The sequence below is a fragment of the Salvelinus alpinus genome, chromosome 38, assembly GCF_045679555.1.
Source record: "Salvelinus alpinus chromosome 38, SLU_Salpinus.1, whole genome shotgun sequence".
NCBI lineage: Eukaryota > Metazoa > Chordata > Actinopteri > Salmoniformes > Salmonidae > Salvelinus > Salvelinus alpinus.
This window is the reverse complement of record NC_092123.1, coordinates 3,107,896-3,239,213: the sequence shown is the minus strand read 5'-3', so window position 1 is coordinate 3,239,213 and position 131,318 is coordinate 3,107,896. Positions and strand designations below refer to the sequence as shown.

The following is a 131,318-nucleotide window of genomic DNA, read 5'->3' as shown; positions in this document are numbered from 1 at the left end:
GTGTCCAAACATCAATACGGGGTAGAGAGGGCTACAGGATGGGGGCGTGGTCTTGGATCTAGGAAGTTACATCCCTCGTTCGACATCCAATTTCCTGTGTGGCCTCTTGTCCACCTGGTAACACGCCCCAACCGTGTCCGGCTTTTTTTATTTCAGTTTCGGGAAAAATGCACAACCTTTTCTTGTTTTTACGCTGGTAATATGATTAACATACCCATCGGTTAATAGAAGTTTTCTGTCAGATATTTTTTTATCGAACCAAGGATGAAAAAACGGAATCCATCTAGTCTTCGGAGATACTCGTGTGGATTTTATTTACATTGATGTTTTTAAAACGTTATTGTACGATGACCTTTTTTATCGATGTGATTTGGGATAGCTTTTTGTGTTGCACCCTGTCTCTGAATTGTTTAATATTGTAAGGAAAAAATATCATTACTGGAAATTAATTCCATGTGTTCTGCGTCGATCAAATTATTTTGAGTTTTCTAAAGTCCCAACTCATGTTAATCTGCCACATACCTTTACCAAGAATGGAAACAGTGAAATGTTGTAATAAAAAAATGTGTTTCTATGAAGTGAATTGCGACATGCTTTCTTTATCCGTGCATTTTTTAACATTGAGTGATGCATACTTGGTGGGCCACCCACGTTCTGTATTTGTCAACTAAGGCCAATTCTCTGGTCTGCCGATGGTAACCCACATTTCGTACTCTACATAACCCATGGGCCATGACCCTTGAACCTGCAAGGCGATGCGGCTGTATGCACTGGGAAAATCCACTCAAAAACGACAATATCTTTGGGTATTTTACTCATTAGTCCACTGTCGATACAGTCCCACATTGTTTTGCATGTCAGCAGTCAAGTTTTCAAAACGCAACATCCTATATCTTGAAAACTTGACTGCTGACATGCAAAACATTTTGGGACTGTATCAACAGTGGACTAGTTCATATTTCTTTTAAAGAGAGATTCTGAGTAGATGTTCCCTTTTTAAAGGCATATCCAGGACATTTCAATTAACAATGCAGTACTCTATTTCCAGAAAGATCCATGGACACGTTGATGATTAAGGCCTTTTATCCCATGTTTATTGGGGAATACGATGTCTCAGACTCAGCATTGATTATCACACACATTCAGTATCAGCTCAGGCATTGTAGGCACTTGAGTGAAAAAGGAGTGGTTGTGTTCATATCTACTGTTATTCATGAAATACACATTGATTCATAGAGTATTTGTTTGTAAGCCATGTGAACAAATGTACGGATGTACACATTTCAATGGCACAGTGTAGATATAAACTTTTGACAGAAGACTTTATCTCAAATGTTCAAAGAAATGAAGTAAGCGCATAATAAACATGAGTAAGATTCACATCTCAATTACAATTACATTTTGTATGAGTTAGCAGTTCTTTGTCCTCAGTGTGGTCAAGAGGGTGTTGCCTCTAAGTTGGGGATTTATTCAGCCCAACTCCCTTCAGCTTGAATTAGTGTTCACCTGCAAAGCCTAATGCTATTATCATGACATCAGACACTCCACTTCCTGGAAATGGACAGACAGATGACAAACATACTCACCTCCATCCATACACAAGCCAGGACTGTTTCACTTCACTTCCTTATCAATATAAAAAAAAGACAAGTTGCGGATTGGGCCTTTAATGATGACGCTGCTCATACTGTATGTTGCGACAGCAATCGATTACGATGACTGAAAATAATGAAGTCTTGAGATGAATACTGCAGTCTACTCTGTTGACATTTCTGTCCATCGGCCATGTGCTAGTGAAAAGACAAAAGAACACTGAGTACTGTATAAGGATTTCAGTCCAGTTCTCATTCCAGCCTGCAGTGTCCACAAAAGATGTACAAGACCTAACAGTAGGTTAATCACACGTCAGTGTAAGTGGATTGATGTTAAATCAGTTACTCTTAATAGGGCATTAATCTGCTGCCCGGGCTGGACAAGGCTGAGGACTCCTGAGAGAGTAGGCCAGGGCCACAGCCTCATTCTCACGCTGCTCACATGCATGGGCACCGTGACCTCCCTAGATTAACCCAATAACTAACTAACTCACTCTCTGTCTCTGTCTCTCTCTGTCTCTCTCTCTGTGTCTCTCTCTCTCTCTCTTGTTCGTAGTCAGCAACTGACCAACCCTATTGAAGGACGTTATTTATCAAGATGAATGTACTGTATAATAATCTCTAAATAATATTAGCAATCCAATAGTGTGGTGACTCATATTTTATGTCTTAGTATGTGCATATGTGTTATGCCTATGTGCATTTGGGCGTGCATAATGAGGTGGGGGCGGGAAGAGAACAGGACTGTACATCGGGTCAGATGTGTCATCGGGGTGTCTGAGGACGGGGATGGGGCCGGGATGACCTACCCCGTAACCCATGGTAACAGCTGCATGGAACTGCTGCTGAGTCACTTCCTGGTTTATTACTCTGATGCTTGTCGTGGATGATTGCAGTGTCCTACCAAGCACTTTCCCTGGGTTTGCAGTCTAAATAGAAAAACCTTTATTGTTATTTTTACCCATTTTAAAGCCACAATCTGGACTTTGCGTTTCATTCCAATGGCAGTCAATGGGTAGGGTAGTCCTATATCATTCATTGAAATGATCATTGAACAGCAGGCAATATCCCATATTGTTCATTTAAGGAATTGTGTGAGAAAGAAATACATAGACAAACATTTAGGGTGCCCATCTAGAACGAGCTCATTCCATCTCTTAAATTTAGCCCTCTTCACTGTGGATTTTGAAATCTGTGACCGCCTCCATGGGTCCAGTTCCACAGTCATCTATTGTTTGAAACTGGGCACAGATAGAGCGATGGCCATATTCATTGATGGATTGATAGATTGATTAATGGTCCCTGTACAATCTTTCCTTCCCTGGCTGCAGACATACCCTGCAGAGGCCAACGGGAGGCCGGTTAGCTCTTCACAGGCGGTTGCACAGGGTCAGTGCTCTTTAACGTCTGGAGCGCTGGGCACTAAATAGATAAATGAAGATGGGTGTGAGAGCGGGTGTCGATGCTCGGTAGCACAAGCGAACAGCACCAGCTGCTCCCAAGAGCAGTGTTGTTGTGCCTTAGGTAGGCATAGCTACTTATTGCGGACTGTAGGTGGTATGTAGGCTACAGAAGATGACTGTAGATGGTATGTAGGCTACAGAAGATGACTGTAGGTGGTATGTAGGCTACGGAAGATGATTGTAGATGGTGTGCAATAAAATGTGTTCAACTATGCCATATCATTGTGAAATATTTGGCTGATTTGTGTTTACTAGCTTGAGACCAATTGATATGCTCCATTGAGATAATGAAAAATAACAAACAATCTGTTTTCAATCTTACAATGATTGTTCATGGATGCTTGATTTCTTTCTCTCCAAAGACAACACAAGACGTGTGTGGCAGGTACTCCAGAAAATCACGGATTATAAAGGGAAAACCAGCCACGTCGCGGAGGCCGATGCCTTGATCCCGGATGTGTTAAACACCTGCTTCCTATTCGAGGAAAACAACATTGAGCCGCCGAAGAGGGCCTTCGATGCTCACGAGGACTGTGTGCTCTTGTTCTCTATGGCCGACGTAAGTCATTTAAGCGTGTTAACCCTCGCAAGGCTGACGGCCGAGACGGCATCCCAAGCTATGTTCTCAGAGCATGTGCAGACCAGCTGGCTGGAGTGTTTATGGACATATTCAATCTCTCCATATCCCAGTTTGTTGTCCCCACTGTATTGTTCCTGTACCCAAGAAAGCAAAGGCAACTAAACTAAATGACTGTTGCCCCGTAGCACTCACTTCTGTCATCATGAAGTGCTTTGAAAGGCTAGTTAAGGATCATATCACCTCCACCTTACCCGACACCCTAGACCCACTACAATTTGCATATCGCCCCAACAGATCCACGGATTAACCAATCGCCATTGCACTGAAAACTGCCCTATCCTACCTGGACAAGAGGAATACCTATGTAAGAATGTGGTTCATCAACTACAGCTAAGCCTTCAACACCATAGTGCCCTCCAAGCTCATCACTTATCTCAGGTCTCTGGGTCTGAACCCCTCCCTGTGCAACTGGGTCCTGGACTTCCTGACAGGAAGGTAGGCAACAACACTCCCACAGGGGTGAGTGCTCAGCCCCGCCCTGTACACCCTGTTCACCCAACTCAGTCATCAAGTTTTCTCACGACACAACAGTGGTAGGCCTGATTACCAACAACGATCAGACAGCCTACAGGGAAAAGGTGGGATCCCAGTGGAGAGGGTAAAAAGCTTCAAGTTCCTCTGCGTGCACATCACTGACAACCACACAGACAGGAGGCTGAATAAATTTTGCTTGGCCCATAAGACCCTCACAAACGTCTACTGATGCACCATTGAGAGCATCCTGTCGGGCTGTATCACCGTCTGGTACGGCAATTGCACCATCCGCAACCGTAGGACTCTCCAGGGGGTGGTGCGGTCATCCCAACGCATCACCGGGGGCATACTGCCTACCTTCTAGAAAATCTACAGCACCCTGTGTCACAGCAAGGCCAAAAAGATAATCAAAGACCTCAGCCACCCGAGCCACGGCCGGTTCATCCCGCTATCATTTAAGAGGCAGAGACAGTACAGGTGCATAAAAATTGGGACCGAGCGACTGAGTAACAGCTTCTATCTCCGGGCCACCGGACTTTTAAAAGAGATCCCTAGCCGGCCTTCGCCCAGCACATTGCCCTGAACCTTAGCCACTGTTCTAGCCAGCTGCCACCCGGTGCTCTAACCTGCACCTGAGAGAGTGCTGCCCTATGTACATAGAGTCATTGAACACTGGTCACTTTAATATTGTTTACATATTGTTACTTTTACTAGGCAACTCAGGAACATTCAATGTCATCTTGGTAACAACTACAGTGTATATTTGGTCTTGTGTTGGAAAGCAAACTGAACCAGGTTTCCCTCTAGGATTTTGCCTGTGCTTAGCTCTATTACGTTTATTTTTATCATTAAAAAAAACCTCCCTAGTCCTTGCCGATGACAAGCATACCCATAACATGATGCAGCCACCACCATGCTTGAAAATATGAAGAGTGGTACTCAGTTTTCTGTTGGATTTTCCTCAAACATAGCGCTTTGTATTCAGGACATAAATGTAATTTCTTTGCCACATTTTTTGCAGTTTTACTTTAGTGCCTTGTTGCAAACAGGATGCATGTTTGGGAATATTTGTATTCTATACAAGTTTCCTTCTCTTCACCCTGTCAATTAGGTTAGTTTTGTGGAGTAACTACAATGTTGTTGATCCATTCTCAATTTTCTCCTATCACAGCCATTAAACTCTGTAAATGTTTTCAAGTTACCTTTGGCTTTGTGGTGAATTCCCTGGGCAGTTTCCTTCCTCTCCGGAAACTGAGTTAAGAAGGATGCCTCTATCTTTGTAGTGACTGGGTGTATTGATACACCATCCAAAGTGTAATTAATAACTTGTTCAAAGGGATATTCAATGCCTGCTTTCTTTTTTTTACCCATCTACCAATAGGTGTCCTTTTTTGCTAGGTTGAATCTGGTCTTTGTGGTTGAATTTGTGTTTGAAATTCACTGCTCGACTGAGGGACATTACAGATAATTGTATGTGTGGGGTACAGAGAGGATGTGGCCATTTAAAAAATCACGTTTAACACAATTATTGCACACACAGTGAGTCCATGCAACTTATTATGTGACTTGTTAAGCACATTTTTACTCCTGAATGTATTTAGGCTTGCCATAACAAAAGGGGTGAATAATTACTGACTCAAGACATTTCATATTTTCATTTTTAATGAATTTGTAAAAATGTAGAAATACATAATTCCATTCTGACATTATGGGGTATTGTGAGTAGGCCAGTGGCAAACAATTTAATTTATTTTAAATTCAGGCTGTAACACAACAACATGTGGGAATAAGTCAAGGGAAGTGAATACTTGCTGAAGGCACTGTATGTGTATACTGTATTCTAGTCATGGCTCGTCCTATATAACTTTTGAATTTTTCGGGGTTACGTGTGTATTGTTTTTTTAATGTATTATTATTATTATTATTGCTAAGTATTACTGCACTGTTGGAGCTAGAAACACAAGCATTTCGCTGCACCTGCGCAAATCTGTGTACGCGACCAATTAACTTTCATTTGATTTGTCTGAGGCCAGTATCTTCTTATCGCCCCACCCAGACAGTCTGTCTGATCAAACAGTAGTATGCCCTAACCCCTACACTTAACCACTCTGAGGTAGATTGTATCAGTAATGACTCTGATGTGTAAGTACACTGCATTCGTCCAACGACCTGACAGTAGCGCATCCATCTGCCAAGGTACGGTGTGAACTGTTCTGCACTCCACAAGACCTATACCTACTTGTCTAGAGCGACTGTTACCTGTATTACAACACAGTTCCATGTTTAACATGTCTCTTTCATATAGGTCGTGATTGAGCTGTGAGATACTAGCCTTGATAAGAGCTACAGTACGTATGATGTCATCACGGGGTCGAAAAGGTCACGTTTGTTTGCGATCACGGGAAGTGACTTCATACACCCTTTGAAGACATATGAACTGCAGGGATCTGTCAGGAATCCCTGTCTTGCCAGGTGATAGGTATTCTCATAATGTGTTAACGCGAAAAAAGGGAGGCAGGATTGTACTATCCCGAATAATGCAGTTGGGAAATTGTGGCTTTACTTTTGTCCACATTTATTACCCTTGTTGCGTTGCTACGTGAAACAATCTCTTATCAATCTCTCATCTGTCACCTTGTCATTGGTTGTCTGTGTCTTCCTCATCAAATTTCATGTCATTTTTAAAACCATGTCCTGGCCTTAAGCAGGAGCCATGACCGACATCTTCATCTCTGCAATCAGTTGTATCTTGACTTGGCTCTGGTCTCATAGATAAGAGAAATGTTCTGTTTTCTCTGCTCTGCGCCAAGAAACAAAGGTGTGTCAATGCTTGTCTCTGCAGAATAAGTTGGGGAGAAATGGGTCTACCCTCATATCTATGTGCTGTGTGTGCAGGAGAAAAGGGTGTAGCACTACATAGTTGGCTAAAGTAAAGAGATTGCTGCCAAACTATGGACAGCACTCCTGTAGTCTACACCCTACTCTATTAGACTAGCCTCAGTAGGCTGGAGATCCAATGATGGCTAGTGGTGTTGACTGTTCTCCATTCCATGTCTGTACTATAATGCATTAGCCGAAGTAGAGGGGAAATCGATGGGCACTGCTTGGACAGCACAGCTAAGCACAGCATCAGTCCACCCATTGCAGATCGACTCATAGTGGTTTGATGAAATGGCTAGCTGGTGCTGCTGACAGTAGTTATCGACTCAAAGATGTTGACTTTGATGTTGATGTTGACTCAAAGATGTTGACCCCCCCCCCCCCCCCCCCCGTGTCTGTCTGTCCTTCTATATCAGTATGTCTGTGCCTCTGCATGTAAACGTGTGTATTTGATCCAGTCTGATGTTCCGCATTCAAGTGTGCGTGAGTCACCTTTAGCAGCATCTACCTGCCTGCGTTGTTCCTCCACTTCTCATTAAGAGGAGGGAGGTGTAATCTCTCTTTATAACTGCAGTGAGTGACAGCGATGGCATTTCCACTGAGCAGGAAACTGCTCGACACGCTAAAAACAAGTGTGTGCCTGTGTGTGCCCCCATGCATGTGTGTGTCTGTTAATGCGTCAAACCACAGAGATATCTGAGCCATTTCTCAACTTCTTCTTCCTCTGAGACAATGCAGCTCTCTTCACTTTCAGATTTGTCTCTGTCTCTGTGAGACTGTGTGTCTGGTGTTGGGTTTGCAGTGAGACTGTGGAGTCACAGTATTAATGATGATGTCACAGTAGGGCCTGAGAAGGATAGAGAGAGAGAGAGCTCTGGTTAATCACCAGCCCTCGTGTCATGTCTACCTTTGGGTTATGCATTAATCAAAGCAACATTATATACAGTGGCTTCAGAAAGTATTCAAACCCCTTGACTTTTTCTAAATGCTGTTGTGTTACAGCCTGCATTTCAAATGGTTTCAATTTAGATGTTGTGTCACTGGCTTATACACAATACCCTAAATGGTCAAAGTGGAATTTTGTTTTTAGAAATGTTTATAGATGAATAAAAAATTAAAAGCTGAAATGTCTTGAGTCAATAAGTATTCAACCCCTTTGTTATAGCTAGCCTAAATAAGTTCAGGAGTAAAAAAAAGTCTAACAAGTCACATAATACTTTGCATGGACTCACTCTGTGTGCAATAGTGTTGAACATGATTTTTTAATGACTACCTCATCTCTGTACCCCACACATACAATTATCTGTTAGGACCCTCAGTCGAGCAGTGAATTTTAAACACAGATACAACCACAAAGACCAGGGAGGTTTTCCAATGCCTCGCAAACAATTGCACCTATTGGTAGATGGGGGGGAAAAAAAGAAAGCTGACATTGAATATCCCTTTGAACATGGTGAAGTTATTAATTACACTTTGGATGGTGTATCAATACACCCAGTCACTACAAAGATACAGGTGTCCTTCCTAACTCAGTTGCCAGAGAGGAAGGAAACCGCTCAGGGATTTCACCATGAGGCCAGTGGTGACTTTAAAACAGTTACAGAGTTTAGTGGCTGTCATAGGAGAAAACTGAGGATGGATCAACAACATTGTAGTTACTCCACAATACTAACCTAAATGACGGAGTGAAAAGAAGGAAGCCTGTACAGAATAAAAATATTCCTAAACATGCATCCTGTATGAGGCAGTAAAGTAAAACTGCAAAAAATGTGGCAAAGAAATGAACGTTATGTCCTGAATGCAAAGTGTTATGTTTGGAGCAAATCGAACACAACACAGCACTGAGTACCACTCTTCATATTTTCAAGCATGGTGGTGGCTGCATCTTGTTATGGGTATGCTTGTCATCGGCAAGGACTAGGGAGTTATTTAGGATAAAAATAAACTTAATAGAGCTAAGCACAGGCAAAATCCTAGAGTCAAACCTGGTTCAGTCTGCTTTCTACCAGACACTGGGAGATCAATTAATATTTCAGTAGGACAATAACCTAAAACACAAGGCCAAATATACACTGGAGTTGCTTACCAAGACGATATTGAATCTTCCTGTGGCATAGTTCAGTTTTGACTTAAATTGGCTTGAAAATCTTTGGCAAGACTTGACAATTGCTGTCTAGCAAGGATCAACAACCAACTTGACAGAGCTTTAAGAATCACAATCCAGGTGTGCAAAGCTCTTAGAGACTTACCCAGAAAGACTCACAGCTGTAATCACTGCCAAAGGTGTTTCTAACATGTATTGACTCGGGGGTGTAAATACTTATGTAAATAAGATATTACTGTATTTAATTTTCAATATATTTGCTAAATTTTCTAAAAACATCTTTTAATTTTGTCGTTATGGGGTATTGTGTGTAGATGGCTGAGAAAAAAATATATTGAATCTATTCTGATTTCAGGCTGTATCACAATGTGGATTAAGTCAAGGGGTATGAATGCTTTCTGAAGTGAAGTTGATATATGCCTTAGTTAACGTATAACAGTGGATAAGGTCTCCTGTGATTGCTTAACGCACAAACTATTACCAGAATATCTCTTGGCCATCGGATCGACACAGTGCGGAGATCCTCAACAACTAATCATTGGGATAATAATAAAATGAGCAGAATTATCATGCTGGTTTGGGAATATGTGAAGGAATAGCTGAGTGGAACTGGAACGTTCAATGTGAATATTTCCAATGGATAAAACTGGACCTTGTTTCCATTGTATGAGTGCATGTGTGTCTGTTTGTGCACATGAATGTGTGGTGTGTGTTTTGTCTGTGACTGCAAATATTGTGCCAACTCATTGTAGCATTGCTCACCTCAAATGCTACCATGTCCTTGTGTGAGCATGAGCCCATAGCGCTAACTGGTGATTCAATCTTACAGGATACTCAGTCACTGTTTGTGTGATTTATAACACAAACTATCTGCCACAAAATGCTAATGTGTTCCCTTATAACACTCTTCCTGAATTAGGAATAAGCATTAGCATCAATCCGCCTGAATCTGCTGTTTGGGCCCATGTGCTATTTCTTATCCCTTAAAGCTACAGTCTGGGATTTGTTGTAAAGCAGAATAGCAAACCACTTGTTTTGGTTGAACAGATTCCCAGATCCCAGACTGTAGCTTTAACTAAAGCAGTGGAACCCAGGAGTGAATGTGATGTTACATGTTTGGCCCAAAGATTGCTCAATGATATGTGTTCATGTTGATCTCTATCTAGGTCGAATATGTTTCAGCCTGGTTCCGTCTGCTGCCTCTGGAGATGGTCAATAGTGTAGTGATGACGAATAGGGACACATAAAACATTCTTTTTTGGGGGGGCTCCTTTTCGATGAATCATCTCTTGTCAGAGCCCTTGAGCCAAAAGGTTGATAGCTTTCTCATTCGCGTGTCAAGTTGAAAGACATGTATTGTACAGTATATTATTGGTCTCCTGAAATGTATACATACAACGGACTACAACGCCAGAGGCCATCCATGAGTCATGTGGCTGGAATCCACAGGAGGGAGAAACAGCGCCACTGACCACCCCACCACCGTTGTTATAGTTTTGTTGCTGAGCTGAGGAGCGTCGCACATCATAGTATTTTTTTGTTGTTGCAGTACATACATATTGTGCTCTTCTATCAAGTGTACAATAATGTCAGAGGGGGAAAAACTGTGTTGTTTGCAGTACAAGAACTAGGAGTACTTTGCTGTTGTAATATCGTAAACGGACGTTGCTGTTTCACCATTAAGGATTCCAGCTGTAAGTCACGCACACATGAGAAAGAAAACATTTTACTTTCTATATTTGAGATGGGAACCCTTAGGAAAACTGTATACAATGACATCACGGTGTCCAAATTAATCCAGGGTTTTCTGCCAGAAGGAGGGGTCAACCACAGAATACTCCGGATGCATTTGGCTGTGTGTGTTTGTGTGCATGCGTGCGGTGGGCCTGGGTGTGTTGGTGGGGGGTTCAAAGGTTAATGATGAGATGACTGTCCGTCTGATTAATACGCATGACTCCTCCCTAACACCTTATAGGGAATGTGTTTGTTCTGAGCTTCCATTTTGAGCGCGAAGGCAGGTACGGCTGCGATAGCGTCTTCTGGTACGTTGATTATGCAAACAGGTCAGGGTCAGTACGAACGCAGAATCAACAACAGCAGACACACATTTCTCCAGCACAAGGTAACCAATCCAGGAAGTTGGTCCATAATCATGGGAGCGGGAACTAGCTGTAGTGGAGTGCATGCAGAGTCAAGGTGAACAGCACGGCTATGCTGTGAATATGGTTATTAGTGTATATGCAGTGAGGAAGCAGTTTTTTTGCTTTCTGTCTAAACCAGGTAGAATTGTGAGAAGGATTGCAGCATTGCAGCAAGTATATAATGTCTCACACACACACACACACACACACACACACACACACACACACACACACACACACACACACACACACACACACACACACACACACACACACACACACACACACACACACACACACACACACACACACACACACACACACACACACACACACACACACACAGACAGAGGCTGTGTTGCATGAAAGATTTTAAAAGGGACATTATCAGATATTTTTCTCATTAACTGTCAGGTTATACACCACCCTGGTAAGGTTTATTGAAGTTTCACATACGTCTTGAGACTGGGGAGCCATTGGAAGACAAATAATGATGTTATTTATCTCCTAGTTCCTGTTTCTCATCTCTAGCTACATAAAGGGGATGTTTATGATTATATTCACACATTTATAGAGCCCCGCCCACTCTTCAAACACATGCACACACGCACTTAAGCACGGACACAAACGCACCCACACGCCATGGGTATGCCATGGCAAGGGACCAAGAGGGCACATTGTCCTCATTACCTCAAATTAAGTCACCAACGGTAGGCTGTACGCCAACCTCGGTGCCCAAATAAGGATGGGCCTCCAGACCCAGCTAGCACAGTGGATCTGGGTCGATTCCCGGCTGAGAGTCGGAGCACCTGGCTGAGAGTCAGACTCGGCCGATGTCATGTGGCCCGAGTTTGGGCCACCTTCGGCAGTATTACTTATGGCTAGGATGCGGGGATTGAGTTCAGGCCGATTCCGGTGTTTGTTATCTGGCCCAAATGTATTACTTGGGGCTCGGGACAATTGGGGCTACTCTCTGGCAGATGATTACACAGGCTGCTTTATATAATTAACATTTCATTATTTATTTTTCCATATTTTCTCATTGTTTCTGTAATCAAAAAATACAATTAACATTTAAATGAAAGAGTCCTGTGTAGCATTTTAATATTTTGATACTTTGTGGAAGGAAATTGATAAGCATTAAAAACTTTGTGGATGGAGCTTCCCAAGTGGCGCAGCGGTCTAAGACACTGCCTCGTAGTGCAAACTGCGTCGCTACAGATGCTGGTTCGAGACCAGTTTCGGCTGTGCCCAGGAAACTCATGAGGCGATGCATAATTGGCCCAGCGTCGTCTGAGTTAGAGGGTTTGGGATGTCCTTGTCCCATCTCGCTGTAGCGACTCCCATGGCGGGAGTCCCATGGTGTTTCCTCCGACACAAAATTGTTTTATTTTAGAAGGGTATAATTTGTATGTATACAATGTATAATAGTAATATTTAAGATTACTAAATCGGGTAATTTGTATACATTTATTAAAGTTGGATTCGGCCGCTTCTGGGGGGATTCTGGTAAATTGCCGGCAAAGTCGGCTGAATTCCGGTAGACGGAAACGGCCCGATGTACTTGGGCCGATTCTGGGCAGTCATTCATTTTGATTCCGGGCCGAGTCCGACACCCGATTCCGGGCCAATTCAATCAGTTCCGGCCCCCCGGAACACAAATGAAGATGTTGGATTTGTCTTAGACTATGTTAATCTACAGTAGGGTCCTGCTAAGTAAATATTTCTCCTGCTTTGATAAACATAAACAGAATTGATAATTGGTATATTTTGTCTGCTAGGACAGCCTCTTATTACCCTTAAGGACATGTACGTGCGCGTGTGTACACAGAACGTAAACACAACGTTTTATGTACTAATTTGCAGGCATCTTAGGAATTTCAGCCACATGTTGTTTTTTCTTAGGTGAGTGAATTTTCTTATTGATCCACACAGACTTAGTGGGAATTGGCCATAGAGCTGGATCTGACTTAACCACAGAGGACATTCAAGGACATGTTCTCCTTAGAAATGTGTCTGTTGCTGAAATTAAGTTGGAGTTTGCAATTGTTTGAAACACACTGTATGTTAACTTTAATCCATAATGAATGGTGTTTGCTGACTTCATCATGCTTTTTATCAGGAGGACCAGTGAGAATTGTCTACTCCTGTCTGTCAGAAGGCCGGCCAGTTAATTGTGTACTTTTAAGTTTTCAAAAGAACCTAAGAAATATGTTTATCAGCATTTGAAAACTGCATATATACAAAAGTAAAAACCCACATGGTGTGATTGAAATAATGCTCTCTCTCTCTCTCTCTCTCTCTCTCTCTCTCTCTCTCTCTCTGTCTCTGTCTCTGTCTCTGTCTCTGTCTCTCTCTCTGTCTCTCTCTCTGTCTCTCTCTCTGTCTCTCTCTCTGTCTCTGTCTGTCTCTCTCTCTCTCTCTCTCTCTCGCTCTATCTATCTATCTATATATACACAATCCTTCTGCTGCATGGGCACGGCACCAATCACAGCCAGGTCTGGCTAAGCTTCCTCTGTTCTCACCAGAGGACTGAATGTTCTCTCTTCCTCCATCACAGATGAATGAGGCCTTTTGTCAGCTCCGTCTAAACAACAAAAAGAAGAAGTCAAGGATTTCACTTCCTCTCAGGGTATTTCAGTTGAACAGTTTAAAAATAACAGAAGCTATTCGAATACAGTTTGGCAATTGCATTATATGTTGTATGTTGTGTTGTCCACTGAAAATGAACACATTTAATGCTGCATGTTTTAATAATACCCGAGAAGCAAAAGACACTCAAGTTCAAATATTCATTGTGGGGTCACATCGGGGTGATGGGGTGGAGTGACCCTCAAAGACGCCAGTGTTTAATGAGGCAAAACAGGAAGTTGCACCGCAGTGGAGCTCCAAAATGGACTGTTTGTGTCTCTTTTGTTCTTCCCTTATCACTGCCCATCTCCTCTCAGATCCGTAGAGTGACTGCCTGGGCCTCAGTGCTGTCTCCATGGCAACCGACCAGCTAGTCCCCTCAGGATGTGTTGATGATGTACATCTCAATCTGATAGCTGTGATAGGGCTGGGGGCAGTAATGTATATAACCTGACCTAGTGGAGAAATCATTTCAGGTGTGAAACCGCCTGAATTCACTTCAATATGAAATGATTGTTAGACCGGTGTAATAGGGTTATTTGATAGGACAATTCAAGAATTTGCCATCTCTGATATACACCGAGTGTACAAAACATTAAGAACACCTGCTCTTTCCATGACGTAGACTGACCAGGTGAATCCAGGGGAAAGCTATGATCTCTTATAGATGTCACTTGTTAAATCCACTTCAATCAGTGTAGATGAAGGGGAGGAGAGTTAAAGAAGGATGTTTAAGCCTTGAGACAATTGAGACATGGATTGTGTATGTGTGCCATTCAGGGGTTGATAGGGGAAGACAAAACATGTATGTGCCTTTGAACAGGGTATGGTAGTAGGTGCCAGGCGCACCGGTTTGAGGGTGTCAAGAGCTGCAACGCTGCTGGGTTTTTCATGCTCAACAGTTTCCTGTGTGTGTCAAGAATGGTCCACCACCCAAAGGACATCCAGCCAACTTGACACAACTGTGGAAAGCATTGGAGTCAACATGGGCTTCAATCCTGAGTGACGCAGCAGTCTAAGGCACTGCATCTCAGTGCTAGAGGCATCACTAAAGACCCTGGTTCGATTCCAGGCTGTATCACAACCGGTTGTGATTGGGAGTCCCATAGGGCGGCGCACAATTGGCCCAGCATCGTCCAGGTTAGGGTTTGGCCGGGGTAGGTCATCATTGTAAATAAGAATTTGTTCATAACTGACTTGCCTAGTTAAATCCAAAAATGTAAATTCAAATAATCCCTGTGCTTTTGACACTTTGTAGAGTCCATTCGCCGAAGAATTGAAGCTTGTTCTGAGGGCAAAAGTGTGTCTACTCAGTGTATACACCGTACACTATCGCAATATGTTAATTCACCTTGTTAGCAACATTACCAGTAGGCCTATCTATGAGTCGTTGACTATGAAATTGAGAAGGCAATCTACTTTAGGCTGGAACTCATTGTTCCACAATAGCCATGTAGACCAATCTGATATCAATGTAGATAAGACTGGTTGACTGTGCCTGACTCTGTGCACCAGAGGAGGCTGGTGGGAGCAGTATGGAATGGTATCAAACATACGGAAACTACATGTTTGACTCCGTTCCATTTATTCCATTCCAGCCATCACAAGGAGCCCATCCTCCTATAGCTCATCCCACCAGCCTCCTCTGCCATACACATATTCAGAACAGTTGTGAAACCAATGGTACACTTGATGTCAGGGTGTGGGTGATATTGAACTCTTTAGATTTGCAACTATTGGTGCTGCACTGATAAGGCATTGCTTAACTTAATGAAGTTTGAACACAGGAGGTTGGTGGCACCTTAATTGGGGAGGACGGGCTCTTGGTAAGGATTGGGGCGGAATAGGTGTAATGGCATCCAATACATCCATCACATGATTTCCGTGTGTTTGATGCCACTCCATTTACTCCGTTCCAGCCATTACTATAAGCCGTCCTCCCCTCAGCAGCCTCCACTGAGTTTGAATAATGCGTAAGGTGAATCATTTAGGATCTTTCCCATGTGGAAAACCTGCTGGCATGCAGGTGTTCACGCTACATTTTCTACAAAACAAGACATCGTCTGTATCCTGCCTGCTCTTCAGGATGACATGGAAACAAAACGAGTAATGTGATTGAATACTTTGTTTCTCTGAGAGGTTTTGTTGATTTGAGGTTGGTCCTCCTCTAGACTTCCTGAGCTCAGGTCTGTGTGACTGTGAGCTTGAGAAGCCCCCTGTGGTTCCTCTCTGAGTGAATTTAAAACAATACACACTGTGATGTGTCTGAAGTTCTGTCGTCTCTGCACAAGGAAGTCGGCTTCAAGGAGCTGATTGCACTTCCTGTTTTGGATGAGATTCTTCGGCCACCTAGCAGCCTACTGTTCTCCTTTCGGACCAGTTTCCTCCTTGTTTGGCATTTGGTATTTTATTAGGATCCCAATAGCTGTTACAAAATCAGCAGCTACTCTTCCTGGGTTCCACACAAAACATGCCATAATACAGAACATTAACAGACAAGAACAGCTCAAGGACAGAACTACATAATTAAAAAAAAAGGCACACGTAGCCTACATATCAATGCATACACACAAACTATCTAGATCAAATAGGGGAGAGGCGTTGTGCCACGAGGTGTTGCTTTATCTGTTTTTTGAAACCAGGTTTGCTGTTTATTTGAGCAATCTGAGATGGAACGAAGTTCCATGCAATAATGGCTCTATATAATGCTGTACGCTTTCTTGAATTTGTTCTGGATTTGGAGACTGTGAAAAGCCCCCTGGTGGCATGTCTGGTGGGGTAAGTGTGTGTGTCAGAGCTGTGTGTAAGTTAACTATGCAAACAATTTGGGATTTTCAACACATATTGTTTCATACAAAAAGAAGAAGTGATGCAGTCATTCTCCCCTCAACTCTTAGCCTGGCATGGCTGGCATGTATAGTATTTATATCAGCCCTCTGATTACAATGAAGAGCAAGACGTGCCGCTCTGTTCTGGGCCAGCTGCAGCCTAACTAGGCCTTTCCTTGCAGCACTGGACCACACGACTGGACAATGATCAAGATTAGACAAAACTAGAGCCTGCGGGACTTGCTTTTTGGAAAGTATGTGTCAAAAAAGCAGAGCATCTCTTTATTACAGACAGACCTCTCCCCATCTTTACAACCATTGAATCCATATAGTAAATATCACAAGGAAAACCACTACAGAGGTGTGGCTTGGTTGGCTCATGCTGGGAGGAAGACACTGTTGAACGGCTGTGTAGTCAACTGAGCATTGGCCAACACTCTTCAGAACTTCAGATACTTAAGTGTCTTGTGACAGAGTGGGTCAAACATTACAACATTATAATCAAGTAGCTGGTTGTTGGTGCCGAGATTACAAATACTCAATTGCCCCACATGATTAAAAAAAATTGATTTGCAGGGACAAGAGTGGGTCAAAACAAATGGTACACTCTAGGGTTGATAATGACAGTACTCTGTGTACCACTGCAAACGAGCTTCCAGCATGCATCTGTTAATGTATTAATTAAGCATGTGTTAATTAGTTTAAAAGAAAGTCAACAAGGGTTGCTCGGGGAAAAGGAATCCAGATACATTGAGCTTTGGCGGGTGAAACAGACATGTGTCTCCCCCCTTCATCAGAGAGGTCTTTGGATGGACGTGTGCCTTCATTCTCCCGACCCCCGGGGCCGGCCTCTCGCCAAACTCTACGCCCAACTCACCCTTTTTGCTTGCCGGCCTGGCGCTTGACCCGGTCTGGCACCTGGTCCCACGGGCCGGGCTCCAAACTCCCCCACGAACCCTTGTTCCCAACTCCTCCCCCCATGCCCCCCATCAACCCCATCCCAATGTGGGCACGGTGCCAGACTGTCCCTGGCACCGTGTAGGCTACCCACTACAATAGGCTACCCACTCAAGCATAGATAGAGAAAGGAGAATGCAGAGCGGACACAGTCGAGTTATGAAGGGACCGTGCACCGTGAAAATGTTTCCTTGATTGGGTCTTTTGTATAATTACTTTTTCAATCCATTCACATTAAATCAATTTGGCTTGGGGGAGAGGGAGTAGTCTACCGGGGGGGGGGGGGCAGAGAGAACAGGGAAGCATCCGGATAAGGTTCAGTGGAGTAGAATAATAGGAATACGGGGGGAACCGGGAATAAGGTGGAAGAGACAGAATAAGGTGGAAGAGAGAGAATGAGGTGGAAGAGACAGAATAAGGTGGAAGAGAGATAGCAAAGTGGAAGAGAGAGAATAAGGTGGAAGAGAGAGAATAAGGTGGAAGAGACAGAATAAGGTGGAAGAGACAGAATAAGGTGGAAGAGACAGAATGAGGTGGAAGAGAGAGAATAAGGTGGAAGAGACAGAATAAGGAGGAAGAGAGAGAATAAGGTGGAAGAGAGAGAATAAGGTGGAAGAGAGAGAATAAGGTGGAAGAGAGAGAATGAGGTGGAAGAGAGAGAACGAGGTGGAAGAGAGGTAACAAAGTGGAAGAGAGGGAATGTCAGCCATGGAGCATCCTATAGGGAGGTGTTGCAACAGATATTTCACCCAGGAACCTCACAGCACAAAGGAGAAAGATGACAGATGAGATAGAGGATGAGGTCTGACGGCCTGTCTGTCCCCCTGAAGGTAGCGGATGCTGTACCTGTCTGTGCAGGCAGTGGAGTGGAGTGTTGGGAGGCCTCAGCCGTAGGCTACACAGACAGTGTCAGAACTATTTCATCTTTCAAGTCCCCCCCATGACTTCAGGAGATATATTTTCAATCATATGTGGGGTTCAGAATAAGCTGTTCTGATATTCTAGAGGGCGTATCAGTTGACGACTGGAGTCGACTTGAGGAGTCTGCTGCGTACCAACTCATTGAGCCAAACATAATTGAAGCGTTTCAGGTCAACTTTGAGTGAATCCCAGAAGCCTTTGTGGATTTTCCCCTTCGGTGCTATAATTAAACTGAGTGTATTTCTCTGTAGACTGGCTGGGGAGACGCTCCTTGTTATGAACAATCATTTGCATCTAGTTCATACGGGAAATGAGACAGACAGACAGACAGACAGACAGACAGACAGACAGACAGACAGACAGACAGACAGACAGACAGACAGACAGACAGACAGACAGACAGACAGACAGACAGACAGACAGACAGACAGACAGACAGACAGACAGACAGACAGACAGACAGACAGACAGACAGACAGACAGACAGACAGACAGACAGACAGACAGAGAATAGTTTGAATAAAGAAAGAACGGCCTCCTTCCCTCCAAACAACATTCTTCCAAACCCCCATGTTCTCTCTCAGAGAGGTCAGACTCGGGGTTACTTCCCAGAAATGGTCCCACCCTCCACAGCTCTCCATAACAAAGCTCTGGAATACTGATTAGGATAATAGTGAATTGTAATGTTTTTAAGGACAGGATCATACAAACATTTGGGTTGTATTACCACACTACGTGTACTACGTGGAAAAGAGGAAGTGTGGACCAATGTTAAATCAAAACAAACATTCTACACCGACAGCGATCTCAAGCATCTGGTGAGGATTTGTGATTTTACAACATTTAGTTGCTACCGCACTAGTCTTCATCCGACTCAGTCCAGTTAAACTGGCTTGATTATGAAGGTTTCATCATGTGTTTCATGTGGATTTCATAATGTGTTTCTATGTTTGTGCACGCCTATGGGCGTTTATTAGTCTGTTTGAATCCCCAGTAGCCATTTGCAGGTACTTTAGCAAGAGCTATACTCGGCCTTGTCTCAGGATGGTAAGTTGGTGGTCGAAGATATCCCTCTAGTGGTGTGGGGGCTGTGCTTTGGCAAAGTGGGTGGGGTTATATCCTGCCTGTTTGGGCCTGTCCGGGGGTATCGTCGGACGGGGACACAGTGTCTCCCGACCCCTCCTGTCTCAGCCTCCAGTATTTATGCTGCAAAAGTTTGTGTCGGGGGGCTAGGGTCAGTCTGTTACATCTGGAGTATTTCTCCTGTCTTATCCGGTGTCTTGTGTGAATTTAAGTATGCTGTCTCTAATTCTCTCTCTTTTTCACTCTCTCTCTCTCTCTTTCTCTCGGAGGACCTGAGCCCTAGGACCATGCCTCAGGACTACCTGGCCTGATGACTCCTTGCTGTTCCCAGTCCACCTGGTCGTACTGCTGCTCCAGTTTACACTGTTCTGCCTGCGGCTATGGAACCCTGACCTGTTCACCGGACGTGCTACCTTGTCCCAGACCTGCTGTTTTCAATTCTCTAGAGTTGACAACTGACATTTAATCCTGAGGTGCTGACCTGTTGCACCCCCTACAACCACTGTGATTATTATTATTTGACCCTGCTGGTCATCTATGAACATTTGAACATCTTGGCCATGTTCTGTTATAATCTTTAGCAACAGCTAATATGTGCACGTTTAGTCTGGTCTGTCTGTCTGTCTGTCTGTCTGTCTGTCTGTCTGTCTGTCTGTCTGTCTGTCTGTCTGTCTGTCTGTCTGTCTGTCTGTCTGTCTGTCTGTCTGTCTGTCTGTCTGTCTGTCTGTCTGTCTGTCTGTCTGTCTGTCTGTCTGTCTGTCTGTCTGTCTGTCTGTCTGTCTGTCTGTCTGTCTGTCTGTCTGTCTGTCTGTCTGTCTGTCTGTCTGTCTGTCTGTCTGTCTGTCTGTCTGTCTGTCTGTCTGTCTGTCTGTCTGTCTGTCTGTCTGTCTGTCTGTCTGTCTGTCTGTCTGTCTGTCTGTCTGTCTGTCTGTCTGTCTGTCGTGTGCTGTCTGTGTGTGTGTGTGTCTGTCTGTCTGTCTGTCTGTCTGTCTGTCTGTCTGTCTGTCTGTCTGTCTGTCTGTCTGTCTGTCTGTCTGTCTGTCTGTCTGTCTGTCTGTCTGTCTGTCTGTCTGTCTGTCTGTCTGTCTGTCTGTCTGTCTGTCTGTCTGTCTGTCTGTCTGTCTGTCTGTCTGTCTGTCTGTCTGTCTGTCTGTCTGTCTGTCTGTCTGTCTGTCTGTCTGTCTGTCTGTCTGTCTGTCTGTCTGTCTGTCTGTTAGTTAGTTAGTTAGTTAGTTAGAGCCACAAGCATTCTGAGCCCGTGGGCTTGACCTCCCGTTCACACTTTTCACCTAATGTGTGTAATGGTTAACTTCTTGGCAGGCCGGGTCATACCAAAATTCCCTTAGGTGCTTTTACAGATCCTTGTGTGGTGTTCCAGTAATGTAAGGTTGTATATCCAGGCTGTATCACATCCGGCCGTGATTGGGAGTCCCATAGGGCGGTGCACAATTGGCCCAGCGTCGTCCAGGTTTGGCCGAGGTAGGCCGTCATTGTAAATACACATTTGTTCTTAACTGACTTGCCTTGTTAAATAAAGGTTAAATAAATAAAAAATATAAAAAATATAACATACTGATTTTACGAGGTAAAACTAGCTTTCAGGGCAAGACCTCATCCAAGATGTCCATAAATTTTTTTTATGTGTATCACAAATCTCCTTGAAGTTGAGTGCTTTTTGGTAACGGGGTTGAAAAGGCCTCAGTTATTGTATGTTGACATTCTGGTTGACATGAGATTCCAATAGCATTACAAAGAGGGTACTTTAAACAGCAGAGAGGTGCTAGATCAACACTAACCAATAGAATAGAATAAAACTGAATAGAATAAAATAGAATGAGAGCTGTGGACATGCATTGGCACTTTTATCGTCCCAGGGCCCAAGTGTGGACGTCAACATGTTCATGAGGACTCCTATCTCCATTCCTTCTAACAGTCCCATGGCAGATATATAGATGAGATTAGCCAAGTCACAGCGAGAGCCAAAACAATACAGTCTCTATCAGTCTCTATCAGATAGGCACTGTGAGATACTGAAACAATGGTCTAATGTTATGGGCTAGCTGGCTGGTAGCCAGTCGCCTCTGACATTCCTGCATTGTGCAGTCAGATAGATGGAGATAGAACCACTGACCATCCATTCAGACCCATTAACCCAATCAATTTGCACAGGGATGGGAAAAGCCCTGTTAAATGTGTCCAGTCAGTGTCACATTCTGGTGGTGATGGTAGTGTTGGGGTGGATGGGTCCAGCTAGAAGGCTGCTAGAGCCCAGCGGGGTCATTGAGTCAGTTGAGTATTCGGTTCAGTAATATAGGGCAACTGGTGTTGCTATAGCTACAATAACAATGTCATTTCAGTCTGAATATAAGTGAAACAATTCCATGTTTAAACTGAAGCTAAGAGCCTTGTTTTCTACCATGTCTGGGAGTTTGGACATTGGTGTTTAGAAGTTTACTATCTTTAGTTTTAATACGCTCCTCAAGAGTTGTTTTTAAATATAAACGTCCCAGTGTGTTATTATCATCAAATATCGAGACAATGCCAAGTGGTGCCAAGTAATGCCAAGTGGTTCTTATGAACATTTCAGATCTAATCAAGGGAATTCAGGCTTGTGTCTTAATTACTTTGCGCTCTTCCACTCATCTGATCTGGTGTTCAAGCACTTCAGTTTTGACATGGCGTTCATTTATAAAGTGTGAAGCGTTTCATCCTGTACCATGACAGATAGGCCTACAGCTCTCATGGTGCAGGATGGCACGCTTCACACACCATAAATGTCACTCAAGCTTCCATACGTCCCGAGGGTTTAGAATTGGGTGGAAACAGATGGGTTACATAACAGACAGGCCGGATCCAAGAGCCTGAGGCATGGTATGTTAACTCTCCCTTAAGTAAAAAAAAATATAAAAAAATGAACCTTTATTTAACCGGGTAGGCAAGTTGAGAACAAGTTCTTATTTACAATTGCGACCTGGCCAAGATAAAGCAAAAGCAGTTCGACACATACAACAACACAGAGTTACACATGGAGTAAAACAAACATACAGTCAATAATACAGTAGAAAAATAAGTCTATATACAATGTGAGCAAATGAGGTGAGATAAGGGAGGTAAAGGCAAAAAAAGGCCATGGTGGCGAAGTAAATACAATATAGCAAGTAAAACACTGGAATGGTAGATTTGCAGTGGAAGAATGTGCAAAGTAGAAATAGAAATAATGGGGTGCAAAGGAACAATATAAATAAATAAATAAATAAATAAATACAGTAGGGGAAGAGGTAGTTGTTTGGGCTAAATTATAGATGGGCTATGTACAGGTGCAGTAATATGTGAGCTGCTCTGACAGCTGGTGCTTAAAGCTAGTGAGGGAGATAAGTGTTTCCAGTTTCAGAGATTTTTGTAGTTCGTTCCAGTCATTGGCAGCAGAGAACTGGAAGGAGAGGCGGCCAAAGGAGGAATTGGTTTTGGGGGTGACCAGTGAGATATACCTGCTGGAGCGCATGCCACAGGTGGGTGCTGCTATGGTGACCAGCGAGCTGAGATAAGGGGGGACTTTACCTAGCAGGGTCTTGTAGATGACCTGGAGCCAGTGGGTTTGGCGACGAGTATGAAGCGAGGGCCAGCCAACGAGAGCGTACAGGTCGCAGTGGTGGGTAGTATATGGGGCTTTGGTGACAAAACGGATGGCACTGTGATAGACTGCATCCAATTTATTCAGCTATTCTGTGAACATTACCTGTAGGAAAACAAGGTGTGGAGAAGGAACCCTGTAGGAAAACAAGGTGTGGAGAAGGAACCCTGTAGGAAAACTAGGCGTGGAGAATGAACCCTGTAGGAAAACAAGGTGTGGAGGAGGAACCCTGTAGGAAAACAAGGTGTGGAGGAGAAACCCTGTAGGAAAACAAGCCATGGAGAAGGAACCCTGTAGGAAAACAAGGTGTGGAGAAGGAACCCTGTAGGAAAACAACGTGTGGAGAAGGAACCCTGTAGGAAAACAAGGTGTGGAGAAGGAACCCTGTAGGTAAACAAGGTGTGGAGAAGGAACCCTGTAGGAAAACAACATGTGGAGAAGGAACCCTGTAGGAAAACAACATGTGGAGAAGGAACCCTGTAGGAAAACAAGGTGTGGAGAAGGAACCCTGTAGGAAAACAAGGTGTGGAGAAGGAACCCTGTAGGTAAACAAGGTGTGGAGAAGGAACCCTGTAGGAAAACAACATGTGGAGAAGGAACCCTGTAGGAAAACAAGGTGTGGAGAAGGAACCCTGTAGGTAAACAACGTGTGGAGAAGGAACCCTGTAGGAAAACAACATGTGGAGAAGGAACCCTGTAGGAAAACAAGGTGTGGAGAAGGAACCCTGTAGGAAAACAAGGTGTGGAGAAGGAACCCTGTAGGAAAACAAGGTGTGGAGAAGGAACCCTGTAGGAAAACAAGGTGTGGAGAATGAACCCTGTAGGAAAACAAGGTGTGGAGAAGGAACCCTGTAGGAAAACAAGGTGTGGAGAAGGAACCCTGTAGGAAAACAAGGTGTGGAGGAGGAACCCTGTAGGAAAACAACGTGTGGAGAAGGAACCCTGTAGGAAAACAACATGTGGAGAAGGAACCCTGTAGGAAAACAAGGTGTGGAGAAGGAACCCTGTAGGAAAACAAGGTGTGGAGAAGGAACCCTGTAGGAAAACAAGGTGTGGAGAAGGAACCCTGTAGGAAAACAAGGTGTGGAGAATGAACCCTGTAGGAAAACAAGGTGTGGAGAAGGAACCCTGTAGGAAAACAAGGTGTGGAGAAGGAACCCTGTAGGAAAACAAGGTGTGGAGGAGGAACCCTGTAGGAAAACAACGTGTGGAGAAGGAACCCTGTAGGAAAACAACATGTGGAGAAGGAACCCTGTAGGAAAACAAGGTGTGGAGAAGGAACCCTGTAGGAAAACAAGGTGTGGAGAAGGAACCCTGTAGGAAAACAAGGTGTGGAGGAGGAACCCTGTAGGAAAACAACGTGTGGAGAAGGAACCCTGTAGGAAAACAACATGTGGAGAAGGAACCCTGTAGGAAAACAAGGTGTGGAGAAGGAACCCTGTAGGAAAACAAGGTGTGGAGAAGGAACCCTGTAGGAAAACAAGGTGTGGAGGAGGAACCCTGTAGGAAAACAACGTGTGGAGAAGGAACCCTGTAGGAAAACAACATGTGGAGAAGGAACCCTTTAGGAAAACAAGGTGTGGAGAAGGAACCCTGTAGGAAAACAAGGTGTGGAGAAGGAACCCTGTAGGAAAACAAGGTGTGGAGGAGGAACCCTGTAGGAAAACAACGTGTGGAGAAGGAACCCTGTAGGAAAACAACATGTGGAGAAGGAACCCTGTAGGAAAACAAGGTGTGGAGAAGGAACCCTGTAGGAAAACAAGGTGTGGAGAAGGAACCCTGTAGGAAAACTAGGTTGTAAAGAGATAAAAGAAGGGAAAGGTCAGAGGAAGTGATGTAATCTCCTTAGGCTTAACGGGGACAACCCTGTTTTCATGGGAACTGCTGTGAGAGTAGAACTGTTTTGGTTTGCCCTGGTAAGGTTCCAATCTTGTATGTCTCTGCCATCTTATTTCCTACCTCACAGGCCAAATGTGACACAAACATCCTCCCCTTCCACCCCCACCTCCTTGACGCGGTGATACTTCTAGCACGGCCATGAAGAAAACAGTGCCATTGCAAATAGGAATCAAAATGCAGTTAAGATTAGACTACACCTCAAAGTGTCATTCAATGGATGTGCAAGTTTTCACTCTACAGTGATTAAGGTGTACAGATGGCCTGTCATCAATATCAGTTCTAAGTTAGTAGAGGCCCTGAAGTTTCCCTGACCATGTGACCGGACCAGGAAACCCAAACAGAAGTAACAAAGGATAGGTGGAGACTAACCAGGGGCATGAGACTAACACTGACTCAGAAACTCACTGTGACTTTATTCCCCCTATTGGAGGTGTGGTTAAGCTTCTTTCTCTGCTCAGTGTTTTATCTACTCAGTGTTTTCTCTGCTCAGTGTTTACTCTGGCCTGTGGCGAGGAGAGGAGAGCGGTCTCCTTGCCTAATGATCTACATCACAGTGGTTAGGTTATAAATAGCGGAGCGGTCATGGATGATGTCAGTGCAGTGGTGGAAAACATTGTGCTCTCTCTCTGCTGAGAGACTCAATGGGGATGGGGTATACGCCATTGGGCGTTGCCACGGCAACCTCAGTGGGCAAATTAATTTCCCAGGTCATCAGGGCAATTGAATTCAAATAAGTTGCTACGAGGGAGCATGTAATTTTGATGACATGAGCATACGGTACGCAAATCAACTATATTGCTCAGTCAGTATGCTGGTAGAATGTTCCGGATTCACAGGGCTCAGGAGTTTCCATTCTATATCATTACAGAAAATGTACAATAATAAGCTTTCCTTTTACTTTCTCATGCTCGTACATGTACGCAACCTCTATTACTGAGCAGTTTGTGAGAGAGTGTTGTTTCTATTCAAGTTCCACATGCAGTGCATACTGTATAACTCTTTACGCATTCACATTGTTATGCAAATCACTGTTGAGGAATTTCAAAGAGGAACTTCCCTCTGGCTTCCCTTCTCTGTTTTACCTGTCTCTGGCCTAATCTGGAATAGTGTCCACTTTGTAGCAGGCTTTACTTACAATAGAGTCACAATAGTTTGTAAGTGTTTTTTTATTGAGCGTTGGCATCTTATCATGCAAATAGACAGTTAAATAGCTGTATATTATCATAGTGAATTCCTCAGGAGGGGAAATTCATATCAACCATATCAACGTATGTCTTCTTTTATGAAAAACAATGGATAACCAATCCCATTATCAATTACAAATATTTTATTTGAAAATATATTTTACAAAGGAAGTGATAGAAATTAGATTTAGTTGTTTGGCGAATAGTGAACAGATTTCATTGGGGTTGAATTAGTAGCCTATATCTTTATATGTATCAACCCGGTGTTGTCATGGAAATTGATATTGAGCCAACATACAACAGATGGCATGTGAAATCAGTGGCATCCTTTCAACACACTAGCTTGCAGGAGTGCATTACTTGTACATTTTTCTAGGCCTAACTTAGTGGAAATAATTGGACAGTAGTTGTGTCAAGGTCATTTTGCTGGACACGCTGGGTCAGTGTTTCCCACACCATTGTACTGTACAGTTGGGCCGCTCCCATTCCACTACCTAGCTCTCTTCCCCCTGCCTAAAAGTATTTTACTTCAATTGTTTTCAATTGAAAAGATCTGTGAATAAGAGGCCCTGGATGTTGGTGTGGGGGGCCTAGGAATGGGGAATGACTGTTTTTGTACAGTACCCAAAACTTCCAATAGTACAGCCCCCTCAATGCACACACACATACCCCACACACACACTTTTGCCTGGCTCTGGACACAGCCCAGATATAATTACTAACATTCCACCCCAAACCCAGGCCTGCGTCTCAGGTTAAAGCTTCAGCAGGAATTCCACTATTCCACTGACGTCATCATAGTCCCCTATATGGAAGTGGGAGACTTGTACAATTAAAGTTAGGTCAGCACAATACCTATGTGTGATCTGAGACACTATAAATGTGCATTACTGATGTACATAGTTCCTTTTCAATCGTCCAATAAGATAACCACAAAGTACAGTACAGTGGGAATTATCAAGTAACTATTATGTGTCATGCTGTCAGTCCAGTCTCTCTTTTTACTGTATAATTGCTTTACAGTTTTAGGAGTCTTCAAAGCTAAATCTAATGCTTTCCATTCTTTTTTTTTTTTTTTTTTTTTTTTTTTTTTTAAATTTTATCCCCTTTTCTCCCCAATTTTCGTGGTATCCAATCGCTAGTAATTACTATCTTGTCTCATCGCTACAACTCCCGTACGGGCTCGGGAGAGACGAAGGTCGAAAGTCATGCGTCCTCCGAAGCACAACCCAACCAAGCCGCACTGCTTCTTAACACAGCGCGCCTCCAACCCGGAAGCCAGCCGCACCAATGTGTCGGAGGAAACACCGTGCACCCGCCCCCCTCAGTTAGCGCGCACTGCGCCCGGCCCGCCACAGGAGTCGCTGGAGCGCGATGAGACAAGGATATCCCTACCGGCCAAACCCTCCCCAACCCGGACGACGCTAAGCCAATTGTGCGTCGCCCCACGGACCTCCCGGTCGCGGCCGGCTGCGACAGAGCCTGGGCGCGAACCCAGACTCTGGTGGCGCAGCATAGCACTGCGATGCAGTGCTCTAGACCACTGCGCCACCCGGGAGGCGCTGCTTTCCATTCTTACTCCCTTCAAGGAAAGGACACAGTGAAAATATATCAATATATATTTTCTCTGTCTCTCCTTGTACAGTATTAGCATACCCATGGCGGGAAAGTCCGGCATGCCATTTTCTGATTGGGGGCACCAACGCCGAGGAAAACAGCCAACCAACGAGAGGACCGCCTGCAGGGACAGCTGCCGTGTCATTCAAATGAACTGAGGACATTTCTGCTCATCATGACTCTCTTTCTCTCTCTCTCTGTGTGTGTGTGTGTGTGTGTGTGTGTGTGTGTGTGTGTGTGTGTGTGTGTGTGTGTGTGTGTGTGTGTGTGTGTGTGTGTGTGTGTGTGTGTGTGTGTGTGTGTGTGTGTGTGTGTGCGTGTGCGTGCGTGCGTGTAAAAGAGAGAGAGATGGAGAAAGAGTCAGGGGGAAGCATAGCGAATTTGACCGATTGAAAATTGATGCAGTTTGTTTTTCCAACATTCCAGCATGAACACGGTGAAAAAATTCACTTTTCAACACTCTTTCAGTGTTCTTTCATCACTCTTTGTAGTGCCATCTGAGGCCACTGGCTCGTTCCCTTGTTTTCGGGGGTAGGCGTTCAAATGGGCCTTTTCCTCTGGGAGGCCTGAGTGAAACACATTCATCACATGGGCTCCAATCTCTCTCTCTCTCTTCTCACTTCTCACTTTTGGTCTCTCTTTTCTCTTGCTCTTTTCCTCTCTCACCCCAGGTAGCACATTTGGTTCCTTGAAAGATGTGGGAATTAAGCCAAGTTTCCTGACCATTAAAATGTTTTCTAAACGTTCTTAGAACGGAAGTGAAAATGTCACCTGTTATGGGAGCGTACATTTTTAGGTTGCATGGAGGTTCTGAGAACATTTTTCTATGGTTCACTGAACGTTTTCCTGGGAAATTATAGGTTATTTGACCTTTAATAACACTGCTAGCATAATTTGGGTTAATTGTTTTGAACTCCAAGCACAGATAGAAATTCAATTGATTAGGCATTAATCATGTGAACACATTTTTTATTTTATTGTAGCATGGTGTCTGTGAGACTCAAACCTATGATCTTCTGTTCTCTATCCATGGAAGCAGTCCGCTGCGCCACCAGGATGGAGCTACCATGCCATGTTCTTTTTTTTACTCATACAATCCTGTTCATTTTTGCCCATTTAAACAGACTCTATTTCAAAGGAAACAAGCACTCAGTAATATCAACACACCTGAACACAAGATAGAGGATAGAGCGAGTGTAATGAATACTCAGGGAGAAAAAGGTGTAGATTCACGCGCAGAGCGCGGCAGATGTTTATTAGGCCTTCACAGAAGGCAGGAATTGTGGTCACAGGCAGGCTATGGTCAAACACAGGTTGGAAGTCAAAAACAAACAATACCTCACAACCATACAAACAGAAAGAATTGAACTAAATAGGAAGCTGGTGAGATCAGGTGAGATACGAACACAGGTGAAAACAATGAACAAAAATGAAAGACAGGGCTACGTTCAAGAACACGAAGAAACAGGGCTACGTTCAAGAACACAAAGAAAAAGTACACAAGGTTGACTAAGAAAAGAAAAGCAGAACCTTAGAGAGAGTTTTGTTGATGCTAAGAATGGAATGTATGTTTTTAAATAACATTCTTAGAACGTTTTTTGAATGTTACTCGTATTTTCTTAACGTTCGAAGAACATACCTATAAACAGAACCACGAGGAAACCTGCAGAAAACGTTATATACTTAAGTACTGGAATTCCCACAGAAAAACGTTGTTTCTTAATGTTCTCCGATTGTTCTGAGAACATGAGTTTAAATAGAATCACGAGGAAACCTGTAGAAAACGTTATGCTGAAGGACTGAAATTCACACAGAAGAATGTTGTTTCTTAGAACCATGGGGAAACCTGTAGGAAACGTTATGGGAAGGTTGTGTCCAAAATAACTAGGACAACCAAGCTCTCACCAAGCTAAGAAACATATGGTTCTCAGAACGTTAAATGCTAGCTGGAGCTTTGCTCTTTCCAACTCCAACTCCAACACTCCAACATTCAACTCCAACATTCAACTTCTGCACATCTGTTTAATTGCTAAATTGTAATTATTTTGCCACTATGGCCTATTTATTGCCTTACCTCCCTTATCTTACCTCATTTGCACACACTGTATATAGACTCTATTGTGTTATTGACTGTATGTTTGTTTATCCCATGTGTAACTCTGTGTTGTTGTTTGTGTTGCACTGCTTTGCTTTATCTTGTCCAGGTCGCAGTTGTAAATGAGAACTTGTTCTCAACTAGCCTACCTGGTTAAATAAAAAATGAACTCTCTCTCTTTCCCCCTCTCTCTACTCTCTCTGCCCCTGTCTAGTTCTTTGGAGAGTTAGCACACACACAGCCATATTAGGATGTGAAAGAACATGACCTTTTATCTGCACAGGAATTTCTCAGTTCAGCTCCTTATCTCCCAGTACTCAGAGTGTAGATGATAACAGATCCTTCTGGCTGGGTACAAGAGCCAGCGCTGTGTTTCAGTGAGAGGGGAGGAGAAGAAAGGAGAGGGGGATAGAGAGGGATAGAGAGGGATAGAGAGGGAGAGAGAGAGAGAGAGAGAGAGAGAGAGAGAGAGAGAGAGAGAGAGAGAGAGAGAGAGAGAGAGAGAGAGAGAGAGAGAGAGAGAGAGAGAGAGAGAGAGAGAGAGAGAGAGAGAGAGAGAGAATAGAAAGCGAGTGAGGGAGATGGATAGATATTATTCCATTAGGAACGAAACCAAGGAAAAGAGATCCCGGGAGGGGTCTGAGCCTGCATTTCATGCCAAAACCTTGTCCCCTTCCTTCTTCCCTCCCTCCCCTTCACAGATCTGATAGGACACGTTAGGTCAAAGCAACATGGACGAAATTAGGTAGATCTAAACAGTGAGGAAACTCTCTTGTCATTGTCCAAACAATCAACATTCTTACATTCTTCCAACTATAATGCACTTTTTACCATATCAGCAGTGTTGTAACCCACAGCCCCAGAGATAAAACCTCTGTTGACATCATTACAAGTAGGCTGAGAGTCCCAAATGGCACCCTATTCCCTATATAGTGCACTACTTTTGAGGACACCGCCATGGTAGCCCACTGTCCCTAAAATGGACAGGTTGTACAGATGCGTTTGTCGACTTTCAGAATAATAAGGACGGCCCACATTTTTTAGGTCTGACTTCATTGTTTAAACCTCCAGTGATTGGTTTAAAGTTTAGACACGCGAGCCCCACTCTATACTAGCTTAGAGAAAAATCTTGGTGCGAAGCGTGCCCACAGCAGCTGTTATTTTGTAGTGCAGTTGTAAGCAGCAGAGCATGCTTCCTTTGGATTAGAGGGAGAGCATTATGCTGAAACCATGAGGCAGCATTTCACTTCAAAACGCTGTCCCCTTCTTTTTCACCTTCACATACCTGAAAGGATTGGATGGGTTTAATGATGATGGTGATGGTCTCTGGTACAATATTACTGAAATGGTGTACTGTGACCATCACAAATGTTCTCTTGTATTTCATGAACATGTTATATTGACGAAGGTGCAACCAAACCTAGTCACTTTTATGCAGTAGCCTATCTTTATTCACAAACTCCTCTCCGTGCACACACCTGAAAAGTAAACACAAAAGGGAGAAGGAGGAGGAAGAAGAGGAGGATTGGAGGGAGAACTGAAAACACTAGCCCTCGTGGCCGACCCTTGTCCACTTCTGCATTCACCGCTGCAGAGGAAGTAGGAGCAATGACCTCCTGTCGCAATGATGAACGCCACGGGTCCTCTACTACCCAGAACCCCTTGTGCCTCCTGTCGCGGTGATGAACGCCATGGGTCCTCTACTACCCAGAACCCCTTGTGCCACAGCAGGCGGTAGAGCTACAGGAAGTGTGAGCTAGGGGGTCATACTGGGCGAATATTTCAGGTGGACTGACCACAGGGTACACAGAGATGTCCTTCATGTTTCCTGTTTGTTGCTTGTCAGCAGATGGACTATAGTTTGAGTTAGGTTAAAGGGTGGTGTTTTGCTGTGTTAGAGTGGATTGCAGGATTGCAATATTCTGAGGCCTGGACCCAGTAGTCATGTGATGAACACTATTTAATAAACCCTTAGTGCAGCTTCAAAGTTAAAACCATCCCTCAGACAAGTCAGCAAGGTAATAGAGGAGGAAATGGCAGACGCAGACAGTGGAGTGTCTCTCGTATGTCCTGTGCAGACGGGCTGATTCTCTCACATGGTCATGTGAAGAAAGGCTTGCTGGTGTATTGCACTGCCAGAATTTGGGTTCGCACAGGAAATGGTGTCAGACTAGCTCAGCGGAGTAGTGTGTGTGTGTGTGTGTGTGTGTGTGTGTGTGTGTGTGTGTGTGTGTGTGTGTGTGTGTGTGTGTGTGTGTGTGTGTGTGTGTGTGTGTGTGTGTGTGTGTGTGTGTGTGCGCTATTGTACTTTGTACAATATCGCTTTTATTTTTACTCTCTTAAAACTTTGGTGCACAACTCTTGTCCTCGAGACACAGCCACAGTCTGTTAAAACAGACCTGGGAAAACAGGTGTGTGCGCTCTCTGGCTAAGCAGGGCCATTAATTGGTCAATTAAGAGCCAGAGGGAAACCAAACCCAGCGGGACTTTGGCACTCGCGCACTTAAGTTGTGCCCCCTGCCTTAAACCATCCTACTCCCTCCTATCCCTTAGGTTAGTCTGCCAGTAAAGACACAACTTCAAAGCTGTCGCTATTAACCTAGTTGACGGCTCCGAGTTAACTGAGGTCAAGAATCTTTCTTAGGGTATGCAGTGACCTAACCCGAAGCCATGTTATGACATAAAACACACTGTAATTCTTGTGCTCTTTTAGATGCCAGATCCTGATAGCGCAGGGTATGTTATTCTTAAGTCCTAGGCTGGGCCGACGCCCCTTGGTCAGGCTTGGGTTGATAGGCTACTAATGCTATGCTAACTAATGCTAAGTTCGTCTTCGTTTGATAAAAACCTGCTGTGGAATTTTGGCTCTCTGGAGCTTCCTTCCTTCCTACCCGCCATTATGCTAAATATGGCCTGGGCTTGCCACATATGCTGAAATATGAAGCTGTGTGTGTGTGTGTGTGTGTGTGTGTGTGTGTGTGTGTGTGTGTGTGTGTGTGTGTGTGTGTGTGTGTGTGTGTGTGTGTGTGTGTGTGTGTGTGTGCGTGTGCGTGTGCGTGTGCGTGTGCGTGTGTGTGTGTGTGTGTGTGCGTGCGTGCGTGCGTGTGTGTGTGTAAAGACTGTGTGTGCATGTGTGTTCAGAAAATGGACATCCCTTCCATTTGTCAAATGAAGCTTGGTAAAATGTGAACTTCAGACTTGACCAGGTAGCAGATTAGCTATAGCTAATCTAGATCTCTGATCTCTCTGTTCACACCCCTCATTAGCACAACAATCCATTGTCTGTCTCTTTGCTAATATCAAGGGAGTCGCGTAGAAGTGACAAGTTTCATTTAGAGAAGCCTCTCTCACTCACTTCCCTGTGAACGTTTCACATGCAACCTCACCTCATCGCCAAACAGGAACTGAGATGATCAAGTGAGAAGTGAACATCTCATGTTTAAGGAGGTCTATAGTGCAGGTCTATAGTAGCCTACATATAAACAAGTTAGACTAGGCAGATCATATGAGCAGGGCCTGATTAATGCAGGGGCCAAAGCCCCGGGTCCAAGCCCGTGGGGCAGAGAAAAATGGAAATGTATGTATGTACAGTTGAAGTCGGAAGTTTACATACACCTTAGCCAAATACATTTAAACTCAGTTTTTCACAATTCCTGACATTAATCATAGTAAAAATTCCCTGTCTTAGGTCAGTTAGGATCACTACTTTATTTTAAGAATGTGAAATGTCAGAATAATAGTAGAGAAAATTATTTATTTTATATTTTATTTCTTTCATCACATTCCCAGTGGGTCAGAGGTTTACATGCACTCAATTAGTATTTGGTAGCATTGCCTTTAAATTGTTTAACTTGGGTCAAACGTTTAGGGTAGCCTTCCACAAGCTTCCCACAATAAGTTGGGTGAATTTTGGCCCATTCCTCCTGACAGATCTGATGTAACTGAGTCAGGTTTGTAGGCCTCCTTGCTCGCACACACTTTTTTAGTTCTGCCCACAAATTTTCTATAGGATTGATGTCAGGGCTTTGTGATGGCCACTCCAATACCTTGACTTTGTTGTCCTTAAGCCATTTTGCCACAACTTTGGAAGTATGCTTAGGGTCAATGTCCATTTGGAAGACTCATTTGCGACCAAGCTTTGACTTCCTGACTGATGTCTTGAGATGTTGCTTCAATATATCCACATAATTTCCCTTCCTCATGATGCCATCTATTTTGTGAAGTGCACCAGTCCCTCCTGCAGCAACGCACCCCCACAACATGATGCTGCCACCCCCGTGCTTCACGGTTGGGATGGTGTTCTTCAGCTTGCAAGCATCCCCCTTTTACCTCCAAACATAGCAATGGTCATTATGGCCAAGCAGTTCTATTTTTTGTTTCATCAGACCAGAGGACATTTCTCCAAAAAGTATGATCTTTCTCCCCATGTGCAGTTGCAAACCATAGTCTGGCTTTTTTTATGAGGTTTTGGAGCAGTGGCTTCTTCCTTGCTGAGCGGCCTTTCATGTCGATGTAGTAGGACTCGTTTTACTGTGGATGTAGATACTTTTGTACCTGTTTCCTCCAGCATCTTCACAAGGTCCTTTGCTGTTGTTCTGCGATTGATTTGCACTTTTTGCACCAAAGTACGTTCATCTCTAGGAGACAGAATGCGTCTCCATCCTGAGTGGTATGATGGCTGCGTGGTCCCATGGTGTTTATACTATACCCATGGTGTTTATACTATTGTTTGTACAGATGAATATGGTACCTTCAGGCGTTTGGAAATTGCTACTAAGGATGAACCAGACTTGTGGAGGCCTACACATTTTTTTCTTAGGTCTTGGCTGATTTCTTTTGATTTTCCCATGATGTCAAGCAAAAAGGCACTGAGTTCGAAGGTAGTCCTTGAAATACATCCACAGGTGCACCTCAGAAGCTTCTAAAGCCATGACATCATTTTCTGGAATTTTCCAAGCTGTTTAAAGGCACAGTCAACTTAGTGTATGTAAACTTCTGACACACTGGAACTGTGATACAGTGAATTATAAGTGAAATAATCTGTCTGTAAACAATTGTTGGAAAAATTACTTGTGTCATGCACAAAGTAGATGTCCTAACCGACTTACCAAAACTATAGTTTGTTCACAAGAAATTTGTGGAGTGGTTGAAAACGAGTTTTTATTACTCCAACCTAAGTGTATGTAAACTTCCGACTTCAACTGTGTATATATATATATAGTTTTCTGAAATTCTACACATTTTGCCATGGGGCGGAGAGTAATTTTTGCGGTTTAAAGACAATTATCTGCAATTCTACACATTTTACCATGACTTATGCCATGTTAATGATATCTGATTTTTTTTTTGAGTGAGAATGACTAACAAAATCAATGTGGGCCCCCTGGAGGTAAAATCAAATCAATCAAATCAAATCATGCCATGCGGTTGGTATTCGGCTATGATTACTACAAGTTTAAATAGCTGGCTAGACTAACTTACCAATCAAAAAATTGTTAGCTGACAAGGTGAATTGAGTGACTGTCAGTGACTGACATAACAAGAGAAAAACTGCTGATGCGCAACCAAATTTAGAAGTAGTATCTTTCTAAATATTCTACTACAGACACACATTGTGCAAGACTAGTTGTAGGGCCGCTTTTCCCCAAACCCAGTCAACACTCTCCATTTTCCTAATTTAGGCTTTGTTATAAAACGGTTTTTAAGTGTAAATGCAAACTCTGCCCAAAATAAAAACATGTCTATTTCTTGTTGGCGTTCATTACTCACACAATGAAAGCTAGTGAAACAGAGGAGCTGGCTTCAGAGTTGAAAAGGGAAAAAAACAGAACAGTTTTCTCTGAGCAGTGCAAAGGTTCACTATCTCCCTGGCCAGTATAACAGAGTTACATTATACAGAACATGTAAAAATGCAGGACAGAGGGACAAAAAGGAGGGGGGAGAGAAAGAAACAATAATGTCATCCATTTCATAGTACGTGGCTGGGGTCATATCGCATAGTCAGCAGGGAAAACATAGTGAACACACACACTCACACACATACACACACACACAAGCTGTGTTTGGTAGGCCTGGTGCAGGAGTGGAACATCTTTGAGGGTCCTTCCTCAAGACACTCAGGGAAGAGAGAGTGAGAGGGCTCTCCTCTTTGTTTATGCCTTTGCCACATGAGCTAGCAGGAATATAATGTGCTCATAGAGTGGCTAGGAGGTGTGTGTGCGGATGGAGTTGCAATGAAGACAAGCCAAACAAACTCTCCGCCACATACCCACGAAACAAAGCTCCTCCCTACTACACACATACTATAGACCAATTGACGATTGACCCAAGAAGCTACATCAAAAACTGAAGAACCAGTCCAACTGAAAGTACTCTCCCCACCTTCTGTTTCTCCCTCTCTCTCATTCTCTCTTTTTCTCTCCCTTCATACTCACTCCCCTTGTTTTTCAAAACACTCTTTTACCCCCTCCCTATCCACTATATTTCTTCTCTTATTTCACTGTACCAGCCCTGTTAAGTCACGTGACTGTTTTTTCCTTCTTTCTTCTTGCATGTTTGTCTATCATGCATGGATCTGCCTATGGAGAGGAGGAGAGGGGAGGAGAGGAGGGGCGCTGGGAGTATAACAGGGGCCCAAGGAATGCACAGTTGGGAAATCTGCAGGGGAGGAAGAGTGGAGGAGGAAGGGCTGGGGGTGCTGAGAGATGGAGGGAGGGAGCAGTTGAGTAGCGTCCTACACACACCACAGGCCAAAGAATCCTCACTGTGGGATATCTGGTATTCATGTGAAATCAGGCAATGTAAAGCATTACCATAAAAGACAAGGGGTGGGGGTGGGGGGCAAAACAGACAGCAGTACAGTACATTCAGCCTTTGTCCTGTCCTCTTGGGAAAAGTAATATATATACAGTTCCAGTCAAAAGATTGGACACACCTACTCATTCAAGGGATTTTCTTAATTTTTTACTATTTTACATTGTAGAATAATAGTGAAGACATCACAACTATGGAATAACACATATGGAATCATGTAGCAACCAAAAAAGTGTTAAACAAATCTAAATATATTTTAGATTCTTTAAAGTAGCCACCCTTTGCCTTGATGACAGCTTTGCACACTCTTGGCATTCTCTCAACTAGCTTCACCTGGAATGCTTTTCCAACAGTCTTGAAGGAGTTCCCACATATGCTGAGCACTTGTTGGCTGCTTTTCCTTCACTCTGCAGTCCAACTTATCCCAAACCATCTCAATTGGGTTGAGGTTGGGTGATTGTGGAGGCCTGGTCATCTGATGCAGCACTCCATCACTCTCCTTCATGGTCAAATAGCCCTTACACAGCCTGGAGGTGTGTTGGGTCATTGTCCTGTTGAAAAAACAAACGATAGTCCCACTAAGCGCAAAACAGATGGGATGGCAAATCGATGCAGAATGCTGTGGTAGCCATGCTGTGCCTTGAATTCTAAATAAATCACAGACAGTGTCACCAGCAAAGCACCCCCAAACCATCACACCTTCTCCTCCATGCTTCATGGTGGGAACCACACATGCAGAGATCATCCGTTCACCTACTCTGCGAATCACGAAGACAACTAAAATGTCACATTTGGACTCATCAGATCAAAGGACAGTTTTCCCACCAGTCTAATGTCCATTGATTGTGTTTCTTGGCCCAAACAAGTCTCTTCTTCTTATTGGTGTCCTTTAGTAGTGGTTTCTTTGCAGCAATTCGACCATGAAGGCCTGATTCACGCAGTCTCCTCTGAACAGTTGATGTTGAGATGTGCCAGTTACCTGAACTCTGTTAAGCATTTATTTGGGCTGCAATTTCCAAGGCTGGTAACTAATGAACTTATCCTCTGCAGCAGAGGGAACTCTGGGTCTTCCTTTCCTGTGGCGATTCTCATGAGAGCCAGTTTCATCTTAGCGCTTGATAGTTTTTGCGACTGCACTTGAAGAAACGTTCAAAGTTCTTGACATTTTCCGGATTGACTGACCTTCATGTCTTAAAGTAATGATGGATTGTCATTTCTCTTTGCTTATTTGAGCTGTTCTTGCCATAATATGAACTTGGTATTCTACCAAATAGGGCTATCTTCAGTATTCCACCCCTACTTTGTCACAACACAACTGATTGGCTCAAACGCATTAAGAAGGAAAGAAATTCCCAAAATGTACTTTTAACAAGGCACACCTGTTAATTGAAATGCATTCCAGATGATTACCTCATGAAGCTGGTTGAGAGAATTGCAGGTGTGTGCAAAGCTGTCATCAAGGCAAAGGGTGGCTACTTTGAACAATCTAAAATAAAAATATATATTTGGATTTGTTTAACACTTTTCTGGTTACTTCATGATTCCATATGTGTTATTTCATAGTTTTGATGTCTTCACTATTACTCAACAATGTAAAAAATAGTAAAAATAAAGAAAAACCCATGAATGAGTAGGTGTGTCCAAACTTTTGACTGGTACTGTGTATACAGACAGATACTTTTCAATCGGTATATTCTACAGTCACCATATACAGCTTCATGCATCTAATGCAAATATAATATTATCCAATAGCTCCTGCAGAATATTAATTTTGTAACACCTTTATGTGTGCAAATTCTGATATGTTCAAGTACACTGCTCACAAAAAGTATTTGAAGTCCAAAAAACACCTATACATATCATGAGTATAAAATGTGCTTGCATTCTAAAGTGACTCGAGTAACGGGCCAATTCAAACCATAATACAACAACCATGTTACTTGTAGTGGAATAGTTTATGACACACAGGGTGTGACCGTATAAAACAAAGTGCCACTGTCAGACCTCTTATCAGACCGTAGTTATCCATCACACCTGTGTACACACAGTTAAATACGTAAATGTGTTACCACAACTGATAAAGTTCCTTCTATGTCACACCCTTCCCTTGGAATACAGATGAGGCTGGACTTCCTGTTCTCTTCAAGTTAGGAGAAGTGAAGGTTGTGTAGTAAGAGTAACGGTTTAGAGCGTTGGACCAGTAACCGAAAGGTCGCTGATTCAAATCCCAGAGTCTACTAGGTGAAAAAGATCTGTCGATGTGCCCTTGAGCAAGGCACTTAGCCCTAATTGCTCCTGTAAGTGTGTCTGCTATATGACTCAAATGTAATGAATGTAAGCGATTGAGTGTGGGGAAAGTATTGATGCAATGTGCAGCAACAGTAGACTGGGTGTCTGTTGAAACAATAAGGGTGCCTGTGGTCTCACTACGGTTGGAGTATGCAAAATAAACAGATGCCTGATAGTGTTGGTGAACACAATACACACAGTACCAGTCAGATTCCACCCCTAAAGCATTTCATTCATACCACATCACAGTGACCATGAATCTACCGTAAACCTCCAGATACATCATATGGCGAGCAGGGTCAGGCATTGGAGGCATGACCTTTTTTTTGTCCGATATTTTATACATTTCTTCAAACAATATAAAACAAACACACGCAAACAACAGCATACAGACGCACACGAACATCAACGACATCACACCCCCCCCTCCATCTCCAGCACCCACATCAACCTCTGCCACATGGTCTGAAACTGCACCATTTTGTTTCTCTCTAACGCCCACACACTTTCAACATTTAGATAATAAAGCATTTTACCTTTCCATTTTATTAACGATGAAGGATTTGGTTGATTTCCAATTTTTAAGTATACGTTTTCTCAAGATGATTGAGGAGAAAAGTATTATCCAAGCCCTCAGGCATTGGAGTCATTACTAACTTCATTTGCAGGCCCTTTTGGACTTATATGTAGATAGATATCTCTAAGCATTGTGGGAGGATGTGGGCGATTGTGTCTATAAGGACCCTGGTGGGCTGTGGCTTCCCGTGAGACCAATCATCTCTCCGATGTGAGTTCATGGGAAAACAATGTGATGAGTCACCACAGTGGCAAATCGTAAATACACTGTACAGCCGATCGGGTGGACATGTGTTAAAAACCACAGCAGTGGCTGAGCAGAAACATCATCAACATTTTCCTTCCCAGAAAATACCTTACTGTGATCTGAGGCCTACGGTGAGCAGGATGGATCAAAATACATCATTCAAACAATGTGAGAGTGGCAGAGGTCAATACTTTCGCTAGTAAGTGCAATCATTCCCATTCACTTGACAATGGAAAGGCAGTAAGCATCTGTATATATGCATTCAGTCAAGGGAGTAATGGAATATGTTAATCAAGTGTGCAGCACACTTGAAATTAGTCATACTTTCACCCAGATTTCCCATGGACTGTTTTGATATCGTCATCTGAATTATGAATCATGCTGTAGAGCAGGGGTACTCAACTCTTACACTACGAGGTCCAGAGCCTGCTGGTTTTCTGTTCTACCTGATAATTCATTGCACACACCTGGTGTCACAGGTACAAATCAGTCCCTGATTAGAGGGGAACAAAGAAAAAATGCAGTGGAACTGGCTTTGAGGTCCAGAGTTGAGTTTGAGGGCTGTAGAGCCTCAATGCAGCTTAATACAAGCGGAAAGCAGACATAGTAGGAAAAAATAAATAAAACACAACACACTGTACCAGTTATTGCACGGTCGGAACTAGAAGCACAAGCATTTCGCTACACTCACATTAACATCTGCTAACCACGTGTATGTGACCAATCACATTTGATTTGATTTGATTTAATAACAACAAAGTAGGACAGGAGACATCTCTTCTCAGCTACTTCTAGATTAAAAACAACAATGTCTCTTATCAGACCAACTGAAACATCACCCCAGCTCAGACATAACAGTCCATAGTTTAGTCTCGCTGGCTGTTTGTGGAGTCTCATCTACTGAGGGCATTTGGGGGGAATGTCAAACATACAGTAACAGATAGGTTGGTCCAATAGTATCCTGAGGTGATGTACTCGTGTCTCGTGAGACTCTTTGTAGTAAACACACAGATGCGTAGAGTTCAGGCTAGGCCAGCAACGGTGAATCCCTTGTGGGATAACAAAATCTGCCACACACACTAACCGCCCCCCCCCCCCCCCTCCCCATCCCTGTTGTCTGTCTGCTCTCAAGGTCACTGTGCATGCGTTTGTGCGCGCGCTTGTGTGTGTTGGCTGGGACAGTCAGCCTCCCTCTCCCTTCCGGTACACTGTGTTGTCTGCAATACTGACTGAATCCATCTCTCCAGTCTCCCCTAACAGACTGATGCAGAGATGATGCAGTTAGAGCACTGCTGGAAGTGAGTCTAATGTGAACTGGCTTAACAGACATCGTGACACATTCATCATAGGCACAATCCTTTCACTAAATGTGATTAACAAATAACATAAATCCTTTTCAGAATAAGTGGCATTTAAAAAAAAAAGGTATGACTACTGTAAGAGTACTTAGCAAGATGGCAGCAGGGAGAAAATGAAACACTTGTGGGAGGTACCTTGGTGCAGGCAATGGTAATATTTGGGTGTAAGGGATGGGGGCTTGGGGACTGGCCACGTTCCTTTTCTACCTGCTCATTCTGTATGAGAATCTTCATGCTTTAAAACAAGTTCCCTCCTTATGAGGTGTCAAGCAGAGACATTGGATGTGGTTGTGTGCGATGGAGGAGGAGACAATGTGACAAAGCACATTACGCGTCACGTCTATCTGATCAAATCAGAAGGCAGAGAGCGCCTCCTTGTGGCCATAACACATCTGAGCGTCATCATCATCACTACCATCTGGTAAAATTCCATTCCCACGTACAAGGAACGCACCGAGTGCAGGGAGGACGGACTGCGGCAGCGGGCCAAGCAAATTATTCAATGAGATCCAAAGGAGCCTTGTGCGGGTTTTTAGGAAGTCCAGTCATTCCTGGTTGCAGTTAGATCAGCACACTGGGGCCAGTCGTTGTTGTGGTAGACCTACAGCTGGTTTTCCCCTTGACTAATCAACAGACCAACCGGACTCCACCCATCTCCTTCCCCATACTGTAGCATGATAAGGGTGAGTTTAACGTGTTCTGAGAATTACGTTTTATTCCCCACTGATCCTTTGTATTTAAAAAAAAGTATTCATACACAACCTCTGTATACCTCTATACCTGCTGTAAACAGTACAAAAGGCCTAAACATATAGGAGTGGCAAGATTTTGAGAGAAGATTATGAGTTTTGTAACTATCACCTGCAAGTAGGCTTTCAGAGAAAAGGTGAAACTCTCCCTTAGTTTATTGAAAAGGTCACCTTGTATTCATCAAATTAAAAATAGAGCTAAATCCCCACAACACAAGAGCTCACTATACCAATTACAGGTTCCCAATACCTTTACTCTGCTTACCTTCTATGGCCAATGGGTGTAGCGCTAGAGCAGGGATTCCCAAATTTGTTCCTGGGGCACCTTTTGGTTTTTGCCCTAGCACTACACAGTTGATTCAAATAACAAGTCATCATCAAGCTTTTAATATTTGAATCAACTGTGTAGTGCTATGGCAAAAACCAAAACGTGCACCCAGGGAGGGCCCCAGGACCGAGTTTGGGAATCCCTGCTCTAGAGCATAACTGCATGAATATAAAAAATCTATTTTTCTTCAATGCAAACCACGATGTCATGGCAAAACAATGCCAAATGTTGAAGTCAGTGTGTTTTTGTTATTTTTATTTATTCATTTGACTATTTTCGTTTTTGTTCTTTTACATTTTTTTGAAGTCAGTGTTTACATACAACCCATTCTCTGTTAACGGACTAAATGCATTGTGCACAGCTGCTTATGTAATATAGCCTAGGTAAGTTATACCATTAAACACACTGCCCATTCAATAATAAAGGTTAAATAAAATAAATACAAATATATGAATAATATAATATATGCCACATTCACACAATCAGTGTGTTAAACTATATCCTGGATAACTTTACAGGGTAAATGTTTGTGTTGCATTTATATTGGCAGACAAATACTGGTAGGTCTATAGTTAGAGCAGTAGGCCTTACTAAGGTGTGACATCGTACAGGTTTACTGTACGATGCCACACAAACATTTATGCAACACAAATATTTACTTTCTTTCTTTATGTCATACCAAACAGAGAATAGCTCAAACCCCATTCATCTAACACCGATCCTCATGCCTATTCTACTTTAGCCATTCTACCATTTGCTTGGCGGCAAACATGCTAGCCACAATTTCACAACCCAGATGGCATGTGCCCATTTCCACAGTTCTCCCTCAACTTGCTAACTTTATTACATAACATAAAGTTATTCCATTTCACAACTGACAGACTTGCCTCATCTTGCTTGTATACTTCCTTTTCTTAGCTTTCATTCATTGGCTGCATTGCAGAATAAGTAACTGGTTTTAGCACTATTGCTTGAGAGCATGCTCCAACATGTCATCTACTGTCCATAAACAACTCCACAACAAAGCAACAAACACTATTATGGCTGACCAAGGTGTGACCTCAAAATAATACTTTAAAACAATGTGATATGGGTAGATATGGCTTTATTTATATAATATGAATTATTATTATTTATTTTCTACCTAATACATTTTTCAACCTAGCCTACAATATATTTGCTAAAATGGAATTGTAAACGTACATGGCAAAACGTCACATGGACATTATTACAATCAAAGATGTTCTATTATATTGACAAGATAGTCGAGTGCACGCTCTAACAATGGACATACTTTTCCTCAGACATGGAAGCAGGGGGGGGAGTCACGATCAGGTGGGACCATTCTAGCCAATGAGAGGGCAGATACACGCGTGTGACCAGGCAAAACTCCAAAATAAAATCGTTGTTTTTTTGCCGAAATTCCATGTGCGTCCGCTTATATCAATACATTCGATACGAAACTTATATTCGATCAATTAAGATTCACGTAGCAAATTATATATGAATTATTTTGTTTTAGCAAATTCAACACTCTCATTGACCTCCATACAAAAATGTCTCACTTCATGTATTATTTTCGTAGACAGATTTTGGGCTGAGTAAAGCCTCTCCCGTAGCCTCTTCCTCTGTGCTACAATGTTGCAACACGTGACAGTTGGACACGGCAAAACAAAACAAATATGGCGGCTGACCGCTCAAGAACTGCAATTCGATTCGAGTGGTAGGCTACGCTGTAATTTTCGAACCGAAAAGGGGTATGAATAACGTTTAGTGCTTTTAAATTATATTTGGTGTGATAGAATTTAGCTAACATATTGCATCAAAGCTTCCGTTTCCCAACATACATTTTAGTGTAGCCTGCCCTGAAGTGCATTAGCTGCATTTTAGAATCAGGTTTCAAAATTCTGTGCAAATGTGTCTGCCACACTTCAAAGCATTGCATAAAAAAATGTATTAACTGCAGAAATGTTTGTAGGCCCAAGGGTTTCAAATGCCAATATCCAAACAAAATGTCATGACCCTACAAAAGCTGTAGCCTAAAACCCATTTACATATCAATGTCTTTCTCCCGCCACAGTCTCTAAGAATATGACCACCATGGACACAAAACAGATCACTCATCATGCTCTTCAAATGGACAAATTTAACAGGGCGGGTAACTATGGCAACATTATGCCTCTCCTGACCGCCCTTGATAATGCCTGTGTGACTTGTGAGCAGCTGCAAGGCACAGACATCGTCAGGGTCCTTTACAGACTCCTCAAAACCTGCTCAGACAATTCAGTGAAAAAAACAGCCAAGCACCTGTTGTCAAAATGGAAGAAACTCTACAGTCACCCCTATCACATCTCAAAGGAGAATGGAAGTGAAGAAGAATTCACTGTCATTGGAGAGAGTATGCTGGCTGATAAAGCGTGTCTGGCAGACAGAGGTGTTCTAGCTGCTGGTGCTGGTGATGCTAGTAAACCAGTGGAGTTGGGTGTGTCTTGTGAACATGTGGTTTTTCATACTGGGTCAGAGGACAGAACACTCACAAATGGGACCAAGTGTGGGAGAGTTAAGGGAGAAAAGGTGTCATCGTGGCAGGCAGCTGGTGATTCGTCTTCGGGGTCAATTTTGCCCACCCTCTCAAAGCAGTCAGAAACTCCTGCCACCACTTCCCTGGATACCCCTCCCCTCTGTAAGGATTCCTCTGATTTGGGTTTGAGGACAAAGTGCATCCAGCTCCTCCTTGGAGCCCTCGATCCAGAAACTTCCAAGGAAGCAGAGGGGAAGACTGCAGATCTGGCCCGCGTCATAGAGGTGCACATCCATGCGCTGCACCGTGCAAACCAGGCCAAATACAAGGCCTGCATCAGGAGTAAGGTGGCCAACCTAAGGAACCCCAAAAACGGCCACCTTCGGTGTGGTCTCCTGGGCGGCAGCCTGGGGCCGGAAGTCTTCGCCGGGATGTCTGTGGAGGAGATGGCCAACGAGGAGCTCCAGCAGCTGAGGGAGGAGTACTCATCGCGGGGGGTGAGCGAGAGGCAGCTACCCCAGGGGGTGGAGGGGACGCCCACCCAGAAGCTGCGGTGCAGGCGGTGCGAGGGGTCGGACTGCAGAGTGACGCAGGTGTCCCGGGGCACTCTGTTTCTGCCAGCGTGGGTCCGCCAGGCCACCGCAGACCAGGATGCCATGACCTTTGTGACCTGTAGCAAGTGTGGGGAGCAGTGGTACCACAGCGGCTGGGTGTGCCTCTGATAGGCCATCCTGACCACACTACATGTAAAATGCCTGCTTTGTTTTTGTCGAGATTCTGTTGAAATGGCTTTACCCTATCAAACTGAATAATGCCATGTTTTAATCACAGAAATAAAGGGACATTTTACCACATGATTATGCCTTACATTGTCATTAAACTTGCTGTGCTACATACTGTAATACAAATGTGGTTCTCTTTCTTTTACTATTTCTTTCTCAATCTGGCATTAATAGGTACTGTGTGTTTAGCACGGGGTCTTTCTGTGTGTGAGAACAGAAGATGTTGACATTTCTGTTGAGCTGCAGATTAAGACCCATGTGGCCTTCCTGTGGCCACGTGACCCTGTGAACAGCACAAGGAGCATGTGACCCATTAATCAGCCCAAGACACAGCTCTGGCATGGTCATGTCTAGAAGGGATACAGTTTATGTCAAATTGATGTCAAAAGTAGATTTTTATTTTAGCTAACCCTTTTCCTGACCTAAACTTCATTATCCTAACCTGCTATGTTAATTCTCCTAACCTGCTGCGTAAGTTTTCGTAACTTGCTATGAAAAGTCAATTTTGAGATAAGCTGTATCCCATCTAGACAAAACCCTCCGGCCGGAGGGTTGCTGATCTCCCATGATCCCTCACTTTCTAGCCCACAGCCAGTGCTAATGACTCCGGATCCCATCATTGTGAAGTCTTAGCATTCCAGAAAGATCAATGCTAGTTGGACAAAGTTGGCTAAATGAGCTATTCTCTGTAGGCAGGGATAGTGGTTCGAGAATATATGGAATGGTAGCAGTATTTTGTTTTACATAAGATTATAATAAATGGTTATATTGTTAAAGAATGTTAAAGTTATTGTCACGCTGTTCGTAATAATGGTCAGACCAAGGCGCAGCAATGTAGAGTTCCACATGCTTTATTAATAGTGAAACTTTACTAAACAATGACTACAGAGGTGCAAAGTGCACTAACTCCAAACACATACATTCAGACAATATCGCATAACCCACAGGTGGAAAAATGCAACTTAAGTATGATCCCCAATTAGAGACAACGATTACCAGCTGCCTCTAATTGGGAATCATACACAAACCCCAACATAGAAAATTAAACCTAGAACCCCACATAGAAATAATAAACTAGACTAAAACCCCTAGTCACGCTCTGACCTACTCTACCATAGAAAATATAGGCTTTCTATGGTCAGGATGTGACAGTTATATTGTTAAATGGGTATATCTTTCATTGAAATGGCCATTGAACAGTAGGAAATGTACGATTATTGTATATGATTTGTTCTCATCAGTGTTTTTGTAATGTGTCTGTACATTAGAGATATCTGTATCGGAGTCATTGGAGATAACATTCTGTTTTATCAACTGAATTAAGTTTGTGTTTCACTATCAGTATGTCATGTGTATTTTCAAGGAGTGTCATTTCCAAAGTCCATGCAGTTCCCAATCTTATTGATAGTCTCCCTGTTTATAGCCTTTAACTTTTCAATCATTGTCTGACAACTTTCTCTCTTTGAGACACACACACATGCATGCTCAGGCAGTATGTGTGTACTGTGCATGGTGGTACTTACAAACATAGACACACCTTCACAATCATTCACATTCACACTGTTTAATACATTGTGTGTGCAGGCTTTTCTGCCCACTCCCACTCTGATAATATTACAATAGATAAACGTTATCAAGTGGAAAGTCCACATTCTCATATCTTTCAAAGAGCATACTATTGCTGATACTGTACATTGAGTTACAGCAGAAAGAAATGTAGGGGAGAGTGGGGTAAGTTTGTGCAAAAGGGGTAAGATGAGCCACACTTGTTTCTAAGGAAACCATACACAAAATGTATATTTTTACCAAATACTTAGGGAGAGGCCATCCTTTCATGGAGTCTGTTAAGGAAGAAACCACATGGAAAAAGTGGTAAGCAAGTTATTTACAAAAAACTGATTTTCACCAAGTCATAGGAATTTGTGTTAGAGGTTTCATGATGCTTGTATCTAAACCAAAGTAGATCATTTTAAGATTGTTCTATACATCAGTTGGGGTCAATATGAGGTCCTAAACCTAGCATGAAATTGCATCCTTGTAGTTGTGTGGGCTAAAATAGTAAAATGTTTGCCTTGGGGTAAGTTGAGCCAATGGCAAGTTGAGTAAATTGAAGTGTTTTGTTCCCAGGCGTAATGCAAGGCATTATCGCTGGCATACGAGATAACAACAGGGCCTGGTCTGTTAAAAGTGTAAAATAATAATAATAATTGTTTGTTAGGTGTTAAGCCTGTGTTAAAATATGCTTAAAATTATTAAAAGATAAAAAGTTATTGTGATTCTGTTGAATTGTGTTTGGGAAATAATTATATTTGTAAACATTTGTATGTTACCTTCTCCCGGGGCTCAATTTACCCCATACTACAATTTATCTTCTTAAAATCTTATTTTAACTACACCGCTAACATTATGCTTAACCTAAATTAAGATTTTGACTTTGTGGTTGTGCTATCTAGTGTAAACCATATTCTTGTCACAACGGGGCTTGGCTATCCTTGACAAAGTGCAGTGTTTGAGTGATTGACTGTGTCATCGACTAAAATATTGCTATAACATATGTTGTAATTAGCTGATCCTTAAAAAACTATCCATTGCATTGTAAGATCTGACTTGTGTATGCAACTCCTGGGCAGAGGAAAGCGCCCATTGTATAGAATGTTACAGTAACGTCATCACAATATTGCCAGAGATGTATTGTATGGACATTGCAATGGCCACATTCAAAAGCCATGGCGCATCAGTGTTTAAAATGTCAATTTCCTGCTATACTTTTTTTCAGTGGGAAAAGCACAATTACACACACGTTAATAGCTTCCTTTATCCATTTAACTCACAGTAGGCGTGACAAACGATCGGTCATATGAGCGTCAGTAGCGCTCGAGCAGTCCTGCCCAGTAGCGCCATGTCACCGGGGAACCTCGGCCGCTCGTGAGGATTTTGCAACGGGATGGAGCGGTATGGCAACGCCGACGTACATTATAAACATCAAGGTACAGTTGCAACCAATTGATACTTTTCGTAGCTAGATATTTCAGACTTTCACATTTAATGGAAATGATATGTGTTTACCAGTTAGCCTAGCCAGCTACATGAAGCCAGCTGATGTTTAGGCTTCGCGCATGATCTCACAGACTACGTGGTTCATGGCAAGCGAGGAGTTCGAGACAACTGGGAACTGAAAAAAAACGAGGTCAAATCAGTCAGTGATCTTCAGGTCGGAATGTCGGAGCTCTAAGAAAGATGCCCAAGTTTTGCGAATTGTAATTCCGAGTTGGATGACAGTTCAAACGATTTTGTTCTCGAGTCAGAACTCGTTTTTTTCCCAGTTGTCCTGAACGCATTGAAGTCAAGGATGTCCGAGATCCCAGTTGTTTTGAACGCGTATATTCACTAGCAGTCTTTATTCATAGTGTTTGTTTGTTATTTAGGCCGTGGGAGTCCGCTATACTTACTCCATATGACAGTCTTGTTGTGTACCTGCTAATCAGCCTACTACCAAAGCAAGTTTGTTTCCAATATCCTATACCGTCACAGAGCTAAAGCCTACGTCCCTTTTCAGATCATCCTCGCGATGGATATGTGTTCACTTTTATCTAAAAGTGTGTCATCAAACAAACAAAGCACAAACATTCCAAGCTTCTGCGCATGTTCTATCCAACCAAGTTCTCTGTTGGCTAGTGATGTATGTAATGCTGGGGATAGGACCAGATTGTCTTGTTCTACAAATCTATGGTAGGATATTTTAATAGGGCTCTTTGTTGAATAGATAGAACATTACCATAGTTACAATAAAGGTAACAAAAATATTAAAAAAGAACATTGATTGCCATGCTGATAATGCTCAAACATTATTATTTTTTTTAAATTCGAACCTGAACAGTAGTCCTACTTCCCCTTTAAATCTTGTGACCGGTGAGAGCCAGTGCTGATATGGGCACATGACTCTCTCTCTCTCTCGTGTGTGTGTGTGTGTGTGTGTGTGTGTGTGTGTGTGTGTGTGTGTGTGTGTGTGTGTGTGTGTGTGTGTGTGTGTGTGTGTGTGTGTGTGTGTGTGTGTGTGTGTGTGTGTGTGTGTGTGTGTGTGTGTGTGTGTGTTGTGAACCACAGCTGCAGAAAGGCAGCATAACAAAGGTGCAGTCAGTCAGTGTTCTCTCTAGTCCAGATATATTCCGGCACATTAAATTCACTGTAGTTGGCTGAGGCAGCTAACAATAGGCAGAGTCTTTAACCAATTTGACTAACAAGACGTGCGTCTGTTACCTATGTCTCTGACCTATTTGGGCTGATTAGCCCATTTCACTACCCTTTTGGATGTTATTATGTCATTATGGAAATGAGTAGAGGGCTAGAGAAGATTTCTTAAGTAGTTAACTCCATTGATTAGAGGTCAGTGGTGCAAGTCATTTCAATTTAGTGGCACATTGTTGTCACAGTATTTGAGGAGGCTGCTGAACACTACCTCAATCAGAGACGAGGCATTGATCAATTATGTGATGGAGAGGCATTGAGGTGGTGATAAGCTCAGATTTCTCTACTCATTATGACCCCTTCATCACCAACCAGAACAGTTGGAGCCCCGATAAAATCGTCACTCTGGAAAAGGGCTCGAACAGGTCTTACAGGGATGTTAGGAATTGGATGATCGGATTTTCTATTTCTCCTCTTTTAAAAAAAACTTGAAATAGAATTCATAGAATTGCAAGTGGGTTGACCCACCTGGTCTCTTGTACTAATTGGGGTCTTTGTTTAAGGATAACATTCGTCTTTACTTTCTCAGCAGCCTGCAATGTTAGTCATTGCTTAACCTTTCAGTGTGTTACTGTATTAATAACCAAGGCCTACAACAACCTGGAATTTTAATACCCATACCAGACATCCGTTAGACTAATAGAGTTGAAATGAACGACATTCACTCTAATTACAGGAACTTAAAGGCCTCATTAAATGCACGTCATGGAATCCTTTGACATGTTCACATAGTTCATCATCGTCATGGTATTAACCTAACATCATACCTTCTCTGTTTTTTCTAACAGGTGCTGAATTAGGCTATGGTTTGCCCTGATACATAACGGTAAGAAATGACGTGTTAAAACTTCTTATGACTGCAATCCCGGTAACGGGATCGATATGACAACAGCCAGTGAAAGTGCAGGGCGCCAAATTCAAACAACAGAAATCTCATAATTAAAATTCCTCAAACATACATGTGTCTTATACCATTTTAACGGTAATCTTGTTGTTAATCCCACCAAAGTGTCTGATTTTCAAATAGGCTTTTCAGCGAAAGCACCACAAACGATTGTTAGGTCACCACCAACTCAAAGAAAAATTCAGCCATTTTTCCAGACAGAGAGGAGTCACAAATAGCACAAACAGAGCTAAAATGAATCACTAACCTTTGATGATCTTCATCAGATGACGCTCATAGGACTTCATATTACACAATACATATGTCTTGTTAGATTAAGTTCATATTTATATCCAAAAACCTCCGTTTACATTGGCGCCATGTTCAGAAATGCCTCCAAAATATCCGGAGAAATTGCAGAGAGCCTCGTCAAATAACAGAAATACTCATCATAAACTTTGGTGAAAGATACATGTTTTACATAGAATTAAAGATACACTTGTTCTTAATGCAACCGCTGTGTCAGATTACAAAAAGCTTTACGGCAAAACACAATGTTCAATAATCTGAAAACAGCGTTCAGCCACGAAAGAAAGCCATACAGTTACCCGCCCAAATTGTGCAGTCAACAAAACTCATAAAAAGCATTATAAATCTTCACTTTGCTGATCTTCGTCGGATTGCACTCCCAGGACTCCCACTTCCACAAGAAATGTTCTTTTTTTTCGGTAATGTCCATCATTTATGACCAAATAGCTATTTTTGTCGCGTGTTTGGTATACAAATCCAACGTCAGGGAAGCGCGTTCACTAAAACCTGACGAAATGTCCAAAAGTTCCGTAACAGTCCATAGAAACATGTCAAACGATGTATTGAATCAATCTTTAGAATGTTTTTAACATAAATCTTGAATAACGTTCCAACTGGAGAATTACATTGACTTCAGATGAGCGATGGAACGGAGCTCCCTCTCATGTGAACGCGCATGGTCAAAGAATGGTCACCTCATGGCAGACCTGACTAATTCTCCTCTCATCCGGCCCCCCTTCACAGTAGAGTCATCAGACAAAGTTCTACAGACTGTTGACATCCATATCTCGCTGTAATTTCAATGGGAGCTTGGTTGAAAATCTACCAGCCTCAGTTTCCACTTCCTTTTTGGATTTTCTCTCTGGTTTTTGCCTGCCATATGAGTTCTGTTATACTCACAGACATAATTCAAACAGTTTTAGAAACTTCAGAGTGTTTACTATCCAATACTAATAATAATATGCATATATTAGCAACTATGACTGAGGAGCAGGCCGTTTACTCTGGGCACCTCTGTGCACCTTTCATCCAAGCTACTCAATACTGCCCCTGCAGCCATAAGTTAAGAATGTATTACTGCCACTGTCTCTTCTTGTGTCCTTACACAATGCATTCTATACTCTACTGTGCTACTACTGTATTGTAGTACACTAAACTAAGTTTTAAGCCTATAGTTGTCTGCTGTACTTTACAGTCGGCCAAACTCACCCCACGTGTTTAATGCATCATGTCTGCTCTGAAGCCAAGCATTATGCAGACAAAACGTTCTTGTGGTGTGTGGCCTGTGGCCACAGCTTTGCTCATGTGATTCTCTAAGAGATGGTCATCTGATCATTGTCCATGTGACACATGCTGAGAATATTACAACTCCTACAACAGTTAATGTCGGCAGGACAATGTTACGTCTTCATTGGTTAAGATATCAACTACTAGACTGTATAACATTGTGACTGATTTGACTTTAGCTGACTACAGGTGAGGTTGTTAATCTGTGTTTCTTAACCTGGTTATTTTCTTTTCTCAGACTGTTAACAGAGCAAACAACCAGTTGACTGATTAAACTGAATGACTATGTCATCTATTTGTCAGGTAGCAGCAGCGCTTCCCAGACCATCCCCCCCAGCCAGCTACCCCACCAGCCCAGGCCCAGCCATGACAGCCAAGTCGTCCCTGCTCAAGGTGATCCTCCTTGGCGACGGAGGCGTGGGAAAGTCCTCCCTCATGAACCGCTACGTCACCAACAAGTTTGACACGCATCTCTTCCACACCATTGGCGTGGAGTTCCTAAACAAGGAGCTGGAGGTGGACGGGCGCACCGTGACGCTCCAAATCTGGGACACGGCGGGCCAGGAGCGCTTCCGCTCGCTCCGGACACCTTTCTACCGTGGCTCCGACTGTTGTCTCCTAACCTTCAGCGTGGATGACAACCAGAGCTTCCACAATCTCAACAACTGGAAGAAGGAGTTTGCCTACTACGCTGATGTCAAGGAACCTGAGAAGTTCCCTTTCGTGGTCCTGGGTAATAAGTTGGATGTGCCAGAGAGGCAGGTTTCGGGCGAGGACGCCCGCCAGTGGTGCCGCGACAACGGCGGCCACCCGTACTTTGAGACGAGCGCCAAGGACTCGACCAACGTGGCGGGGGCGTTTGAGGAGGCGGTGAGGAGGGTGCTGGCGCAGGAGGAAAGGGGCGAGCACCTCATCCCGACGAACACAGTGGACCTGCACAGGAAGCCTCGCTCTGGTGCCTCCTGCTGCTAAGGAGATGTAGGGTTGATTACCTTTATTTGACTCTTAAAGGCCCAATGCAGCTGTTTCTCTCAATTTAAAATGGGCAAAAATAGCTTTTTAGCAAAAAAAACTATTTCTCAAGCAAGAATTTTGCTAAGACTGGGAAAACTAGCTGTTTTATTGGAAGAGAGGTTTGGAACAGTTTTTGTTGTTGGTCTATTGACCAATCTACCGAACAGTGATGTCACCATTGAAAGCTGAAACTCCCGTCCATGCAAACCTGCTGATTATAATGTCCTGTGTAGATTGTATTTTCGACCACCAACTATCAGGAAATAAACTGATCACATTTCTTCACAGTTTTACAGTGTTCGTTTCATCAGCTGTTTATACAATATGGTATGAAACACAGGAAAATTAGAATTGACTGCACTGGGCCTTCAAAGAGACAGTAGGGGCATATTTGAACTTCTGCTGGCCAACTCTGGCCGTAACTTCTGAGTACTGTTGATACCAACGGCCACTTGGTTCAAGTTCTCCTTGTTAACTGTGGTTAATGCTTTCGTTCTGCTCTGTTCTCCCTTGGTTTACCCGACTGCACGTGCACGCAGACACACAGCCTGTTCATGGCATTATACACACCCACTTAGGCTATATAAGTTTTATCATAGACAGGAGTGCTCATAGTTGGGCCTGCTATTTGACATTCCTTTGCGCTGGCGAGTGTGTTTTATCAGTGACTACTACGATCAAGAGATTACTTTGTTCTGCGCTTGTCCTCCAGTAATCAAGTAATGACTAAATATTTACATTTTAGTCAAAGCAGACACCCTTATCCAGAGCAACTTACAGTAGTGAGTGCTTACATTTGATGTACTTTTTCATACTGGTCCCCTGTGGGAAACGAACCCACAACCCTGCCTTTGCAAGCACCCTGCTCTACCAATTGAGCCACATGGGAAATACTACATTGTCATCCCATCTATTAAATGGGCTGAATGTGCCAAATGTATATTAATATTGTTGATTGTTTAAAATAATCCTATTTTGTATTAACGTTAGTGGTGGTAGTCAGTACACAGACTGACTGAACTACAGTATGTGTTGGGGGGAAAACCAGTGGGTTCTGTCCAGTCTACATCATTGTACAAATGGAAAGAAAATACCAGTCAAACCCATTTCTCTGATTATTCTCACTTGGGCTGATTTTAGATTTTAAACCCACTCAACCCAGACATGCAAATTTTGGCTGTGTGAATTCGAAGCCGTTCATTGGCTGGATCGCGTTCTCTATAGAGACCAATGTTGAATGGACTCCCATCAACATCCATAAGTATGTCCAGCATTCATAATGACCGTAAGAGCTTTAACATGTTTAATCTCATCCAATTTCCAGATAAACTGTCAAAAGCCTTTCTATAGCCATGTTAATGTGTGTTCGTTAGGAATGGCAGGGCACTGAAGCATGTAGATTTGTCTTTTAGCTACAAAAACATTAGCTTTAATTAATTTAAATGTATTTACAGTCACTCACTACGCGAACTGGTGCACCCGAAGCCTCAGGATGTAAGTGCATTAGCTCGCCTAACTGTTCTCGGAGAGTTTGGAAATGAATGGCTTTTTAATGTTATGTTGCCTGGACCTGGACTAACCATTTAGGAATGGAGCAGCAAATCCAGGGCCATTGAGCCACAATTTGTTATAATAGGCTTTAGGCTGACTTGTGCCATCATGAGTTCTGTGTACTATAGCTCCAAGGAAACCAGTCGTAAATGCATACCAGTTGTTTCTATGTTTTGCTGTAAAACAAAACCAACCATGACACACTAAAAACTGTAGGCCTAATGTACTTTTGTTTTTATGTAAAAAAAAATATATCGTTGGTAATTTGACAAGACCCCCAAAAACAGTGATGTTACCAGTATTCAAATGCAAACCAGTCATTTCTATAGCAGGGTTCCCCAACTGGCAGCTGGCGGCACACCAAGATTTCTGAGCATATACAGTACCAGTCAAATGTTTGGACACACCTACTCATTCAAGGGTATCTCTTTATTTCCTACATTGTAGAATAATAGTGAAGACATCTCAACTATGAAATAACACATATGGAATCGTGTAGTAACCAAAAAAGTGTTAAACAAATCAAAATATATTTGAGGTTCTTCAAAGTAGCCACACTTTGCCTTGATGACAACTTTGGACACTTGGCATTCTCTCAACCACCTTTCCAACAGTCTTGAAGGAGTTCCCACATATGTTGGCTCCTTTCCCTTCACTCTGCGGTCCAACTAGATCATCCGTTCACCTACTCTGCGTCTCACAAAGACACGCCCTATGGGACTCCCATATTTCCACCAGTCTAATGTCCATTGCTCATGTTTCTTGGCCAATGCAAGTCTCTTCTTCTTCTTATTGTCCTTTAGTAGTGGTTTCTTTACTGCAATTTGACCATGAAGTCCTGATTCACACAGTCTCCTCTGAACAGTTGATGTTGAGATGTGTCTGTTATTTGAACTCTGAAGCATTTATTTGGGCTGCAATTTTTGAGGCTGGTAACTCAAATGAACTTATCTTCTGCAGCAGAGGTAACTCTGGGTCTTCCTTTCCTGTGGCGGTCCTCTTGAGAGACAGTTTCATCATAGTGCCTAATGGTTTTTGCGACTGCACTTGAAGAAACTTTGAAAGTTCTTGACATTTTACGTATTGACTGACCTTCATGTCTTAAAGTAATGATGGATTGTCGTTTCTCTTTGCTTATTTGAGCTGTTCTTGCCACAATATGGACTTGGTATTTTACCAAATAGGGTTATCTTCTGTATACCATCTCTACCGTGTCACAACACAACTGATCAAACATATTAAGAAGGAAAGAAATTCCTCAAATGAACTTTTAACAAGTTTTGCTAACGTGTTTAGCTAATAGATTTACATATTTTGTCTTCCCTGTAAAACATTTTAAAAATCTGAAATGGTGGCTTTATTCACAAGATCTGTATCTTTCATCTGGTGTCTTGGACTTGTGATTTAATGATATTTAGATGCTACTATCTACTTCTGAAGCTATGCTATCTATGCTAATCAGTGTGTGGGGGGTGGGGGGTGCTCCCGGATCCGGGTTTCTGAGGCAGTAAAAGTTAACCTCTCTTGGGTACGTGAGACGTTAGCGTCCCACCTCTTCAACAGCCAGTGAAACTGCTGGGCGCCAAATTCAAATACAGAAATACACATTATAAAAATTCAGAAAACAAAACATATTTTACATAGGTTTAAAGATTAACTTCTTGTGAATCCAACCACGGTGTCAGATTTTTAAAAATGCTTTACGGCGAAAGCATACCTTACGATTATTTGAGAACATAGCCCACTAGACAAATCATTACAAACAGTAACCAGCCAAGTAGAAGAGTTACACAAGTCAGAAATAGAGATAAAATTAATCCCTTACCTTTGATGATCTTCATATGGTTGCACTCAGCAGACATTAATTTACTCAATAAATGTTCCTTTTGTTCGATAAAGTCTCTTTATATCCAAAAACCTCCGTTTTGTTCGCGTTTTCTTCAGTAATCCACTGGCTCAAACGCAGTCAAAACAGGAAGACAAAAAAATCCAAATTGTATCCGTAAAGTTCATAGAAACATGTCAAACGATGTTTATATTCAAACCTCAGGTTGTTTTTAGCCTAAATAATCGATAATATTTCAACCGAACAATAACGTTGTCAATTTAAAAGGTAAACAAGAAACGCACTCTCTCGGTCTCGCGCATGAAAAAGCTCTGTGACACTTTAGGGTCCACTCATTCAGACTGCTCTTACTTCCTCATTTTTCAGAATACAAGCCTGAAACAATTTCTAAAGACTGTTGACATCTAGTGGAAGGCATAGAAACTGCAAATTGAGTCCTAAGTCAATGGATACTGTAATGGCATTGAATAGAAAATTGATTTTTCTCAGATTTTCGCCTGCCAAATCAGTTCTGTTATACTCACAGACACTATTTTAACAGTTTTGGAAACTTTAGAGTGTTTTCTATCCAAATCTACCAGTTACATGCATAGCATATCTTCTGGGCCCGAGAAGCAGGCAGTTTAATTTGGGCATGCATTTCATCCAAAATTCCGAATGCTGCCCCCTACCCTAGAGAAGTTAATTGAAATGCATTCCAGGTGACAACCTCATGAAGCTGTCAAGGCAAAGGGTGGCTACTTTGAAGAATCTCAAATATAAAATATTTGGATTTAACACCTTTTTTGCTTACTACATGATTCCATGTGTGTTATTTCCTTGAACGAGTATGTGTGTCCAAACTTTTGACTGGTACTGTGTATAATTATTTTTTGTTGGACATAAGACTGTAAAAACATTGGCAAATCAGCTCCAAGTGATTTTTATTTTGGAAGTGTGTTCCAAAGTATTCCCGCGCATTATAGAAAAATACATGTGATCATATACAATTGTAAGCAAGGTTTGAAATTTGTTTTCGTCAAATATTCGATCTTTGGACTTCTTGTGGTCAATCTGCATTCTAAAAATAATTTATTTTCTGTCCCCCTGACCATCCACTCAATTGTTTTTGTCCTGTTCCAGTGTCTTGCATTAAAACATGAACCAACCTGAAACACTATAAATACGGTCTTAAAATGTTTTTATGTGTGTTGAAATAAAAAGTTGGCCATTTTAAACCTATGTTGAAGTAATGTGCTCCTTCTGTGGAGTGTGTCTGGTCTTCCACTGACCAATGTACTGTCGGTCAACTGTAGGCCAAATACACTGCTATCCTAATTTGTGCGGACCCCCTTCTTGGGGTGTAGGGTGAAGTTGCCCCTAGATGCTGATCTTGGGTCAGTTTTGTATTTCCCCCACTAATGGTTAAGTTTACGATTTGGGGGAGGGAGTGGATCCTAGATCTGTACCTATGGGAAACTTCACCCTGGAGCTTTCCTTGGTCTTAATCAATAGTTTTGGACTACCATTTTAGGAAATGAACAATGCTACATTTTTCCACCAGGTGGACTCCGCATCTCACCAAACTCTACAAAGGCAACACCCCAAGGTTGTCCCATCACTGTGGTTGAGGGTGAGCGCTGGGGCGCGTTCAGCAGGACGCAACATTTTGGAATGTTCAGATAGAAATAGGCTATGTAGAACAAACATGGCTCTCTGATACATAGAATAAGGAATCACTTCAGCTATATAAATGGCATTTCTATCTGCAACATTCTACAACGTTTGGCAACTGACTTGTTCAAAGCATATGTCATTCATCCCATTGCGTGTGTGTTTAACAGGAAGTCCAAACTTGTAAGAAAGCGACAGAAAGCAGCTCTTTCACGATAAAATATCGGTTTTACTAGAGAAGGTTACAAAAATCATCACTATACAGGAGTCATATAACTATTTAAAACTTTAAAGAAAAACAATAATGAAACAACTACAAGGTCTACAATGTCATCAAGGTACAATGGATATCTTTAAAAAAGAAGAGAGTTGAGTGGGGGCAAACGCTGCCTACCATAGTTGTCAGTACAATTGACTACACATCACCTGAAAAACTGCAAAGACACAGTCATGTCGCCTTCATGCAATAACGAGGAAACGACAATACACCCTGACTGACACGCATCTTATATGAACCGGAACATGCGCTTGCCTACATCGACCTGGTGGCAAAGCACACTGTATTATATCAAACATAACACACATGGGAATATAGTCCTTTTTTCAGTATTTAAACGTTTGCACACGTGGACAATACCGACATGCCTTTTCATACGAAAGTTAAATAAATCATTGTTTCACTGGTGTGAGGAAGATAGCTTGGGACTATAAGGTTCTATCTGCAAAAAGATGATTGTGAGATAATTGGCTTTACAGTTTCGAGCCCTCGTTGGTTTGAATGGGGTCAGACATTTTATCTTGTATTCTTTTGAATTAATTTGAACTTAACATGGCTTGGGGTATTTAGAGTATACTGTATGTAGGTAGAGTACATTGAACAGAACAAGGCTATGTCACTAACTCAATTTAGACTAAAATGCAGATACCTTATAGTCCGAAGCACTTGAAGTACTCTGATCATTATTATAGAATAGGTCATGATAATCAAATGATATCTGGGGGAAAAAAAAATAATTCCTGACTTGTTATATTGTAAACATCCAAACGGTATCTGTTCATATAAACAGGCCTAAAAGTATGACAGATGAGTCACTTTCATTTGGCTTGCCATAGTAAAATAATTACAAATAATGTCAAAGACAAGTTATTAATTACTTTAGCACAGGGAAATATTCAGCTGCCTAAAACTGATAAAAAAACATTGAAAACCATTTTGTACATTTTTTTTCTTCACATTTCAAAATGTATACAATACAAGCACCACCGCCATCATGACTCTGTATTTGCTTCCTTCTCACAACATACCGTTTTAAAAGATGTTACATTACTATTATATTTAATGCAGAACAAGTAATTGGATGCTAAACATATACTCCAAAAGGAAACATTTACATATTGGTAATCAAAGGTAAAATAGCATGGTAAAACATTGACCGCGCTCTCCACATTCAGGACGTGTGATTCAATAGAACTTCCTTTGGGGCGGTCCATATATTTACAGGTGAACTTCACCACTTTAAGGGTGGACTTTTCTTGAGGAAAGTGAATGTATGATTCCAAAAACCAGGAGGAGAAAGAAATCCACCCTTCACAGTTGTGTACAATGAACACAATGAACAAACATTGGGCCTTTTGTTATGTTCACTTCAGCTGTGGCCTTGCCTTGTAACAAGTGTGTGCTTAATCAGTGAAGTGTTAGCCTGGTCCCAGTTAGTGGAGTTTTTATTTTGGTTTAGTACCTGAGGTATGTATAATGTATCACTTACAAACAGAACAAGGCAATCTGACCTTGAGTGTTGGTTTGTCCTGTGGGTTTAGAAGCAAGGCCATTTCCAGAGAAAACCTGCCATACAGAGGGCTAGGTGGAGGTTCACTAGCCTGGTCCCAGATCAGTCTGTGCTGTCTTGCCAATTCCTATGGTCATAATAACATGACAGTGACCATAGGAGTTGGCAAGACAGCACAAACAGATCTGGGACCAGGCTAGAGGTCCACCTGCAGGTCAAGGTAATGCGTTAACACTGCAGACAGCTGCTGACAGAACTGCTGCTTTGGGCCAACAGTCACGTTAGTGTGTCTGTAAGTGTGGAATGTGTCCAATCTGGTTAGGGTACAGCACATTTTTCTCCTCAGGCCAAAATGAAGAGTTACTTAACAGAAATTGCTGGATGTCAATAAAGGATTGGGAAAGTTAACGTAATAGTAGGAATATTTTCTATGAGAGGCACCCTGAGATGCTGTGTATGTAATGTATACATGGGTTTTGTAATTCTACTTTACTTTTTTATATTTTTGATACAAGCATTACCATAAAAAAAAGCAAAAAACTAAATCAGGTTAAACAGGGTTGCGATAAGATAACCAAAGGAGAAAAATACCAGAAATAAGAGAAGACCAGATAAATATAATAATAGTAAACCTGTCATACTTTGAAGTAGTATAAAAAAAAAACATTCATACATACACATTCGCACAATATATTCATATATATATAAAACACCAAAAAAACGGGACATTTTGTGGCACGCTTCCTCAGGAGTTGTGCAGACAGTGACCTTGTTGTTAGGCGGTTATTAGGAGCTGTGTTAGTGCTGTGCTGTGATTGGCTCAGAGCAGTTAGGCTATGGCAGCAGGGTTGCGCTCAGTAACGGTCCAATCGAGAGCAAACGTTTGCAAACAGGAAGAGATACCACCTAACCTGAGCTCATCCAATAGGAACTTCTCATATACCTGTTCCGTTTGAAAACGTTTGCTCCTGTTTGGACAAAGGACCTGATTCAGATTTGAGAAAAGTGTGCTCAACTCAGACTTTCGCTTAAATTGTCCATTGATGTTAATGGTAGACATGGGCTGTATTTCATTTACACAGGCAGTCCAATTCTGATATTTTGTTCACTAATTGGTCTTTTGACCAATCAGATAAGCTCTGAAAAAGAATTGATGTGAAAAGGTATGATTGGTCATAGGACCAATTAGTGGGAAAAAATATCAGAATTGTGCTCCCTGTGTAAATGTAGCCAACGTGTGACAATTTGAGTTGAGCGCACATATCTCAAGTCAGAACACCGCCCATAGTGAAGGAGACCCAGGTGTTGGTTTTACTCAGAAGGGGGTTGAAGGTTAGGTGTGAGGAAGGGGTGGTTGGCCGTCTCTTATGAGTAAGAGGAGTTGAGACCCTCCTTGGAGCCACCCTCCTCCACGTCGTCGTCCTTTGTCTTGATGTCCTGGTACTCGTTCTGGTTGCAGGAGCTCCTCAGGTAGGCCCAGTTCGCCGACAGGATCATCAGATAGTGGATCTGTGGGGGGGTGCATAGGGTGGTGGCCAGTGAGAGGGTTAGTTAGCCAAAGCGAGCTATATGAGTAGACGATACATATTATGTTGACCAGTCTACCAGATGTCAAACGAGACACATTAGCATTGCTACTGTACAATGTCAGTATTTTTTGGTTAGGTTGGCTAGGTTAGTATTAGTAAATGACAGAAAACCAAGTCAGTGGGGATTAATCTTCTCCAAACAGTCACTATCCTAAAAAGAGAGGACAATGGTCTTGGTTTTCCTTCACATTTTATGTTTATTTTGCATAAACTAAAAAGGCACAACGTCTTTCATAACAAATATCACAAAAAGAGACTAGCCTAAACAGGTTAAAAAAGACTAACTTCAAGCTAGACAGTTGGAATTTGGGGGAAAGATATTAAAGTCTCATTGAAAAGAAAACTATATCCTTTGATTAGAATAACTACAGAATATTGTAGTAGCTAGATACAGCAACACAAATATTCCCTTCTTACACTGGCGCTGTCCCTTTGTATTGATAATCTATCCGTCCTCAATGCTATGTGCCTGCTCTATTTGAATGAACTGGTCAACCTCGCCATAGACTTGACTGGTGGTCCCACATGGTACTGTACTCCTACTGTACTGGATCAGTACCTCTAGGCACATATCCTGTCTGGAGAGAGAATGGACCTCAGCCATGTTCGCTAATCATGCACTCACTAGTCCCCTCAGTGTGGTTTAAAGGCATGTGTTGCAATGGGGTTGGAAGCAAAGGCACACAGATCTATCTGTATTACGTTAACAGTCGCGTACGTTTCTCTACGTGCTGCAGTACATACTCTCCTCCGCACCCTCTGTCTTTCTTTCTCTTCATCTTTCTTTCTAAACTATCTTTCTTTCTTTTTTTGCTCTCTCACTTTCTATCCTTTCTCTCTCTTCTCTCATTCTCTCGCTCTCTAATACGGCTCGGAGAACTTTGTGGAGCGGCGGTTGCCGTGGCTCATAAACTTGAGAACAGCGTAGTTATACGTGGTGGCCATCATGTAGATCAGCTGGGAGGGAGAGACGAGAAGACAGACTGGGGTGAGAAACAAAGTCAATGACCAGGAGGCCTTTGGGAGGCCAGTGCTGTTCTTGGGTGGCATCTGGCTAGATGGTGCAGTACTGTACCTTCATATTGCATAGATCTACATCTATAAACAAAGTTAGACTGCCACAGCGCAAACAATTTCAGATGGCCGTCTATGTGCTGAATCTGCTCACACCCACTAATGAGCAATCCAAGTTTGGTAGAGTAGCTGAAAGGCATTAAGCCCTGTTGCCTCAGTGGAGAGCATGGCCTCATGACCCCATTACTGAGTTCAACGGCGTTCAACTAGCCATCACATAATGACAACCACACTGATTGGATAAAACAACTTAATTATTTGCAAAAAAATGATGTACAAATCATTAGCTCCACCTATGAAGACATACAGGTCTTGTTCTATCATCTCTGGTACAAAATACTGTATGGTCAGAGTCTTGTGAGGCATTCCTCTCCATTGGCCACAAAGTAAATGTGTGTTAGCCAGGAGCTCTTTCATCTGGCCTATGTCAGTGTGTGTCCAGCCAGAAGCTATAGGGCAGACTTACACCCTCAGGAAAACTGAGTCAGAACCATGAAGCGTGGAGGAGGGATTACCATGGCAACAGATCCGTGTACCATGGCAACGCATGCAAATGATTCAAACATGGGGAATTCGGGATATAGGGCATCCAAAGCTTACCAATGCAATGAGGGTGGCGCCTGCCCCAGCACACGCAACAATGTACAGGTGGAAAGACAGGTAGAACTGGAAAACATGGAGACCGATCTCTGGTTAGTGATGATACTTTGATTGACACTCATAAAATATGTCCTTTCCACAATCAGCCTCTGTATAATTAGAGTACAATATTTTTGCGCTTTTGACAAATGTATAAAACGTCTTTTCTTTTTCGACAACAAAAAAAATAAGTAGTGAATAGGAAGGTTTATATGATATTCCTATTATATGAGGTTCATGAAGGTTCATATGATGTGCATAAAGATTTACAGGAGGAGGAGGGGGTTGCCGTTCTCACCTCGCTGGTGCTACAGATGTCTCCTAGTGTAGATCCGCAGGCTTTGCCGGGTGTCGCATTCCATGGAATAATACCTAGACAATCAGGAACAAGAGATATCGGTTAGAACCAACAGACAGGCCCTATTCAGCGCAGAGTGGTCAATCACTTCACTTGTACAACATTTGTTGGAAAAACCTGTTGAGTTGACCTCGTGTGATAGTAAACGTTAACTGTTTATACCATCTGCCATTAAAGTGGACAGATGGTGATGACGCACTGCTTCAGGGTGATGGTAATAGTTATAAACACGATATAGATGTCGGTGCAGTAAATGACTTAAACACCCTATAGATATTGACATGTAAAGGCTAAGTGTTATCAGCACCTGTAGCGAAGGCCTAATGTTAATAAGATACATCCTACCACTGCCAAGTGGACGTACGTCACACTCCTTGCATTAGGCCCTCATGCAGGGCTATATCCTGATGTGGAGAATCTATACATGGACGTGTTCTGCTGGATGCTATAGGCAGAATGGCCTTCATATGAAGATGGGTCATACTCCATACTCCAACCAGGTTGAAATGTTATTACACGGACCAGTGTGTGTGTTACTGAGTGACACTCACCGTACTGCCTGATGTCCACACAGATGGAGTCGGGATCGGTGACGTTGGCCATGGGGGACTTCATGGCAGCACAGGTAGTCCACATGTTGTAGAAGAGGAAGACGGGAATGGCTGAGAAGCCAAAGATACCCAGGAAGGCCAGGCCCAGGATATACGTAAGGAATACAAACTGATGAAGAGGGAGAGGAGTTAGTGACATAATCACCCTCGTCGTAATCCCCATCGTTATCATCATCATATAAGCATTTCGCAAAACACCCGCAATAACATCTGCTAAAAATGTGTACGTGACCAATACAATATGATCATCATCGTCATTTACCATCATCCTCGTCATCATCATCATCCTCGTTGTCTTGATCATCATCAGCCTTGACATTGAAATCTACTGCTATACCTAAACATAACACTGTACTATGTATACGTATCCATCAGTACGACATCACCTAATGACAGAGGATATTTATAACCAAGCTCGTCCTCATCTTCATCACCATATCGTCATCCACATTGCCCTGATACATGACACAATACTGGTTAGAAGGGTGGAAAAAAAAGTTTCATCCGACGTTAGCTTGACGACACTCAGGAGAATACAACTGTCCTCATAGCAGCCTTAAAGGCTGATGTTACTGAACATCTGCAGCAATTACACTAATCAGGCTAGAGAGCACAAACTGTGCCAGTTACCCTCCAGGGTGTGTGTGTACAGCTGTATGTGTGGAAATGCATGCACGTCATGAACGTCATGTGTGCGGTTGTACGTGTGTGCGCATGTATGCATGCACGTGACTGTATATGTGTGTGTGTGTGTGTATATGTATTCATTAGTGCAATGTGTGTGTGTGTGTGTGTGTGTGTGTGTGTGTGTGTGTGTGTGTGTGTGTGTGTGTGTGTGTGTGACCGTATTTGTGTGTGACCATATGGGTGTGTGTGTGTATTCATGTCTCACCGTAGCTGTGATGCAGCGGCCACACACGGTGGTCTTGAACTGGCTCTGCAGCTCCTTCTTGACGGCGCTGGTGGTGTAGAAGCCCTCAGCCAGCAGGATGATCCCATAAACAAAGAAGAAGGAGGCGATGCCATAGATGACGTACTGCATGGTCTGGATCCTGCTCGGAGAGACACAGTCCATACAGTAAACAATGTGAAGACAGGCACATTCATATTGAATAACCTGGATAAGACTTGTTCAAAGACATATACATTTACAAACTTTTACAAACACCACCCCCCCAGACACACACACAACTTACACGATGGTGAGGGTGGCGTGGTCAGTGGTGATCTGGGAGAAGTGGTTCTCCAGCATGGTCAGTGTGCCGGTCAGCGCCACATGACCACACCCGCAGAACAGAGCCACGCCCGAGAAACAGAGGATGGTGGCCACCAGCGAGGCGTAGGGCACGCCGCCCAGACACTTGATGCAGCATTCGAAGCAACCTGCAGGGGGAGACAGAGAGCACCTTGCTTAGGAGCAAATAACTACACAGTTGGTCAATGTTTTTTGTTGTTGAGCTACATTAGCCTATAACTCAACCTCTTGCTACATTATAATGTAGGCATACATTGGAACTATACTATGTATGTTTTTGTCCTGGAGAGCAACCGTCACTACTTAATTAATCATGAATTAGTGAATTCATAAATGCTAAATGTGATCCGATTTAGCAGCCCATGTCATATTTGACTGAGAAAGGGATTCACTGTATGCTGTAGCCTGAAACCCTTGAGGGTTAGCTTTCTTGCTAACCTGTGTGGAGTAAACAATGCTTTGACAGAAACAACCAAGTCACATTTACAGTGACAGATACAGTAGTCTCACTGTCTCCAACCAAGAGCCACAACATGTCTCCTCTTCATCCATCTCAACCATATCGGAACCATTTTCACTTCATCATTGCAACTTTCCCAGTTAGAATTGACACGCTCAAGCACCCAGGAGTGTTAAATATTACATGTGCTCCGTAGTACAAGCTCCTATCTTCCTCTCTACCCCCCCCCCCCCCCCCAAAAAAAAAATCCCTTTCCTTTTACTTCATAGAGAAACATACACAAAGCACTTTTGACCAATGGCATGAATAATGCGCCGTCTAATTCTAAATGAATCCCTTTAAACCAATGGCATAAATAATGCACAGTCTAAATAAATGATTGCTACTTATTGTCAGAGCAGTGGTTTCTGGGCCACAGGCAAACAGACCTGGGCCATGTTCATTAGGCACCAAACGGAAGAAAACAGACAAACAGGGAGGGACTACCTGAGCTTGTTTTCGTTTTCCGTTGCAACACGTTTTCCTATGGTGGGCCCTAATGAATACCACCCAGATGTGTGGAACTGCCGATAGCTCAAATCCTCCACAAGCACACAGAGTGGTCAGATCTCCTATTGGACGTTCATAATACGTATACAGAACCAATGCTAACCAGTGCTAGCACCACGAGATTCTATCATTAACCTTTGACTTCACGCATTGCTAGACTAGATCCCTGACCAGTCCTCTGTGCACAGCACCCAGTCATACCATCTAATGGACACTACTAGTTCAACAAAGGCAGGATGAGAGAGTTATGATGAGAGGGGTATGCTATATTAAATACTGTGTCATATGGTGAGTCAACAGTACAATGCTTTGCCTATGGCAGCTACAAAACCAAAACTCTATAGTGTAGCCATGACTTCTATTCTTTTTGTTTTGTTTCAAGACCATTAAATCTGACGTCGCATTGGCAGTGTAATGAAATGAAGGACCATTGTGGGAGGCAGTGGAGCGGGTTTGGCAGTGCTATGGTTGCTGGTTCCTCGGAGAAGGAGGCAACAGCAGTGTTGTTAGAGGGGAAAAGAGAGAACGAAGGAACGAAAAATGAGGAAAAAAAACATTACATTGAAGACAAGTGTTAAGACTTATGTAACTGCGCATTATAAATAGCTTCGCATTGCAAACGTGGGACGTTACTCTGGGAAGATTTTGCACTCCCTTACATGTGCCACTGTTTCCATGACAACCTGCTCCAATTGGCATCTCTCACACTAATTACAGACCGGCAAATTTCTTCAGGAGTGTTATGGCTCTTTCTTTTTCAGTTATTCCTCCAAATAAACAAATCCATTGTGATTTTATATTTTCAATTTTGGAGGATGTACCCATAGTTTATTTTATAAATTCAATTTATGAAGCTGAAATGAATGTCGGGACAGACCCGACTGAAAAGAAGGGGCCTATAGGCTATTCCGTTTCTATAGTGACGGGTGACAGAGTTGACTGTTAATGACATCCACATGCCAACATCAATGGAATCCCATAATATCAGGCAAAGCATTTAGTCGCCCTCATTAGTGTTGCTTCCAACTGACGATTCACAGGACTATGGACTTCAACGTCAACTGGATATGAACAGTTTGTTACAGGCATTGAGATAAGAGTTCTACAGAATATTTCCAGACAGCACTAAGGTTGGCTTATCCAGAAAACACAAAGGGTTAAACCTAGGAGGCAGCTGCTGCTGAGCGAGAAGCTGAAACTCCAAGATGAGGCGTTGGTTGGTTGCATAAGAGTACGGAGACGGAGCAAGCGTTGCATAATGGATCTCTATCCCATTAATGTTAATGAAGTACCAAGGCAAGGCATGGATGGATGTGAATGGGGCACTAACTCCTCTAACATCTCAGCAGAGAACCTGGCTAAACGACCAGAACTCAAAGGGCGTTTGTCGAAATTGGACAAACAGGTCGGGCCCCCCCTGAGTCTTGTGCCCCCTTGTCAAATGGAATGTTCCACCAGTACTCCACTTCCTGCTTTAAACGAGGGGCCTCATCCGGGGCTAGGCTGCTTGTGGCGATGCCAGCTGAGCTGAGCGTTTATCATCACAGTTAAAGTGCCCTAATGGGAAACAGAAAGGCATGAGCGGACGGCCGCGGCGGAGCAGAACGGAAATCGATGGGCTATTCGTTATAGGAGAATTTAGGTGACAGAGCGAGGTCGAGTCCATCTCGCTCACTCTGCCCTGCTCTCTCTGGGGTGAAATATGAGAACTACAGGGCCCCAGTAGAGCTGGCACAAGGCTATATGGACATATAGACACAAGGCTATATGTCTGTATGCCCAGTAGAAATATAGACAGAGGCCTCAGACCAGACACAAGGCTATATGTCTGTATGCCCAGTAGAGCTAAGGACAGAGGCCTCATACCAGACACTAGTTCTCCACCTTCAATGATTCCCATGTTGTTTGGGTGGAATCTGACACTATAATAAAACCAACCTTAAACCCATTCAGAATGACAGAGTATGAAATACTATGGGTATATTTACGATTATAAACTGGGTGGTTTGAGGCATGAATGCTGATTGGCTGACAGCCAGGTATAACAAAACATGTATTTTTACTTCTGTAATTACATTGGTAACCAGTTTATAATAGCAATAAGGCACCTCAGGGGTTTGTGATATATGGCCAATATACCACGGCTAAGGGCTGTATCCAGGCACTCCATGTTGCGTTGTGCATAAGAACAGCCCTTGGCCATATACCACACCCCACCGGGCCTTATTGCTTAAGTATAGCCTTTGCGTTTTGTGAAGTATGGGAGCCTATGAGGCTCAGTTGGAGAATTACAGTGGCAAAATAGGAAACTGTCTTTCATTTGTGGCCTATTTTTCTGCCAGCAGCGAGAGAATAGCAAGGCCCTCCAAGGGCTCTCTCACCAACCTCTTTCAGTACAGTGGTTCTGCTGTCAAGAAGTTCAGCCCACTGCTTTGTGATGCCAGAGAGAGAGAGAGAGAGAGAGAGAGAGAGAGAGAGAGAGAGAGAGAGAGAGAGAGAGAGAGAGAGAGAGAGAGAGAGAGAGAGAGAGAGAGAGAGAGAGAGAGAGAGAGAGAGAGAGAGAGAGAGAGAGAGAGAGAGAGAGAGAGAGAGAGAGAGAGAGAGAGAGAGAGAGAGAGAGAGAGAGAGAGAGAGAGAGAGAGAGAGAGAGAGAGAGAGAGAGAGAGAAAAAATCTGAGAGATAGCGAATGGGGCAGAGAGAGAGAAAGCAAGATGGAGAGAGAAAAACAGAGATAGACAGAGAGCGGAAGCAAATGGGAGAGAGAGAGAACATGTAAGATGAAGTGAGAACGAGAGAGAGTAAGCAAAGAGCATTTTTTTGGCCCGGGGGCCAGTGAATAGTGGTTGCCATGGCAGCATGTTACCCACGACCCAGTTGAGCAGGGCCTGTAGCTAGCTGACTACATCCCTCCACGGCTCCTCGCTTCCCTTCCCACGCGTACACAGCAGAAGGAGGTGAACTCCCCCTCGGGGTTCAGAGCAGAGGGTTCAGGGATGGGGACATGACTCTCAACCTCAACCTGAGCATGGTCTGAACGTTGTTCAAGCAAAGTGAGACTGAACAGGTAGAGGAAAATGTGCGTGGTCCAACAGTGGTCTGAGCACTCTTGTCAGCCGGTCCCAATTCACTCTCTACCCCTTTCCTTTGGCACTTCAATGCAGATCTGTAAGATGGAAGCAATATATCTCCACCACTACACTGCTTATACCTATCCAGACACTTCAGATCTGCAAACATCAAACAGGTAAGGGCGGTGAGGGAGCGAATTGGGACCAGCTGTGAGAGTACACTAAAGCTGTTGTGACCGCGTTTAGAGCGACAACAGACAGAGAGAACTGTGGCTGTGTGACTACACCTACATCATTTATTCATTAGCCAGGTGATTGGTTTTGGTTTTATCCCATTTGGAAAATGGGCCATCCCCAGCCAGAGGAAAAGCCACTTTAACGTTCATACATTGATGGGTAAAAAACTAAAGTCCTGCAAAAGGACACATCTATTTAAAATAGCTACTGTACTTGATAGTTTTCCAAAGGATTTTCCTCCTCCAAATTATGAGTCACATTATGACACGACTAAATATGAGACGTTACAGTGACACAGCTTAAAGCAAATGTACGACATATTTTTCAACTATACATTGACTAGTTTTAGCGTCTAATAAAGTCGGTTCTCTTGCCTCATGGACTATTCCAGTTCAGAAGCTCCGTATTCATTATAGGACAGCTTCCTCTTGCATTGCGGGAAGATTCCTAACAGAGCTCTGTGGATCACCAAGAGAGACACATCTCCTCTCTACAGCAGGGAAAAAAATGGCTGCTTCAATGAGGCATTGATGAAAGAGAAACCCCATCTGTTCAAAAAGTGAACAGGCTTGGGGTAGAAAAACAGGTACACGACACGTGTCATGATTTGAGATGATTAGAATTTTGGTAAATGATGACTAATACTTTCAGCATGTTCTGATATTTTAGGCTACTCTGTGTTTCTCACGTAGATAGATGTATGTTTTATCCTTATTCTACAACTGCCAATCACAATAATATAGACCAAATAAATATTGTGAAATCCAACGTTTTTAACGACACATGACAGCATGTTTCGGGCTATTTCTGTCGGATATCAAAGGACGGTACAGTTAGAGGATCACATGTGAAAAGTGACCTTCATCATACTTCTCTGCCATATCCAGAGAACCCTTCCCCCTGAACCTAATCTGGTCTACATCCTATAGCCAAGTCCTTACCCTGGTCCAGCATTAATATGAAGGACACCGGGCAACAAGGTCAGTATCTGCTCACGCATAAGTAAGTGTAATGAAGTGTACAGCTTTTAAATCCCCCCTCAGCACTTGTCTACTACACTCCTATAATTTGATCAATCCTTCATCCCAGCAGTGATCCCTAACCGTGTGCACTTACTGTAGCCTTCACTCTTTAGCTGTCTGTCTGTCTCCCTGCCTGCCTGCCTGCCTGCCTGCCTGCCTCCCTGCCTGCCTGTCCACCCCCATCAGCCAGTGTACTGGTATGGGAAGTCTGGGATAAACCTAGCCAGCTGTGCAGGGGACTCCCATCATACACTTATGCACACAGAGAACTAGCTCTATGCAGTCAGGCACATGACATACAGTGTACATCATGTACAATATACCCAGCTAGCACATTAAGTTTCTTGGAAGTTGTGGGGGAAAATGTTGGTTTCCCATTGATTCTGGGAACAAAGCTATACGTTTCCTGGTCGGTAAAGCTGAGAACATTCAGCCTATTCTGGGAACATACATTTTTACATTACAGGGAGGTTGAGAACATTTTACTATTATTACCTGAAAGTTGTATCAACTCATTTGCTTAGGCATTAATCATGCAAACACATTTATTGTGTATTGTGGCACGGCATCAGTGAGATTTGAACTTCTGATGAACTTCTGTTCTCTATCCATGGATTTAGTCCACTGCGCCACCAGGATGGAGCTAGCATGCCATGTTATTTTTTTTTTAAACTCAAAGCTGTTCATTTTAGTCTATTCAAACAGACCCCATTTCAAAGGAAACAAGCACTCATTAAGATCAGATGTGGCCAATTAGTGGGTGCGGCCAACACACCTAAAAATACTTAACAAGACAGAGGGAGTTTTGTTGAGGCTGAGAATAGAATGTTCATATTTTTTTATAATATTCTTTGAACGTTACTAGCATTTTCGTGCGGTTTTTATGGAATGTTTTCCTAATGTTCTGAGAACATAGTTTTAAGTAGAACCATGAGGAAACCTGCAGAAAACCTTATGCTAAAGTACAAAAATTCCCACTAAAAAAAACTTTTTAACGTTCTTGGAACAATTTGAGAACGTTACTTTAAATAGAACCCTGAGGAAACCTGCAGGAAACGTTAGACTGAAATTTCCACCTAAGAAACATATGGTTCTCAGAACATTATGTGCTAGCTGGGTATCCTGCACCATTCCCAGAACATTATGGGAAGGTTGTATGCAAAATAACCAAAGGACAACCATGCTCTCACCAAGCTCTAAGAAACTTATGGTTCTCAGAATGTTATGTGATAGCTGGGGAATCACGTAAACACACACACACACACGCGCAACACTGAACCATGCATGAGCGCACTAGCAGTTCCGGACAACTGTGTGATCACGCTCTCTGTAGCTGATGTGAGTAATTATTTTAAACAGGTTAACATTCACAAGGCCGCAGGGCCAGACGTATTGGAGCAAGTGTCTTCACTGATATTTTCAACTCTGCCTGTCCCAGTCTGTTATACCCACATGTTTCAAACAAACCACCATAGTCCCTGTGCACAAGAACACCAAGTTACACATGCCTCTCCCTAATGTCAATATTCCAAGTAATTTTTGTCTTATTTCACTGTAGAGCCTCCAGCCCTGCTCAATATGCCTTAGCTATGTTCCACCCCCCACACATGCGGTGACCTCACCTGGTTTAAATGGTGCCTCTAGAGACAAAACCTCTCTCATCATCACTCAATGCCTTACCTCCACTGTACTCACATGCTACCATACCCTTGTCTGTACATTATGCCTTGAATCTATTCTTCCGCGCTCAGAAACCTGCTCCTTTTACTCTCTATTCTGAACGCGCTAGACAACCAGTTCTTATAGCCTTTAGCCGTACTCTTATCCTACTCCTCCTTTGTTCCTCTGGTGATGTAGAGGTTAACCCAGGCCCTGCAGCCCCCAGTATCACTCCCATTCCCCAGGCGCTCTCATTTGTTGACTTCTGTAACCGTAAAAGCATTGGTATCATGCATGTTAACATTAGAAGCCTCCTCCCTGGCGCGCTGTGTTAAGAAGCAGTGCGGCTTGGTTGGGTTGTGCTTCGGAGGACGCATGACTTTCGACCTTCGTCTCTCCCGAGCCCGTACGGGAGTTGTAGCGATGAGACAAGATAGTAATTACTAGCGATTGGATACCACGAAAATTGGGGAGAAAAGGGGATAAAATTTATTTTTAAAAAAATAAAAAATAAAAGAAGCCTCCTCCCTAAGTTTGTTTTATTCACTGCTTTAGCACACTCCACCAACCCGGATGTCCTAGCCGTGTCTGAATCCTGGCTTAGGAAGGCGACCAAAAAGTCCTGAAATTTCCATTCCAAACTATAACATTTTCCGACAAGATAGAACTGCCAAAGGGGGCGGAGTTGCAATCTACTGCAGAGATAGACCTGGATAGTATGACAGAACTCTGCAGGCTGTGCCCAAACAATTAGAGCTTCTAATTTTAAAAATCCACCTTTCCAGAAAAAAGTATCTCCCCGTTGCCGCTTGTTATAGACCCGCCTCAGCCCCCAGTTGTGCCATGGACACCATTTGTGAATTGATCGCCCCCCATCTATCTTCAGAGTTAGGTGACCTAAACTGGGACATGCTTAACAACCCGGTCATCCTACAATCTAAGATAGATGCCCTCAATCTCACACATATTATCAAGGAACCTACCAGGTACAACCCTAAATCCGTAACCATGGGCACCCTCTTTGATATCATCCTGACCAACTTGCCCTCTAAATACACCTCTGCTGTCTTCAACCAGGATCTCAGCGATCACTGCCTCATTGCCTGCGTGCGTAATGGGTTTGCGTTCAAACGACCACCCCTCATCACTGTCAAACGCTCCCTAAAACACTTCAGCGAGCAGTCCTTTCTAATCAACCTGGCCTGGGTATCCTGGAAGGATATTGACCTCATCCCATCAGTAAAGTACGCCTGGTTGCTCTTCAAAAGTGCTTTCCTCTCCATCTTAAATAAGCATGCCCCATTCAAAAAATGTAGAACTAAGAACAGATATAGCCCGTTCTGCATTAGCATCGAATAGCCCCCGCGATATGCAGCTTTTCAGAGAAGTCAGGAACCAATATACACAGTCAGTTAGGAAAGCTAAGGCTAGCTTTTTCAAACAGAAATTTGCTTCCTGTAGCACTAATTCCAAAAAGTTTTGGGACACTGTAAAGTCCATGGAGAATAAGAGCACCTCCTCCCAGCTGCCCACTGCACTGAGGCTAGGAAACACTGTCACCACCAATAAATCTACAATAATCGATAATTCCAATAAGCATTTTTCCACGGCTGCCCATGCTTCCACCTGGCTACCCCTACCCTGGCCAACATCTCAGCACCCCCTGCAGCAACTTCTCCAACCCCCCCTCCCCCCTCTTCTCCTTCACCCAAAACCAGACAGCTGATGTTCTGAAAGAACTGCAAATCTGGATCCCTACAAATCAGCTGGGCTAGACAATCTGGACCCTCTCTTTCTAAAATTATCCGGCAAAATTGTTGCAACACCTATTACTAGCCTATTCAACCTCTCTTTCGAAAGGCAAGTTAATAAACAGATCACCGAGCATTTCCAATCTCACTGAATCTTCTCCACTATGCAATCTGGTTTCCGAGCTGGTCATGAGTGCACATCAGCCACGCTCAAGGTCCTAAACGATATCAAAACGCCATCGATAAAAGACAGTACTGTGCAGCCGTCTTCATCGACCTGGCCAAGGCTTTCGACTCTGTCAATCACCGCATTCTTATCGGCAGACTCAATAGCCTTGGCTTCTCAAATGACTGCCTCGCCTGGTTCACCAACTACTTCTCAGATAGAGTTCAGTGTGTCAAATCGGAGGGCATGTTGTCCGGACCTCTGGCAGTCTCTATGGGGGTGCCACAGGGTTCAATTCTCGGGCCGACTCTTTTCTCTGTATATATCAATGTCGCTCTTGCTGCTGTTGATTCTCTGATCCACCTACCTTTACACAGACGACACCATTCTGTATACATCTGGCCCTTCTTTCACTGTGCTAACAAACCTCCAAACGAGCTTCAATGATATACAACATTCCTTCCGTAACCTCCAACTGCTTTTAAATGCTAGTAAAACTAAGTGCATGCTCTTCAACCGATTGCTGCCCGCACCCTCCCGCCCGACTAGCATCACTACTCTGGACGGTTCTGACCTAGAATATGTGGACAACTACAAATACCTAGGTGTTAGGTTAGACTGTAAACTCTCCTTCCAGACTCACATTAAGCATCTCCAAACCAAAATTAAATCTAGAATCAGCTTCCTATTTCGCAACAAAGCCTCCTTCACTCATGCTGCCAAACATACCCTTGTAGAACTGACTATCCTACCGATCCTCGACTTCGATGATGTCATTTACAAAATAGCCCCCAACACTCTACTCAGCAAACTGGATGTAGTCTATCACAGTGCCATCCGTTTTATGACCAAAGCCCCATATACTACCCACCACTGCAACCTCTATGCTCTCGTTGGCTGGCCCTCGCTTCATATTCGTCACCAAACCCACTGGCTCCAGGTCATCTTTAAGTCTTTGCTAGGTAAAGCCCCGCCTTATCTCAGCTCACTGGTCACCATAGCAGCACCCACCCGTAGCACGCGCTCCAGCAGGTATATTTCACTGGTCACCCCCAAGACAATTCTTCCTTTGGCCACCTTTCCTTCCAGTTCTCTGCTGCCAATGACTGCAACGAATTGCAATTATTTTATTTTTTTAATGGCTGAAGCTGGAGACTCATATCTCCCTCACCAACTTTAAGCATCAACTGTCAGAGCAGCTCACAGATCATCGCTTCTATGGCCTATTTATTACCTACCTCCCTACTCTTCTACATTTGCACACACTGTACATAGATTTTTATATTTTTCTTTTCTGTTATTGACTGTACGTTTGTTTATGTGTAACTCTGCGTTGTTGTTTTTGTCGCACTGCTTTGCTTTATCTTGGCCAGGTCGCAGTAAATGAGAACTTGTTCTCAACTGGCCTACCTGGTTAAATAAAGGTGAAATATATATATCTTTTTTAAAACCTGTCTAAATGACTATCGCACCTTAGCACTCACAATTGTAGCCATGAAGTGCTTTGAAAGGCTGGTCATGGCTCACATCAACACCATAATCCCAGACACCCTGGACCCACTTCAATTCGCATACCACCCCAACAGATCCACAGATGACGCAATCTCTACTGCACTCCACACTGCCCTTTCCCACTTGGACAAAAGGAACACCTACGTGACAATGCTGTTCATTGACTACAACTCAGCGTTCAACACCAGAGTGCACTCGAAGCTCATCATTAAGATAAGGACCTGGGATTAAACACCTCCCTTTGAAATTGGATACTGGACTTTCTGACGGGCCGCCCCCAGGTGGTGAGGGTAGGCAACAACACATCCGCCATGCTGAACCTCAACACAGGGGTGCCCCAGGGGTGTGTGCTTAGTCTCCTCCTGTACTCCCTGTTCACCCACAACTGCGTGGCCGGACACGACTCAAATACCATCATTAAGTTTGCTGATGACATGACAGTGGTAGGCCTGACCCCCGAGGACAATTAGACAGCCGACAGGGAGGAGGTCAGAAACCTGGCAGTGTGGTGCCAGTACAACAACCTTTCACTCAACGTCAGCAAGCCAAAGGAGCTAATTGTGGACTACAGGAAATGGAGAGCCGAGCACACAAGCCTCCATGTACATACTGTATTACCTCAATCAAGTTTTAATGTCACATGCACAAGTACAGTGAAAGGCCTTTCTTGCTAATTTAATCAATCACCCCAACTACCTCGTTCCCCAGTACACTGTATATAGCCTGTATACAGTATAGAGTTGTGTTACTATTTTATTTTTATACCTATTAATTGTCATACTTTTTAACTGCATTGTTGGGAAAGGGCTCGTAAGTAAGCATTTCACGGTAAAGTCTACACTTGTTGTATTTGGCGCATGTGACAAATAACATTAGATTTAAAAAAAATCATTAACACTGAGCAAATGACACTCGAACCCATGCAAGCATAGTATCATTCCTATGGTGAAACCAGAGGGGTGAGAGTGTGGTCTACCCTTGTCCCTCAATCCTCAAGGTAAAGATTACGGTCCTCAGCTCTGAGACATTACATGAATGTACGGCTCAGAAGGCTCCGTGCATTGTTTGCAGCTGTGTCACATTAATTCACCAAAATGTAAGTCTGAGCCTCCAGCCAAAGGGTCTGGTAGAGTCTGAATCGGGGTGGCAATGGGATGGCAGTGGGCTTATGTAACAGACTTAGCTAATGCCCTTTCCCATGCCCCTGTCTTGTGATTATGGCCATTCACATGGTCAAACGAAGCATTTCCATTTTCACCAATGTCCTCCTCAGGTCAGAGTGAGTGGAGGGAGGTTTTCATACCTCACTGGTAAGGATGGACACTGGCCCAATGTGAAGTCCTGTCCATTTCTTACAGATGCCAATGGATGGAATCAACAATGGACTCCACAGCAAAGATAGGACCACCATTCTTAGTGGTGGTTATTTTCACATGATGTTATATTGAGAATACAGATACAAGTGAACCAGAGTCTAAAGAGAATGGTTTTACTAACAATTTGGGAATAACACATAGTATCATGCAGCCCATTTCCATAGAATAGATTTCCATTCAATGTTCCCACTAATACACCATAGTCCTCTTTGTCTTTCTCTCCATTTCCCTCTCTTGTAGTCACCGGGCAAAATCACATTCGCTGTCTCTCTTTATGATCCTGGATGTATTGATGTCATCGTTAACGATGACAAGAGTTAAATCGGGCACACTGAGGTTTATGGGATGTGAGTGGAGCGAGCAGATTGGGCATCAGTAGGCGATGGAAGAGGGCCAGAGAGACTGGCACTGCATAGGAACAATGCATGCTGTGCCAACCTGTCACTCAGTGCTATTCATATACCCACATACAGAGCATACTGTAGACAAAATGAACACACAGCATAAACATACTAACATCCACACAGACACATACAAAGGACTAAAACATACATAATTGAATTCACACAGACTAAGGAGCTGCATGTGGATACACTCCTACTAAAATACACATTTTATGCATGCATGAACACACACACACACACAAACACTCCTGACAGCGTGTGTGTGTGTCAGAGAAATCAAGAGAGAAACGGTTGAAGGGCTTGGAGATTAATTAAGATAGTGGAGATGAGAGAGAGATGACAGTGCGAGGGTGACGGAGGGATGTAGCAAGCTGAATGAAAGAGCAATAGGAGATGAGAGAGAGAGCGACAGAGAGAGAAATTAGGAGAGACTGGGTGGAATAAATGAACAGAGAAAAAGATCGAACGGGGAAGATGGGGAGAGAGAGAGAGAAAAAAACATATAGCCAGCAGCATGAAAATCCTGCCAAGTGAAAGCATCACTCATAGGAGAACCCTTTTTGGTTACAGATAGAACCCTTCTAGATAGCACCTTTTTTTCCTGAGAGACCTGCGATGACAACCACGACATGAGAGAGATACCAAGCCAACACACGAAGAACTAGGAAACCTGCTCACACCTCCCTCACCCCTTCTCACTCGCACCTCCGCCTCCCCCCACGTCCATCAAACAGGCCTCCTGAAGGGGTAGGGACCTTTATATACACAGGGCCTCAGCTGGACCTTTCCGGAACCTTCTGCGAGCTGAATGACTGTGTGGGTGAGTGTTTGTCTTGAACATGCCCTTATAGCACCTCCTTGGCTACATATGTTGTCATGGAGATGGCAGAACGCCACCCTAGCCACTCTGTGACATCGCGCCCCGCTCACGCCGATAGAGGCAGAGTCTCATCAAGAAAACAAAGACACCTAAGAAGTTCTCCATTGATAATCTTAATGAGACTCATAATCAACATTGGTCACAATATTTCACATAGGCCCACTCTCAATATTGTCATCACCATTGAATGTGTCTCAATCAGTATGTTTACATGCGTAGTAATAATTGTATATTAAACTGATTATGGCAGTAGGCAGATTATGCAATAGTCATTCAAACACCTTCCTCTGCTTATCTTAATTGGGGTAAGGTCAAAATCGAAGTAAGCATACGGCGATTAAAACACATGGTTTTCTGAGCAATTTTGCTAAATATTAGGATATGTAAACAACTTAAATCGGCGTTCCAGCTGTGTATTTGATCTGTGCATGTGCTAGCATCAGCCGAGCGAGCCTCTCTCTTTAACGCGAGTGATGTGAGTTCGGGACAACTGAATGTATGCGTCTTAAAGTATACTGAACAAAAATATTAATCGCAACGTTCAACAATTTCAAAGATTTTACTGAGTAACAGTTCTTAGAAGGAAATCAGTCAAATGAAATAAATAAATTGGGACCTCATCTAAGGATTTCAAATGACTGGGCAGGGGTGCAGCCAGGCGTGGGAGCCAGGCTCACCCACTGGAGAGCTAGGCCCAGCCAATCAGAATGAGTTTGTCCCCACAAAAGGGCTTTATTACAGACAGAAATACTTCTCAGCACCAACCCCCCCCCCCCTCAGACGACCCCGCCGATGAAGAAGCCAGATGTGGAGGTTCTGGGCTGGCGTGGTTACACGTGGTCTGCAGTTGTGAGCCCGGTTGGACGTACTGCCAAATTCTCTAAAACGGCGTTGGAGGTGGCTTATGGTAGAGAAATGAACATTACATTCTCGGGCAACCGCTCTGGTGGACATTCCTGCAATCTGCATGCCGATTGAACGCTCCCTCAAAACATGAGACATTGGTGGCATTGTGTTGTGTGACAAAATTGCACATTTTAGAGTGGCCTTTTATTGTCCCCAGCACAAGGTGCACCTGTGTAATGATCATGCTGTTTAATAAGCTTCTTAATATGCCACACCTGTCAGGTGGATGGATTATCTTGGTAAAGGAGAAATGCTCACTAATGGTGATACAAACAAATTTGTGCATGTGGAACATTTCTGGGATTTTCTATTCATGAAACATGGGACCAACACTTTATATGTTGCGTTTATATTTTTGTTCAGTGTAGTTTTCACATACACACTTTATATGTCCGAATAAAAATAGGCTTCCCAAAAAAGAAATGGTCGCTGTGGTAGAACGTTTATTTTGATTGCCGATGTTCTGCATTTATCGAAGTCCCATCAGGTGGTCTGGTTTCAGATGTATCCATGTAAACAGGATTATCAGGGAAATCGTTCTTCTTCCAAAGCATGTAAACGTTTAAATCAAACTATTATATGAATCTGACTTTCCACAATAATTGCATTATTGTGTGCATGTAACAGCACTCAATGTAACCAGGGAATTTCACACACACACCCTACGGTGCTACATTCCAATGGCATTCCGCATTAACATCTGCTAACCATGTGTATGTGACCAATATAATTTGATTTGATGGCATCCACTTATCCTGCAGTTGGATATATTTCATTGAGAATCTTTACAGAGGTTCAGTACAGTAGAGGGATTAGTACAAGGGAGCATAGCACTGCGTGTGCTCTGCCTGCGTTGTTCTACGACTCATACTAAACAGAACCCATCAGCGCTCCACAGATACGCCCCATCGCCGTGGTGATGATGATGTAATCCCTCACGGTTGTGATCTGAAGATGTGGACGGCAACGCAGCGGAGAGTTACGTAAGAGAGAACATACTACCCCTGCCCCCTCCCTACTTTCCTGTGTGATACAGGGAGACTAGGAGGTTTATGCCTGGCTAAGTCAGTCTGACATCATAGAGAGAAAGAGAAGAAGAGAGACGGAGGTGAACTGACCGAGCGGCAAATGGTGGCAGAGAGTGAGCGGAAGAGGAGGGAATAGGAAAGGCCAAAGGAGAGAGAAAGAGAGAGAGAATAACTAACTATCCTGTATTATACAAAAGGGTCAGGGAGGAGTCCCTGTACTGAGGCACCGCAGGTCCAGATAGTAAGGATATAGCCTGTAATCATTTAGACTCTCTCTCTCACAGCCTCTACTATATTGGAATACAATGAAGCCCAACAAACTCCACCTAGCCTCCTCAAGGGGTTTGGCAGAAATACATGGAGGGATGCCAATTGGGTGTTCGTTGTGGTTGAGTTTGTCTTCAGCCTGAAAGGCGGGCGTGACAGATGGCGGGCGGGCGTGACAGATGTCAGCAGAGATGTTTTATAGGCTACATTGCAAGGGGCTGGGATGTCAGGTCACAGTCAGGTCACATCTTTGATCAGATTACATTATAAATTGTGACAGATGCTTCAACTGAGGTGTTAGGCCTACAAGAACACTTTGGTTAGATACCTCAAGGCTGCCTGGTTGCCTGAATCTACAGTGCAACTGATGTTGTTGGATCCCCAATGGAGGCGAGACACAAACTTCTTACATGACATGGCAGAGCTTCAACTGCTTGCCCTACTCACTATAAATCTCTTCCATTTTAGCGATGCTGAGGATTATGGTGGAATGTCAACAGTTGTAGAATATACTCCAGTTGTAGATCGTGAAAACATTGCCAGCCACACAGCCCCTTCCCTCACTGTGAATGCCATCCACACCCATAACCAAACCATAGGATATCATGTTACATGAATTTTTGTAGAGATAAGCTACATATCCTGTAGGACGTTAGTTCTGCAAGTGTCATGTAAGATGATTCACCATAGGAGAACTTCATAAGGAGATGTTATACAGTGTTGGGGAAGCTACTCTGAAAATATAATTTACCAAGCTACCAATTACTTCAAACTGAAGTTAAACGACACTAAAGCTACCCTTAAGAAAAACATAGTTGACTTAACTAAAGTTACGTTGACGTTGTAGTTCACTACCTCCAAACTACTTTTTGATCAATTATAATATCTAAATCTGAAATGTCATAAACTAGAAGTTGCAAAAACAGACCACTGCGGAGTCAGATGTTAACATCATGTGTGATGTGGCCTATTAAACACAAAAACCTTTTTGAGCGAGAATTAGGCAGGTCTGATGCTGAAAAAGCAAGGATGCTATAGCCTACTTCACCCATATTTTCATTTAGCAAAAACAGTAGTGTGTAGTTCCAGTAGTTAGCTACACTGCTATATACATGGCAAAATAGTAATTAACGACTGAAAACACTGTCAAGATTTGAATTTAGTTCAACTACCACCAAGCTGCTGCAAAATCTATATGTACAGTTCACTACTCCCAAACACTGATTTTGTTAGTGTTAGTAATTATGGTTAGGTCAATGTAGGCTTTTTGTTGGCTATGGAAAGCCCCATGACATATTTATGTAGCATTTATGCCGACTGAATGTAAATCTCTATGTAAAACATATTCAAATGTAACCGCATCTGAACAACGCGTTGAATGGATGGGGGATGGAGTGAAAGCCTTGGTGTATGTTGTACACTCTTAGAGAAAAAAGGTGCCATCTAGAACCTAAAAGTGTTCTTTGGCTGTCCCCATAAGAGAACAGCCTAAGAACGCTTTTGGAACACTTTTTTCGAAGAGTGTAGGGTTATATGGCTAGAAACAGGAGGATGGATGGATGGGGTGGCAGGGTAAAGGAGCAGCCCTGAGGACACAGCTTTAGCTGCTACATAACACTGCCCCCTAAGAACTGATTTAGAATCAGATTTGTGCATTCAACTCCTGACCTCAGCCACAGGGAAGTAATATAACCAGCTGCTATTAGATTTAGTAGGCTGTAGCACCAAGGGATAGCCTGTATAAAACATATTGATTGAAATAGTGATTGTAAAATAGTGTAGCCTAATTGAGGTGATGGACAATGCAGCCTGTTATCTGATTACCGAGAGGTAATGACTGGACAAGGGTGTTATTTTGCCCCAGTAGCCTATATCAAAAACAAATGTAATCCCTATATACATTCCTATACATTGAGTCGGCAAATTGAGTCGGCCCCACCCCCTGCTTTGTAAATGGACAAAGGCAACGACAACCCATCATATATCGGAAACAATATTATGTCTTGCCTAAAGGCTACTATTTATAATTTGTCATTCCATGAACAATGATGGGCAAAAGCTGCTGTTTTTACGAGTGTTATCATGTGAAACGAGAGGACCGAGCTTGGTATGTGTCAAGTGGATCGGGACCCCAGTTTATGTGTCGCTGATCCCTTATTCACAGAGGGATGTGTTTAAAAAAAAATCAACATCACACACGGGCGCCCTGCGCTGCATCCATCCTCTTATACTCGAACAAAAAACCCCAATCCTAATTTCTCTATTCTATAAACCAAAGATAACAATGACAGTCACATTGACGACCACGTCTACGGCAAAATCCCTTTGTGAAACGGAAATTCCGCAATGAGATCCAATCTCGACAGCAGTGGTCCATGCACCTGACCATTAGCCCACACCAATACGCGCACCTGAGACAAAAAAATACAAAGGAGACAACCCCGCCTTTGATGGGCCACACGACTAATTTATAATTTTCACATTATTGAAAAACAGGGTAATGGTGATTCTACATGGCTGCAGCAAAACAATGCAAATTGGCATTAACTATGCTCCATAAAACCGAGAGCGCGCCTTCCGCCCTCCCCTCTATCTTGGTCACGCAAAACATGTCCAAATAAAAACCAACGTCGATGGGACACAAAAAAACATGCATGTTATTGAATATTCGTTGTCATTTGCAAAAGGCTCTTAACAAAACAGATGCCCGAGCGAGCCACGGTGCAGGAGGAGAAAACAGCGCTTTTGTGTCACGTGAAGCGAAGCCATTGCAAGTAGGTTAAATCGCGCAGTAGTCTAACAGTGCGGTTGAAACGCGCAAAAATGCTACGTATCACAACTACGACCATTCCGTACCTTTGCTTTCTTCCCTCTCCTCTTGGTTTTCCTCTGTGGCAGACTCCATGACTGGCTTCGTCCCATCCATTTGGAATGTTTTCTTTTGAATACTTTTTCTCCCTGGCTTTTGGATTCTGACTTTGCTCTCTCTTTCTCTCTCTCTCCCTCCCTCCCTCACCCTCTCTCCCTTGCAAGCTTAGCTCCTCTGTATATACTAGGCTACAATCCCATTTCAAGATTCAAAGGTCTTGTCCGATTTTGCACAGATTAGTGGTCCCTAAACGATGCCAGCTAACGCTTTGGCTGTATGTCACTTGCAATCCCAATTTGGCGATGGATAAAAACGTTGATCATGGCAGATTTTTGAGCGCCCACCCTATTTTATAGTATAGAATGAACTCAATCACATGACCCATCCCTGCCTCCAGGCACATAGCATCTCTACACTTGTGGAAAAAACGGTTCCAACAGGGTTCTTTAGCTGTCCCCATATGACAAATCATTTTTTATTCCAGGTAGAACCCTCTTTGGTTCCAGGTATAAACATTTTGGGTTCCATGTAGAGCCCTCTGTAAATGGAATCCAAAAGGGTTCTTTCTACCTGCAACCAAAAAGGGTTATTCAAAGGGTTCTCCGGACAGCCGAAGAACCCTTCAAGGTTCTATATAAGGTTCTATATAGCACATTTGTTTCTAAGAGTGTACAGCTATATCACACAGGTGAGAGAAAGGAAACAATAGAAAGAGAGAGAAAAAAGGAGAGAGATACAGATAGTGAGGTGGTCACCCCCCTTAAATCAGGGTTATAGGTTACTGCACCGCAGGCTGTATCTGCTAGCACACACATGCACCAATGTGCAAACTCACAGTACTGACACACAAAAATACACACACGTCAACGCTCACATATGCACTTGCACTAACGCACAGAAGCTATCACACAAAAACACACGCACACACACCACCCACTCTCCATCTGGTGACTAGAGGGCTAGAAAGAGAGAGAGTGGGTGATCTACAGAGAGTAGAGAATAGGAGAGAGGGAGAAGAGGGAGGTGAGGAGAAGAGGAGAGAGGGAGAAGAGGGAGGTGCGGGAGATGCGGGAAAAGAGGAGAGAGGGAGAAGAGGGAGATGTGGGAAAAGAGGAGAGGGAGAGAGGGAGAAGAGGAGAGAGGGAGAAGAGGAGAGAGGGAGATCCAGGAGAAGAGAGAGGGAGAAGAGAAGAGGGAGACGAGGAGAGAGGGAGATACAGAGAGAGAGAGAAAATAATACAGAATAGTCTAGGCATTATTTGATCTGTAGTTCTGGTGTATAGGCCTACAGTTTGGGGGATGGGGGAGGGTTACAGACTTTCCCATCCTAACAAAATATAAGATAATTCATGCTGGACAAAAAAATTACAAAGAAAAAACTACATATTCATATTTAATTTGAATTAATTTGCTCTGTGTACTTTTGTTCAGCTCGTTTTCTAATACACACACATCCTCAAACAAAGGGACGCCATCTGCCCCGAATCCTCTTAAATAAGGTATTAATTCTGATGCACGTGGCCTAATGCAGCTCAAACGCTTGCTGTCTAGCTGGACAAAGCCTAGTGCTCTGTCTGTTGTAGCAGAGCCACAAAACTGTCCAGGAAAGGGGCTTTCAGAGCACACACAGGTGTTTTACAGAATGTCATCAGGAGTCAGACTCTGAGGGTCCAATATGTTGTGGAAAAATCTTCACATGGAGGCTCAGGCTGGCTATCTGAGCTGAGCACTGGGCAGTGCAGTTTAACACTACAGCTCCTGAAGGTTGAATATCATCACACACACATGCACACATGGACATCCAACCCCCCCCCCCCCCACACACACACACACCATCTAAACCAATAGTCATAGAGGGGGAGCAAACAGCAAACCTCCTGGGTGAACCTCAGGGTCCATTTCCCCCCACATCCAATAATCCCTTATGCTGGGTCACAGATTAAGCACTTGTCCAGAAGATGAGATACAGTGGGCCCTGGCACTCTCTCCTCCTGCACACACATAATACACACACACACACACACACACACACACACACACACACACACACACACACACACACACACACACACACACTACACTACACACTACACACACTTTGAGGTTCGGATCCAATCTGTTCCAATTTAGGAGATATAACAGGTCAAGCCAATACTGTATATCCTCTCTGGAAATCTCCTGCAGAATTAGACATTGGGCTTTGGTCAAGTAGAGTAGCTATCAGCCCCAATCATAGAATCCTTGACTATAGTGTCATACCAAAAACAGCTGTTCTAGTTATTACATTTCTATGGTTAGTCTGTGGTTGGGAGGGACATTGGGGAATGGAGGGATTTAATATCCCTGTATATTAATCATCTGTAGCCATATGACTGCATCCTGTATACTGACTGAATTATCCACTAAGGACTAACAAATGCGATCTAGACAGGCCAATAACTAACTCTCTCTCTGTAGATCAGGCCACCCTGATCACTAGTCTTTGCTGACTCATTCTATGTCCCAGAAAATGCACTGAACCAAAGATGTCCTCCACATGGCTTCCCTTTATAAAGAGCTCAACAATGGAACAGTGTCTTTAATTCCTCAGAGGAAATGACTACTTACTTTCTTATGACCACAAAATAATATTTTTTTTAAAACTCTGAATTTGAATTAAGGAGCGGGACCGGGACGCCTCACCTTCCTCATTACTGTGGAACAGAGAGGACCTAGATCCGCTGGAGCCACAATGGGGTCGTCACTCTCCCAGTAATGAGGCCATTACGGCTCCATTATGCCCTCCGATGTGGAGTTAATGGGGAGAAAGGAACAGTCTGGCCTCCCTTTGATGTCCCTGGAAACAACACTGCAGTTATGTCCTCTAATTCTGTCCCACTCCCAAAGCACCTCCATTTTGGAAATCGGTTTACAAAACTTAACCAATACCGTTAAAGGATATGTATGTGTGTCTAACTTGGCAAAATGGATCGGTCCGATCTTTTACAAGTCAACATGTGAGTCGATTCAAATATCGACTCAACAGAGAGATTATGTCAGGCCAAGGGGATGTTAATCGCTGTTGCTATGGTGACATGTCAACATGACGACAGTCATAGCTGATTGAAATCTATGAATCTAACGATGCTATCGGTTCCTAGGACACGTCTTCAGTGTTCTCTCCGACAGCTGAAGTCAATAAAGTGCAAATCTTTGAAATCCCGAGCTAAATATGTACGGCTGTAAAGAGCGTCTAGTCAAGTTTTGGAAAAGAAACAGCAGCAGATATCATCAACCCTGTGGGTGGATGTTCTGTCTAGGCCATCAGCAGTTCAACTTATGGCATCGTCTACAGACCTTCTCCCCAGAGCTAGTGGATGGCCACCCAGACAGAGGCTTTAGAACAAACGGTCATGTTTTTTTGTTTACGCCTCAAGCTGTCTCTGTCTCCCTCCCTCTCAGAGTTATTTAAAGCCCCTGAAGACCTGCCTCCCCTGCACCGCTTGCGGGACTCTCCATCCATTAGAGAAAAGGATAGAAAACAACAGGATTTTCTCAATGCACCAAGAACACCACCCCTAGAGGCATTCTGCATGCATCTGTATCATCCCAAATGGCACCCTATTCCCTATTTAATGGTGCTCTAAAAGTAGTGAACTACTGTATATAGGGAATAGGGTGCAATTTGAGAGACACCCATGTTCTTGAACAAGTTCCCATGATTCTCATGACCCCCATTAGGTCACCCTAATCCAGCCTACTGCGTTTCCACCAATGGGCTGCCCTTGTCTGACCCCTGAACCCTCTCTGAACCGTCGTCTGAGTCTAGTATCCTACTAACCTGGGATAGCAGCAACCTGTCCAGTGATGGTATGCGTGTCTACTGCCTATCGGGTGGGGATGGAGTTTCATCGATACACAGACGACTGATCACAAACACCAGCAACCAAAAAAGCTAACTAATACAGACACACACACACACACACACACACACACACACACACACACACACACACACACACACACACACACACACACACACACACACACACACACACACACACACACACACACACACACACACACACACACAATGCACATTATCTGGGAGTGGGCATTAGGAGCCTCCTGCTGAAGCTTTAGTCTAATCCTGGCCATTTTAATTGACTTTGCTCCCTGTAAAAGGGAAACGTTGGCTGGGAGAGTGCCTATGGATGTTCTGATTAAGTCAACCACAGCTGGGACTAGGGGGACATGGAGGGCTGTGACACAGCAGCGACTCCTATTCTGCTCCCCTGGCTAGACGGGGCAGAGAGGACAGAGTCGGGCACACGGGACGTAATCTGGCAGGATGACCCACTTTCCCACCAGGCCATTCTCTGCACGCTCTCGCCCCGCCCCTACGCTGGCGGTCGCTTAGGAGACGCCTAGCTCCCTCTCATCAGGGACTCTGAACGTGGATGCTGGAGAGAGTTAATCCTTAGTAACCTAACATCAACGGGGGGAGTTGTAGGTTCTGGCGGCACCTTTCCCAATCCTGCTGACAACCTTACCTGCTCATATTCACTCCCCACACAGTTTAACTAGAGCATACAGATCCACTCACACACATGGCATGCACTCACACATGTACATCCATGCAAACTCTGCTGGTCGTGTTTGACTTGGCTCTCAGACGCTGCCTAAATGAAAACACCTGCAACTATAGTTTCCTCACCTTAACTCTGGCTAAACTATATGGTGTGGGGTTGACAATTTGCTGAGCCAGCATCCATCCCTAGACATATGGGGAAGTGAGAGGAGTTACATACGGAGGGGAGTTTGAGGGTTCAAGAGACTCCAAGACAAACACTGAGATCCCAGGAATGGAGACACATTGGGATAAAAGTGTCTGAATATCTCAGGGGACAGGTCACAACTCTCCACTCGAGAAGCAACCACTGTTTGATAAAACAGATCATTAATGCATTTTGCTTTCCTGTCTATCTCGTGCAACATCTTCTAGTCAGAGAGCTCAAAAGCCAAGAAGCTGAGGATGGAAATCGAGGCGGGAGTGTGGGGTCTCCCTTAACAACTCACAATATCTCACCAGTCTTTGCTGACATGCTTAACCCAGCCCTCCCACCCCGCCCCCCACTGTTTTATCTGACTAGCCCCATAATCCCTCTGGCCCAGATACTGCAGGCAGCTCAACATGATGTCACATCACATCCCCACAGCAGGTACCCCCCCCCCCCCCCCCCCATTTCATATATCCCCCAGGAAGCCAGGGTCACATGACCAGGACCTCTGCTTCAAAACAATCCGCCCCCCCCCACCACCCAAGAAAATGTTCAAATGTTGCACCTGCGCCTAGCCTGTCGTTCCAATGGAATCCTTTTCAGCAATCACTCAGGGGCCAATAATAAGTAATGTTGCAGGAGAGAGAACGTACAGTCCTGGGAGGTTAGTATCGTCATCATTATAGTTCCCATGTAGATGGAAAGAAAGATTGACAGGGCTACAAATGGGCATGCTCGGCCTGTGTGTGTGTATGTGTGTGTGTATGTTCGCGCACATGAGTGTCCCCAGATCACACGTAACAGGATTGAGATGGTGCCTTTAAACTCCCAGCATACATAGGTGTCGCTATGGCAACAAGTCATTTCTACGATCCCTCCATCTTCCGCCTCAGAGACCAGAGAAACCAGTGGGAAGTGGAGTAAGAGAGGAGAGAGGAATAAGACCTCCGCTCCGGTCTTCTGTTTACCCAAATATCCTACGTTAGTTCACCTAGTGTGTGTGTGTCTGTGCTTGTGTTCGTCAAGTGTGTGTTTAAGAGGCCCTTCGCTGCTCAACTCACAATCAACAGCAGGTAGCCTAGTGGTTAGAGCGTTGGGCCAGTAACTGAAAGGTTGCTAGATCAGTTCCCTGAGTGAAAGGTAAAAATCTGTTGTTCTGCCCCTGAACAAGGGAGTTAACCCACTGTTCCTAGGCTGTCATTGTAAATAAGAATTTGTTCTTAACTGACTTGCCTAGTTAAATAAACAATGGCCATTTATTTTACCAGGTAAGTTGACTGAGAACACATTCTCATTTACAGTACCTGTGGAATAGTTTCAGGGGAGAGAAATTAGCCAACTGGAGCCATCTCTGTCTGTGAAGCGCTTCATGAAGCAGTAACTCAACAGCTTCCTAACCAACCAGAGAGGAGAGCAAAGAGAGAGGAGAGAGAGATGGCGTCTTGTTGGAGAGGTTGGCTGACGTCACTGCCTCCCTGGGTCAGAGTGTTAAAGGCTCTGACCCAAAGCTGAAATCAGCCAGTGTCATGCAAATCTGTCACGGTCAGCCATAACAACAGACCAAGGCTGAAACAATGACACGACATGGCTAGAAACAATGCTATCTGGGCTCCATTCAACAGAGAGGGCAGTGACAAATAAGTGAGATCCTCATGGGTAGTCAGTCAGTGTAGAGCGCGATGGTTACCTTCTGATTAGTCAGTCAGTGTCACAAGTCAAACTCATTCATTGCATCAGCGCTCACACAGCAAGCAGAAACAATTTCACAACGAGAATATCCCCAGGCTCTGTTGGGGCAGAGAGTAGTCTGCCATCAGACTCCATGGATACACAGCGGAGAATGTCCAGTATTAAATTAATTATTCCAAGGCCACAGCTGGGACAGATCACTTGAATTCTTTCCCATCCAGTTGGGCTACAACAGGGGCCAGGACACACACGAGGACGTGCACCCAGATTCACAGACACGATCTGTCACCGCATTCACTTCATGTATTAGTGTAAACAGAAAAAGCTGATATAATATAAAATATAATACAGAATACAAAACAATAAAAAATGATTTAGTAACTGTAGGTCACTATATTCTTTAAACCTATTAGTTTATTGGATTATTATTTTTATTGTCGTTGCGTAAAATCAGCCAAATTACAGAAAATACTCAGCATTCATGCATTAGCCAGTAGACTAGATTAGGCAAAGGAACAATGAGAGCGCAGTTCAGATATAATTTATACCTGCTACCATAAATAAAATCAATTTAACATCGCCTTAATCTTGTCAATTGAGTGTGCTTGTAGGCGACGTCTATGTGCCCACTAAATCGAGCACTCTAACCCGTTGAACACTATTGCTATGACATTAAAAACGTACCCAAGCATGAAAAAGTTAAAAAAATTTAACACTATTGCTATGACATTAAAAACGTACCCAAGCATGAAAAAGTAAAAAAATAAATAAAATAAAAAGGCATATTGAGTAGGCATGTCTTTTCCAGTTGAAGAAACGAAAAGGAAAGTATTTGGGTATTAATAATTGCACCTACCCATTGTGTTACTTTCGTAGAACTTCAGTACTTGGCGGGTGCGATGTGTCAAAAAGTTCTGCAAGCGGGGAGCTGTTTCGTGCAGGGCAGCAGGGCGCGCGCTGGGGCAGCAGGGCGCGCGCTGGAGCACCAGTGCACGAACGCTCCCCGAAATCAATGCACCCCATCCCGTAGGGACTGGGGAAGGGTGAGTGACGTCGCTGCTGGGCCTTGGGCCCTTTTTAGTCAATAGAAAAGCTTACTAATGCTTGCAACAAAATTGCATTCAACATATTTTGATCTCTACTATGACATTCTTGATGTATTTTTTAAATTTTATTTTACCTTTATATAACTAGGCAAGTCAGTTAAGAACAAATTCTTATTTACAATGACGACCTACCCCGCCAAAAATCCGGACGACGATGGGCCAATTGTGCGCCTCCCAATCACTGCCGGATGTGCTACCGGCTGGATAGTAATGTTGTTGTTGTTGTGGGGTGGGGGGGGGTTGTTTTTGTAAAATTGAATAAACTTGGTGACAAAATAAGTAAATTCAGTGTTTATGGTTGGGGAGGAAAGTATCTATAAAATATCATATTTGACCTCTTGGCTTGGCCTCCATGGCCAGTGGGCTAAGAGTGAAATGCCAGGTGACGGAAGACCTCTGCAACTCCTACCCTGACACAGAACGTCACCAACGGTTTGTTGCACCATAACCTCAATGTAAATGTCAAGCGTGTGTAGACCTAACTCTGGTTCTGTGTGCTGGCCTATTTTCTAGCAGTTGGACCACCTGGTTTCCTGTGACAGTAAGACTAAGGTTAGGTGAAGTTGCTTTAAAAAATCAGGCCAAAACCTTCACTACAACTATGCCAGAATCCACTCAGTGGCTGGATTCTCATATATAACAGAACACAGACCCAATTAAATCAATGTGCCAAGATTCAATTTACAGGGCCATAAATGATCATTAGCCTCAGTGACACAGAATTTGACATTTCAAATCTGATAACGTATTTAGAGTTTCAATTCATCACAAACATTCTTTATTCAAAACTATATCAACAAGCTTACGATTTTGATATGACACAGACACACGGGAAGACACCAACACATTGTTCTACCTGAGCACGCTGAGGCAGATACAACTCATCTGAATGTTGAGAAAGAAGCAGACAAACATTGAGTCGGAGGCTATTAAGCAGTGTCTGAAGACGATGAAATCAAAACGATCTAGTGAAACCAAATTAGCAGCAATCTTTCTTCATTTAGGGTTGAATTAACTAGTAAAGAAATCCCCCCCCCAAAAAATAAAAAAAACGACCTCGACAACAATAAGAAGATTATAGATTGAAGGCTACCTGGATATGAAACCATGCTCGTTGACAGGTGGCCTGAAAAAGAGATTCACTTTTGAGTCTGTAAACTCAATTTGCTGGGGGAGCTTTAACATTTATGCAAATTGTATATACTTGTCCTCTTCTTCTGCCTGCATCTTATGATTCTGTAATTTCATTGTGAAACCAGAAGAACAGAAATAACTCGCTAAGAATGACAGAAACAAAATTCCCCCAAAAATGTTGGTTGACATAAGATGTTATGGTGAGAGGAGGGGAATGTTAAGGCACTTGTGATCAGGTTGCAGGTAGTACCTCTCCGTTTCAATCAGTTTCCTCCCTACTGAACATGACCCAGTTTCTCAGCTCTATGTTTCAGGGGGTTGTCTAGACTGGAACAGTGTGTGGGGGAGCTCCATTGGAAGAAGATAGATGTCCGTAGTGGAGCTACAGTTTTAGAGGGATGACGGGCCAGTATTTGGGCTGTTTCTTGTCACAGTTTCTATCGAAGGTGAGCTGCATGGCCGTCTCCATGCCCTGGATCTTTGCCGCGTCTTCCCCGTACAGCTTCTTCATCTCAGCACCTCGGCGCTCGCCCGGCCGCTCAGAGGGGGGCAGCGACCTGCCGTGCCAGGATATTCTGTGCATGTCTTGGTCGGCCAACACGTAACTATCATGCTGCTCCGCCTCCAGCTGCTGCTGCTTCTCTGTAGGGAGGAACACAAGACACAAGGCTTTTAAAGTCAGCCTCAGAATACTTCATAATTCATTAAATGTAGTTGTAATGGTGCTTTAAGTTGTCTACTTATACAGCAATAAAATCAAAAAACCATATGACTGTGGTGTCAGGGGGTTCTAGAGTTATTAACACTCATTGTGGAACTTTTAGATGTAGAGACTAACTGACTGACACACACTCACTGAGCTCCTCCTTGTGCCGCTCAGTCTGGGCAAAATACTGGCGCAGCTCCTCTGTGATCTCCATGTTGCTGACATCACATTCGATCTCGCTGTCCGAGCCACTTTCCCCGTCCCCCTCCTCGTCATCTGTGCCCCCCTCCAAATCCTCTTCCTCATGGTCCTTAGCAGCGACCGTCTCCTCTGCCCTCCTCCCCCCACTCTCCCCCCCATGCCAGTCTGCATAGCGTTGGGGGGCAGTGGGGTACTGTTGGGGGTAACCTGGCCCGTAGGCAGCCTCCCAGGCCTTTCTGTAGGCCTGCCTGTGTCTCTGGTGCCAGTTCACAGCCTGCTGGTAATGCTGCCAGTAGTGGCCATACACAGGGTGGGCAAACCAGGAGTAGATGCTACCATGGTCCACCTGTCCAGGACAACAGAGGATGGATGACATTGTTATCACCATGATTCATTGATAACATCCATCCAACCAACATACATTGTTTCATCAACGTTCACGTGCAAAACTAACCAAAAAGTGCAAAGCAAGGCTAACCAAAAAGGTCTAATGTGGTATCTTGACTCTAGAAAGGCACCTTACCATGGTGGTGTTTCTCCTGCAGCGTGGTTTAGATCGCAGCTACTGTCTGTAAAAGGAAATGCATTGTGGTCATAATACACTTCATTTCAAAACAAGTACTAGCTAACGTTAGCTGGCTAGCATAGGAGCTCCAGGGAAGCCATAGCAAGCAAGTTATCAGCAGCTAACAACGATATCAATACAAAGATGGAGGCAGCTAGCGGTTAGACACAAGTCAGAAATAAAATAGATATATCCTCACACGTCAATAGCTATAACATTATTATAGACGGTATCTCATTGTGAATAAATGCACGATACATAACGTATGTAGTTCGTTACCTTCATTTAGTGCAGTACACCCAAGCGATGACAAACGCACGCGCTGCATACAGCAACCAAGAACCAGGAGAAAAATCTCCCAGAAGCCTTTGAAATAAATATGTATATTTAGTTCACGACTACATGGTGCCACCTAGTGGATAGTAGTTCAAACGAATACATATAGAGCAAGTTGGTGATTTGAGTATATCGCTAGGGCAAAACCCAAAACGTGCAGTAATGGGGGGGCCCCAGGACCAAGCTTGGTAAAACTCTGGTCTAGAGAAGTTCACCTGGCAATTGGCAGTGGCACACACACAGGTGTCGAATATTTTCTATATGCAATTTGTGCGTGATGCATGTGCTCTGCTACAGCTGTAGTCCAAATTAAATCGTTTGTTTTTCTTGTCATTATATTGTTGACTACAAAATATGTTGTAAACTATCCAACCTCATACTGTACAATCATTGCATCCATGTTGCCTTTACCAATCAAAGTGGCAGGGTCAGACTGTCTAAATGGAATTGTGGCTTTTAAGCATTTGGAGTGTCAGTTTGTCTGTTAGTTGTCTGTAACAGCTGACACATTGAAACATCATGGTCTACTTCCTCCCAGACAGCGCGTCAGGTACACATCCTAACCAATTGGTTTTGGTTTCTTGTCTTTTGAGCACGACAGACGCAATATCGGCTATATCATAGCAGGTAAGCCTAATAATAACAGTAAAAGTTGACATGCTAGTTGTAGAATTAGCGATATTTTGAAACATTTCCTCTCATACAGGACATTCAAAAGAACATAGAGGAAACAAGAAAACTATTTCGTATCGAATATGTACAAGGTGAGCGCTCTGGTGTCTACTTGTAGTCCTGGAACAGCTGTTTGTGTATTGAGTAGGCTAAAGTAGGATTGCGCAACAACAGCAAACATTTCTCCCGAGAACACTGAAATCCATGTGCATTTACACCGTTTGAAGTGTATATCAACCCAGGTGTGTGTGGTGCAGTATATGCCATTGTTTTGACGCTGCATAGTTGTCCATACCAATCATAAGTCGAGTACTTTAACCTGAAACTATCACACATTTTTTTAAAGACAGAGGCAGTGCACTGCAGCTCAACTGGATTCAATGTACCACACAAACGCACAGAGTAATAATAGTGAGTGTCATCCATTTTCCCACAGACTCACCAGACAAGTATGACTCCAGGGATGTGGACAGGTTATGGAAGGATGATGTTTTGGTTGACGGTTATCTGGAGTGGCGCCACTTTGTGGTGGAGGACACCTTGAAGATGATCGATGAGTCTTAAGTGGAGAAAAGATTTCAAACTGAATGGTGGATTGACCTTTGCTTTTACAGGGATTTTTTTTTTTTTTTTACAGGGATACATAATAATGAATATATAGCTCCAACAAAGAACAGTAGAATAGCTTGGCTAGGACACATACCCTGTTATTGTGCATTCTGCAAATTGCTCACAAACTTCCACTGGTTGAACATGATGGTGTTGATAAGATGTTTCCCGCTTTGAAATTTCTTTTTGTAATGAATAGCGCTATATAAGTATAATATGTAAGAATAATGTATTATTATTATTATAGACAGCATTGATAGTCCGGTTTGATTCATTTTTTAATATCCCTTTGTCTTCCAGACATCATGAAAGCTCTGTTCAAAAGTCTCTATTTGAGTCTGGCATGCATTATCTCCACCGCTACGATAAAGAAGGCAACAAACTGTATGTATTTAATAATAATTAAACACTGGCAATCAAGAAGGTTCTGTTGTGAAAATGTTGTTTCTGAGACCTAATTTATGGCCACCCTCATCATTTTATCGCTTGTAAAAGCCTCATCCTCTTTGGGGTGCTGTGATAATTTTTCTATGCATCTCACTATTCAGATTGTAGTTTCCTGATTTAGGTGCACACACAATTCAAGTTAGGATTGAGATTGGCAATCTTTAATTTTTGTATGGTGGATTACAGTTTGTCTTTTTGAGCTATTTGGGTATCTGCCTTGAAGGCCACTGAGGTTTACACGTATGTTGTTTGCTCAGTCTGGTTCAGGGTTAAGTTGCACGGAGAAGAAAAGGTACGTGGCCTTCTGGTTGGAGAGCTACGCCCGGCGGGAACCAGGGATTCCCCTCACCGTGATCTTTGACATGTCCGAAGCGGGTCTAAACTGTGTTGTAAGATGTCTGCTCTCCTCTCATTCCCCTTTTGCATGACAAGCACAAACATGTAGTAGATGGCAATCTCTGAAGTACTAGATGCGGACTATTAAATGTATTATACCATTTTTCTCTCTAAAGTGGTTTCTTAGGAGCATAAGATGGTATAAACAGTAGCATTGTCTGGAGTACGTTGAGACAAAGTATTCTCCATTGCCCATTCTAGGTCATGTCTTAGCTTGGGGCTCAAAATATGTCAGGAGACATACAGTACAGCTGTGTGCTTTCAAAATAAGTTTCTCCTCACATGCCGGGTTGAAAGATGTATTGGTTTATTTGTTGAAAATATTTATTTGAACGATAGGAATTCTCTCTTCTCTTTTCTCTTGTAGGACATGGATTTGATCAAATATATAATCAATTGCTTCCAAGTGTATTACCCTAGATTGCTCTGTAAGAATCCCTTTCTTCTGGTGGGCTGCCAACACAGGAGGCTGCTGAGGGGAGGACGGCTCATAGTAATGGCTGGAATGGAGTTAATGGAATGGTACCAAACACATGGAAACCATGGGTTCGATACCATTCCATCTATTCCCTTCCAGCCATTACTATGAGCTTGTCCTCCCCAATTAAGCTGCTACCAGCCGCCTGTGGCTTCCATCTGGTGGTGCATTTGGTCCCATAGTGTAAAAGGACTCAGTGAACCCAATTGCATGCCTTTATTGCCTACAGAGGATGTAAAATGATTTGTGTTATGATTTATGTGTTCTATTTCATTTCAGCCAAAATGCTCATGTACGAGATGCCATGGATCATGAATGGTGAGTCACTTAAAGAACAAAATGCTATGCTTCCACTCAATGTCACTGTTGCAGTCAATACTACTAACTACACTCCCCCCATCTTCTATATATAGCGGCATTGAAAATAGTGAAGGACATGCTCAGTCAAGACGCCATCGACAAGCTGAAGTTTGTGTCCAAGAGTGACATCCAGATCTATGTTGATGAGGAGCACCTCGCGTTCTACATGGGAGGAACTGTGTGTAACTTACCACTCAATGGTCACAATGACCCCCATACATCCAAATATCTACTGAGAACATAAGCACATGCAGATGTTAAAACATCTGTGTATGCCCATTGGCTAACATGACAACATGCGTGCACGTTACTTTCAGTGCAGTGCATATGATGCACAAGACAGACACATGACTGACATACAAGAGTCATACATCCATGTTCTCATGTAAAGCTACTGTGTATGTGCACACACACGTACTTGCATGCATACAAACAACTCCATCTGCTGGTATCATGCATACAGTACATAAACCAATACTATTTTGTATACACACACACCGTGCCAGAATTCATCATCAGTACGTTATACTACATTGATAAATAATTGATGTAATACAAATGCATTGCATTTACTATGGAGTTCTTTTCTGATTTTCTCCCAGGACCCATTCAAATTCAGTTACCCACCGTTGCCTGATGACGTCTTCCAGAACCCCATATCAGAGACTGGACAAGAGGATGACACTGAGTCAAAGGATGATGACCTGGAGGCCAAGGACACCCTGGAGCCGAGCTCTCCTACACTCAGAACCAGAAATGTTGTCCTTCGTTCCCCTTACGACGCCACTTGGTTTTAATAATGAGCTTTGTTACACTTTCGAATCTCATAAGTGCGTTGAATGATATCAGTAACAGTAACATTAGTGTCCTTTATTTCTATTTGTCTGAGGCAGGTATACTTGGCAGAGGATGGGGACAATGATGGCTCCATCAGATGGAAAGGATCCCGTAGGCCAACCGTCACTTTCAAAGGCACCTTACTCTATATCAGGTTAACTTTGGATTCTGTGTATTTCCCCTGATACACACAGTATAGTGTAAGCACTTCCAAAATGTATTGAGTCACACAGTTTCCAACCACAGACCTCACACTACCTTTCAAGGTTATGAGGCCACTGTTTACACTGAGGCTGCTAGACGGAGATGATATGTGGCACTCTCACTCTCTCTTTCCAGTCCTGATGATGAGTTGTGCTTTGGGCACAGAGAGGGTGAGAAGAGATGTCTGAACATGCTTAATAATGTCACCAAAAACCAAGTGACCTTCAAGGTCAGTTCTCATGTTGCTCTTTTTAAGTGTGTGATTGCATCATTACAATGTACTCGTACGAGAGCACCGTTGTTTGTGGTTTGCCACAGGTGCGGACCACAGCCCCAGAGAAGTACAGGGTGAAGCCAAGCAGTAGCAGTTGTGGGGCGGGCGAGAGTATGGAAATCACTGTGTCCCTGCATGGAGGTACTACATATCGTAGCCCTAATTCTTCCATCTCCTCTGTCTCTATGTAATACAAACCCATCATTCAGGTTTTGAGAAGGTCAAGGACTAGCCCATGTGGAATTGTTGCTGTCCTCTGATTGTTTGTGGTCGAATTCCCTCCTCTCTGATTGGCCCTCAGGGTTCCTGTGTTCTCCTCAGGATCGCTTCTTAGTCATGGCTGCTGAGATGGAGCCAAGTAGCGGTGGGGGGAGCACAGAACTCGCCCATTTCTGGAAGGGCGTTCCAAAGGCTAAAATAATGGAGCACAGGTAGCATCATCCATTGTACACACACAGAACACAACTCAAACCAGTTTTTATGAGTACTGGTTTGTTGACTGTCACCAAAGGCAACAAGGCCTCGAGGACGCATGTGCAGGGACTGTTCACCAATGGTCTTCGACTTTCTTTACCTTCAGGCTGCGGTGTCGCATGCTGGAGGGCATCAAGTCAGCACTTAGCCCTTTGACTGACAGGTCTCACAAAATGGAGACCAATGGATACCAAGACAAGCACACCACGGTGAGTTGTGACCTCAGGCGACAGACACTGACACACACACACACAAACACACACACACACACACACACACACACACACACACACATCCTTATTATGCAAATATATCAGTAGGACAATTACATATTTACTATTATCTTTGCCTGCTGAAATGCTTTTCAATCTATCAAGTCCATTTGAAGTCAGTCTGTGGTCTGAAAAAGGTCCGATACTTCACCTGGGTCGTGTTCCATATGGAAGGGAAAACGTCTTTAAATGTTTTGCAACTGAAGACAAGGGCAGGTAGTCCCACCATGTTTCGGTCTGTTTTCTTCCATTTGGTGCCAAATTAATATGCCCCGGTTGCTGTTGGTGCCCTCTGTTCCACCCCCAGCTCTTTCAGTAGATGGCCAACAGCTCCAGGCTGGAACAGAAGATGGACCGCTGCCTGTGGTGGCAGAAGCTCTTGACTGTACTGGTGACTGCACTGACGGCCTTGCGTTTCTCCACGCTCTACATACAGTACACTGGGGAGTGGCCATTTTGAAACTTTCCTACAGTGGAGGAAGAAGACCAAAGGACCAGTTACAGTGGAGTCAGGATGAAAGTGGATTTCTGATTGGAGCAGAAATATGAGGAACTACTCGCAATCCACTCTATGACCTTTGGACACTGAATATAATTATATTTCCACACTATCAGGTTGGAATAATACTGTGAAATTATGAAAGTAATGATAATGCCCTTTTAGTGTAAGAGCTGTTTGAGTGGGTGATGGCTAGAAGGGATCTAGCTTTTGTCAAATTAATGTTAGACTTGACTTTTCGTAGCAGGTGAGGAGAATTAGGTTACGGTTGGAAACTTTTTACATTAAATTGACAAAAGCTGGAGCCCTTCTCGCCATGACCGTTTTGATGGTATGGAGTTTTAGTCTGCCTGGTGACCATGTTTTCAGTTAAAATCACAGTAAGGTACTTAATTGTTCCCCAGAAAATGATTTGATATTGAGATAAAAACAACTGCATTGGACCTTTTTAACCTATCTTCTGAATTATGTCTAACTTGAACTATTTACTAAGGGTTTATATGAATGGAAGACCAAGAATATAATTTTATAGCCAACATGTCATCTTGGTGTTTTCACAGTGTAATTTACGTTAGTTGTTACACTGTAACAGTCCTGTAGCATTTTCCCTCGATTCAGCTGAAGAAGCAGAACCAACCAAATACCTACATACACTCTATGAAATAAACACATTTATTGATTTGATTAAAAGATCATAACACTCACTCACTTCTCTCCCCATTGACACCAAAGCAAAATAATTGTGCTCTGATGCACATTCTGAGATATTTACGGAAGTAATCAAAGGGTTGTTTTTTAAACCACCTGTCTGTCACTATGCACCCCACATCCAACTCACTTCAAGGGATTGGGAGTGACACGTTCATACATTTTTCTGAACGAAATAGGCAACGTTGTTTTTAATTGGTCTACTCTACTGCACAGTGTGTGGTTGGCATCTTTTGGCGGAGGACCCCCGCCATGAGCAGATGGCGCCGGGGTGACCTTTCACCTCCGCTGATGTGACAGGCGTTCTGGAGGGAGGTGTAGATGGAGAGAGAAACAAACGTTCTCCTGCCAACACCTCCACTGATTAGCTGGGGACATGGCGGCTTGGTGATACACCTCAGACAAAGATAGACGATTTAATGGCTGACACGCATTCCGTGTGACAGATGTGATCACTAGGTGTTTTTTTCTCTCACTGGTAGTTTGCTTGTGTAATTATCTTGACTGTTATTATACTAATTGAGTGTGATTCACTATTTGACTCCCCCTTTGATGCTGAGGTACGGCCTTCCAAGAACAGATGTAGAGATCTACAGCAACTGGCACATTAGATAAAGTATGTGTGATTGTTAAGTGGTGATCGTATTGCCCCCATCTTCTATTTGTCATTGTTGACAATGGTTCTGTAGCTTAAACCAATTTATTATACTTCTATTGGACACTTTGGAGTCTAATGAGCTGTAATATCAGCTATTGGTTGGTCTTGGCTTGAAGCCAAAGAACATGTTCCACAACTGTTTTGTGATGTGTCCTCATTCTGTGTAGGCTATGTCTGCCTGCCACCCAAATGTTGGTTATACTAGAAATCCATAAAGAGAAGAGTATGTGAGCCATTGTGGGGGTGTAGTAAGAAGCTAATTACAATGTGTCAAAACCCCAGGGATGGAAATGGGGGGACCAACAGTTATATATTGTGTGAGACTGGAAGCAGAACAAAAACAACTTTTAGTCATTGCACGACAAACAAGCTACAGATCTCAGGGGAATATAATCGTATGATGTGACAATTATAGCAGGCTGCACTAGGATGCCCACATTGGTAGCTAGGGACAATGGCAATAATACATTCTCCCAAAGGTTGGATCAGGTTTGTTAGCCTAGTTTGTATCATACTAATATTTGGTGCTTTGAGCATCAATTTGGGTCTGTACTAAATGCACAAACTGCTTTACAAGCTGGTGCAGTTTAAGGGACACTGAGTCAGCTGCATTCAGCTCCCCCTTGCTTCTAGAAAGCGACCTACAGCAGAATGTAGCGGAGAGTGGAAGTGGTCATCAAGGCGCCGGAAGTACCCAATGTTCCGACGAATTTGTTTTGAATGAGGAATTCTGGCTGATTCATTGTAGCAAGCAAGACTTCAATAGTTATCACACGCGACTATTCTTTACAACATTTTTACAGATTGAATAGGTAAAATCGCACTCCCACAAATGTTTGTCACTACCATAGAAGAAAATAATCCACGCCGAAGAAGTTGCTATCTAGTTAGTTCGGGTTTTCGACTCTCGTGCAATGAAAGAGCTAACGTTAGCTAGCTAACTGTCGCTATGCTAACGTTACCGCTAGCAAGCGAGCTAAGGCAGTTTATCTGGTTAACGTTAGCAAACTTAGTCAAACATGTTGGTTAGTTGACAGGGACCACTCTTTATTAAGAATTTGTTATACCGCGTTTTAACATTTGTTTTATTTGTTCTGGTAGATAACATTACCTTGATTAGCCAACTACCTATAATATGTAACGTTAGCTAACGTTAACTGTCAACGTCGTTAGTTAGCGTAGTCACTTGACTGTCATTATCAAGAATTTGTGATGAGACAATTTAATGTATCTAGTTATATAATAGTCCGGAAAATAGCTAGATGGTACTGTCTGAAAGCAGACGTTCCAGATTAATCAGGAAAATCAGCTAGCTACCTGTGAAAAAGATGGGGTTGTCACAAAATCATATTGTCTGAGAGCTAACGTTAACTGGCAAACTATGCCATCATGTCATTCCATCCTGCTCTTTTTACTGCCTTTTGGTTAAATAGATTAACAACTGTTTTGTAGTTTACTATCTATATCTTGTTTAGAAAGTAATCGGGTTGAAGATGATAAATAGGGTTGACGTTCATTGCTGTTTATTTCCCTCAACAGAAATGGATAGGCTGCTGAGGCTTGGAGGAGGAATGCCCGGACTGGGTCAGGTGTGTTTTCAGCCATGATTTATCTGTCGCTATGGAATGCCTTTAGACCTTGTCTCATTAATTCAATAATGAATCAGAGCTCTAATATTGGGCTATAACTATCCTAGCTATATATCTACAACACCTATCTTATCCCTGATCACCAAACAGGGAGTGATTCTGACTTGAGATGGGTGGAATAGGCAGGCACAGCTCTGCTGTCTTAAATATTGTAAGTATTAGTCTGTTGCCCTATAGCCCACAAAATCAGGTTAAGAGTTAGTGTTATAAAAATGTCCTACTTATATATATTTTTATTTAACCCTTATTAGGCAAGTTAGTTGAGAACAAATTTTTATTTACAATGACTGCTTACCCAGGCCAAACCCGGGTGACGCTGGGCCAATTGTGCGCCGTCCTATGGGACTCCCAATCACTACCGGATGTGATAGTCTGGATTCGAACCAGGGAATGGTTGTAGTGATGGATCTTGCACTGAGATGCAGAGCCTTAGACCACTGCGCCACTCGGGAGCCAATTGCCTCACTCAATAACCTCTGCAAAGTTGAATAGTTTTCCTAGCTATAGCCTATTAGCTCTAAACATTATTTTTCATGTGAACTGGATAGTGAGAATAGATTAAGGCATTCTGTTCAATATGTATTAACAAATTCTAAGTAGCCTAATCGAAAGTAAAGAATTATGGTGTAGGCTGACTAACCACTGCAGTGTCTCCCTTGCGCTATTATCGAGCATGCTTTGTTGGAACATGTTTTTAGAGTAGTGTAGCCCTGCCCAATCAAAAGGGCCTGGGGCGCTCTTTGGTGAGAGAAATAAAAAGAGCCCACTTTGTTGTGTTCGTAGTGGCCAAGCCTTGCAAGGCGAGGCCAATGAGGAGCTTGCTCCCGACTGGCGTTGAATTTGCCAATTAACACCTCCAGTAAGTGGCTGCCTTGGCACCCTACAGAGGTGTTAAAAATAGGGGGGGGGTGTCTTCTTTTAACCTCTTCCTCTCTGACATGCAGGGTTTCAGATCACCGTTTAAATTACAATATTACTTTCAGGATATTGAACATAACTGAGTGTACAAAACATTAGGAACACCTGCTCTTTCCATGTCAGACTGACCAAGTGAAAGCTATGATCCCTAATTGATGTGACTTGCTAAATCCACTTCAATCAGTGTAGATGAAGGGGATGAGACGGGTTAAATAAGGATTTTTAAGCCTTGAGACATGGATTGTGGATGTGTGCCATTGAGGGTGAATGGGCAAGACAAAAGATTTAAGTGCTTTTGAATGGGGTATGGTAGTAGGTGCCAGATACACCGTTTTGAGTGTCAAGAACTGCAATGCTGCTGGGTTTTTCACTGGCTAGTGGCTAGGCTTACGTCAAATTGAAGGTGGTGTTTATTGTCAACAAAATATGTTACAGGTAGACAAAACGATATGACGTAGAAGCATAAAGTAAACAGCATAGTTGGTCAATTTCTGCAACAACTAAGAGCGTTGAAGCACGAGGCTCAACTTCCCCGTGGTCATGCACAGACACTGTGAAAGCGAAGTCTTGCATCTCGCTCATCTCAATATCTGCGGTGCCACTCGTGGCAACGTCATTTCGCTGAGTCTACCTTTAAACAATGATCATCAGTTTGTCAATAATAAAATACTAATATATCATAAACTGCAGTGAAGCTGTATTTTGTCATCCTAACCACCTCTGTGTGATAGTAAACTATAGCCTGAAAGCTGTTATTTTCCCCTCAGGGCCCACCTACAGACGCCCCCGCCGTAGACACTGCAGAGCAGGTGTACATCTCCTCACTGGCACTGCTCAAGGTAAGAAGGAAATCAACAGTAGTTGCCATTTATAATTTATACCAACTCGTTACGTGTGTCCATGGCAGTCGTCTACGTCGCACCATGTATTTCCATCTCCTTCAGATGCTGAAGCACGGGCGTGCCGGTGTGCCCATGGAGGTCATGGGTTTGATGCTGGGCGAGTTTGTGGACGACTACACTGTGCGAGTGATTGATGTGTTCGCCATGCCGCAGTCAGGAACTGTACGTTTTCCCAGCCATTTCCACTAACAGACCTCGCAGGACAATGTTGATGTAACTCTATAGTTATGCATGTGACGTTTTCTCCACCGGTGTTTGCGTAATAGCACTTCTCTCTCCAATAGGGTGTCAGTGTGGAGGCCGTGGACCCCGTCTTCCAAGCTAAAATGTTGGATATGCTTAAGCAGACTGGCAGGTAAATGCATACGGACTTATTAATACAAAACTGGTTAGTTAGTACGCCACTTGGTTTGGCATAGAATCTCCAGGACAAAGTCACACAGATGCTCTACACTCCAGGATACACTTAAAAACTGAAAAATGTCATTTGTAACAATAAAACAAAGAAATGTGTAAAATAGACACAAAGAAAGGCATCTGTGCAGTAATAGTGTTGAACTAAAATAATTGAGGTGGTTGTGCGGTGGCTCCTCCAACTAGACCAGAGATGGTGGTGGGCTGGTACCACAGTCACCCCGGATTTGGCTGCTGGCTGTCAGGCGTTGACATCAACACCCAGCAGAGTTTCGAGGCCCTGTCGGAGAGAGCCGTGGCCGTGGTGGTGGACCCCATCCAGAGCGTCAAAGGAAAGGTACGTCCAATAACCACAGGCATGCAAACTCGTCACATTTCAACGATATTCTACGTTTTGTAGGGGGGGGGGGGGCTGGGAAATTTGGGATGCAACCTGGCTGCAAAATAATGCTGTGATTATAGTTGATAAGAAGCATGTATGTTTCAATAGTGCAAATAACAACTTTGTGTGTGATAAATGTTAGCTAGCTGACGTTAGCTAGCTACATTAACATCTAAGTTGGCAAGCTAACATTACCACCCGCTTGCCTCGGCTAACTTCGCGTTGCTCGGGCTTACTTCACTTTACTGTCTGTGTGTAACAACCTACAGGAACACGTATATATATATATATATATATATATATATATATATATATATATATATATATATATATATATATATATATATATATATATATATATATATAAAATAAAATAAAGTGTTTCACCTTTATTTAACCAGGTAGGCCAGTTGAGAACAAGTTCTCATTTACAACTGCGACCTGGCCAAGATAAAGCAAAGCAGTGCGACACAAACAACAACAGTTACACATGGAATAAACAAACGTGCAGTCAATAACACAATAGAAAAGTCTATATACAGTGTGTGCAAATGAGGTAAGGTAATAAATAGGCCGTAGTGGCAATGTAATTACAATTCAGCAATTAAACACTGGAGTGATGAATGTGCAAGTAGAGATACTGGGGTGCAAAAAAAACAAAAACAATATGGGGATGAGGCAGTTGGATGGGCTATTTACAGATGGGTATGTACAAGTGCAATGATCTGTGAGCTGCTCTGACAGCTGATGTTTAAAGTTAGTGAGGGACATATGAGTCTCCAGCTTCAGTGATTTATTTTTTTTGCAATTCGTTCCAGTCATTGGCAGCAGAGAACTGGAAGGAAAGGTGGCAAAAAGATGAATTGGCTTTGGGGGTAACCAGTGAAATATACCTGCTGGAGCGCGTGCTACCGGTGGGTGCTGCTTTGGTGACTAGTGAGCTAAGGCGGGGCTTTACCTAGCAAAGACTTAAAGATGACCTGGAGCCAGTGGGTTTGGTGACGAATATGAAGCGAGGGCCAGGTCGCAGTTGTAGGTAGTATATAGGGCTTTGGTGGTGGGTAGTATAAACAGGTCACATTGGTGTGTAGTATATGGGGCTTTGGTGACAAAACGGATGGCACTGTGATAGACTACATCCAATTTGATGAGTAGAGTGTTGGAGGCTATTTTGTAAATGACATAGCTGAAGTCAAGGATCATTAGGATAGTCAGTTTGACCAGGGTATGTTTGGCAGCATGAGTGAAGGATCCTTTGTTGCGAAATAAGAAGCCGATTCAAGATTTAATTTTGGATTAGATGCTTAATGTAAGTCTGGAAGGAGAGTTTACAGTATAACCAGACCCCAAGGTATTTGTAGTTGTCCACATATTCTAAGTCAGAACCGTGCAGAGTAGTGATGCTGAACGGGCGGGCAGGTGTGGGCAGCGATCGGTTGAAGAGCATGCGTTTAGTTTTACTTGCATTCAAGAACAGTTGGAGGCCACAGAAGGAGAGTTGTATGGCATTGAAACTCATCTGGAGTTTAGTTAACACAGTGTCCAAAGAAGGGCCAGAAGTATACAGAATGGTGTTGTCTGCGTAGAGGTGGATCACAGAATCACCAGTAGCAAGAGAGACATCATTGATGTATACAGAGAAGAGAGTCGGCCCGAGGTTTGAACCCTGTGGCACCCCCATAGAGACTGACAGAGGTCCGGACAACAGGCCCTCCGATTTGACACACTGAACTCTGTCTGAGAAGTAGTTGGTGAGGCAGTCATTTGAGAAACCAAGGCTGTTGAGTCTGCCAATAAGAATGTGGTGATTGACAGTCGAATGCCTTGGCCAGGTCTTCTGAATACGGCTGCACAGTAATGTCTCTTATCGATGGTGGTTATGAAATCGTTTAGTACCTTGAGCGTGGCTGAGGTGCACCCATGACCAGCTCGGAAACCAGATTGCATAGCAGCAAAGGTATGGTGGGATTCGAAATGGTCGGTGATCTGTTTGTTTACTTGACTTTCTAAGACCTTAGAAAGGCAGGGTAGGATAGATATAGGTCTGTAACAGTTTGGGTCTAGAGTGTCTCCCCCTTTGAAGAGGGTGATGACCGCAGCAGCTTTCCAATCTTTGGGGATCTCAGATGACTCGAGAGGTTGAACAGGTTAGTAATAGGGGTTGCAACAATTGCGGCGGATAATTTTAGAGAGGGTCCAGATTGTCTAGCCCAGCTGATTTGTAGGGGTCCAGATTTTGCCGCTCTTTCAGAACATCAGCTATCTGGATTTGGGTGAAGGAGAAATGGGGGAGGCTTCGGCAAGTTGCTGTGGGGGGTGCAGAGCTGTTGACTGGGGTAGGGGTAGGCAGGTGGAAAGCATGGCCAGCCGTAGAAAAATGCTTATTGAAATTCTCAATTATTGTGGATTTATCGGTGGTGACAGTGTTTCCTAGTCTCAGTGCAGTGGGAAGCTGGGAGAAGGTGCTCTTATTCTCTATGGACTTTACAGTGTGGCAGAACTTTTTTGAGTTTGTGCTACAGGATGTACATTTCTGTTTGACAAAGCTAGCCTTCGCTTTCCTAACTGACTGTGTATATTGGTTCCAAACTTCCTGAAAAGTTGCATATCGCGGGGGCTATCCGCTACAAGACCATGGTGCTTGCCTACGGAGCTGTGAGGGGAACGGCACCTCCGTACCTTCAGGCTCTGATCAGGCCCTACACCCAAACAAGGGCACTGCGTTCATCCACCTCTGGCCTGCTCGCCTCCCTACCTCTGAGGAAGTACAGTTCCCGCTCAGCCCAGTCAAAACTGTTCGCTGCTCTGGCACCCCAATGGTGGAACAAACTCCCTCACGACGCCAGGTCAGCGGAGTCAATCACCACCTTCCGGAGACACCTGAAACCCCACCTCTTTAAGGAATACCTAGGATAGGATAAAGTAACCCCCCCCCCCCTTAAAAGAGTTAGATGCACTATTGTAAAGTGGTTGTTCCACTGGATATCATAAGGTGAATGCACCAATTTGTAAGTCGCTCTGGATAAGAGCGTCTGCTAAATGACTTAAATGTAAATGTAATATCGCGGGGGCTATTTGATGCTAATGCAGTCCGCCACAGGATGTTTTTGTGCTGGTCAAGGGCAGTCAGGTCTGGAGTGAACCAAGGCCTATATCTGTTCCTGGTTCTAAATTTTTTTGAATGGGGCATGCTTATTTAAGATGGTGAGGAAAGCACTTTTATAGAATAACCAGGCATCCTCTACTGACAATTAGGTCAATATCCTTCCAGGATACCTGGGCCAGGTCGATTAGAAAGGCCTGCTCGCTGAAGTGTTTTAGGGAGCGTTTGACCGCAGACCCATTACGGACGCAGGCAATGAGGCAGTGATCGCAGAAGACAGCATGAGGTGTATTTAGAGGGCAGGTTAGTCAGGATGATATCTATGAGGGTGCCCGTGTTTACAGATTTGGGGTTGTACCTGGTAGGTTCATTGATAATTTGTGTGAGATTGAGGGCATCTAGCTTAGATTGTAGGACGGCCAGGGTGTTAAGCATATCCCAGTTTAGGTCACCTAACCGTACGAGCTCTGAAGATAAATGGGGGGCAATCAATTCACATATGGTGTCCAGGGCACAGCTGGGTGCTGAAGGTGGTCTAGAACAAGCGGCAACGGTGAGAGACTTGTTTCTGGAAAGGTGGATTTTTAAAAGTAGAAGCTCGAATTGTTTGGGTACAGACCTGGATAGTAAGACAGAACTCTGCAGGCTATCTCTGCAGTAGATTGCAACACCGCCCCCTTTGGCAGTTCTATCTTGTCAGAGAATGTTATAGTTAGGGATGGAGATTTCAGGATTTTTGGTGGTCTTCCTAAGCCAGGATTCAGACACGGCTCTGACACCCGGGTTGGCAGATTGTGCTAAAGCAGTGAATACAACAAACTTAGGGAGGAGGCTTCTAATGTTAACAAGCATGATACCAAGGCTTTTATGGTTACGGAAGTCAACAAATGAGAGCGCCTGGGGAATGGGAGTGGAGCTAGGTGCTGCAGGGCCTGGGTTAACCTCTACATCACCAGAGGAACAGAGGAGGATAAGGGTACGGCTGAAGACTATAAGAACTGGTCGTCTAGTGCGTTCAGAACATAGAGTAAAAGGAGCAGGTTTCTGGGCGCGGAAGAATAGATTCAAGGCATAATGTACAGACAAGGGTATGGTAGGATGTGAATACAGTGGAGGTAAACCTAGGCATTGAGTGACGATGAGAGGTTTTGTCTCTGGAGACACCATTTAAACCAGGTGAGGTCACTGCATGTGTGGGAGGTGGAACAAGAGGGCTAGCTAAGGAATATTGAGCAGGGCTGGAGGCTCTACTGTGAAATAAGACAATCACTAACCAAAACAGCAATGGACAGTGCATATCGACATTAGGGAGAGGCATGCGTAGCTGAGTGATCATAGGGTCCAGTGAGTAGCGAGGCAGGCTGGAGATACAGCGTTGGAGGAAGCGAGGGAGTAGCTTGGATGCTTTATTACTAAACCCAGCATGGTAGCACAGGCAGGTAGCTGCACAACAGTGTATGTAGGGCGCGTGATGTGCCAATACTCTTAACAATGAATAATGGTGTATGTTTTCATATCGAAATGAATAACTGAGCACAGAATGCATCCTACAAATAGAATATCAGATGTCAGATGTCATATCAGAATGAGTGCTTCATCCAGTATCACTTGTGACTGTTGTGAGCAGCCAGCTCCATTCCTAACCAGCCGATAGCCTACTCAGCTGCTTCTCTCCCGCCATACTTTCTGCGCATCTCCATCAGTTTTAAAATGTAATTTAGCTGTGATAGAGAGCTGACAGTGATGGAGTTTGTTACATTTGCTTAGTTATTGAAGTGGCTCACGAAGTGGATAGTATCTTTTCATTTCACCTGTAAGAGCAAGCAGGCCAGTCTGACTAGGCTTTGCTGTCACGCAGCTTCTGAGTGCCACTGCCATAGTGGGGGAAAAAAGAGGACAGTGACAGTCCTACTTGCGCCTTTCATCACTGAAAACCGTGAGATTCTAGGCCAATCCACTCAAAAGTTATACCCCATATTGCCCAAAGATACTTTCTCCCATTTCTACCATGAATTAGCGCACATTTTATATAATTTTGTCTACAAGGGGTTGGTTAAAACAAGCATTGTGATTGGTTGGGACGCTTTCTAAGCAATACTAAAAAACGGTTTATCACGGGGAAGTCTGACAAGTTAAATTCTCAATAAGACAGTGGAGATCAAATTTCTATATTGATATAATGTGGCGCAGCGGTCTAAGGCACCGCATCGCTGTGATAGAGGCGTCACTACAGACCCAGGTTCGATCCTGGGGTGTATCACTTCTGGCCGTGATCGGGAGTCCCATAGGGCGGTGCACAATTGGCCCAGCATCGTTAGGGGAGGGTTTGGCCAGGGGGATTTACTTGGCTCCTCGCACTCTAGCGACCTTGAGGGCGGGCCGGCACCTGCAGACTGACCACGTCCTCAGTTGGATGGTGTTTCCTCTGACACATTGGTGTGGCTGGCTTCCGGGTTGAGCGGCGGGTGTTAAGAAGCTCGGTTTGGCGGGTCCTGTTTCTGAGGACGCATGACTCGACCTTTCGCCTCCCGAGCACGTTGGGAAGTTGCAGCGATGAGTCAAGATCGAAAAGAGGGGGTAAAAATATAATACCCAAAAAAAAACGAGGCGGACTGCAACGTTTGTACTAACCCCCGTTGTTGCAAACCAAATGTTAGGCTACAAGCAAAGGGAAATAATTTCAATAAGCCAGTTCATTACCTTGACTGTAGAAGGCATCTAGACATTATTTCTACCATTTGGTTTGCAACAACTGATGGAATGAACGGCCAGCCGGCTTGGCTAGCAACCATAGATGTGTCGGGACTAGGCCTATATTTTAGTTAGGGATGAAATAGTAGCCTATGAATTCATTTATAAAAGTTTAGTTTTTTTATTTAATTGGTAACCCGTTGTGCAGAGCAACTTTCAACATGACTGCTGATCTACGGTACTCTGCCTCGTACCTATAACCAAGGCACAGCGGTGCTAAAAAAGTAGTTCAACACACCCTCTCGTCTACGTACAATTTCTTTAACCATGACGCGGGCGGTTTTAAACTACTCACGGGCCCTAGTGTTTGGTTTGATAACGAACCAAAAACTAAACCTTGTTTAGTGATGTTACCTGGCTAGCTAGCAGGGTACCTTGGCTATGCACATTTGGATGGCACTGGAAACAGGGATAGATGGCCTACTCAAAGAGATGATTCAACAGTAGGATTCCCGATCAATGTAAATCAAATCTGAATCAAAAATCTGTCTTTTTCTGGTGTTCCTTAAATTGGAACTGACGGCGTTTTAGCAACATAAGTCTTATTAAAATCTGATCATATACACCCCCAGGAAGAATATAACACCATTGCTTTACATTTTCTGACAAGTGAGCGCTTAGATATGGTTGTTTTCATAAATTCATAGAATGTTTGCGAGTGAAGTATAGTCATGTATGGCATTTGTGAAAAGTGGGAAAGGGGCCGTGCGTTTGGATAATTATTAGACGCTGCAGTAAATACAATCAGAGTTACCGTAGGCCTATATGCAAATAAGCCATTTGCCACCCGTCATTCAATTTGAACTGGACTGTGTTTTACCAGGCAGTAGCAACAGCGTGACTTTATATCATTAGAACGCATTTGCCAAAAGCCATAAAATACACCTGAATGGATTTCTGTAAATACCACGGGAGTCCTCTTACATTTGGGAACTTCAGTCCTACTGATCAAACAACCATAAAAAGGTAGGCTCTCTCACTCCGTTGCCTATGCACATCAACAACAATAAGATCAACAACTAGCTAGCCAGAATGTGATGCGCTAAAATCTAACGAGGGAACATTAGAGAAACCCTCTCAAACTTTTTCAGCTAGTTGGCCGTCTCAATTGCACTGATAAATGATGGGGAATATTAGCCTGCTCATCCTTCTGCAGCTTGCCTGCCAATGCATGCTTGTTCCAACTCACGTTTTGACAACTGAATGGGAACTTGCCTGCCCGCCAATTTGATCAATGCCAAATGTATACAAACGGAACTAAGCGATATGCTAACTGTGGATGTTGTTCAAATTCAACATAGCTAGATAGCAAAGCGATTCACATTTCTTGCGGACTGCAGTAATGTCCACAGAGCTGTTGCCAGAGAATTGAATGGTCATTTCTCTACCATAAGCCGCCTCCAACGAATTTGGTAGTACGTCCAGTTGGCCTTACAACCGCAGACCACGTGTATGGCGTTGTGTGGGTGAGCGGTTTGCTGATCTCAACGTTGTGAACACAGTGCCACATTAGACCCTAATCTAGGGATTTCACATGACTGAGAATACAGATATGCATCTGGTCACAGATACCGTTAAAAAATAGTAAGGGTGTTGATCAGAAGACAGTCAGTATCTGGTGTGACCACCATTTGCTTCATGCAGCCCGACACATCTCCTTCGCGTAGAGTTGATCAGGCTGTTGATTGTGGCCTGTGGAATGTTGGCGGGAACTGGAACACGCCGTCGTACACGTCGATTCAGAGCGTCCTAAACATGCTCAATGGGTGACATGTCTGGTGAGTATGCAGACCATGGAAGAACTGGGACATTTTCAGCTTCCAGGAATTGTGTACAGATCCTTACAACATGGGGATGTGTATTATTATGCTGAAACGTGATGTGAGGGTGGCAGATGAGTGGCGCGACAGTGTAGTTTGATTATATTGACATTCCCAGCCTTAGTTACAGTCGTCAGTTTTTGTTAAAAATATTCAGTCACTGAATATAACTGGCCAGTTTTGATTTACAACCTGCTAGCAATATTTTTGGGGTGTTGATCAGAAGACAGTCAGTATCTAGCAATATTTCAGACTAGCAATATTTTTTGGACTACCAAGAAATGTATTGGGGAATTATATGAATCATCCATTGAACTGCATCCATCTATTCTGCCAATAATGCCTTACTGTACGACATGGAATTCTGAGTCAAATATAACCTATTTTTTTAAAGTCTTATAAAGCTGGTTTTTAAGCATAAACTGGGAGTTTTATATTTTTCATATTATGGTTGTCTGTTTGTTTCATATCTGCAAAGTAGTTCAAACGCTGTCAGTTTCACTTTAAATTCTGTTTGGTGCCTAACATTTGGTGTGTGTGTGTGAGAGAGAAGGTGTGAGTGTAGGCTATGTGTGTAAAGTTGTCTGAAGAGTAGGCTAAAGATGGTTTCATATAGGCCTAGTGTTTCTTCCCCTTACTGCCACAATGTAAATGCAGATAATTATGCAGTTGTATTCCTAACTACATTCCTCCTGCCCGATCACAGGTAGGCCTTTGGGTATGAGCAAATCAGCTATTTTCTGCAGTAGCCTTTTCTATTATACAGTCAAAAAGTGTGAAGCTAAATTCAATGTGATGTATTGAGTAGAGGTGTGACTTTCCGGTTTTTGTGCAGCACACGTATAGAAAATGGGAACAGGCGTTTACACAGATTTTTTGTTGTTGTTGCATGTTTCTTTTTGGGCCTTCATCAGTTTGCATCCATGAACCAGCCTGATTGTGATGGCACATACCAATGCTGTGAATGGACTGGTGATTTGATTATCTTTTTTATTCAGCAATGTTCTAATTGAATTTGTATGCAAATTGTGTGACAGGTTGACTTTCTCGTGGCTGCAAACTTCAATCCATCCAATCATAAAATCAAGTGATTGATTGATTGGGTGGAAACTCAAATCGTTAGAGATTTTAGCTAACAGCGTTCTGCCCGTGTAGGGTTGTTTACTCTTACATCTCCTGGGATTGAGATGTCTTCATCTAGAACTGATCATACACCCCCATCCCCACCACCCTCCTTTCCTTGTTATGTTTCTTTCTCTCTCTTCCACCCTCACGGGCCCCATATGGCACTTCCTCTATCTCCTCCTGCCTCTGTGCTCCGGGGAGCTGTCTATTATCACCTCCACGGAGCTGTCTGTGGGTGTGAGAGCCAATTCCATCTCAACGTGTGATCTCCGCTCAGAGGAGAGTGCACCACTAGAAATGAAAGTTAGCTCTCCAATGTTTTACATTAGAAATGGTTTCTAAGCACAGGCGATCTCATAAAAGATATTTCATTAGATTGCTATTAAGAGTAGTGTGTTGATGACCGAGGGGATGGTTTAAAACCTTTTTAGTCTTAATAATATTTTGCCACCCAAGCGTGAGAGAGAGAATATTAAAATATATACATTACATTTTTACAAACCTACAAATACCAGGGCACATTTGCTAATCCTCGTTTTGAAATATTTGTGTTTTTAGCAGGTTTCTCCCCTCTGCCTTAGAGGAAAGGGTGTCTCCCGGCCAAGTCTTGCTGGTGGAAGATGTAGCCTACTCTTGATATGCTCAGAACATGGCAGTGTCCTGCTTCCCTGTCACCTTCTCCGTCTCTCGTCACTCTGTCTGCCGCTCGGAATATCGTTGTACACAATACATTACGGTCCATTCAATGAGCAGCCTATAAAACCACATAGATTGAACATAACAATAATGCCAGTCGTTTCACGGTGATCGGGCACCTTTCCTTCGTGTGACCCACTTCCTCACAAGACACGATAACCTAGAGTTAATTTGGAGCGACGCGGGTATTAAAAGTCGAGTACTTAATCTTTGGCCGACGCAGCCAAGACCAAGTGAGAGAAAAGAGCTAAATGTGTTTTAATACACTAATTTCCTATGCTTTGTAGTAAAATGATTTCACAGTGATTTATGGACGCAGGTCTCAGGGTGACATCTAGTAAACAAGGCATGAATAAGTCAGGACTGCCATAAACCCATCATCCTCATCAATGTTTTAACATGAATGTAACCGTGAGCCACTCATCTGTCATGCTTTCACACATAACCGCAGTTGGCAGAGCCTCATAGCATGGTGGCATATCTTTGCCTTGCTATGACTATGCAATGTCTACTCACCTGAAAGGATGCAACTTAGGGCCTAGTAATAGGATGTGACTAGGGACATGAACTGCACTCAGGCATGGCCGTGGTTTCGGTGTGGTTTACACACATCTGGAGTGACAGCCTGGTTACAGCAGTTAGTGAACATCAGATCAGGGACGGTACCATCTCCCTCCGTCCCCAGTCATCTACTCTCCCTTTCACAGTATTCTCACACACTAACGTTACCCTCATGGCTTAGATCCAAAGCACAGTGTTGTACTTACTTGGCATTCTTTCAATTCTTTCGTTATATATTTTATTTTTCTGCTCAGGAATTGAATTGAAATCGACACGGACACCGTTCCTCTGCTCTCTGTGAGATAACATGTGGTTCCTTTTTGTTATTTCGGGCAGGTTGTTATCGATGCGTTCCGGCTGATCAATGCCAACATGATGGTTCTGGGACACGAGCCCAGGCAAACCACCTCCAACCTGGGGCATCTGAACAAGCCCTCCATCCAGGTAAGACCATGGCGCCATTGACCAGCACGCATCTGACCAGCTCTGTGTTTTTTAACATGCAAGTGAATGTAGAGTTTCTGTTCTTATTTCAATCATCTGTTGTCCTCCAAGGCTCTGATCCATGGATTGAACAGGCATTACTACTCCATCACCATCAACTACAGGAAAAATGAACTCGAGCAAAAGGTGTGAAAAGTTACTGAAAATCTACTATACTATGTCAAAATGACATCTTTTTTTAAGGGGAGTATAGAATATCAGAAAAAGACGAGGACTGTTGACTGTCGTAGTTGAATGAGTTAGTTATAATTACACCACTGCGTAACATTTCATAATATGCCTACTGTATGTACTCCTGCCTGAATGACAGGTGATGTCATCTTCTGTGCGACCGTTCAACATATGTACACGGTGCCTCTATCCTCTCTTGGTTGCCACATTAACATATGATCCTTGGGTGACTTTTGATCCTTGACCTCCCAGATGCTGTTGAACCTGCACAAGAAGAGCTGGATGGAGGGCCTGACCCTGCAGGACTACAGCGAGCATTGCAAGCTCAACGAGAACATCGTCAAGGAGATGCTGGAGCTGGCCAAGAACTACAACAAGGTGAGCAAGCAGGGATCAGAAGGGGAAAGTGGGAGGGCCTGGAAGTATTTTGAGACCAGTCTGCGTGGGCAAACTGCATGAGTTATCCCGGGTGGTGTTCATTAGTATTCAAATAGAATAAAATGGACTGAAACAGGGAGGGACTACCTGGACTTGTCCAATCAGAAACAATCATTTTCAAGATATAGGCATGGTGTATGGGGTGGTAGTGAGATACCTGATGGGTTGGACGATTCTATTCTCATCTCTCGTCTTGAAAAAACATAAACTAAAAACGCGGAAATCAATCAATGCACCATCATTAACACAAAGGAAAATGGAATGATTTATTATTTAAATATTGAAAGTGAGCGGTCTGGCCAGGTGTGATGCATCTGATGTTTGTATGATTGTATGTTCTGTGTTTCTTATAAGGTCAAATCAAATAAACCACACTTTTTCATATTCTGTTGCAAAATGTTTTTTACTTTACATAATGAACAAGACCCAGCTTTAAATGTTAAGGTCTGAGTGAGAATCAATGTCCCTGTGTTCTATCCCAGGCTGTCGAAGAAGAGGATAAGATGACCCCTGAGCAGCTGGCCATCAAGAACGTTGGAAAGCAGGTATCCGTCCTCGCTGTAACCTGAATGCAACATCTGTTTTGCGATCATCATAAATGCCCATTCCTTAACCTGTTAACTGCGTTCTTCTCGCAGGATCCCAAGAGGCACCTGGAGGAGCACGTCGACGTCCTGATGACGTCCAACATTGTTCAGTGCCTAGCCGCCATGTTGGATACTGTGGTCTTTCAGTGAAGCCTCCCCTCCCCCAGCATTTAACTGTTCATATTCTAACTCTTTGTTTTGTTTTATAAAAAATAAATGTGTATGAAAGGTAGACCGTGGACTTGTATCTATAATATACAGAACAGCAGCATGGGGGACGTGTTTTGGTTCGACTGGTTGGTCTCAGATGGGTCTGAGAGAAAGTTTTGGTCCATTTATACAGAATGGCTGCATCTGAAATGGCACACTAATCCTTATGTAGTTCCCTGGGTCCTGGTCAAATGTATTGTATGTGCAGTTGAAGTCAGAAGTTTACATACACTTAGGTTGGAGTCATTAAAACCTGTTTTTCAACCACTCCACAAATTTCTTGTTAACAAACTTTTTTTGGCAAGTCGGTCAGGACATCGGCTTTGTGTATGACGCAAGTAATTTTTCCAACAATTGTTTACAGATTATTTCACTTATCATTCACTGGTTCACAATTCCAGTGGGTCAGAAGTTTACATGCTCTAAGTTGACTGTGCCTTTAAACAGCTTGGAAAACTCTTTCTTTGCTTGACATCATGGGAAAATCAAAAGAAATCAGCCAAGACCTCAAAAAAATATTGTAGACCTCCGCAAGTCTGATTCATCCTTGGGAGCAATTTCCAAATGCCTGAAGGTACCACATTCATCTGTACAAACAATAGTATGCAAGTATAAACACCATGGGACCACGCAGCCGTCATACCGCTCAGGAAGGAGACGCGTTCTGTGTCCTAGAGATGAACGTACTTTGGAACTGAAAAAGTGTGCGAGCAACCAAATACTAATTGAGTGTATGTAAACTTCTGACCCACTGGGAATGTGATGAAAGAAATAAAAGATTAAATAAATAATTCTCTACTATTATTCTGACATTTCACATAAAAATAAAGTGGTGATCTTAACTGACCTAAGATGGAATTTTTAGTAGAATTAAGTGTCAGGAATTGTGAAAAACTAAGTTTAAATGTATTTGGCTGAGGTGTATGTAAACTTCCGACTTCAACTGTATATAGTGAATAGGTGCCACTTCCGACACACCCTGTGAATCTTGCCTAGCTGCCAGCTGTCACTAGCTGTCATTTTTCAATTAGTTATGCCATAGTTGATGACACTTCTGACACTCCTTGAAGCATTGTTTTCCAATAACATTAAAATGACCCTCCCCATTTGATGTGAGGTGATGCCCACTTTCAAGATTTAGTAATATTTCCTGATTTAAAAAAAGTTTAATGATGAAATATGAATGTTGTCATTAACTATAAACATGTTTAAATATATAATATACCTGCCACATGGTACTAGAGGTATAAAAACAGCAGTATTTAGTTCCAGTCCAGCAAAACGAACATGATCAGAGAGATTTCTATAACTGTTAGAAATATAACTGTTTGTACAGGCTACTTATAAACCTTATCCCTATTCTGTAATGTAAAGAGTAACAATTGTAGACGTTTCATTAGTTTCGTTCCAAGAGTATTTGGAGTTCATATTCCCTACATGTGATACGCGTAACCTTAACCAAATTGTTTTTTGTGTTGCGCGTAATTCTACTTGCGCAGCTCCAATATCTTCGCATCTCAACATCCAACGCCCAATAATATGGATAGCTACTACCACAGGTCTGAACTCGCTACCCAGTACCACCCTATGCTCTCCTCAAGTGAAGGGCTGAACTGAAAAGAGGAACCTAACACGTTCTAATAAAGAAACCACAGGGATGACAAATCCGTCAGACGCAGACGACTTTATCGACTCGGAGGACTCATTTGGTGACGGCGACAAGGGAAGCAGTAGGCATTCTGCTCAAGAGACCGTCTGTGACAATCGTCATAACTTCCATGGATCTACAGAGGGACCGTATCCCTCGTCTCAGCCCAGCCCCAGCCAAGCTCAGTCCGCGTCTGCTACCTCGCCTGGTACCATGTTCCCACACCGGACACTGCACGGAGCCACCTACCCGGCCCTCGCCATCACCAGTTCGGGTCACTACATGGCACACCATCCTGTGGTCACGCAAGGCTCATATAATAGCCTCTTGACCACTACGTCACCTCAAGGCTTCCCAGCGCCCGGATATTTTTACGCCCAGCCATACGGGCATGGCCACCAAGGAGGTGCTTTCCACAAGAGCTCAGCAATGCAAACCGGGATGGTTTTTGGTAAAGCGCAAGTTTATCTCTGCAATAGGGCTCTGTGGCTCACGTTTCACAGGCACCAAACAGAGATGATCATCACTAAACAGGGGCGGTGAGTATTGACCCGTTCACTTTCTCGCTTGCCTTGCATAAGGTTAGCTAATGTCAACATAGTGGGCAAACTGCCGTACTTATTTGGACGAAGTAAGATTGACGTGTTTATTGAAAACGCCTGGGGTTTATTAACAAAATATGGCCACAGCAATAGTCCAAATTAGAATGAATTTCGTTGTCTTATTAAGTAAAGTTTTAGCGGGCTTTAGGAATTTGTAAATGAAATAAAACTCACTCTTTTTTATTCTTACAGACGAATGTTTCCCTTCCTGAGCTTTAATATATCTGGACTTGATCCGACGGCAAATTACAATATTTTTGTGGACGTCAGTCTCGCGGACCCTAATCACTGGCGGTTCCAAGGAGGACAGTGGGTACCCTGCGGCAAAGCTGAGTCAAATGGGACAGGCAAGTGATTTTACTTTTCTTGTCCCCCTTCTATTCTCTTCAAGTGAGGTTTTCTGACGAAGAAAGTGAGTAATGTCTTCAATAATTAATTTATAGGGAACAAGGCCTATATGCATCCAGACTCTCCGAACACCGGCGCGCACTGGATGCGTCAAGAAATTTCTTTTGGAAAACTGAAGTTGGCAAATAATAAAGGGGCATTGGAAAGTGCAGGGCAGGTACGTTAAATATAATCCTAATTTCGTACAGTCTCATATATATACGGTGAAAGAGGTCTTGAAAATATGCTATATTCAAGTCTAGAGACGTTTCATTGAGAGATTTTCTATACAAAATTAGTTTTTATGTATTTATCAACCATATTGTATGAAATAATTCAGAATGTATTTGTCTTTAGTGTAAAAATATATATATATCTTCAAATTGTGCATTGTCTCTAGAGATGATCACAGATGCCCCAATTAACACCTGTTTTTCATGTCCTCTGTTCAGATGGTTGTCGTTCAGTCCCTCCATAGGTACCAACCCCGTCTTAATGTGGTCGAGGTGCACGAGGATGGGGCAGAGAACGCCAGTCAACCCAGACAGTCATTTACGTTCCCCGAGACGCAATTCGTTGCAGTCACAGCATACCAGAACACAGACGTAAAGAAATTTGTTCTTTCAAATATTGATTTATTTTTTAAATTGGGGCTAGGCAAATATTTTCCTATTGGGGTAAAAGTGGTTCACAAATTTACATTAGACTAGGCTAGGCCTTTTTAATGTTTTTATTTTCTTCTTTCAGATAACACAGCTGAAAATAGACCACAATCCTTTCGCAAAAGGTTTTCGGGACAATTATGACAAGTAAGTAAAAATATATTAGCCTAGCCATTGTTTTGTTTTTTAATATCCTTACATATTTAAATATTATTCTATTGAAATTATTAGGATCACAAATTGTGACTAAAATATGAACACATTTAATGTGGTTTGTTCCGAAATTAGACTATGCTTTACGCACGACTTTTCCCCATTTATTGGTGACGTTGCCGTCACTCCTAAAACAACCATATGTTTTTTTATGATTTCTTCAATACCAGCTTTAAAGGTAAGGACTACATTATGATGTAAACGAGCTTGAAATGCATTACGGATTTGGATACGTGCATATTTTTGTCCAATTGGAAATGTATGCGTTTGTGTGTCAGAATTCCTGTGGACAGACAAGTTAAAAAATGTTGCCAATATTCTCTTCAAATATTTAGTGTTTTAAATATAATGTAAGGAACTATTGGAGATTAATTAGGCTTAATGCTATAAGACGTCCGTTAATTGTTTTAAATAATTGCATGCCATTGTTACTTCACCCTTGTGGAAGAGTTTTATTTGAGGTCTTTCTCATTTGTATTATTTTCCAATTTCCTAATTGATTGTTTTGGATGTCTCTAGAATCTACACAGGCTACGATAGTGACCGGTTGACGCCATCGCCGAGTGACTCGACCTACGCCCAGTTTGTGCCCGGTGCCAGATATGCACTTGCTAATTCTTTCCTTCAGCACCAATTCGTCAGCACGTATGCCAAATCCTGTTTCCGCCCTAGCGCAGGAGCTACGTCTGGACTAGACTATAACGTCCCCTTAACTAACAGCATGCTGTCACCGCAAACCAGCGAGGAGGACACGATGGCGGCATCCCCGAGATGGTTTGTGACACCGAACAACAACAGACTGGACTATGCCTCCCGCACAAATGACGCGACTGGAAACACGGCAACTTTGCTGTCATATGCAACAGCTGGAAAGGCACTACAGCTGTCCGCAACGGACAGTTCGGGTAGAGCCCTTACTTATTACGCAGAACCAACGGATTTTGCGCCTACCTCACCCCAGTATTGCGGTGCGTCTAGCCCGGCTCTGTCCTGCTGGACTAATGGACACGCTATTGGTACTGCGGACTTTGACGAGGTCCTCTCACTTTCAAAGGAGAGTTTGCCAACGAGTGTCTCTGAAGACGCAAAACCACAAGATATCTCGGAGTCTAGTTGGATAGAGACATCATAAACTGAATTGAAGAGATATCCCATCCTAGGTTATTGGCACCAGTCTAAATAGTCATCTGGAAATCGTTCATTCGTTTTTTCATTAGACTGCATTTTTGGATTAGCCTAGAGTGGGCTATGGATATGACTGAAGTATTAAATTGTTAACGACAAAATAGTCTATTTAAGCTATAATAATGTATATATTTAACATTAGCTGTAGTCCTACTCTAGATGTTTTAATTGAATCCTGTTTTCTAATTTGACTGATTTGATTGGTTGATTTTTGATTTGTTGAATACATTTCTGGAAAGTGTTCATGTCTTAGCCTGCGTTGAGTTTCCTTGGCATTATGTTTTATTGTGCTGGCTTTAGTAGGCTATATAGGATCCACAATGTCTTTACTAGTGCAAAAAAACAAGGTTCTGAGTTATAACAACTGTACTAAAAGTAAGTAGCCCAATGCTTCAAAACACAATGGACATATTCATAAATCATCGCCCAACGCAAAAAAAGGTGAAGAGGGAATTTGTTGTAGTCTTTGATAGGATGTACACTAATTCATTATCTAAAAATGAAGTAAAAATATAAATTCGATTAAAACCAGATGGAGAAGTTGCAATTCCTTTTCTCTTTAAACGTGTTTATACCAGGTATGATGGTTTATCAGTGTTGTTGCTGCTTTGCTTGCAGATGCGTGAACAATGGAGCAAACTGAAGATGAAAGATATTCATAAGAGGACCACAATGGACATAAGTAATCTGAACTTGTTTTTTAATCCTTGATAATGTTTAATGTGTGTATTGTTGTAGTCACATAGCTGATTCAACATCTGTATTTAACATTTGTCAAATAACTTTCATTTATTCGGCGACTATTGACGTTTTCTTTAAAAAATAAAATATTTTTGTGTTAAAGTAACTGCCCAGTGTTTCCAGATTTCTATTTACAATATGAGTAAAATACTTTTCCTACCAAAAGATGATAATTAAATATGTTGAAAATAAGCTTTTCGGTGTTTGAATGATATGGGCGTACCCCAATAACAATGATGTGGGCATATTGCTGGGGGTGTATACAGGTCATTAAAAATATTAATCACAAGTCAACCGCTGATTGGCCAACACAGCCAATGAGCCAACCTGACTTCACATTATATGTTAAAATAGTAAGCATTTTTGAGATGGGGTTTTTCTCAAATGTATGCGTTGGCGTCAAATACGAGTATAGGACGAGTCAACAACATTATTTGAGTATGAGCTAACAAACAATGAACTTTTAAGTGATATTTTCACTGGACAGTTACTTATACCGTCATTGAGGTATTTACAGAAAATTAATCTCCGTTAAACCAGAACAAAATCTTGCGCAATTTGCTCAGCTGTGTTTACATATTTACATATACCGTAAATTATTTGCAAAGAGCTTCCTATTGGTTGTTTATGATACTTTCCAAGTGGAAAACTCGGCCAAATTGGAAGTTTCCGAGTTGTCTTTCTATGAGAGATTTACACAAAGTAGTCGTGGCCCAATCCCAAACCAGGGACTGTTTACATAGCAGGTTTGGATAACTAATCTGGCAGGTTAGGATAATTAACGTGGCAGGTTGGAATTAACATAACAGGCTAGGAAAATGAGGTTACGGTTAGGAAAATAGTTAGGTATAGGCTTAAAAATATTTTAAGGATCCGCCCCTTTTTTTCAATCTTCGCCTAAAATGACATACCCAAATCTAACTGCCTGTAGCTCAGACCCTGAAACAAGGATATGAATATTATTGATACAATTTGAAAGGAAACACTTTGAAGTTTGTGGAAATGTGAAAGGAATGTAGGAGAATATAACACATTAGATCTGGTAAAAGATAATACAAAGAAGAAAAAAAACCTTCACCTTTGAAAAGCAAGAGGAAGGGCATAATGAACTATTCTAGCCCAAGCGCAATTTAGATTTTGGCCACTAGATGACAGCACTGTATATGCAAAGTTTTGAGTGATCCAGTGAAATCTTGCATATCTATTCAGAAGGTTGTATAAAGACTACCCAAATGTGCCTAATTGGTTTATTCATACATTTTCAAGTTCATAATTGTGCACTCTCCTCAAACAATAAGATCAAGAAAGCACGAAATGAGGGAAAGGCTGCTTACTTCGTCGGAGGACGAGGCTTCATCAACGGTTCAGAAATCCATATTCCTCCCTAAAATCTCACCAGAAGAAACAGATTGATGGTTTCGGCCATGGTATTCTCATTTTCCTTGTATTGTTTAACTTTACCTAACAAGCATCAGGTGACTATTTTTCAGAATACTCAGGTACTTCAATTTATTAGTTTGTTCTTGTATGACCAGAAGGCCTATTTTGTTTACAAACTTACGAAGAAGCTGTATTAATTGTTTATGTATACAGTAACTAAGATACTGTTTTAAATGGCATACAGGTCTGCTCTGACTTCACACGGTTATTGTTCTATTTAGTTATTAATACTTATTTCAAAGTGATAAAGGTCTTAGGAACATGTATATGTAAAACATTTTTTTATTCAATTTTTTTTAATGATCAGTTTTCATATGCACTTAAAATAGTAGGTACCCTTTTATTTAAATTATTATTTTGCATTTTATTTCTCAGAATAGTTCCTGATTACACTAAAGAGGGTTTTTAATCTCTCTTACTACAAGAACCCTTGGTTTGGTCTTGAACATAATTTTCAGTTGAGTTGAATTTCAAAGCCGGATAACATCTAGCTCAAAGTTGATGGAATAAGATATTTTCACTTTAAGTTGACTTAAATGGTGCAGATCTCGGTTCCTTATCGTTTACGTTCACTGCTCCTACCTCTTTGACTCATCCTACTACAGTTTATACTTTTATATAATCTTTGTTGTTTTGTCTTTGTCTATAGTTTCTCTTAATGCTATGGGGTTACGAAACAATGTGAAGCGCAAGGCCTTATATTTATTTGCTAAACAATTTCGAACCGATTTTTGCTTTTTTCACAAGTCTCACTCAATTTTCGGCTGATGCCAACTTCTGGAGATCACAGTGAGGCAACGATATTTGTCTTTCCCATGGATCTGAACGCTCCGCTGGCGTCACTACAATGAACAATACCTTTGGTGGTAATATTCTACACTCGGAATGTGACCCCTTTGGTCACTTTATTTGTCTTGTGATCAGTTACAATGACATTACGCTCATTACTGTAAACTTCTACAGGTACAACACCAAACATGAGAATGATAAGTTGCTTGAATTTATAGAGAAACTTATACTTCATTGGTTATCTACATTTCTTGAATTCGTTAATATTGATAGGAGGGGACTTTAACATTACTATGGATAATTCAACTGATAGATGGCCCCCAGGTAGGCCAACCAATCAGAATTTGGGTTTAATACTTTTTATGTTAATGTTTGATCTTACTGATATATGGAGAGAGAGGTTTCCGGCCGACAGATCATTCACTTGGAGTAACAAAACAGATTTCAGACAATCCAGAATAGATTTTTGGCTTATATCCAAATGTATTGATAGTGAGTGTGTTACTACAAATATTTGTACTACTCCCCTCACAGACTATAGGGCCATTTACATTGATATCAAAATATTTACCCCTGATACTAACCTTGGTAGAGCATCCTATTGGAAGCTAAATAGCTCATTATTAAATAATGATATAGTTAAGTTTGAGGTTAAAGATCTGCTTTCACACTTTCGGGAAAGGGCTTGTGAAGAAAAACCTTATTGCAAGAACTGGGAGCACTTCAAATTTGAGGTGTCCAAATACCTTAGAAAATATGGTAGTAATCTTGCTAAGACCAGAAGAGCTGAGGAGGAAAAGGTGATCATTAAGATAACTTCCTTTTCTCAGAGGTCCCCAGCCGGCCTCTCAGGGGAGGAGAAGATGGAACTAATTGAGTTACGAAATAAACTGGATAATATATATACATTAAAAGCAGGAGCCTTTATTAGATCTAGGAAAAAATGGATTGAGGAGGGAGAACAGAATTCATCCTATTTCTTTAGAATTGCGAAATGTCACTCTAAAAATAACACTATCCATAAGTTAAACATTGATGGTGTTATTACAGATGACCAAAAATGAATCACTAAATACTGTAGCAATTTTTACAGAAAATTGTATAGCTCTACGTACTGTCAGGAATCCACAGATATGTTTTTTGACTCACTGAATAATGTTCACTCTATCAGTGATATAGAATCTAAACAGTGTGATGAACCCATCAAAGTTGAAGAGATTATAGAGTCTATCAAACATCTAAAGAACAATAAATCACCAGGTGTTGATGGAGTTACATCAGAATTTTAAAATTATTTTCTGAACAAGTAGCTCCCTTCCTATTTGAAGTCTTTTTAGAGAATATTAAACACAATGTTCTCCCTCCTACAATGAGTCAGGGGTTAATAACACTGATACCTAAGCCTAAAAAAGAAGTGCTGCTCATCGATAACTGGCGTCCAATTTGTCTTCTTAATAATGACTATAAGATTAGCCTTAGCCTTACTACTTGCAAAAATAATTAAAGAAGTCCTGGATGCAATCATTGATGAAACACAGTCTGGCTTCATGAGGAACAGACATATTTCTAACAATGTCAGACTAGTATTAGACATACTTGACTACTCAGACCTAATAACCGAGGATAGCTTCATATTATTTTTAGATTTTTATAAAGCATTTGACACAGTAGAGCATCAGTTCCTCTTCCACTCCCTTGAGAGATTTGGCTTTGGGGATTCTTTCTGTAAGGCTATTAAGACTCTCTATACAAATGGTAACAGCTCTATCAAATTGAAATATGGCACCTCACCTAGATTTGAGTTAAAGAGAGGAATTAGGCAAGGTTGTCCTATCTCTCCGTACCTGTTTCTATTAATCACCCAACTTCTTACAAATTCTTTAAATAATAGTCCTGTACAAGGTATTTCCATAGCTGGTAAAGAAATTATTACAAGCTAGCTGGCTGACGATACTACACTTTTTCTGAAAGATGCTAACTAAATTCCCATATCGATCAATGTGATACAATCAATTTCCAAAGCGTCTGGTCTATATCTTAACATTGATAAATGTGAACTCGGCTGTCAAAGATTGTGTGACACCTTCAAATTATGGTATTCCAGTAAAAGAAGAACTTACATATTTAGGCATAACCATTACAAAGGATCAGAAGTCTAGAGGCTTACTAAATTTGAACCCTCTTATTAAAAAAACCTAGAAGAAGCTAAATTAATGGCTACAGAGGGACTTATCTTTATCTTATCTTATCTCTAATAACCAAGGCTGAAGGTATCTCTAGACTAACATATGGCGCTCTATCTTTATATCTGATAAAATAACGTATATGTTGAAAGATAATGATTAAATAATTCCACTCTGAAACCTTATAATTGTATGAAATTGATTAGAATCATAAAATGATAATCTGATGATGTGTGTAGTTTTAGTCAGAATTAGATTAAATAATGTATCTGTATAGTGGAAAAACACAGATTGTCTGAGCAAGGCGTAGTTTAGGATTTGAACTTGTATGTGTGTGCCGAAGAAAAAACCCGAGAACAATTCAACTGTGTTTGGACCGACCTGGCTAGGCCTCTGAGAAACTTATGATAGCATAGGTAGTACTTCTCAAGGTTTCCCTAATCTCGGGGGAATGGAACTGTCGGCTGGGTAGTGATAAACAGTGGTGAGAACTATGGAGAAGGATAAAACTCACCTGTTTGTGTGTATGTATGTGCGTAGGATACCTACTGTTTGTGTGGAAGTATGTGCGCAGCTATAAAATGGATGTCTTTGTATAATGGACTTCAGAGCATTCTCGTGAATAAACTGTACTATCTTTTTGCATAAGCTGAGTCGTTGACTAATTATTATTAAACCCATGGTCTTACAGATCTCGGGGATTGGTCAAAGCTATTGATTGTCAATTATTATCATTGGGATTGAAAATTCTCGTGACAATTACTTGACAGTAAAATAAGCAAAGAAATAGACCAGATGTTTTTCAACATTCTGTGGAGAAACCGTACCCATTACATTACGAAATCCGTTGTAATGAACACTCATGAGAATGGTGGGCTGAATTTTCTGGACTTTACTACCTTAAATAATACTTTTAAGATCAATTGGATAAAACAATTCCTAAGAAGACCCACTTCTATGTGGTCTTCCAGTGAAACTTTCTGCTTTTCATCGGCAGGTTTTCTTGTAATGGTCCTTAATTTATAGATATATTGTATAAAAATACTTCCTTGTTTTTAGAATATTGGTTCCGAAATAATATCCTATTGGTGAGCCAACTGGTAAATGCAGAGGGTCTTTTACTCAGTTATAAGGAATTCTGATTACTTTACAAGGTCCCTGTAACACCTAAAGATTTTGCAATTGTTTTAGATACCATTCCCTCAGGTGTTGCTTTATTATTCAGGAACGTGTCAAGACCTAACCCTCAAAGCCTACCTTCCGTTGACCCTGTTGACTCATCAGTAGGAAAGATTTGTTTCTCTTTTGGTCCATTCAACAACAGAGCGATACGAACCTTGTTTCAGCAGGATTTTGTATCTAAGTCGCTCTGGATAAGAGCGTCTGCTAAATGACTTAAATGTAAATGTAAATGTATACCTTATGTCATGCCTTATTGGAATGGATTTATTGATAATATCTGTTGGGAAAAAAAGTTTGGATGTTGCCACACACATACCTACTTGTTAACCAAATCAAGGAAGTTTCCTTTAAAATTATTCATAAATATTATCCTGCCAACCACTATATGAAGAAGTTTAAGGAAAACATCAACTAAAATGGCTCCTTTTGTAATGACCATCCAGAAACAGTGTTGCATCTTTTTTGGCATTGTATTCATGTAAGAAAACTGTGGCAAGACATCAGTAGATTTATAATTGAACACATTTATGAAGATCTTACACTATTGTGGAGAGATGTACTGCTTGGATTCTTTACCTACGATAGAAATAAGCTGAAACATTTTTATGTAATTCATTTCATTATTCTTTTGGCCAAATTTCATATTCACAAATGTAAACAAAAAAAACAAATTTTCTTACCTTACAAAAAGAAATTGAACTGTATTTTAAGACAATTAAATACTCTACTAACAAAAAAGCTGTTAGAATTATAAGTGTATGTATGTCCCTTAAGGTTCTTGTGTAATGTGATATTGTACCCCCTTGCCCAATTTCCCATTGTATATTATTCATATATACTGTGTTCCCACATGTACTTCCTGTATTGATTTGTTGTTAAAAAAAAGAAAAAAGTAATTAAATAAAAACAGCACCAAACACATTAGCTAGATGTAAACCTGCAAAAACGTCCAAATTAATTAAAGATAAAAATATATATATTCTCACTATTTTGAGGAAGCATTGACTTTGTTCCTATGGTGACCCATGGGGGACAAACATTATTAACTGCCACATCGAACCACACCCCCAAGACTGAAAAGTAGTTTTTTAATGAGCAACAGAAACACATTCGGAATCTGAGGGGTGAGTATCCAAAAATGTAATGGTATGCTGTCAAACAAGGCTCCAAAAAAGCTAAAGGGGCTCTATAAAGATTTGCTATGTATTCTCCTAAGGCCCATTGCTACTAGAGCAGTCCTTTCCCATACCAGCCGTCTGACTGACTTCCTAAAGCAAGGCCACTGGAGAGGCCCATTGGAAACATCAATCTACCATCCACTGCTCAGCCTGTGGTGAAGATGTCAGGTGAGAATCAGAATTTGACTGGTTTAGGCTACACTTATACTGTTTAATTGCCTATACAAAGAACAAACCTTTTTTGGTAATCATCTTTAATTGCATATCGTAACTTTGGGTTTCTTACCAGGTCATGGCTTCAGTTGTTAAGACATCTTCAAATTAGGGCTGGGCGGTATACAGTATTTTAAGATATACCGGTATTGATGCAGGGACCGGTTTGGTTTTTACTTTACCGTCTATACAGGTATTTGAATGTTTGTTTGTTAAATGTGATACGCCATGTGTAATGTCAATTTTTAATGTTTACTTCGTCATCTCTCTCAGCTCTTTCTCTCTGTGCCACTTTCCACACAGCCCAAGCCACGCCCCCTGTCACTCAAGGAGCGCATTTGATGTTCCTCAACCAAGATGATGTTCCTCAACCATGAGACACTTGCGTTCAGTCTACATGGTCAATGCAGCACATGGAACAATATTGATGACTACAATGCTGTTTTCACTTGGCTTCTTAATATAAACCCACTAGCGTTCTATAATGACACTATTAGTTTGTGTTTCTTACATCAGCAAACAGCTAGTTTGTCTTTTCTTAGCAAGTTGCCCTAAATCTTGTGAGATGCTAATTGTTAGCCGCTAATAGCTAGCTAGCTAATAAATGTACCGAGTAAGCGCAAACGTAGCTTGCTAATACAGCCTGACAATACCAGTGATGGTGTAGACCAAAATCAGTATGTTGTTTGTGCAACAGTATCTTCTAAATCTAAGAGGAATATGCTAAGCAAGAACATGTTAGCTACATGACGTAGCTAAGAGAAAACATGCAACGTAGCCAAAATTTATAGGGTCCCCTGGGAAACACTTATCAAAACTTTTATTCCTACCCTGTCACAATAACTCCTCTGGCATTTTAATTCGTTGTCATCTCAAACAACCCTGTATTCAAAGTGCCCACTATTATATTCTAACTATAGAAATAGAATAGTCATTCTATTTCCATGATTCCAACAGTTTTGCTCTAATTCGCAAGTCAAATCTCAATTGCAACATTTGGTTAAAAATAAATCCTAGATTATTTGCCCATATCATGCAGCCCTACGTGGCAGTGTGTAAATTACTTTGATGAACTGAAATGGCTCAAGGTGGATACAGGAGTCACTCCGATTAAGTTGGGGTTTACCCACAAAATTGTCCATAACTCTGTCTCTAAATATCTAGGGTTGGACTAATATGCACTTTAAGCACTTTGACATGCAAACACAGGCCCAGCCTTA

At 42.7% G+C, this 131,318-nt stretch overlaps 7 protein-coding genes across 12 annotated transcripts; 5 read left to right on the top strand and 2 right to left on the bottom strand.

The window, feature by feature from the left end:
• The first annotated feature begins 41,883 nt into the window (after positions 1–41,883).
• On the top strand, positions 41,884–53,831 carry LOC139566525 (ras-related protein Rab-9A-like). The gene is made up of 4 exons (XM_071387831.1): positions 41,884–42,106; positions 48,637–48,790; positions 50,837–50,874; positions 52,831–53,831. Exon 4 carries the CDS (start codon positions 52,894–52,896, stop codon positions 53,497–53,499), a length of 606 nt encoding a protein of 201 aa, XP_071243932.1. The 5' UTR covers positions 41,884–42,106; positions 48,637–48,790; positions 50,837–50,874; positions 52,831–52,893; the 3' UTR covers positions 53,500–53,831.
• LOC139566520 (transcription elongation factor A N-terminal and central domain-containing protein) lies at positions 43,951–45,878 on the top strand. 2 transcript variants are annotated; one of them, XM_071387821.1, is made up of 2 exons: positions 43,951–44,223; positions 44,581–45,878. In XM_071387821.1, exons 1-2 carry the CDS (start codon positions 44,139–44,141, stop codon positions 45,741–45,743), a joined length of 1,248 nt encoding a protein of 415 aa, XP_071243922.1. In that variant the 5' UTR covers positions 43,951–44,138; the 3' UTR covers positions 45,744–45,878. The 2 variants fall into 2 exon arrangements, with proteins under 2 accessions (XP_071243922.1, XP_071243923.1); XM_071387822.1 differs by having other exon boundaries at positions 44,122–44,257.
• A 4,968-nt stretch (positions 53,832–58,799) lies between the features above and the next one.
• On the bottom strand, positions 58,800–91,495 carry LOC139566522 (neuronal membrane glycoprotein M6-b-like). 4 transcript variants are annotated; one of them, XM_071387825.1, is made up of 7 exons: positions 91,365–91,494; positions 65,846–66,032; positions 65,542–65,701; positions 64,590–64,758; positions 63,979–64,052; positions 63,642–63,707; positions 58,800–61,887 (listed from the first exon to the last, which is right to left on the bottom strand). In XM_071387825.1, exons 1-7 carry the CDS (start codon positions 91,366–91,368, stop codon positions 61,744–61,746), a joined length of 804 nt encoding a protein of 267 aa, XP_071243926.1. In that variant the 5' UTR covers positions 91,369–91,494; the 3' UTR covers positions 58,800–61,743. The 4 variants fall into 4 exon arrangements, with proteins under 4 accessions (XP_071243926.1, XP_071243924.1, XP_071243927.1 ...); XM_071387823.1 differs by lacking the exon at positions 91,365–91,494 and adding an exon at positions 84,047–84,418; XM_071387826.1 differs by lacking the exon at positions 58,800–61,887 and adding an exon at positions 62,145–62,924 and having other exon boundaries at positions 91,365–91,495.
• Positions 91,496–92,375: 880 nt separating this feature from the next.
• LOC139566524 (gem-associated protein 8-like) lies at positions 92,376–95,761 on the bottom strand. The gene is made up of 5 exons (XM_071387830.1): positions 95,671–95,761; positions 94,500–94,586; positions 94,179–94,224; positions 93,605–94,001; positions 92,376–93,390 (listed from the first exon to the last, which is right to left on the bottom strand). Exons 3-5 carry the CDS (start codon positions 94,179–94,181, stop codon positions 93,131–93,133), a joined length of 660 nt encoding a protein of 219 aa, XP_071243931.1. The 5' UTR covers positions 94,182–94,224; positions 94,500–94,586; positions 95,671–95,761; the 3' UTR covers positions 92,376–93,130.
• Positions 95,762–95,815: 54 nt separating this feature from the next.
• Positions 95,816–100,521, top strand: LOC139566523 (motile sperm domain-containing protein 2-like). Of its 2 annotated transcripts, none has more exons than XM_071387829.1 (10): positions 95,816–96,673; positions 97,438–97,476; positions 97,572–97,626; positions 98,121–98,276; positions 98,412–98,509; positions 98,695–98,788; positions 98,878–98,974; positions 99,135–99,264; positions 99,414–99,516; positions 99,887–100,521. In XM_071387829.1, exons 2-10 carry the CDS (start codon positions 97,463–97,465, stop codon positions 99,896–99,898), a joined length of 759 nt encoding a protein of 252 aa, XP_071243930.1. In that variant the 5' UTR covers positions 95,816–96,673; positions 97,438–97,462; the 3' UTR covers positions 99,899–100,521. The 2 variants fall into 2 exon arrangements, with proteins under 2 accessions (XP_071243930.1, XP_071243929.1); XM_071387828.1 differs by having other exon boundaries at positions 97,572–97,696.
• A 1,507-nt stretch (positions 100,522–102,028) lies between these two features.
• On the top strand, positions 102,029–117,697 carry LOC139566332 (26S proteasome non-ATPase regulatory subunit 14). Its single transcript, XM_071387449.1, has 11 exons — positions 102,029–102,256; positions 102,984–103,033; positions 104,779–104,850; positions 104,956–105,075; positions 105,198–105,268; positions 105,514–105,664; positions 116,102–116,209; positions 116,321–116,395; positions 116,693–116,818; positions 117,361–117,423; positions 117,517–117,697. The coding sequence occupies exons 2-11, from the start codon at positions 102,986–102,988 to the stop codon at positions 117,613–117,615; spliced, it is 933 nt and encodes a 310-aa protein (XP_071243550.1). The 5' UTR covers positions 102,029–102,256; positions 102,984–102,985; the 3' UTR covers positions 117,616–117,697.
• A 1,155-nt stretch (positions 117,698–118,852) lies between these two features.
• Positions 118,853–123,219, top strand: LOC139566331 (T-box brain protein 1-like). Its single transcript, XM_071387448.1, has 6 exons — positions 118,853–119,862; positions 120,118–120,272; positions 120,369–120,490; positions 120,765–120,917; positions 121,060–121,121; positions 121,707–123,219. The coding sequence occupies exons 1-6, from the start codon at positions 119,333–119,335 to the stop codon at positions 122,317–122,319; spliced, it is 1,635 nt and encodes a 544-aa protein (XP_071243549.1). The 5' UTR covers positions 118,853–119,332; the 3' UTR covers positions 122,320–123,219.
• The last annotated feature ends 8,099 nt before the right edge of the window (positions 123,220–131,318 follow it).

Bases quoted from the DNA above. Each gene is read 5' to 3' on its own strand.
- LOC139566525 (XM_071387831.1), top strand. From the start codon at position 52,894: ATGACAGCCAAGTCGTCCCTGCTCAAGGTGATCCTCCTTGGCGACGGA.
- LOC139566331 (XM_071387448.1), top strand. From the start codon at position 119,333: ATGACAAATCCGTCAGACGCAGACGACTTTATCGACTCGGAGGACTCA. The intron at 120,273-120,368 runs GCAAGTGATTTT...ATTAATTTATAG, and splicing joins AGCTGAGTCAAATGGGACAG to GGAACAAGGCCTATATGCAT. The intron at 120,491-120,764 runs GTACGTTAAATA...TCCTCTGTTCAG, and splicing joins CATTGGAAAGTGCAGGGCAG to ATGGTTGTCGTTCAGTCCCT.
- LOC139566520 (XM_071387821.1), top strand. From the start codon at position 44,139: ATGTTGCAACACGTGACAGTTGGACACGGCAAAACAAAACAAATATGG. The intron at 44,224-44,580 runs GTAGGCTACGCT...CTCCCGCCACAG, and splicing joins ACTGCAATTCGATTCGAGTG to TCTCTAAGAATATGACCACC.
- LOC139566332 (XM_071387449.1), top strand. From the start codon at position 102,986: ATGGATAGGCTGCTGAGGCTTGGAGGAGGAATGCCCGGACTGGGTCAG. The intron at 105,665-116,101 runs GTACGTCCAATA...TATTTCGGGCAG, and splicing joins TCCAGAGCGTCAAAGGAAAG to GTTGTTATCGATGCGTTCCG. The intron at 116,210-116,320 runs GTAAGACCATGG...TTGTCCTCCAAG, and splicing joins TGAACAAGCCCTCCATCCAG to GCTCTGATCCATGGATTGAA.
- LOC139566522 (XM_071387823.1), bottom strand. From the start codon at position 84,116: ATGGATGGGACGAAGCCAGTCATGGAGTCTGCCACAGAGGAAAACCAA. The intron at 65,702-65,845 runs GTAAGTTGTGTG...CTCTCCGAGCAG, and splicing joins CACGCCACCCTCACCATCGT to GATCCAGACCATGCAGTACG. The intron at 64,053-64,589 runs GTGAGTGTCACT...CTGATTGTCTAG, and splicing joins TGTGGACATCAGGCAGTACG to GTATTATTCCATGGAATGCG.
- LOC139566524 (XM_071387830.1), bottom strand. The intron at 93,391-93,604 runs GTGAGTGTGTGT...TCCTCCCTACAG, and splicing joins GCGGCACAAGGAGGAGCTCA to AGAAGCAGCAGCAGCTGGAG.
- LOC139566523 (XM_071387828.1), top strand. From the start codon at position 97,443: ATGCTCATGTACGAGATGCCATGGATCATGAATG. The intron at 97,697-98,120 runs GTGTGTAACTTA...ATTTTCTCCCAG, and splicing joins CGTTCTACATGGGAGGAACT to GACCCATTCAAATTCAGTTA. The intron at 98,789-98,877 runs GTCAGTTCTCAT...GGTTTGCCACAG, and splicing joins AAAACCAAGTGACCTTCAAG to GTGCGGACCACAGCCCCAGA.